Here is a 102,541-nt window from a genome sequence, read left to right as displayed (position 1 = left end):
CACCAAGAGGGTCATGAAATTACATCCATTACACAAGGCACCACCATGAATCTTATCAAATGATTCATGGAATTACGTCAAACTCATACCATAGTCATGCTTCACCAACCAACCATAGAATTATCATGCATACCAATCTCATGCCAATATATAACTAACCATCCAATCATGTTTCATATACATAATCATACCAAGCTCATCAATTCCAGTCTCATGGTGTCATATAGGATACATACAAGGCATCATACATAACTTTATAAAGTAACCAACCAACCAATCATTAGAAACACATACTTATCAAATCACCACTGTCAATCTCGCTCAGGCTAAGGAGCTCTCGCTCAGGCGAGAGGAACCCCTCGCTCAAGCTATTAGATCTCGCTTGGGCAAGATTGCGAACAGTGGGCACGTCGAAGTCTCGCTCAAGCTAGCCCATCTCGCTCAGGCGAGTGGCCTTCGCTTAGGCGAGTCCTCGAAACAGAGAGAGGGGTGAGTTGTTGTTGTTCTCGCTCAAGCAAGAGCTCGTCACTTAAGCGAGAGTTTTCGTTTTAGACGAGCACCCAGCTCGCCTAGGCGAGTTCAGCAGAACTCAACTGCTCTCATGCGTGCCAAACCTGATTCCAACCACACCAAAAGCACATATAGTACATTATCACGCAATCAACAATACATATCAAGCACCCATAACATAAACAGATCCAATCAAACAAAATAACATCAAAACAACGAAACCCTAGCTTTCCTTACCTGGAAAAATGCTAGCAAAAGACACCGATACCTAAGCAAATGAGCACTACAACTTCAGGAGCATATTTGTGAGCTGGAAACACTGGCACAAATCGAGTACGAGGTTATCAAGATAAACCTTTGTTGAAACCACGCAAAATAAAACTATAGAGGAGAAGATATGGGTCAAGGATCAACTTACGTGGGATAGGAAATGGAGTTGAGCTAGCTTGAAGAGGAACAGAGGCCAAACCCTAACTGAGCTGCTGCTGCAATTCTAGAAGGGAGGAGGGGAGCTATTTTCTAGAAAGTAGACAAAATGAGAGGGTTAGGGCTAGTTTAGGGGTTTTGGACACTGTATGAGTCAGCGTTAGACCCAACAAATTAGGTTAGACCCTTAAACTTTTAGGAGAGAATAAATGAGCTTATATTGAGTCAAATATCCAACAAAACCTAATATTAAAGATAAAAATCGAAAAAAAAGAGTTGGCTTTCATTCTTTAAAACTAGTTATTTATCTCAACCAACTATCATATATATATATATATATATATATAATATTAAAAATTTTAAATCATTACACTATATCTTAAAAAAGCATAAAATATAGTATGAAATTTAAGTATCTGAATTTTACGTAAAGAGACTAAATATAATATTCCTAGGATCATTGACTTGCATATATTTTATTATATATATATATATATATATATATATATATATATATATATATATATATATATATAAATTAATATGATACAAAGTAATATTTTAACAATACAAGGTATAATAATGTGTTTAAAATATTCAAGATCTAAGATCTAATGTATCTTGAAAAGACAAATATGTAATGTGAAGTTTCAACAAATGTGATGTCCATGTGCACATCTTTTATAAAATAATTAAATGGAGAAAATTTATGAAATATAAGGAAAAACAGTAAAATTTTAATTTACTGTGGACTCCGTATTTTTCTCTGTATAAAATTCTTCTAATTGTTGTTCTTGTTTCATAGATAAAACAACCTTTTATTTTCTCGATCTTTTTATTTCTTAAAAAAGAAAAATTGATTTTCATTTGGCATATGAAAAACTAAATTACACAAATATTAATGGCAGAATTCAACACTATCATTATAAGGAATATGATTCTTTAAATTTTCTTCCAACTTTTATTCTATCATTATCTCACTTTATTAATATTTTATTATTCATATTTAAAAAATATTTTATTTTAATGACTGAAAGTCTTAAAGTTAATGTTATACACTTTTTTAGAGAGCTTATTCACCAACTCATAAAAAATTATGAACAAGTTTAGAAAAGTATCAAGATGTAACTAAAAAGAGTTAATAAAGAACCTTTCTCACCTTCTAGAATGAATAAGATTTATCAATCAAATATTCGACATCAACCGCGTTGGATCTAACTATAAAAATAAAGGACAAAGATAAATTTTTATAAAAACATAATTTCCTATAATTTAAATTTAGTTATTATGCATTCTGAACTTTGATAACTTTTACATTATTAATTAATAAAACTAAATGTTATTATATATTTTGCAATAATTAGTGCAAAAGTTCACAATTATATATATATATATATATATATATATATATATATATTTATTTATTTTTCCTGCGGTGCTGTACATATTTTAAAGTTATAAAAATAATGATAAGTAGACTTTTTCTTTTTGCCTGAATTGTTCTTTTACTATTAGATTTACTTTTAATAGTATAATAAATTATTTTGAATATATTTTATGTTATAAAAAGCAAACAAAGAGAATGAAAAAAATGTTATTTAGTAAATAGTATATATATATATATATATATATATATATATATATATATATATATATTAAGTATAAATAACCAAATAAACAATATAAAAGGACAAATAAGTAATATGATTTCAATTATATCTATATTATTCAAATTATAATAAATTTAAGGATATTTTATAGAAATATATTACTCATTACAATTTTTTCTTTATATTAATAATTAAAAAATTATGAATTTTTATTATATGGTTATCTAAAATAAAACAATAGAGTAATAATATTTTGTTCAAAGAAATATAAAACTAAATAAAATATAATAAAACACTAATATTAGAAGATATATATAGCTTATATTATCCATCATTCGAAAGTATAAAGAAGTAGAATTTTTTCTTTTAAGATTAATTTAAGAAAAAGAACAATTTTAAATAATTATTGTTTTGTATAGGTAAGAGAAACCATATTTTCTTTATGAATTTATAAAGGAGTTTTAAAAACTAAAAACTAAATTCATATATATATATATATATATTTTGAATATTTATAATCAACGTAAACTAATATGAACCTTTATTAAGTATTAAATTTCGATATAAGTATTTAGATTTATATACAATATATGAATGATCTTAAATAATTCTTATACCTAGTAAACTAGTGATAGTGATCAGTGATTTTTTATTCCTAACATTTATCAAAAGATTTGTTTTTAGGACAATTTTTTTTCTTAGAAGGAGAGTTCCACGGTAGTTAATAGAAGAATCTCACCACCCTCCTTCGATGCTGGAAAATCATGATTGTAGCCGTTACAATCACGCAAACACACCTTTCCTATTTTGCCCCTACCGACTATTAAAAACGACCTTCTTCCTCCTTCGTCAGCTTCACTTCTCTCTTTTTCTTTCCAAACAAGAAGAATAAAAAAAAAAATCACCTCCGTTTTGTTTCTCTTCCTTCTTCCAACTCTATAAATAGCACACAACCATTGAAATCCCTCCCTTCGTTCTTCTATTTATCGTTCTCTCTTTTTCTCTCTCATTCTCTTTCGGTAAGGTACGACCTAACTCTGAATCTCGTTTGAATCTTCTATTTGCTTTGCTACAGTTTGTTCTCTAGATCTCTTTGAATCTTGTCGAGATCTGGCCGCTCCGATCTCAGATCTCCGATCTGTCCTCTTATAACTTGTTTAATTTCTTGAGTCTCTTGATTCGTTTGCGCATTGTCCGATTCCGTTATCGAATGTTGAAACGGAGTGGAAATTCACCTCAATTGTAATTGATTTGGACATTCCTGATCTTATTTTCAGTTTTCTGATGTTCATTTTCTTGTGGATGTAATGGCTAGGCTAGTTGTTTAGTTAGTTTCTGAGATGTGATTTTGGCTTGTTTTCTGTAGATCTAAATTATGATGCTGGTTGAATGATATTGAGTGATAAGCTTAGCGGAACATTGAATGAGAGTATTGCATGTCGCTCTTGATCTGTTGAGCGTGAACTTAGGTGAATATAGAAATTATTTAAGCATGTCAGGATTAGAGTATTGTTGTGTAAATGCATTATAAGATCAATTCACCCTTAAATGTTTTAATTCAAGCAGAAGTATTCTATAATTTTATGGATCAGATATGCTTTGAATGTTCTCTATTATCGAGTATGATTCGGACATAATAAAAAGTTATGAAATTATACTAAATTATAATTATACTCTCTAACTGATTTGTGTATATTATTCTAAAAATAATTTTATGTGACTATTGTTTTAATTGTTGAACAAGTTACAATAAATGGCACATTAGGAAAAAGTTCATTTTTACATGAGATTAGCAGAGTAAAATGATGTTAGTTTTTCTTTTTAATCAGTGCATACATTAGTAGTTTTTGCTTGTATTTGAAGTGAAGCCTTTATGCTTTGGCATTAGGGAAATGACTTCATTTTTGTATGGAAAGTTAGCTAATTAATTTTGATGTTATTCTGGAATATGTTAATGAGTACCTAATGGATATGTAATATACGTGCTTTGTTTTTTTGACTTAGATCACTTCTATTTGATTCACAAATACTTGACATTTTTTTACAGACAAACACATTTAGGCGCTACTAATGGGAAGTGTTGAAGCTACAAACAAGGTATTCCACTTCTAGAATTTGTTTTGTATTTTCACTTGTTATTTTGCAAACCTTATTGAACATTTGTGAAGGTTTGAATATTGAAAATATTTTTCCTTGATTGCTCAATGTTGGTACTATATCCAGCAAAACATAGTTTTCTTTTTGTTCTATAAAACCAACATAAGCTTTAAGATTAGTTTTATGGCCTTTTGTTCTGTTGCTGAGATATTTTTAGTGAAGTGTATATTTAGACTCTTTTTAATCATTTATTGTAGGATGCAAACGGAAGCCCCGCAGAGAAAAATCCTACAGTTGTTTTTGTCTTAGGTAAGCAGTTATCGGTTTCATTCAAGTTAAGTATCTCCATTATCATATTCCCTCTAAAAGAACTTTCAATCAAATTCTGGTGCATGAACTTCGTTTCAAATTGTTGAAGATGAGCCTAACGCTGTAATTTCATGCCATATATCTCCCCATGTTCCACTCATCAGTAACAGTTTGGTCTGTTGAAAATGTTATGAATTTCTACTGCAAAGGTTTTTTTTTTAATCCCTTGAGATTCTTTTCTTCATTGCTTCATTTTACATGCACGAGCTGTACTGCAAATCATGAATCTTCAATTAATTGTTTTCTAGTTTCTCAGCTGAAATTTGTCTACCATTTTGGCAAGAAATTTGACTGATGAAATTATTACTTTTTTGTTATTGAACTTTCACATTGGAAGAGGAATATTTAAGAAATAACATACAAATAATTGTAAGCTATAGTGAATACTTTGATTCTGGGTATTTATAAATTATTTGCAGATTGCAATCGCTAATATAAGGGCTTATTTTTTGTTGTTTAGCTTATGGCACACAACTTTTTGTTATGACCCTTTTTCTTTTTATGAGTGAATTTATTTATCATTTTTGTCTAATGTGTTCATTGGAATTTACTGTGGATTTTTTTCTGACTTTCTAAGATGGTTATTGATCTGATAATGGTATAGGGGGCCCAGGCAGTGGAAAGGGTACGCAATGTGCAAATATTGTTGACAATTTTAAGTTTACTCACCTCAGTGCGGGGGATCTTCTGCGAGCAGAAATCAAATCTGGTTCTGAGAATGGGTGGGTACAAGTTATATTCGTTATGTTAATATGTTATTCATAAATTTATAAACCTGTTCTGAATTGATCACTTAATCTTGTCTCTATTAGAAACATCAATTGACTAGCTGTTCAATAGGTAGTATAATTTTCATCTTGTTATTATATTAAAAATTATATACGCACAGAAAAAACTTTTTTTGTTGCCACACATCTTTATATACGCACAGAAAAAACTGTTCAATACGCACAGAAAAGACTTCATTTCCTTTTTATGCAGTTTTCTTATTTATGAGGACTTCATCTATTTTGAAGTTATAGAAATAAGTATATAACTGAAAAGGGATACATAACCTTTTTCTTTTCTTAAAATTGATAGATATGCATGTGGATTCAGTTTCATATTATGCTTTTGGCTTCTTTGATTATATCACAGGTGAAAATTGCCCATAGTTGTGGATGAGTACATTTTGTCCCTTCTTTCTTTTGCTTTTTAGTCAATAAAGATGCAAATTATCCCATAACATTGGTGTTAGGTCATGTACTCATGTTCATTTTCTGCGAAATATCTAATTATGTCTTTTTGTATACTTAATTCCTTTTGAACTTTGTCTGCTGAGCGATGGACACCGTTGTTAGTCTACCATCTTTTGTATTGTTGGGCTTAAATGGTCTATATCATTTACCATTAACTTCTCGTTCATTTCATTTGTTTGACAGTACAATGATTCAGAATATGATTAAAGAAGGGAAAATTGTTCCCTCTGAGGTAACAATTAAGCTCTTACAAAAAGCAATGAAGGAAAGTGGCAATGACAAATTTCTTATTGATGGTTTTCCCCGCAATGAGGAAAATCGTGCAGCATTTGAGAAAGTGGTAATTGAGATACTAAAATTTAAATAAATAAATAATTTTAACTATTTTGATATGGATAATGGTGTACTAACTTTGATTTCCAAAATGCATTATGGCTTGGCAGACAGGAATAGAGCCAGCTTTTGTCCTATATTTTGATTGCCCTGAGGAAGAGATGGAGAGGCGACTTCTTAGTAGGAACCAGGTTGAGGTTTATTTTTGTTTTGTTTTAGTTATTTGTATTTCCTTTTGCTAGTCATCACTGAAGACCATTTCTCAATTATAAAGGGTCGAGAAGATGACAATATTGAAACAATAAGGAAGCGGTTCAAGGTGTTCTTGGAGTCTAGTCTTCCTGTGATTAATTATTATGATGCAAAAGGAAAAGTTCGCAAGGTAATTTGTTCTACCATAGTTTCATAAGTTTCTCAGTTTCTTTTGTAGGGGCATCAATAAATTGTTTCTTTTGTAGATCAATGCTGCGAGATCTGTTGAAGAGGTATTTGAGACAGTGAAAGGAATTTTTGGTTCCAAGAATGAGAAGGTAAATCATTATGTTCGTCTTATGTCAAGACTTTATATGTATAAGTTCCATTTTGTATCAAAGACAAAATTTGGGAACCATTGTCTTCCTTGTTAATTAGTAATGTACATGTCTTGATAGTATACTGTGTTGTATTGTATACTATAATTTCGCTAATGATCGACTCCTGTCATGCCTGAATATTTTAAGATGTTTAATTTTATATACATTATTATGATGTTACTATAATATTTAAATATAACTTTGATTACCTTTTTTTTTCATTATCAATTTTATTTGTTTAGTATACATTAATGATAGGGTTGATATATTTTTTTCCGAATAAATAAAGACATAGGCAACATGAATGAAAATCTTATCTAAAAGTGTGTGCCATCAAGTAGACATATTAACATAAATCTCAATTGGACACAAATATGAATTCAGTAAGCTGTGCTTGTGTGGCCTTCATGAAAACTTTGAAGAACCAATTGCTGGCTCTCAGCCTATGCTTTCAAGAGGAAAGAACAATTATTAATTATCTAGAACATTCTCTAATGGCAAACCTACTATTGTACGTTTGAGAAACATGAAGCCTTAATCCTTAAACATTCTTAAACCCTCAAGGGATATCAAGTTTTCTGATTAGACTACTCTTTGAATCAACTATTGAAACAATTATATGAATCCTAGTTTGTGCACATGTAAGTATCGAGAATAGCAAAAGTTGCAATATATTGACTTTCCTACCAGACTACTTTCTGGTTTCGTAAGGAAAGGATTCTTGAGATGAAAAGCTTTTGAAACTTACTTAAATTGCAATATAAATTAAGACAAGTACAAATGAAAATGTACATTGCATGTGATCCTTCTATTCTCACTTGTCAGACGAGTGAGAACTTCCTGAGAAGTTTCAGGAGTAACTCTAAATTATAAAAGATCAACTTTTCACCAGAGACAAATGATTATTATTTTTCATTAAAACTAAGTTTTCTAATCATGCTATTTCAACTGTAATATTTCTTGGAGTTGATGTTCATCTGTCTTATTTGCAGGCTGAATGAGCATGTTAACCTTGAGTCCACGGTGGAAATTTGGAGGTAAATGTTGCATCATGAATGATATATAAAAGCATATATTTTATACTGATGCATTTTACTGTCCTACTTGTCTTCATGATCACGCATCTAACTAGTGGAAGTAATCAATTCTTGAAGTTTAGATTTTTTTTTTTTGTTTCGCATTTTAAAATTTCATGCATATTAGTATCATCCTTCCAAAGTGGTAATGAATCAATTCTTGTTGCATTTGCTTTGGGATACTCGATCAACCATCTTTTGGTAATGCTTTTAGATATTCTTCATGTGTGGTTAGTGATGAAGTGAAGAATATTCTCAATTGAATTATCCAAGTTGTAGCCCTAATTTTGGCTTGTTATGATGGGTCATGTCTATGCTTGATTTTGTTTTCTTTTATTACCTCTTTCCATTCCTATTAAATTTAGAATTTTTTACTTAAAAAAGGTTTAAACTCATACCCGATCACAACTTCCTTTTGTGGAAGTGATGATGTTGCAGAAACTTTACAATTAAGGCATCTTCGCAAAATCACTGGAATGAAGTCTTTAAGACTAACCAAAAGGATCTGTATTTTATATTTTATTCGTTTTCATACGTTGGATAATAGAGTTTATAAATAGGTTTTTCCATATTTGCATCATTCATTTCCCAGTCAATCGCATACGAATATCATTTATCATTATTACATGTGAATAGGATCTGATTTACATCTTGTTATTGTTTTCCAGGTCATATCAGTATCGGTTGCTTGTTCTGTTGTCTCACATTTTGTCATTACTTAAATAGAAAATTGTAGCTTATACCTGAGGGTTTTACCTCTGTATTCTATTGTTATAATAGCTTGTTGTCATTCATTGATTTTGCAATAAAGATTTGTGTCCTGCTTATATGTACTTTTTATCACTGGGAAATAAAACACAAAAATTACATCCTCACACATGAAACCTCAAGAACATCAGCTAATAGATTAAAGCGGCTATAAAATTCTCTGGTTTATAATTTGAAAAGCTGAATACGAAATGTACCGTTATTGGGAATCGAATTACATTTCAGACACGAAGACTTTAATATGGCAGGTGAAAATATTTTCTAGTTATAAAAGTAAAATTTCGATCTACTTAAAGTTTACAATGATTTAAGACTACTAGTATCAACTTTTAATATTGAAAAAATGTTATTATTTATATTGTATGTTTTTTGTTATATCTGTGTTTCTCATCCCTCGTTTATATTAAAATTTAAATTAACATTTTAATTTGATTTTGAATTATTTATCTATCTTTTGTAATAATAAAAGTAAATTTTACTTTCTTATTGTTAATCTCTATATTAAATTTTTATCGAGAAGTTGGAATCAACATGCCGATCCAGCTGTACCATTTGAGTTTCAGAGGGAAAAAATATTCTTATTTCTTTTAATTTATGAAGATTAAAAATAACTGATGATCATTGCCACTAATTTCATGAAAATTTAAAATATCACAATTGTATCATATTTTTATTTTTATATTAATTCAGTAATATTTGATATTGTATCTTACAACTAATTAAATTAATTCTACAAAATTATATTTTTTGTTCAAATTAATATATAATTAATAATTTAACATATAGACGATTCAAAATAAATATATAAATTATAATTATAATAATGAGACAACATATTACTTGTTAAATTACTACACTCCAGTAGGAAAGAGTATTAAAATTGTGAACCTCTTTCATTTTAACTGTCCCACCTTTTATGAGGAGAAGGTGGTGGTGATTTTGCTGTTGTCATATGATAGAGCTTGATTTTGTTGTTTTTAGTAGTTCTATTTGCTTAGATCAGTTTGCTGTTGTGATTCTTGCTTAGACTAACCGGTTTTCTTCACTTTTACTAACTCTTTATTTCGTGTCCTCTATAGCTAAGCAGTTTTAAAACCAGTTTCACTTTTCTTTTTGCGCTTTGAGTAGTTCCAGATTTACTTTGCGGTTTTTAAACCTGTTTAGTCACTTTCTTTTGGTTTTCTAGTGCTGTTGAAAGTCTGTTTTCAGTGTTTATAACCCCTTTGGCTGTTTTGTTGCTTTTGTGTGAGTTGCTTTTTAATTTGCTAAATGTAGTTGATAAATTCTAATCTATTTTAAGTAGCTCATTCAATAAATGTACATAAGTTTTAACGAAGTTTTGACCATGTAAGATTTGAGTGACTTCTTTCTTGTGTTATTTCATTTATGTTGCTAGTACTACCAGAATTTGCTGTAAATCTTCTTGACACTAGTTGAAAATAACATTCTTGATATGATAGACCATTTTTGTTTCTTACCTTGAAATATTTTACCATTGAACCCCTATACCTTGCTTGGATTCCTCTGGTTCTTAGAGTTGTAAATGCTTCTTCCATGTCCGTTATTTGATGGCAAGTAAAGATGGAATAATAGTAATTCAAGTGTTCCTCCCTTGGGGGTTATTTTTGAGGGAGCTTACTTCACAAAAAAGAAAACAGATAATAGGAATCTGATGTATTGATCAACACACCATTTGGGTTATTACAAATGATTTTATTTCGAGATGGTATGAGATTACTATTCCCTCAATTTATTTCAATTCTTTAATGCAAACTACTATTCTCGACCTTTACAAATAGATGATAAAATTATATAATTATTTTATATATTAAATAAACCCATATATTACTAATAAATAGTATCAAATAATACATTAAGACCTGAAATAATTCGAAGCCTAACATGGCCCCGTACACGGTGAACCACAGGCAATATAGGTATTTCCAAAAAATTTATTATTAACATATACACAATTAAAACCACTTTCCCTTTCCATGGAATACTTCTGAGAAGTCAATAAATCAACAGATATTTTTTTCGAGATTGTCAATGTTAACAAAAGGTAAGAAACGAGCAATAGATGTGCAATTGAAGACTAAAAAACGGCAATGGTTTTAGGGTGTTACTTCCTGCACCTATCACTTTTCTTCATGCCGGCCCTGGTTTTAGGGTTTTCGAGTTTTTTTTTCAGATCAAGAGTGAATGAGTGTCTTCCAGAAAAGTGGGTGAGTCTCTTCCGGAAATTTTTTTTCCGGAATTGATTTAATACATTCCAGAAAATGAAATCTGGAATGATAGGTGCAGGAAGAAGTAAAACAGGAATGAGCCTGAAGGTGATCAACTGCTTAAAATGTTTATGAATGTTTATGAATATATAAAAAGGATCATGCTTCCTGTAAACACATTTGAGGGACACAAAGGTTTCAGAACTAAGTTCCAAAACTGTGAAAATATTAATACTACAAAATCCTAAACCTGCAGACTCCGGTGTTGTGAACCCTGTGACATGGTAGTTCAGCTGTCTATTCTCAAGTTACCAACTCAGTCATCAAATTTTATTTTCTTTGGAGCAGGCTGGAGGTTACCAATCTGCAAGAGCAATTATATATATGTAAAATGAGAGCAAAACTCTATTTGTGAAAACAAATGAACAACCACAGAATGATAAAAGCAAAAGGCTCACAATCTCAGGGCATTCGTAATCAATGCCAGCAGCCTCTATCCTTTTCCGTCGTTTTTGGTCATGTCTTACAATCCTATCCACCAACTTTTTGTGCTCTTCTAAGGTTCTTTCCTGGAATGACAGCATCAACAAATATTTGTGTAATTTAAAAAAAAAAAAAAGGAATTATACTTTGATTTGTTTTATAAGTTCTTTTTGTATTTGGTTCATTATTGTAAAAAGTTGTGTCTAGATTTCTGGAATACAAATGATATATAGACAGATATCTATGCCTATTTTTTTCATGAAAAATTGAAAAAAACAATGTGATTTTTTAGTCAATACTGAGAATTATCAAGCAGGTATACTTTATCATCAAATGAAGTAGATACCTTGTCATGACGCTTCCGTTCAATTCGGACATAATCCACTGGCTTGTGACGATAACTGAATCCTTTCCATCTATGATGAAAAATGCCACACACATTCATGTGTTACCTTTGGTCATATTCAACAGAAGACACTAAATCTTTAACCTTAACTTAAATCAAGACACATAGTATGTTTGAGGAAATTCCTAATTCTCTACTTGTTAGTTATTTTTTTCAATACTCTAAATAGATATCTTTCTTTTTTCACACATGTGAAGAAAGTAGGTGAAAAGAAAATTGATGGTTAGACACCAAGGTCTACAATTAAGATAAACATACAATGGAATCCTTAGAATGAAAATAGATCCGAAAAATTTTGATTAATAACTTACAATCTTGAATGAACATGCTCCGGAGGTACAACATGAACTTGGAGAAGGTGCTCGAAAAGGAGATAATTGTGCATAGTATCAGCTACAATTTTCGCTACCTACACAAATCAAGGCAATATTAAAACAAGGAAACTGAATTTTATTACAAACACAAGAGTACCGAAAAACGTCACGTCATAACACAATCAACTAATCTGCAGAAACAACAAATACCTCAGGAGATTCAAATTCTATGTACCCAAAATGTCTTGATTTTCCTGTCTGTAAAAGAACAAGAAACATATATTCTCAGTATCAATCAACTACAACCAATATCCATCATCACTAAAACGGTAACAACAAACAAATATTGCAGCCCTAAAGTGTTTAATGAAACAAATATCTCGATGGTTGAAAACCACAGTTTTTTTCAAAATTTAAGGACCAAACAAAAGCAAAATTACTACAATATTCATTGATTACAGAGGCTTCAACTTCTATGAGAAACTCATAACTACTAACGACACACACCCATCCACCAGAATAAAAGATTATACAAAATAATCACTGAAACCACCACAGGTAAAATTAACTACATGAGTAAATAAATCAGAATAAACAGAGTATGCCACAATTATCAAATTGACAAAATCACACAATAATGCAACTAATAACGAGGAAAGTTAACATGCAAGCAACTAACCTTTTTATTTCTCGCGATTCTCAACCTCTTGACGGTTCCAAATTGACCAAAATAACCTACAAAATACAATCGTAAACACACACTCCACAAAATCCAGAAAAAATCTTATCAAAAAAAAAAATCCATGAGCACCTTCCATCTCCTTCTCATAGAATCCATGCGGAATCCTGGACACGTACAGTACCGTGGAGGTATTCTCCGGCGGCTTCTGTTCGGCGAGCTTGCGACCAGGACCACCTTCCAAGGGCTTTACCAATTCAGAAACAAAATTAAGCACCATATTGACACAATAGATTGAAAAAAAAAAAAAAAGGAAAAGTTACTGAAAACAGAGAGCACACAGAATCAGTGTTATCGACATACCAAAAAATCAGCACCCTGAGATGGGTTGTTAGAGGAAGCCTTTTTCATATTCTTCTTCATAGCTTTCTTTACCTTTGTTCCCATCTCACTGTCTGTTATGCTGAACCACTTCTCTTCAAAAGAAGGCCTTCGGTACGAGATATCGTAAATGAGGGTGGCGAGGGATTGCGTTAAAACCCTAACCCATGCGGATCAGACTCAATATTTTAAGGCCGATTCTTCCACCATATTAAGATTTTCTTAAATAATTTAATTTATATTTTAATTAAATATCACAATTTAATATTTTATTATTGAAAAGTATATATATATATATATATATATATATATATATATATATCGTAACATCCCGTTTTCATAGTTTTTAAACTATTAAACAAAACATTTAATTTTTTAGTAATTCAGAAGCAGACGATGACATAGGCCAGTATAATACAATACAGTCATCCTCAAAAATAACCATACACACACTGGTCAACTTATGGCAGGTCCTCCTGTCAGAAAGCTGGGGGCAGGCGCTCCTCTGATGGGGCCCCCTACAGTGGAAGCATTGCAGCCTAGAAGGCCGAAACTGTTGGGGCGGATGTGAGAACCTCCTGGGCCCCTGGGGCTGAGGCCTAGAGTATGGCTTCCTCCTGTCGTCGTGTCTGCTCATGGACCCAGATGGTCCTCCCACCTTCAACTGAGACCTCTGCTGAGCTTCAACTTCCGCCTTGAGTTTCTCCATCACTCTTGCCTTCTCTACCAAGGCAGGGAACTCCTTGATAGAGAGCGGAGCCACCATGAGCTTGAGGTCACCCCTCAACCCATTCTCAAATTTTCTACACTGCCAGTCCTCCGCCATCTTCAGGGTGTGAAATCTGCCCAAGTGTTTAAACTTTTCAGCGTACTCAGACACTGACATGACTCCTTGCATCAGCTGCAAGAACTCAACCTCCTTCGCATACCTCATGCAATCTGGGAAGAACTCGGCATAGAACTTCTTCTTAAACAGTTCCCAAGTGATGGTCTCATGACTGTCCTCCAACATCATCTTCATGCTGGACAACCAATGCACGGCCTCTCCAGCAAGAAGGTACTCAGTGTATGTCAGCCTGTTCTCTGCAGGACATCTCTTAGCATCATAGATTCGTTCCATGTCCCGCATCCATTGGTCAGCTCCATCCGGGCTAACTTTGCCATCAAAGTGGGATGGATGGTGTTGTAGGAAATCCTCCAAACTCCACTCTTGCACTCGGGGCAGTGAAGCTTGGGAAGAGCCAACGGCTGAACGGTTTTCCCCTATTTGATGCAGGGCTTCCAAGTGCCTCTGCTGAGTCGCTTCTACTGCTAGTCTTGCAGACTCCATCTGTTGCAAGGCTAGATTCTACTGATTCACCATGTTAGCATTCTGTTGCTGCATGGCTGCTATCATCGCCTCAATTGCTCCCACCAAATGAGGATTATCTGCGTTTGGGACAGGAGGTGGAAGAGGTCTAGGTGCCATAGCTCTGAGCACACAAAGGAGGAACCATCAGATTAGTCGACAGGTACAACAACTCATGCCAAACACGCTACAAGGAACACACAACAGAAGCTAAGCAAGCTCACACCTACAGATCCTAGAGAAATCACTACTCTGATACCAAAATTGTAACATCACGTTTTCATAGTTTTTAAACTATTAAACAAAACATTTAATTTTTTAGTAATTCAGAAGCAGACGATGACATAGGCCAGTATAATACAATACAGTCATCCTCAAAAATAACCATACATACACTGGTCAACCTATACAGCCCATACACGACTAAAGGGATTACAAAATACCCGATCAGCTCAGCAAAAGAAAGAAAAGGTCACATATGCTACTGGTACGTCTAATGAAATCATCTCATGTCCCGGAGGGTGTATCCTCACCTGCACGTTTATCTGCTCACGCCATCCAATCGAGACGATCATTGCAAAGGTAGAAGACATACACAAACAGGCCATAGAAACTAGAAGGGTAAGCTAACTGGAATGAAGAGTAACATATGCAATTTATCTTATGCTAAGGCAGAAAACAAGATTCATTAAACAGTCTATCAAAAATCATCCAATTAATTCCAACTATAACACCACACGCCATTCTAGACTCGATATCCGGATTATGTAAGTGGCATTGGAGCTCTTGGTGACTTGCACTTGAGATGGTTCCTAAACTCTACAGAGTTTTAGGCACAAGGGGTATTCACCCAACCACTCTCAAGGTAAATCCCATCACCTCTATGATGGATCGGATTCATAGACCAGGACCTCCTGCTACTTCCCCCGACGTAATCCATCATACTCTACTTGAGTCTTAATGGTTACTGGAAGCGTCAGGATATCACCAATCTGAGTCCTCATGCCCTTACATTTACTAAACCACATTCCTTAGGATTTCCCTTGAAATCCTAACTCTAACATACTTCCATTCACATCAAATTCACACTCAATTCCATCACACAGTCTAACATGCATAAGGATCACATACTATATCAACCATCATCATCTTAAAGCAACCAATCTAGCATTAAGAAATCAAAACAGTGAGAAAACTAATCTTCTGCAGGGAATCTCGCTTCGGCCAGAGGGTCTCGCCTAAGCTAGAGAATTTATCTCACTTAGGCGAGTTGCTCTCGCCTGGGCGAGACCTCGTACAGTGGTGGATTAAAAGTCCTGGGCGAACTCTCGCTCAGGCTAAACTGGCTCGCCTAGACGAGAAGTCATCTCGCTCAGGCGAGTCCAGCTCGCCTAGGCGAGGTTTCGCACAATTGACAGGGGCGAGCTTCTGGTATTTTCGCTCAGGCGAGACCAACTCGCCTAGGCAAAACTACCAAGAAATCCTCCCTGTTCTGCACATGCAAGCTCGCTCAAGAACATCTCCCACTCAATTCCACACATCAGCAGTCTCAAACATTAATTAAACAAACAATCATGCAATTAAAGCACTCACGAACACAATTCACATCAAAAGAGTTACAGAATTAGCTTCCCTTACCCTTTTACCAAGAACTAGATTGATGGAGTCAATGGATAGCAAGAGAGCAGAATTCTTCCGTTTAACCTAGGAGAATCCATCATCAAGACAGAGGAGACAAAGATTAACATGATCAGATTCATAACGTAAAGAGGTTAGTGGATTCTAACTGGAATTGAGCTCAATTGGGAGATATAACCTACTTAGGAGGATGGAAGCTGAAGGAGGAGTTGCAGAGAGTCCTGTTGGCTGGTCCTTCCAGAGTCTGAGTAGAGAAAGATTGAAGCAGTGAGATGGTAACACAGAGAGGAGGGAGTGCGAGAGGGTTTGAGTTGCAGAGAAAATTTGAGAGAATGAGGAAGAAGAGAGGGTGTTTCTGTTTTTAGAAAAGAAGCAAAAAGAGGGGTATCACGCACACACACACACACACACACACATATATATATATATATATATATATATATATATATATATATATATGAAAACAAGTGTGTTATTTATTTTATTTTAAAAATAAATATGAATAATTCTTTTAAATTTTATTATAAATATTTTTATTTAAAGTAACTTTTTTATTAAATAATTATTGTAGATAATTTTTTTATTAAAGATACTTATTTTAGTTTAAAATAATCATTTGAAACAAAAATCGAAATAGTTAAATATAACAAAACATTTAAAAATAGTAAATAATCAATTTAATTTTAAAAATAATTATATATTAAAAATAAAAATATAAACACCCAAATAAAATATCTCTATTATATATAATATATAAGTATCTTATTTTATATATATATATATATATATATATATATATATATATATATATATATATATATATAACAATATATAGAAAGATTTTCTCCGAAAGATTCTCTCTTTTCAATGAATATTTTCCTTAATAAATTATTCATACAATTCTTATTTTATATAACCACCATCTACTTATTTATCTTAAATAATTTAATTTATATTTTAATTAAATATCACAATTTAATATTTTATTATTAAAATTTGTTGTAATTTAATTATTCAAAAAGAATTGATTCTGAGTAATTTTAAATTTGAAAGAAGTCAAATTCACAATTTTTCACTTTTTCTCTTAACCTATCTTACTTTTCCTTTAAAGTTCACTAAATTAACCTTATATTTTTAAATGATTAGTGATTGAAGTTAAACCTATGAAGTTAAACCTAACTTTATCACTAAATTAACTTTAAAACCCATACATTTCACTTATTTGTAACAAGTTTTCTTAGAATAATAATTTATTTTTCACGTAGTGACCAAATAGGTTAAAAGTTTAATGACATTCAATTTTTTTTTCAAATGCATTTTATAAATAAAGAATAATGATATTTTAACCCACTTTTTTTTATTCACTTCTAACTCACCATTCTCATCATCCTTCACATCATATCACTACAAAAAATTAAAATAGATAATCTAAGAATAATAAGAGTGGTGAGTTAAAAATAGATAAAAAAAGTTAATTAAAATATCATTTCCATAAATAAATTCTATTCTCACGGAAATAATTGATACCCTAACGCACCGCAGTAATCCATATCATACTCCAGCAAAAGTAATAAGAATTTGGATTCTACTGAGTGCAAATACTGGGTCCCATCTCAAATGAACTATGTTGTAAACCCCTAATGTAAAAGTCTGCAAGTGAATTTCTAGGATCCAACGCCATTCATACTAGAAAAAATATTCAAATTAATAAAACAATATAATATGGCCTCTTTTCATGTACAAACACTCGTGGGACAAGAAACAACAATTAGCTCCATCACTATCCTATGATTTTGTTTTTAAAGTCAATGAATATATAAAGCTTATTTTGTTTTTAATTTCAATGAATATACAAAGCCTGAAGACTAAAATAAAATAATATAGACTCTAAAAAAGTCAAATGGCAACCGAACTCATCGTGCCCAGGAAACAGAATCAATTTCATCCCTCGCTGCTTTATATAGTTCAAGCCTTTTGGCACATTGTTGCCTCCTCTCCATCAAGGCAGGGTCTTCATCTAACAACTGGGATAGCTGTTTAGCCTGCACCAGCAGTAATAATAGCAGATCAAACATCGTGAATATATTTTAAATAAAAATAACTACAGAACTTTTAGTTTTGTCGTATAAAAATTAAAACTTAAAATGGAAACAAGAGACCAAATGAATAGTTTAACAAAATAAAAATTACACAGAATCACAACCTGGATACCTCACTTAGGAAGTATATCTGAAGCAAACCAAAAAAAATTCTTTCATGATTGTGTAATATTCGTTACCAGAATAAGAGAGAAATTAAAGTTAAAACGGAGTATTACCTCTTTCTTCCCTATTTGTGTGTAGAAATGGTTTAGCAATGATAGTTTTGCTTGTCTGACTTGACAAAAAACGACAGCCTTTGGAATAGTGTTCCTGAGAGTGTCTGACACCATACCAATATACGAAGTTACATTTGATCCAATCCTCCTGTAATGCCCTTCTCCATATCGATCCTCATTTGGGGTAGCTTGATTAGCTGGATTTCCGGCTTTCTCCATTTCTTGAGGAAGTCTCCGGAAGAACTCCACAGTGAGATACGAAGCTTCCATGTCGACCAGTCGAATAGCTGTCTTCTTACTCTCTTCACGGAACCTCTCTAAAGCCTCACTTGTAGCTGCAGCTAGTTCGGCTTGAAGAGTTGGGAAACGTCTCAGTTCCTATTCAATCATAAATTCATAGTTTATTTCTAGGAACCTTAAACGAACAAAGATACTATAAGATAAAGGACATAACTTAGACACAGTTCTTTAAATGCTTTTGATGTTTTCCTATCAATAGTGAAGTTTTACCTACTGTAGGTATGTGTCTAAAGTTATGTCCAAAAATAAATCCCCAAATTTTACCTGGGTTTCAGCTATTGATTTCCTCACGAGTTCTTTCAAGACAAAGTGAACCTACATCAAAATCAAAGAAATCCCGCTTTAACTTCTATGTAAGCTTTAATTAAAGAAGAAGAAGAAAGAGTAGAAACCAGGTATACTTACTGCATCTACTGAAGCTTCAGCTGGGCCTCTAAAGTAACTGAGAGCTCCCTCGATCAGGCGCCGGTAACCTTGCTCTGGGGCAATTAAGTGAGGCTGGTAACCATCTGCCTCTGATACCACTTTCCTTACATTTTGAAGAGATAGATGACGATCAAATGGAAGCTTCCGTAACGCAGCAGGAAGCTGATTATCAAAGACATTATATATTTTATCTCCACCTGCTCGCCTATGACAATAAACAAAAAGGGTCATATGTAACCAAAGATACATGTCAACTTGTAGACCACAAAGAAAGATTATCCATGACTATCATTCCAAATTGCTTTACCATATTCAGGGGTACATTAAATTAGTATACAGTGCTTTTTGTCTAGAAAAGAACAGGAACCAAAACAAAACCAGATTTTAAGTAGGATTTAGCTAGCTGAAAAGAAAAAGACAATTACTTATATATCAAATCTAATTCAAGACGATGATGATAGTGGGGAAAAGTCAAATACCTAGTTTGAAGTAAGTGCATGTTTACTAACGACCTTTTAAGGGAAATAGTTGGTTTTTCTCTTTCTCTTTTTCTTTTTCTCTTTCTCTTTTTCTTTTTCTCGTTCTTTTTCTTTTTCTCGTAAGAAGTTGCAAGAAAAAAAAAACTATTTCATTCAAATTAAGCTAACCCAAAAATACACCGTCAAACCCTTGAGGATGGTTGAAAATAGTCGAGTTTCAATAACAAGACGCCATCCATCCAAAAATAAAATCAAATAAACCAGTATTATATAGAGTAAAATTGAACATCTAGCAAATATTTACCCTCCGAAAAAATTCAAATAAGATAGTTTAATAGAGTAAACGTGAATATCATAGCATATATTTACCCTCCGTCTAAATGCTCCTTGAATATCCTATCAAATGCGCGGCACAGTTCTAGGATGGTGTATAGTTGAGCCTGTACGAGAAAGAATAGTTAGGATATTCTTCGGCAGCATATTATAGAAAGAGTACGTACATTCAGGAAATAATTCAACTATAAACCACTCACACCAGCATCAAGAGCAATTGGTCTCCCAATTTGATTCATCTCTGATTCGAGTTCTTCAATTGTTTTGTTTATCAAAGATGTTATACTGGGTATTCGTGCCCTAATTACTGACTCCAAATGCTACAACATAGTTAACATGATTAAAATATAAGTTTTTAATTAAAGAAAGGAAAGAACAACTTTCTGAAAGACAAACCTGTGAGAGAAGTTTTGCAAGGTATACGGAACCCATTTTATTGGCTAAGTGTCCATAGTCAGGACTGGTTTCAAAATACTCACTCTCCTTACGCCTAGCAACAATCATATCAACGTTTTTATTGATATCTGCTTGGGATCTATTTACTACACCAACCCAGGGATGTTGCAGACGGTAAGACCTTCCTTCAAGGACCTTAAGGGAAAAAAATGTGTAAGGCAAGCTAATTATATGGTTATACAGATTGCTAAAACTTCTAGAAATTTAAAGCTATACATCATAACCACAGCGAGACAGGGAACATGCTAGAAGGAGAAAGAAAGATTACATCCAATGCATTAGTTCCTCTGTCCATTAAATCCAGTTTTGTCAACACTCCAAATGTCCTCTCACCTGGATTATTTACAGTCAATGATTTCAGTGACAAATAATGACCCGAGCAAAGGTAATAAAAAAGTCATCATTCCACAGAAAATTTATGTACCAGAGGGATCCACCTCCTTTGAAAGCTTAATAGCATCAGAAGTTGCTATGTCTTGGTTGGCCGGAGATATTGCCAGTATAATGCAATTAGGCTGTCAAAGAACCAAATACAGTACCAGTTAAAGTAAATATACATCTTACCACCATCACTACTAGGTGACCAATTTATAAATAAACATTCCAACAAGGTAATAAAATGGTAATCAACTACCCATCACCATAGAAAGGGAGAAAGGGTTTTGGTTTGGAAATAGGAAGTTTATGTCTCCAGTCTCAGTGGTAAAAGTACTAAAGAAAAGAGTTCGCTAAATGAAATAATAGTGAATCATCCAATCAAGGTTATTAAATAGGAAGAGTGAGAACAAATTAAGAAAAAACACAACTTTTTTTACCTTCTCAACATAAGACCGAACCATATTTTCAATGTCTTCAACAATACTCTGAGGCTGTCCCTCTGAAAATGACAATTGCTAATCAGTATAATAAACTAAAAACTCTACAACATAATCCAAACAAAAATACAGTGACAAATTGAATGCAAGTCATACCTACAGCGACTTTAGTCAATCCAGGCAAATCAATCAAAGTTAGGTTGACAACTGCTCACACGAACGGAGATTGAATTAGGAAACACACATAACTGAAAAACTAGTCTCATCTTATGCCACGTAATTATACATAAAAGTAATACTAGTGAAATGATCTCACCTAAGTAAAAAAATGAATGAGTATAATTTAAATATAAAATTCAAAAAATGACTAGTGCTTAACATCAAATATATAGACAGTCATGAGCAAAGGTCATGAGTAAACTATAGCAAAGCAGCTGTAACTGCCAAGATAGCAAGTGAAAGTACAGATAAGACTGGAAAATCAGATTGCCTGGCTCAGCACAACGGACTAACATTATTTTCAATAGTTTTGAAATATAACTATTACTTTTAAAAAGAAGTTGACCCATGAGACTATGTCCTGGGTCAGGATAGGTTAAGCCGTGCACAAATCAGGTCGGGTCAACATTGCTCCACTTCAATTCAGATCACTATTTTCCAGTCTAACCAAACCTGTATTATGAGTTATTCGGGTCTTAGTCTTTCCCTTTGCCATCATGTTATTTTTTTGTCATCCCCTAATAGCCAGATTTATAGCATTTTCCAGTCTCTATATTTTACCTGTATTAGATGTATAGGAAGGCTTCTGATATGTTAACACTTCTCACTTTACTTAACTCTGCCTATTCAAATGTAGTACACGACAGTATAGATCTTGGATTCCTCTGGTTCTTAGAATTGTAGATGCTTCTTCCATATCCGTAATGATATGTTTGATAGCAAGTAAAGAAGGAATAATAGTAATTCAATGGTTTAAAGATTTAGAAGGATAATAAACGTTCTTCCTCCCTCCCTGGGGAGTTCTTTCCTTTTGAGCAATGAGATTGTTGAATTCCTTATGGTGTTCAGCCAATGATTATTTTGAGGGAGCTTACTTCACAAAAAAGCAAACAGATTATAGGAATCTGTTAATTGATCAACACACTATTTGGGTTATTACAAATTGTTTTATTTCGAAATGGTATGAGAATACTATTCCCTCAGTTCGGTATTCATTTCTCTGTTTCAATAAAAAAATCCTTTAATTCAAAAATGGATAACAAAAACTTGAGTTTGCAGGAAACCATCCATCTAGAGTAAGTAATTAGAGGCAATAAACAATAGAAGTTCACCATGTGGAGAGTAAATGCTAAGATGAATTGGAATAGGAGATATTTGCTTTGTCTTCCCCGTTACTCTATCAGTTTCATTCTGAATCTCCTGGCGAACAAAGGCTGCAAAAAGAAAGAAATTAAGATTAAAAAATAAAGGAATGAAAATATTAGTTAGATTATCAGCAGCACACAAATAATTGCACCAGTGAGCTAATTGTGAAGCAGTACAATCATAGCAAGATAGCAGTGCATCATAAATTGCAAGCGAACTAGTAGTTTAAGGATAATGACAAAAAACAAATCGCTAGAATGAGTAAATCCAGTTAACTAACGCTGGTTACGAGTCTAACAACACGAAACCTAAAAGATACTACACAATTATAGGGGACACGCACGCAAAAACAATTGAAACACAATGGAATCAGAGAAAATAAAACCACAAAAACAGGAAACAAGCATTCAAATTGTTCTACAAGCAAGACAAAAACAGGGGAAACTAGAAAGACCATCCTATCCTATTTCTATAATTAGCAAATAGTTTATTCATTACATCACAAGTCTCAACTTATGAAAACCATCAACTAGTAAACCATTAAATACATATAACAGTAACACGAAATACAATAAGCAGCAAGCAAAATCAGTTACTGAACTACAATACCATAATCAGTGATCTTTTGCCCTGGCATATGAAGAAACTCTGCATACTCCTTTGCTTTGCCATCAACCTTGTGAAGCTGCAACACTAATGGACGCCTTGTCACAATCCCTGCAATTCAAACACAAGCTCCAATTCAAAATCAATTAGTAAATTAATTAGCTAAATTAAGATTTTTTCGGACAAACTTTTCAACAAGCTCAAACGAGAGCTTTCAAAAAATTAAAATGATGAAACAAGTTTAATTCATCTTATGTTTATTATTTTCCTTTTGTGAAGTTTATTCAAACTGCGCCTAAATAAATAACACACTCCACAAAAATAGAAAAAGGAACAGAGAGAGAGAGAGAGAGGGCGAGCGAACCTGATCCTCTAGGAAGAAAGTCACGTCCAACAATGCTTTCCAGAACCGAAGACTTGCCCGAACTCTATTCATTTTCAATAAATAAACAAATAAATTAATTTTATTTTTAAATGATTCTTATTTTAGGACTGAACAAAGATTTGTATTATTAAAAGATTATGTAGATTCAATTCAAAAGTGAAAAGAAATTGTATCTATCTTTTCTCTTTTTATTTTTGGATGGTTGTAGTTCTACTCCTAGGATACAGCAGAACATGTTGAGGTTTTGAACAAAAACTTAGGACACAAATGTTTTGTGTTTGCTCTCCAGTTGAAGTTTTACTTCACATAACATATATCTGTTATAAAGAATTGTACGCATTGATTATGGAGGCAAAACTTTAATTTTGACCAGCGAACGACACAAACAACATCAAAGAACTAGTATCTATGCTTTCTCTTCTTATTTTTGGATTGTTTTACTTCTACTCCTATGATATAACAGGACATGTTCAAGTTTCGGACATAACTATACGATTCTTTACAGCTGTTGTTTGGCTATTCTCCGATTGCAGTTTCACATAACCTAGTCAAGGTTCGTATTGAAAGATCACAGGGATTACTTATCAGCTCCAGAACAACTTAAACAGCTCCAAAAACTCGTAAGTTTTTTCTACCTATTGTTGGATCGTTCACCTTCTACTGCATACAAAGAACATGTTGACGTATTGGAAAAAAAGATTCAATATACTATTTCCTTGTAAGTGTGTTGTTTGAGCTATTCTCCGATTCAAATTTTAATTCGCGCAATATAAAGGTTTGTATTCAAGGTTTATACAAATTTGATGAGCGAGGTGAAACTCTAATTTGACTGGAGAACAACACAAACAAACAGCACCTAAGAAATCCTACGTGAGTTTGTTTTCTCCTTTTGTTTTAGACGATTTCTACTTCTACGAACAGAGCATGTTCATGTTTAGTGATGGTGAAGGTGATGACCTGGCCGCCGACGACGGCGACGGAAGGTAGAGCTTCCCATAGAGAAGAGAAGGCGTTGTTATCGGCGTCGCCGCCGTAGTCGCCGAGCACGGTGCAGGCCTGCTGGATTCTGTTCACCAAACCGATCAAACTCTCCATGCTCGTCATCTCGTGAAGAATAAGATGATGAAGATGTTGAGGAAGTACAGAGGATTCAGAAACCCTAGACTTTTCCAGAGAGTGAAAAAAGAAATTCTAGAGAGAGAGAGTGAGGAGAGAGACTTCAAGGACAAGTTAGTTACAGACGAGAAGAATGAAAGAAGGTGAAGGAGGGAAAAGCGATGAAATCATGTGGAAGGAGTCCACCGTTACCGGTTCTTCCTTTCAAGTTTGAATCAATTATTTATTTATTTATTTACTATTATTATTATTTCAAGCGCTTATTGAAAAGATGTTTATTCACGGTAAATTAATTCTAATATATTATTTATTATCTATTAATATTAAAAAAGTTACATAAAGGATGGTGTAATTTTTTTATCATTACAAGAATAAAATTAATTTATAAACAAAACGTTCGTTTAAATTTTTTCGTAAATGACGATTTTAATGCAAGATATAATTCGTTAAAATTATTAAAGTAAGTTTTTTTTGTTACATTTTAAGTTCTTTTTTTCATATTTAAATACTAGAGAATAGAAAATAGAAAGTTATACGAAACATGTTGCTTATGTGCTTAATATGTTAAAGCTTTTCGAGGATGATGCCCTTGATTTATTTTACACCTTGTTTAAGAATTTTATTATTATATTTTAATATTATTGTCTATATATAATAAGAAAATATATTCTAAATCATAATTAGTCAGGTATGTGGAATCAAATTTTTTAAATTATATTTTCTTAAAACATTTCAGAAATAGATTTTTTTAAACAGTGTCATAAAATATATTTTTGAAAAAAAAAACTAAGAAAGATTTAATTGTGAAATTGATTGAATGAACCATTAAATGACGAGAAATAATAGATAGATCATCAACTATCCATAAATAAATGAAATATATTTTACAGGGATAAAAATGAAATTTAGTCGTTTGTAAATAACTAAATCGTTACTCAGACAAAATGTAAGGAATTTTATTTCATAGAGATTAAAACTAAAGAAATTTATTCTATAGGTACTAAGAACATATTTAAATTTAAATTATTACAATAACCATGTATGGAGAGTTCAAATGACACAAGTGTAAATTACATCAAACAACCATTCACCAGAAGAAAATTTAGAAACTAATTTTTAGAAGCAAAATATTTAATTATTATAATGATCAATTTAAATAATTTGTTATTGTTATAAATAAAAAATTATAATTTATTATTAAATTGATAAATAATTAATTAAAGATCAATATATAAACTAAGTCATTTTGATAACCAAAATTTAGATAATTAATTTTTAGTAACTAATTTTCTTTAATAGACAAAACTATAGTAACTAATTTTAAAGACCAAATTAATGATCAATTATAATTTTCTATTCATAAAAAAGTAACTATTTTCATAATTAATAATTTTAGTTTTATAATTTACTAATTGTTAGGATTCCAAATGTGAGTCTAAGTCCCACATTGGTTAAATCTATTGTGGATAAACCTAACACTAATCATTATTGGTCATTAAAATTTGTCGTTATTTATAAATATTTTTTTGTAGTGATACTGACCATAATATTTAACTCAATATATTCTCAAAATGTACCACTAAATCGATACAAAACAAAAAGCAAACCTAAAAAGTATTTAGTAGTTGATAAAAAATTAAAATAGTATGTATCTCATAAAATATAGATGAAATGTTTGGTTTGTGAGTGTTAATAATTTGTTATAACTTTTAATATACACGTACTTGTAATTTAACAATCAGATCGTCAAAAATTATGTTTTGAAAAATATTAAAAGGTATATGATTTTATTCTTATGGATTGAGTTCTTAGAATATATTGAATACTGATTATCGTCAGTTTTTAAGAAATTAATGATCAATCAGAAATTATAATATCACAAAGTTATCATTGACTTTAAAATAATTAATAAAAATAATAAAATTATATTAATCATATGAAAGTATAAAATTATTTCACATATTTGCATGGCCAAATTTTCAACAAATGTTCTGGAAAAAGCTTGAAAGTGTTTTTCTTTCTTTCGCTGTTACTTTTGTCGGTTAGGGTTTGCTTGTTTGTTTTGTTTTAGGAAAAAGTGGGAGCAACGATTGTTTGAACGTTGAAATTCAAAGTTAATAGTCATTTGGTGATGTAATATTATTGTTCGTGTGTGATGGCCAGCATGCGTTTCAAGAACAAACGAGGCGGCGTCAATATTCAACCACTTTCCATGTTTCTTCGTTGGGGTGAATACGTGTTTAGTTTATAGATTTTTTTAATCATTTAAAAATAATTTTTTATAATATTACTTTATCTATCTAATGATTAATATACAGGATTGGATTCTTGGTTATACAAGTTAAATATTGAATAAACAATAATATTTTAACTACTCAAAGCCTCCAGTAATTATTATTTTCGACAATAAATAATTTATTTAAATATCATTATAAAGATAATATAATTCTAAATATTATTTGTACTACCTTTAATCAAAATGATAATCATACTTTGATAATTTAGAGAATCCTCTGGTTTTAAAGATTGCATGGGTTACTGACATAAATGATATAAAATTATTTTTAAATGATTAAAAAAATCTATAAACTTAAATTATGATTGAGTAACTATAAATCGATACTTTACCTTTGATATGATAAAATCAATACAAGTTTTTCTTCTTCTTTTTTTCTTTTAGATTTTTATATGCTCCTTCTTTACCTTTAAATTTTGTGTCCTTCAAAACATATCATACTTCACAATAGTTGATCTGAACTCAGTAGTTTTTCGATCAAAACCTTAATGTTTTGAGTGAGTTACAAATTTTTTAAAGAAGAAAACATTTTAAATAAGGAAAACTACTTTAAATAATTATATTTAATAAATTTGAATTATAATCTCTTTCTTTGTGAATATTTTAGAAAGATTAAAATACCTTTTTGTTCCCAATTTTCGTCAAGTTTTTTCAAATAAGTCCTAATTTTGGTTTTCTATTCAAATAGGTCCTAATTTTTGTCAATTTTGTTCAATTGGGTCATTTTTTACTAACACCGTTTAAATCATTAACGGCCATGAACAGTGACTACCACGTGTCACTTTGTGGTTTTTTTGGATTTTTTTATTTTTATTTTTATTTTTTTAATTTTTTTAATTTTTTTTTAAATGTACACGTGTCAACTCAAGAACATGTCACGTGTCACTTCGTGGTTTTTTTGAATTTTTTATTTTATTTCTTTTGAATTTTTTTTAAATGTCCACGTCTCAACCCAGTAGTATGTCACGTGTCAAAGTCAATATTCTATATTCAATTTGGTCCCTATATTTGTTATTTTTGTTCAATTACGTCCCAATTTTTGTTAACATTAACCAATTTGGTCACTATTGAAGATGTGACCAAATTTAATTTTTATATTAAAGTTATAATGATGTGAATTTTAATATATTATATAAAAATATTTAATAAAAAATGTGAATTTTAATATAAAAATTAAATTTGATTTTAATTTGGAGATGGACCAAATTGGTTAGTGTTAACAAAAATTGGAACATAATTGAACAAAAATAACAAATATAGGGACCAAATTGAATTTAGAACATTGACTTTAACACGTGGCATGCTATTAGGTTGACACGTGGACATTTAAAAAAAATAAAAAAAAATTCAAAAAAACCACGAAGTGACACATGACACACTCTTGGGTTGACATGTGTATATTTAAAAAAAATTAAAAAAATAAAATAAAAAATAAAATAAAAAAATAAAAAAATTCAAAAAAACCACGAAGTGACACGTGGCAGTCACTGTTTATGACCGTTAATGATTTAAACGGTGTTAGCAAAAAAGGACCCAATTGAACAAAATTGACGAAAATTGGGACCTATTTGAACACAAAACCAAAATTATAACTTATTTGAAAAAACTTGACGAAAATTGGGACCAAAAAGGTATTTTAACCTTTTAGAAATATATCTTTTGTTGCATGAGCATGAAGTTGTAGTGTGACATGTAAAAATGAAATTCTTGAGTTAAACTTGAATAACATTTGTTGTCTATGTATATAATGTTCTTTGAGGTTTTTTCACTTTAGAAGATGAATTTTGGGAGAGGGAAACGAAGAGTTATAGTCGATTAGAGGGTGAATTATGTGTATTTTTTAAGGGATTTGAGAATGAAAGTGAGTCGATTTAAAGATAAAGTTTGTAAAAATTTGTCAGTGATTTGAATGATATAATAGATAAAAAATAAAATTTTAATAAATTAAATGTAAGATTATAATTTTGCTTTTATAGTTAAAATTAATATATTATTATTAATAATCTTAATACTAATATTTATAACTATATATAAAGAGGATTCCCTGCTTTTAGGGGTGATATGGATTTGATTTTTAATGATCAGATTCACATCCATTTTGGATCCAAATAATTGGATTATATTTTCGATCTAAATCCATTTTTTCAAAAAAAGTAGATTGAATTTTTTTTTAAATTCAGATCCAAATATTTAGATCAAGTTTAAATTCAGATCTAAATATTTGGATCGAGTTCAAAATCCAAAATCCATTTTTCATAAAATAAATTTTTTAAAACTTGTGTCCATAGGGCTGACACGATAGAATTTGGCAGATTTTTTGTTGGGGCCAACAAGGTCAAATTTCAGCATGGGATGAACTTAGTTGACTTTCGAACGAATTTCGGTTGTGGACGACGTGACCAAATTTGGGCCAAGGTCGACTTGACAAAATTTCAGTTGAGATCGACTTGACTGGATTCGACTGAATTTCAGCCAGGGTCGATTTTGCCTAATACGACTAAATTTTGGCCAGAGCCGACTTAGCCAAATATGGCCACATTTGGGCCAGGGCCTGATCAGTTAAGTTTCGGTTAGGGTTGACTCCACTAAATTCGTCGGTCGGGACCGACTTGACTGAACATGGCCAATTTTTGATCACAGCCGACTAAGTTGAATATAGTCAAATTTCGTTCGGGACTTACTCAATCGAATACGGCTAAATTTGGTCTAGTGCCGACTCGACCAAATTTTGGTCATGACCAACTCGATTGAATTTGGCCAAATTTAGGTTAGGACCGACTCGCCTAAATATGACCAAATTTCGGTTGCGATCGACTCTGTCGAATATGACCAAATTCAGGCCAGGACCAACTCAGTCAAATTTTGGTTGAGGCCAACACGACTGAATTTTGGTCGTGGCCGACTCAGTTGAATACGGCTAAATTTTGATTGTGACTGACTTATTTGAATACGGTCAAATTTCATCCTAGGCCGTCTCAGCCGAATACGACCAAATTTGGGCCAGGGCCGACTAGGCCAAATCTCAATTAGGGTAAACTTGATTGAATTCGACTGAATTTTGACTCGAGCCAACTAGGCTAAATACAGCCAAATTTTGGTCGCGGTTGTCTCGGCCGAATACGGTAAAATTTTGTCTAGGTTGACTCAGCCCAATGCAGTCAAATTTGGGTCGGGGTGAACTCAACCGAATACTTCCAAATTTTGTCCAGTACCAGCTGGGCCAAATTTCGATTGAGACCGACTTGACAGAATTTGGCCTAATTCAGCCAAATTTTGTATAGGGTCACGCTAACTCAATCAAATACGACTAAATTTGGGCTAATCCGTCCCAATCTTTAGTCTAACCTAACCAAAAATATAAACTGAAAATTTGGATTGAATATTTTGGATTATCCATTTTGAAAATCAAGATTTAGAGTATGGATATACAATCCATAAAATATATAAAATGTAGATCAGATTGATATCCAAATCCAATAAAATGGATTGAATTTTTAATAAAATGAATATTAAATGGATTGGATCATAGCAAAAATGGATTGGATCATGAAAATTAGATTTTTTGTCCATCCTTAGTTCAACTTTTCAAATAATCCTCTGCTTTTTTCCACTCATTTAAGAGTTCAATAAACATAAATTATTGTTGTTATTCTCATAATTTTTATTTTTATGTGTTAAATAAACATTAATTATTACTTTTACCCTTATATTTTTATTCTTTCACTTTTATATGTATTTAATCCTTTTTTACTAATACATTTTTTACAAGAGTATAACTTAAATTTGTTAGTACAAACTTATGGATACATTAATAATTCTTTTATTAAACTTCTAAAATTTTCAATTAAATTGTAAGGTTTACAGTTTATGAGTATAAATTTCAAGAATTAGTGTTTACGGACGTCTCACGTCTCACGTCGCACGTAGCACATTGCATGTCACACGTTGCACGTCTCACGTCTCTCGTCGCACTTCTCATGTCTCACGTCTTACGTCGTACGTCACACGTCTCTAACGTCTTTCACGTCTCACGTCTCTCACGTTCCACGTCTCTCACGTCCCACATTTCACGTCCCACGTCCTTCGTCTCACGTTTCACGTCCCACGTCCTACGTCCCACGTTTCACGTCCCACGTCTCACATCCCACGTCTCACGTTTCACGTTTCACGTCCCACGTCTCTCACGTCCCACATCTCACGTCCCACGTCCCTCGTCCCACGTTCCACGTCCCACGTTCCACGTCCCACGTCTCACTTTTCACGTTTCATGTCCCACGTCCCACGTCTCACGTCTCACGTCTCACGTCTCACGTCTCACGTCTCACGTCCCATGTCACACGTCCCACGTCGCACACCGCACGTCGCACGTCTCTCACGTTCTACGTTTCATGTCTCACGTCTCACGTCTCACGTCCCTCGTCCCATGTCCCACGTCCCACGTCCCACGTCTCACGTCTCATGTCGCACGCCTCTCATGTCGTACGTCTCACGTCCCATGTCCCACGTCTCATGGCTTACGTCTCACGTCTTACGTCGTTTCACATCTCACGTTTCACGTCCTACGTCTCACATCTCACGTTTCACGTCCTACGTCTCACTCCCACGTCCTACGTTGCACATCCCACGTCCAAGTATAATGCCCACGTCTCACATCGCACATCGCACGTCTCACATTATTGCATTGAAATATTTGATTCTTTCATAAAATAATGGTGCTTTGGTTTACTAGTAGCAATATAGCTAAGGTTCTTCTTTGATGTTTATCCTTCTTCAGATAATAGTTTCTTATTGATCGAAAGAAATAAGAAAAAGGATATCATTTTACCAGAAATAGGAAAACTAACCTTATGCAACAACAGTAATTTGAAGCTTTTGCAGATGTCTGTTATCATTACATGGATGATTTTAGAAAAATGTTTAGATGTTGGCAGACAATATTTTTTTATTGGTTTTCTGTTCTAACATTCAATATGCGAAGAGATGTGTCATAAAATTCTAATCAAGGATGGACAAAAAATCCATTTTTTATAATCCAATCTATTTTTTCTATGATCTAATCCATTTAATATCTATTTTATTAAAAATTCAATCCATTTAGAATCCATTTTATTGGATATGGATATCAATCTGATATATATTTTATATATTTTATGAATTGGATATTCATTCTCTAAATATAGATTTTCAAAATGGATAATCCAAAATATTCAATCCAAATTTTCAGTTTATATTTCTTGTTAGGTTAGGCTAAAAGTTGAGACCGACTAGTCCAAATTTAGTCGTATTTGATTGAGTTGGCGTGACCCTATACAAAATTTGGCCGAATTCTATCAAGTCGGTCTTGGACAAAATTTAGAAGTATTCGGTTGAGTTCACCCTAACCCAAATTTGATTGCATTGGGTTGAGGCGACCTAGACAAAATTTGATCGTATTCGGTCGAGACAACCGCAACCAAAATTTGGCTATATTCAGCCTAGTTGGATCCAATTAAAATTTGGTCGAATTCAATCGAGTTAGCCCCGATTGAGATTTGGGCGAGTTGACTCTGACCCAAATTTGGTCGTATTTGACTGAGACGACTTAGGGTGAAATTTGGCCGTATTCAAATGAGTCGGTCACGATCAAAATTTGGTCGTATTCAACTGAGTCAGCCACGACCGAAATTTGGCCGAATTTAGTCGAGTCGGCTCCGGTCAAAATTCGATCGTGTTGGTCTCGACCAAAATTTGACCAAGTTGGTCCTCGCCTGAATTTGGTTGTATTCGGCAGAGTCGATCGCGATCGAAATTTGGTCATATTTAGGCGAGTCAGTCCTAACCTAAATTTGGCCAAGTCGGCACTTGTCCAAATTTAGTCGTATTTGGTCGACTAAGTCCCGAACAAAATTTGACTATATTCAACTTAGTCGGCTGTGATCGAAAATTAATCATATTCAGTCAAGTCGGTCCCCGCCGACGAATTTAGTGGAGTCAACCCAGACCGAAATTTGACTGATCAGACCCTGACCCAAATGTGGCCATATTTGGCTAAGTCGGCTCTAGCCAAAATTTTGTCGTATTAGGCAAAATCGGCCCTAGCCGAAATTCAGTCAAATCCAGTCAAGTCGATCTCGACTGAAATTTTGTTGAGTCGACCTTAGCCCAAATTTGGTCACGTCGTCCCCGACCGAAATTCGTTCGAAAGTCATCCAAGTTTATCCCATGCTGAAATTTGGCCTCGACAAAAAATCTGCGAAATTCTATGGTGTCAGCCCTATCGAAAATCTAATCCACATCCATTTTGGATCCAAATAATGGATGTGGATCCAAATAATGGATGTGGATCCAAATTTGTGTCCATAGGGCTGACACCAAAGAATTTGACAGATTTGGCCGGATACTTCCAAATTTTGTCCAGGACCAACTGGGTCAAATCTCGATCGGGATCGACTTGACAAAATTTGGCCTAATTCGGCCAAATTTTGTATAGGGTCATGTCAACTCAATCAAATACGACTAAATTTGGGCTAGTTCGTCTCAACCTTTAGCCTAACCTAATAAAAAATATAAAGTGATAATTTGGATTGGATATTTTGGATTATCCATTTTGAAAATCTAGATTTCGAGAATGGATATCCAATCCATAAAATATATAAAATGTAGATTAGGTTAGGTGGAGGAGAGATGTACCAGACTAAAAGTGACATTGGGAGAAGATGAAAGAATAAAAGTAAAAATAGATATGTCATTTATATTTCAAAGTGTTAGGAGGTCGACTTTAAGTTTAACTTAATTCTAAAAAATCGATTTGTTAGGTGAGGTTTGTATCCACGTATATACTTTAAATTTGTCTCATCTTCAGTTAACGTGAGACTTTCAACACATCGTGTCATACCGAGGTATATACATTTCAAGCTTAGACTAAGGGAATAATATGCCCAACAAATTTGACTATGATAGACTTTATGACATTCTTTCTGCACCTCCATATTTTCTTTCTGAACCTCCATAAGTCAAATGAAAATACTATTTTACCCCTATTTTATTCCAATCTTCTTTGTCCGGGTGCACCCCTCTTCTATCTCCTCTTCTTCTTCTCTCTTCTTTTTCTCATCATCTTTGATCTACTGTTCAAATTTTAAAGTTACACATAAAGTGAATGGAAATGGTGGAACGCTTTACGGGAAAGATGAAAAAATATATATATATATATATATATATATATATATATATATATATATATATATATATATATATATATATATATGAACAAACATGTTGATTAGACTCACAAAACCATGTACTCTCTTCCTTTCCACTCTTCCCTTCCATGCATAAACTTCTTCCCTAGTATAAGCACAACTCTCCCTACTTTTTAACTTTTTTTTTTTCACACTAAACATATATTTTAGATTCTATAATTCAGAATACAAAATATAATTTGTAATACATTTATCAGTTTTATGTTTCAAATTATATAATTCAAAAACACAAAAAATTATATTTTAAACTATACGATCCGTAATATAAAAATAAAAATATATTCTGAATTGTATAATCATAATATAAAATAAAAAAATTATTTTTTGAATTATATAAATCAAAATGTAAAATTTCTCTTCCAACTTTTAGATTGCCAATGTTCTCGATTGTATGATCTGGAATAAAAATTTGTTTTCGAATTGTATATTTTGAAATATTTCCAGACTATGTATTTTGAAATTAAAAATGAAAATATGGTAAAATTAGAATCTTATAATGAATGGAGGTGCAATAAGAAATATTCTAGGCTTAATTAACGAGTGAAATAATATGTCTAATAAATTTTGTTATAATATATTCTAATAATGACCTTAATTCCATTTTTAGAATAAAACTTTAAACTTAACTAATTCTTAAAAAAAAAAATTGTGAACCGAGGTTTATACATACATGTATGCTCTGAATTGTTTATTTTTAGTTGACCTGGGACGTTAAAATATATGGTGAGTTGGTTGCACACTTGTTACTGTCAGCGCGAGATTTGTTTCATCGTGTAGACTAATTTTCTTAAAATCATGGTTGTCAATGTCGTTGGAGCTGTTAGTTAAAGTGTGACCAAATAGTTATATAAAGCTCTTAACATAAATCTAAAGGAAGAAAGTAAATTAATTAATTTTAAATAAATAAAATTAGGATAAAGTTGGAACATTTATAAATAGTAAAACTAAATTAAAAAAAAAAGACAAATAACAAGATATTAAAAAAAAAAAACAGTCCCCACACCCAACCTGCCCAATTCAATTCTGAGAAAGCGCCATTGGTCGTTTTGTCAAATTTCGCAACGCTATTCATTTCAACACAAATAAGTGGGAGTACGCGAGTCACTGAATTCATAGCACCATTCATCAGATCTCGTTCTTGCAGAGTCAAATGGCGATGTTGTTGAAGCACGTGAGGGCGTCGTCGTCGCTGCTGAAGCAGCACGTGACCCGCGCGCACCTGCTTTCGCGGCCGTTCACCACGACCGAGGGCCACCGTCCCTCCATCGTCCACAAACGCAGCCTCGACATCCTCCACGATCCTTGGTTCAATAAAGTATTTCTCTCTTTTTCGATTTTCTATTTATGTTTTGGAAAAATCGATGAGATTATGATGATTTCGGTTGTATAAGTTGTTTTGAATAGAAAATAAGCTAGTTCGCGCACGTAACTATTTGTTTTTGAAATTTTAATAGGTGATTAATAGTTTTGCAATTTGTTTACGCATTGTTTGGGTGAATATCTTGAGCATTTGGTAATTTGAAGGTCTAGATATGTTCAAGCTTCGGATTGACTTTATTTAAATAAACTTATCCATGAACAATTACACATTAAAAAAATAAGGAGGCAAAATGAATTGCGTTTGTGGAGTTTTTATAGGTTAAAACCATCTTATATACCTTATTTTTATTGAGGTTATCTGGTTTGTTCTGTCCAAAAGCTGAAGTACATAATTTAGTTTTAGTTTATAGGAGATGTTTAATTCATTTTTCTTTTTCTGTAAGCGCTTTCGGAGAAGTATTAAGACTGGTTCCTAGATCATGAAAATAAGCTTAAAACAGCTTACATTAGTTTTAGATATTTTTATAAGTTCTCCAAACTAGCATAAAATGATTTACAAATGCTTATTATTATAGAGAAGTTCAAATAAGGAGTAAATAAGTATAGCCTAATGAGATCCCAGTCAGAATAATCTAATTGAGGCTTCGGTGTTGCTAAGTTAATCCAGACACCATTTTTTTTTTCTAAATTTAAGAGGTGGCGAACAATTTTTGAATTTTAATTAGTCATTGTGTGCTGAATAACTTAAATCAAGTAACAGTTTGAAGTTAAGCTTCAAGTTATGGATCATTAAAATAAAATTAAAATGGCTCATATGGTTTTAGATATTGTTTGAGTTAGACTCCTTTGGATAATTTTTTCTATAGACACTTACAGGAGAAAAAATTAAGTTTCTCTTATGAACTTAGAATAATATATGCACTTAAGCTTTTAGAGAAGTTAAATGAAATATCTTCAATAAAGGTTAAGTGCATAAGTCAATTTTAGTTTGTAGGAGAAACTCAATTCATTTTACTTTATTATTTACAATTTAAGTGCGTATGAGAAATGCTCTGCAAATGCTTATTATCACAGATGAGTCCAAATAAGATGAAAATAAGTGCTGCCACCCTCTTTAGTCATGATAATTTAATTAAGTCTTCAGTGATTCTATTCTTTCGGGTAGGCTGTTTCTTACTTTCATAATGCTGCTTGCTTATTTTTGTTACTTTTATCTTAATTTGAAGTTTTCAATTTGTTTAATAAATGCTTTGGGAATGCGCTGTTGCTTAGAGCAAGTTTGAAGTAATTTTATTTATTTTTGTTAGCTTGTTTTGTAATTTTGTTTATATGAAATGGACTTTTTGTGTGTATAGTTTGAGGCATTGTGTATGTTCCTGGTCATGGGTCTTTTTAGGTGGGTTTCCTCTTTGGTATGATCTGTGATAAATAGGTAGGTTATTTAATGTAAACTAATTTAAACCGGTAGCAGTTCTGATTGGGTTATTAGTAACAAGTTTGTAGGAGTTGAAGATGAACGTGGTTGATGCAGTTGCTATTGCATTTGAAACTAGGCACAAACCATTTCTTATAACTTGACCCAAGTTATTCTTTAGAGTCTATAATCCATAAATGAATCATCCTTGTTTTCTGCTTGTTTACTTGAGGCTAGAAAGTGGTCATGAATTCTTATATTTCCTGCATTCTTATATTTCAGTCTAGTATGTTTTTATGTGCCGGATTGTTAAATTTAAGCTTTTGATATTGAGTTTTTGCATCACCTTTTCTTCCTTTCGTGGGTATTTTCTTGTTTCCGATAAACTTCTATATAATTTAGTATTTTATTAACTTTGATGTTTAAAATTAGGGAACAGCTTTTTCCATGACAGAACGAGACCGTCTTGATCTACGTGGACTGCTTCCCCCAAATGTTATGTCTCCTGACCTACAGATTGAACGCTTCAGTATGTTTTTCTATTTTCTGTAGTCTTAGGCCAATGTTATCAAATCCATGTTGCTGTGCTTGGTGGTAGTTTTGTTTTCGCATAATGTTGAGAGTGGTGTTAATGATTTAGATCCATCCTTCATTTTTCCATTAAATGGGAATTAGGTAGGTCAGGTTATTCAAATCAAGGATTCTGCCATGGTTCGTTTATCTATTGGTTCATGGTACCTTTCATAATAAATAAAATGATTTTTTTAAAAATAATCTGACTTTTTTGTGTAATAGTAACACTTTGTCTTGTGATATATTCTGTTTAGGTGTTTTAACATGTTTATAAAAGTACAGGCATTTGTTTTTCTATATTCAGTGTCTTGAATGTGGTGTGTTGGTTGTCTACTCTCTCCACAATGAGTTGGTCAATTTCAATACTGTGCAAGAGAAAGGGAGCATGACATGTCAATAGTTCACTTTGTACATATGAATTTGAATGTTGTATGGAGAAGGTTTTACATTTGTCATATAAGATAGGTTCAGTTTCTTCTCAGTGATATTCACCTTGATGATACCTTTTTAGTAGTTTCTTCGTGACATTTAGAGGGATTGACAAATTGATTTTGTTTTTTCTGATCTTGTGTTTTTGGTTGTCATATTATGTAATAATCTTTTTTTAGGGTTAAGTACACATAACTCTTAGATTTAATGAAACTACATAAACCCTCTTTCTTTTTTTTTTGAAGTTACCTTGACCACCCTTGTAAATAAAATCAAGAGTGGTTAATGTTTTCTAAAAAAAAATATTCGAGAAGTTTTTAAGTTTCTAGGAATGCTTTGGAAGTCCTGCATCAATTAGAGATAAAACTAATTTACAATATATAAATGGGTGCAAACCTCACCTTACAAGTCGGTTTTGTAAAGTTAAGTTAGTTTTAAAGTTCACTTTTTAACATGATATCAGAGCAATGAGTTAAAGTCTATCCTAGCAAAATTTGTTGTTTGTTGGGTCTATTGTTCCACCCCCTATCAAACCACCTATTAATGTCTAATTTTATGCTCGAGATGTATATGTCTCGGCTTGAGAGGGTATGTTGGAAGTTCTAATTCAACTAGAGATAAAACCAATTTACAATGTATAAGTGGGTGAAAACCTCACCTTACAAACCAGTTTTGTAAGATTGAGTTAGGCTTAAAGTCCATTTCTTAACACTAAGAGATTAGTTTGTTACATATGTTATGGTATAAAATCGTCCTTCGCTTTTATTTTGTTTCCATGCCCCTCAATTGCTCTGTAGATAATTTTTGTTACAAATATATAGAGATTGAATTGCTATGTATTTTTGAAACACTGTGATTTGCTCTTTTGTTCTATTTTAAAACTTTATTATATGAAATGGTAAATAATGAGGTGTTGTTGTGTTACTACTTTGGACTGCGTGAAACAGTTCAAGGAGAACTCCTTTAATTGCCTTATTTTTTGTTTTCTTTTACTAATTTCATTTTAAATATTTTGTTGTTATGTTTCTTCTTTGAGTTTCTACAATAAGTGATCTAGAGGCTGGTGCTAAATGTATTGCATATTTTTGCCCATTTACGCTGAAACTTTTTAGCATCTAGCCGAAATATAATGGCAGACAGTCAGTGTTATCAAATTTCGGTCATGGTGGAAACTGGTAACAGGTTTCCAAGCTACTGCCACAATAAGGCGTGGCGAATCGGATTTACCATGTGGGTAAACCTGTTTTACCTTGCTGCCCAGGTGTGCCTATCAGGTTAAATTAGATGTTATTGGGCCTGACCCAATCCATGTGTTTTAAACCAATTGGCTCATCTAGATTACTTTCTTTGTTAATCAAATATTTTCCAGACCATTGTATTGGTTTCACTCAAGGTGAATACATTTAAGAATTGCTTCACAAAATACATATGGTAGATGCTCATTCCATTTCTTCTCTTATGGTTTTTAATTGCAAATTATCTAAATTTGGGGATGATCTCTTTCATATCCTACTTCTATACTGCTTAGTGATAGGTACTCAACAATATACCACTTTCACTAGGCCAAAAATCAGCTTTGTTGTCAATATAGTTTATCAATTTATGGCCAAATAAATGGAATCTCATTGGCTTGTGGTTAAATGAATTGTAAGGTATCTTAAGGGTACTTTGTCTCATGGACTACATCTTCGGTCTGCATCTCTAGCATGTCTATGTCACTTAAAGGCTTTTTTTTGTTGATTAAGCATCTGAAGTTGATGACTATCATCCTACTTCAGGTGCAACCATATAATATCCTGCTCCCGATATAATATCTTGGTCGTCCCACAGGTAGAAAGTTAATGCTCCCTCCAGTAATTTCAATGCTTTGCAATTTGACATACATCACATTTAAATGACTCAATGAACTCTTTGGTGAACAAGGAAGGGAACATAGACTTTAAAACAGAAAATGACGGATGTCCTAGACGACAGTGGAGAAGCCAAATTTGAGAAGACTCAAAAGAAGTGCAAGACTGGAGACAAGAGGTAGTTGTTTGCCTACCGATACTATTCTTAGTTTCCAAGTTGTTAAAGCAATACAATCCTCCCTGTTCCTTAACAACTCCAATCGTCTTCCCCGTGGCAAGATCTTGAAAAGTACAATGAGTGGGAAAGAAGGTTATGGAACAATTTAGGTCATGAGTAAGCTTTCGAACGGAAATAAGGTTATTAGATAGTTTTGGAACATAAAGGACATCTTTAAGACTAAGGGATGGCAAAAGAGAAACATTTCCACGTCCATGTATTGGGATATGGGTCCCATTGGCAATAGTAATGTGGTTATCAGAAAGAGTAACAAATGACATTAAAAGAGATGAATGAGGGGTCATATGGTCTGTTGCACCAGAGTCAAGAACCCAAGAGTCCTTACATATAGTTCTAGAAACATTAAAAGAAGAGTTAGAGTTCTTACCAGTCATGGTTAGAGAGCAAGTAGCAGAAGGTGGCTTACTTATTGACTCCATAAGAGTTTTTAGACGTTCAATCTCAGCACGTAGTGTAGGCATTCCTTCCTCAATTGAAGAGGAAGAAGGTGTCTTGTCAAGATTTTCAGAATCTGAAGAGGCCTGATAAGCTTTCCTTGAGGGTTGTCCTTTTAATTCTGCTAGACGATTGAAAGCTTTCTCCTTTCCATGTAGCTTGAAGCAAGTGTCCTTGGTGTGACCAAATTTCTTACAATGAGAGCACCAATGCTCTTCCTTACCTCTTAAGCTAAGATTTGAATTCCCAGGTTTGGAAGTCTTTCCGGAAAACATGGCAGCTCCTTCGGTGGAGGTCTCATTCATAATCATGACCATTCGACGAGCCTCCTCACCTCGAACAATGAAGAAGACTTCAGAAAGAGAAGGAAGTCTTTCCTTCCCAAGAATTTGAGCCCTAACAGGGTCATATTTAGGATTCAATCCTGATAAGAACTTAAATATCCGAGATCGTTAAACAAACTGAGCAAGAGTAATAGCACCTTTGCTATTTTCAAGCTTCAAGTTTTGATACTGGTCCAACTCAATCCACAAACCCTTCAACTTTCCATAATATTCTGAAACAAAGAGAGTTCCTTGCCTGACACCAAAGATCTTGCTTTCTAATTCGTAGCACGTAGAGATGTCCTGTCGCATAGAATAGGTAGTTGCAAGGTCCTCCCAAATTTCACGGGCACTAGAGTAGAACATATAATTTTTACTGATTTCTGTAGTCATGGATCCCCATAACCATGTAATGATTCATGAGTCATCATTATCCCAAATCTGAAAATTGGGATTATTTGGGGAAATGGCCTCTCCTTCAATATGATTGAGTCTTCCCGTACCCTTTAGTGTGCGTCTGATAAATTGAGCCCATTGGAGATAATTTCGACCATTAAGGCGGTTGTCATCCGACAATTGTGGAAGATCGACATTGCTTAGTGGAGTTGCCATGCCAAAAAAAATAAAATAAATAACAGTAGCGACAACAACAGTGATGCAACAACAGCGACAGCAGCGGTGATGCAGCAGCGTTAACGACAGTAATGATGCAGCAGAGGACAGCGACAGTGATGCAGTAGCAACAATGACAAAACCATAACTTGGGGTACTTCAGGCAACCCAATAATAAAAGAAATGGCTGCACTTCGGACAACACTAATGAGAACCGTAACTAAGACGGAAAAGAAGAAATGCAGAAGCAGGGCTCCCTAGATCGGGAGCTCTGATACCAACTTCAAAGGAATAATTTGAAAGAAAGAGGATTTTACTGTATTGTTAATTCACACAAAACAGTACATCAACTTCTCTATTTATAGAGATCTCAAACCTAAAAGTAATAATTACAAGAGATCTCTAGAATCTTCTAAGAGCTTCTAATAACTTCTAATAACTTCTAATAATAGTTTTGATATACTATCAACATCTTTTAATATTGCATTTAATATTCAACTAACAACACAAAGGTTGTGTACAAAAGATTGGTTCAGACTTCTACTGAACTGACATAGGTTTTTGCTTTGCTCACTGGATCGAAAGTTCCATTTACTATTCTAGCTCTTCTTTGTGATGGTGAAGTGTTATGTCTATTGGTCATAATGTGGTGTTTCATAGCGACACCAAAACACATTGAGATTGATGTTTTCTTTTGTGGGAGAAAAGGTTATGACCTACCAATTTTCTATCTATCTCATTGCAGTCCTGAATCATCGCCTTGTTTTTTTTTTCTTTTCTTAGAGGAAGCCTAATGTGAAGTGTTTTTCTTCTGAAACCCCCTTGAGTTTGAGGGGGTTATGTGAATTAGTTAGAGTTGTTATTGCTAACATCCCTTTGTTGTATCAATTAAATAAAGCTATTAGTCATGACTAACGACTACCTTCTTTAATGGAGTTTAGCTATAAATACTCTTGAACCTGTTGTATTTTAAAAGTTAACGAAATGTATACAATTTTGTATGTTCTCATTCTTTCTGATTCACTTTCTTTTAGATGGAAAAACCAGATAAATTTGTGAAGTACTCATCAAAGACCATAAAATTATTTATTATTGTGGTTCCTGTTAGTATTCTACAATTTAACTAAAATTCTTGTGTTTATAGTGGTTGATCTGAAGAGACTTGAAGTTCAAGCAAGAGATGGACCTTCTGATCCTTATGCATTGGCCAAGTGGCGAATACTTAATCGCTTGCATGACAGGAATGAGACTATGTACTATAAGGTATGTGTACATTCATTGTTTTCTATTGCACTCTTTTGATAACCAACAATTTTATTTTGAAAAATTTGATGACGATTTAGCTGTAAATCAGCCACAACCCTTACTAAGGTTACCCTCTAACTTATAAAATTACAACTACATAGATTATTAAGACAAAATATAAGTGCAATTTCCATGCAAGGTTTTTTACTATGACATTTCTATTTTATTTTTAGAGTTCAATGGCAAGTAAATTTTGATTCAATCTGCATCCCTTATCAACATTATGAGTTTTTTGTTGGAGTTTGAGTTAGGCTCTACTAGGGTAATTTGTGTTGGATATGTCATTGACTAAAGGTAAGAACAATTTACAGTATATAAGTGGGTGTAAACCTTATCTTACAAACCGATTTTGTAGGGTTGAGTTAGGTTTGAACTCCACTTCTTAAGATGATATCAAAGCCATTTAGAGTCCATCCTAGTGAGATTTGTTGTTTGTTGGGTCTATCATACCACTCTCTATCAGGCTGCTAATAGACCGCCCACAAATATATAGTTATATGCTCGAGATGTAGATGTGTTGGCATGAGGGGTATGTGTTGGAGATTCCACATTGACTAGAAATAATGACAATTTACAAGATATAAGTGGGAGCAAACCTTACTTCATAGGCCGATTTTGTAGTGTTGAGTTAAGTTTAAAGTCTACTTAAGAGTTGTAATTACAATTCCTTAAAATTTATAGAAGTTTGTGCATCATTAGCAATGATAACTACTTTTAATGAAAAGATAGGATAAACTAGAACCATTTTCCATTAGAAGTTATTTGAGCGTGGATACGGATACGGACACAGATATGACACAGACACAGACACGAAAATACGGCTAAATTGAAAAAACATGGGACACGGGACACGACATGTATATACATATTATTTTCAAACTTTCAACTAACACATTGTCAACTAACATATAAATGAATCTAATTTATTTATCTAATATAAAAAAAAGTGAAAAGTAGTGATCATATAATACTTTTTCCTTATTTTTATAATTATAATAGAACCTTAAGTGATAAATTTACAAGTTTATGAATTTTTTAGAAAATCATTGAATTTGTGGTTATTAATATTGTGTTGGAGTCATGTCAAAATCATATTAAAGACAAAAACATGTCTTTCAAATTGGACACTTTATTAATACGTGTCGTACGAGTGTCATACGAGTGTCGGTGCCGATACGTGTCGTACGAGTGTCATACGAGTGTCGGTGCCGATACGTGTCGGACACGGGACACGCCCATTGATGAGACGTGTCCGGGCTTCATGTGTTTCTCAAGTGAAAGGTCTTGCCGAGGGTGGGGGACCGGTATTTCTTTTTTGAGCAGTAATTTGAGGGACTCCTAAGTTCATTCGGTTCTTGCATTTTTAATTTCTCTTTTCTTTATAGTATGCTATTGTGTAATATTTTTATTCTTTGATTCTATGCTTTTCTTTTATTTGAATGAAATGTTATTATCAAGATATAAGGGTGATATAAAATAAACTTGTGTGTATTCACAATTGGAAAGGAAAGGGGTTTCTTTCTTGAGTAGTACAGATGGATTGGATAGATATTCATAGTTTATTATTTTATCATAGAGATAAGGAAAATAAGCAATTCTGACATTACAATGTAAGTGAAATCTTTCTGGAGAGCAAGTATAAATTTGGTAAAATAACTAATTTTAATGTGGCTTAGATAAATTGACACTACTATTAAAAAGGGAGTTATCAACCTAACTTAATCTACAAAACCGGATAGTAAGATGAAGTTTGCATCAACTTATATGCTGGAAATTAACTTTATATTTAGTCGATGTGGGATGTCCACCACCCTCCCTTCATGTCGAGGCATATACATTTTTGGTGTGAGATTAAATAGGTATAGGTGGTCGTATAGCGAGTGGCGCTATAGGCTCAACAAATAATTAATTTCGGTAGGATAGATTTTTAAACAAGCTCTGATAATATATTAAGGAATGAATTTTAAGTCTAATTTAATCCTACAAAATTGACTTGAAAGGTAAGGTTTACACGCACTTATATATTATAAATTTGTCTTATCTCTAGTTAATGTGAGATTAAACATCTATTATGTATGTGAAAAGATGATTCCCATTATATTAAAAGATTGCAAGGCCTGAAATGTGTTTTGCTTGCTTCTACCTATGAACAAAGTTCTCAAATCCAATGTTTGCATTTAGAATATGTTCTTTTATGGTGCTCATGTGAACTGGTGCTACGTCAGATAAAGAAGGTCTGGTCTGATTGTTTGTGATCTTAGCATTGTGATGCGGTGCAGTAGCGGTGACTACTTGTAGATATTCAGATGCCGAAGTTATGTACCACAAACAAAGTGTGTAAGCGAATGGGAAAAATTTACATGGTGAAGCAGTGCACTAGTGTATATAGGAGGTTGGTGGTTCTCCTTTGTCAGCCATTTGTATGTTGGTAGGAGAGCCACATTGAGAATTGTTGGTGAGTAGTTCTCACTATGTCCAATGTTGATGGGACATGATGCCCATGCCCATGCCATAAGTGAACTTGAGGGGTTAGAGAGTTTGAGACTTTGGTACCTTATCAGAAAAAGAAAGGAAAATAAGACAAGGATAAGACAAATGAAAATTGAACTTGTATATTATTTCACTTCATGATAACAAAGAATACAAGCCTAGTATATATAGACTCTAAAACCTTCTGAACAGGTTACAGAAAACAGAAAACTAACATCCAGTTGAATCACTGAATGTTTTTACATCAATATCACTAATATGATGTGTAGCCATTTGTCAGTCAGTTCCAAGCTAGGATGCCAATTCCAAAATGGGTAGTAGCTGGATTGTAGGTTGGGACTGGCTAGTCAGACCTAGGTTATGTTTTGGAGCAGGATATTATTGTATTGATATCAATTAATGAATTATATATATATATAAAGAAAATTGAAATTTGTAGGTATTAGGACTACATTCGTGTCAAAACTAGTATTTTTGTTGGAATTCACATAACTTATGATGAGTAAGAGTTTTATACCGCATCATACTTCTTTTTTGTAACCACAAATTTGTATTGTATATTTTCTTCAATGACATTTCTTGTATTGTTAGGTTTTGATCGCCAAAATAGAGGAATATGCACCTATAGTGTACACTCCAACAGTGGGCCTTGTATGTCAGAACTATAGTGGACTATTTAGAAGACCGAGAGGAATGTACTTCAGTGCCGAGGATCGTGGTGAAATGATGTCTATGGTGTATAACTGGCCAGCTGAGCAGGTTGTTATCTATTATTTCTGTATAAAATTTTAGGTAGTACTTTTTTATGTGTATCTTAAATGTCAATACTTCACCAATTTGTATTAATGGTTTTAAATGTTCATCTTGTTTTTACAGATGAGCATAATTGTCTTTCAACAATTTGCCTGGAATCATTGTTTGCACTGACTTTTATTTCATCTGTAGATTTAAATTTAATAGACATGTATTAATATAATTTAAATGCATGTACTTTTTTAAATGCTCAAATTGTTTGTTCTTTGAAAATTGAGTTGGAATTAGGCCAGCTCAGATCTTATTCTACTTACCATGTAGTTTGGTCAGGTCTAGGATGTAGTTTCATTTTTACTTTTATCTTGTACATCCATGTAAATCTTAGAAACTAAGAATTGAAATGAGAAGAAAATGAGATGTTGTCGAGTAAGATGAAAGGAGCAACAAATAGGAGAAAAGTCTCTCCGCCACAGATTTCCACTTCAAAAGGATTTTTTGGAATAGTATTAGAAGACACATTAGAGATAAATGAAAAATATGATGGAGACGTTTGAAAAAATATTAAATTGAATGAGAAGATTCTAGAGATCAAGAGTATTGTTACAAGTTGTTAAAAGATTCTGGAGATCTCTCTTTAATTAATACTTTAGCATCAGAATTCTCTATATATAGAGGCTAATTTAGTGTTTTAACTCAATCAATTGAATAAAGTATTCTTTGATTCAGACACCACATGGCATAACTACTCGTGGTTGCTCCTATTAAACATTATTTCAATATTGAACAAACTGAATGCATAGCAGCACTGTCACAAAGGTGTAACATCCTTGCAGTTTCACACAACTGCCTGAATAATAACCCTTTCAAATGGTCAGTTTCTGATTATTATCCAATGGATCAGTTTCTAGAGTTTCCATTGTTGTCGAAGTATTGCTTTATTATAATGTGAAAGAGAGAATTATTGTGAGAATTTGTACTAATGTTTTTTAGCTAGACACAAATATTGTTAAATAATATATTTAAGTATAACTGTTCCTATTTCTTTTTCATGTGCTGATTGCAAGATTTTGTCATATAATAGATACATGTAGCAATTTATTTTTTAATAATATTGAATGACTAATATCGTTGCCAACACTTGAATATACTTGAAAATGTGACATTTTCACCTTTTATTGGAGTTGTTTCTGATTTATGACCTAAGTCACAGACTAATTTGTTTAAGTGTCGTTTGATATTTTTTTCAGGTTGATATGATTGTAGTAACTGATGGGAGCAGAATCCTGGGACTTGGAGATCTTGGAGTTCAAGGAATTGGAATTGCCATTGGGAAGCTTGATCTATATGTTGCTGCTGCTGGGATAAATCCTCAAAGGGTACATTGTTGTTCAATGTTTTATTATTTCCTTTGTTATGTTTTTGATAACGATGATATCTCAGAGTTGTTTGGTAAATGCTGTGATCAATTGTACTTAAATAGCCGTACTGGGCTGCTAACATTTTCATCCTCAAATTCTTTTCTATTGGCTATGCCTTAACATAAAAAATTTCTAGTAAATGGTTCTTCCATTGGAGTATTATTATTTTGTGCTTGATTGAACAATAATTTTGTCGTGGCTTCTGGTAGCATTTTTTTTGCCTTTTATTCTGTCTTGAAACTGTTATTTTCTTGCTTAGCTGGCTTGTCTTCTAATAACTATGTTTCTATTTCCTTGGGAACAATACTATGTATTGCACCATTTTTCGACGTAGTGATAGTACACCATTTCCTTGGGATCAATCACTTATGAGAAACCTTTTTTTTCTTCTTACAATAGGTACTTCCTGTGATGATTGATGTTGGTACTAACAATGAGAAGTTACTTGAAGATCCCTTATGTAAGTGATAGTTCTACATTCATTCAATGATAGTGTTGTATAGGACTTATGTAGAAGTCACATCATTGCATTAAAATATTGTCCATCTGATGATAATTGGGATCCAACTTAGTTAAGAAAGGACTCATTAATAGATTGGAGTTGATTAATTGTTAGACTTAGGAGTATATATGTGATAGAAAAGAACCGGCTCTTTATTAGCAATTCTATATTAGAAAGGGGTAGATCTTGAACCATCAAGTTTACCCTGATGATGCGGTTTTAAATCTACCCCTGTTTGGTTTTTTTGCCTCAGTTTGTGTGTCTGCTTTGAAAGAGCACTGTTTACGATACCATTCACATTTCTGTTTTCTCCTCTTACTTCGGATATGTATTTTATTAGCAAATAAATTTCTTCTTTTTGGCATGCCAATCCCACAAAACAGTGCTGGCTTTCTACACTTGGCCGATGATAACTATCTAAATGGTCAAACTCATCTCCAATGGCCTCAATTTATTAGACGCACATTGAAGGATACAAGTAGGCTTAACTATATTGAAGGGTGTTATAATATAATCGGTGGTTACAAATTTCTAGGAGATCAACGGTTACATAATATCGTAAATTAGAGTGATTGATTCCATATTATTATGTACATTTATTGTAATTGATTCTATTCAATAGTATAAATACATATTGTGTGCTCTGCATTATACACACAATACGTTCAAAACATATGCAATTCTATAAAGGGGAAACCATTTCCCAAGAAAACCATGACTTTCAAAATTTGGACAATTATGACTCAAATTATCTCACGGCTATTGGAATCCTTGAGTACAAAGATTAGTCAAAATTATACTCCAGTGCCAGAGAAATAATGGAAGACCTTGGAAATAATTATTGCATGGGATAGGACACCTCTACTTATTTGGAGTTAGAAAATAAGATCTTAGGTGCCAAATAAGGTGCTCTCTATGCAGAATATTGTGGAATATTGAAAGGTCTACGGATTGAGTTGGACCAATATCAGAATTTGAGGCTTGGAAATAAGAGGGTTGTTGCTACTCTTGCTCAATTTTATTGAATGATCCTGAATATTTAAGTTCTTAGCTGGATTAAACCATGAACATGACTCTGTTAGGACACATTCTTGGAAGGAAAAATTCCCTCTCTTTCTCTTCTACATTGTGCAAGGTGAAGAGACTTAGCAAATGGTTATAATGAATAAACCCTTCATTGAAGGAGCTGCCTTGGTTTTGGGAAAGGCTTTCAAACTTCAGACCCGGTCCCTGGAAACATCTAACTCAACTAAAAAGGCAAGGAGAATTGTTGGTGCTCTCATTGTAAGAAATCTTGTCACAACATGGAAACTTGCTTGAAGTTACATGGAAAGAAGACTCTCATTTGTTTGGCAGAACTAAAAGGCCAGTTCTCAAGGAAGGTTGATCAGGTAATTTTTGATTTTGAAAATTTCGGCAGGGTTCCTTCATCTTCTTCAATTGAAGAATGCATGCCTGCTCTACATATTGATGTTGAATGCCAAAAAGTTCTTTTTGATTCCATCAATAAGCCATCTTTTGGTACTTGGTCTCTAACAATGATTGGTGAGAATTTCAATTCCTCTTTTAATGTTTCTAAAACTATGTGTGGACTTTTGGGTTCTTAACTCTAGTGCAACTAACCGTATAACCACATTACTATTGCCAATAGACTTGTGTACTAATAACTTGATGTGGCAATGTTTCACTTTGGCCATGTCTTAGCATTAAAGATGTCCTTCATGCTCCAAAACTTTCTAATAACCTTGTTTCAGTTCAAAAACTTACTCCTAATCTAAATTGTTCTACAACTCTGTTTTCCCTATCATTGTGTTTTTCTGGAACTCGTCACATGAAGGCTGATTGAAATTGTTAAGGAGCAAGGATGGTTGTATTGCCTAAAAACTTGATAATTAAGGATATTATCAATAGACAACAATTATCTACTTTTTCTATTCTTATTCTACTTTTGAATCCTCTCAAATTTGACTTCTTCGTAGTCATCTAAGACATCTTTCCTTTCATGTTCTAATTCTAAACCTAATATTTTATTCTTTATTTTCTAAAGAGACTTTTCAGTTATTCAAGTGTGGTGTACTCAATTTGCAAAACACCATTATGCTACATATCCTCCTAGTATTACAAAAGGTGTTAATCCTTTTGATTTGGTTCATTTTGATGTTGGGTGTTGGCATCAAATTATAGAATATTTGGTGCTAAATAATTTGTCACTTTTATTGATGAAATTTTTTATTATGGAGTAAAATTTTGAAGTTTATACTTTCTTTGTCAAATTCTTCTGCATGATAGACACATAATTTGGAAAGTTAATTCAATACTTGTGTTCTGATAATGGGAGGGAATATATATCATTGCATGTCTAAATGCCTTTTTGAATATGGTATTGTTCATAAACTTACTTGTGTGGATACACCACAACAAAATGACATTTTTGAAAGAAAAGACTTGAGATCAAAGTGAAGAAGATTTAGAATGAATTTGAGAGAATGAGTTCTCTCCTCTTAGATTTTCATATTTATAGTAGTTTGAGATCAGATACAATGGATGAGAAGAAGAAAGAGAACTCTAGAAGATGCTCCTAGGAACTAGTTCTAAAGCATGCTCCTGGATACTAGGTCCAACACATAGTACAATAAATCATATTTAAGACTATTTAATCTAACGAAAAGAACATGTATCTTCTTGAAGTTACTTAAGCCTTTCTTTTTCAAATGACGGTCCTTGAATCTTATTGAGAAGAGATTGTTCTGTTGTTGCCTATCTTATAAACCAATTGCCCTTTTGGGTTATAGGAGGACTTAGTTGTATTGAATCTATATCTTTCTTTTTTCTATTTGTTCCCTTTCTGTCTAGCCTTCAAAATCAGGTTTTTTGATATGTTGTGTGTGTGCATGTTTGTAATCGGTCTCATGGGAAGTTAGATCCTAGAGTTGTTAAATGTATTTTCATTGTTTATTGTGTATGTCTCTAGATATCATAATTACCTTTCAAGATGAAATTTTTTTACCTCTAGGAAGTAACTTTTTTTGTGAAACCAAATCTTTTTACATTCGTTCTCAACTTCAAAGGGAATTTCTATACCTAGAAATTAGTCAAGTTTATCCAACTACTTGAGAGAAAGTTAGAGTGTAACATTGTACAACATGATAGAACTGAACACATTAAAGTGGATAGACATTTTATCAAAGTAAAGCATGACACTAGCTTGATTTTCACCCTATATGTATCTACTCAAGGACAACTTGCATATATACTCACCAAGGAGCTAAACAACATTAACTTTGAGAGAATTATATCCAAGTTGGAAATGGAGAACACTTATTCACCAGCTTGAGGAGGAGTGTTGAGATATTTTAGGAAGTTTTAGATTTTATTTCATCAAGAAATTTTTAGGAAGTTTCAGATTTTATTCCTATTGGTTTTAATTTTGTATATTAGTTGTATCTTGGTTTTATTACTGGCATATCATCCACAATCTCAAGGATTTGTTTCCTAGAGTAGGTTGTGCTTGTTTTTGAAATTATCCAATCAATGTACATGTATTAGTTGTATATAATGAGACTGAATAAGAGAGAAATTATTTTCTTCTAATTGTGAGAACTGCCCTTTTTCCTATCGACAATCCCGTTTGTTGTGGTGTTCTCACACAAAATGATTCGTAAATGATACTCTCCTTACTACAAAAGGAATTAAGTTCATGATTAAAATAATCTTTTGTAGTATCAGATCAAATCCTTTTAATGATGACATCCAACCCAAATAATGTCTTATGATTGAGAAAAAATGTTCAACAACAAAGCTGACTTAGGATTTTTGTTATAGAAAGATGACCATATAACCCTAGTGCAATCATTTATGTAGGTAATTAACAACTAACACTAGATAAATTCGGGATATTTGAGGAACCCAACACATCAATATAAATTAGATAGAAGGGACAACCGTTCATTTTATTACTGAACGAAAAAGATTTAAACACATTATAATGAAGACTCTCCATATCTAATTTATTATAAAGGGAAGGAAATAACAATTTTATGACCCCAAAAGAAGGATGACCAAGACGACAATGTTGTAAAAGCATCTTCTCCCTGTTGGTCGTTATTAAATCAGAGGAAGTGGAAAAATTGTTGTTGTTATTGTGTAGTTTTGGGGAAAGATTTGAGTTGTCAAAATGATAGAGGCCATTTCATTCTCTACCATGTTCAATCATCCTCCCCAAATGTTTGTCTTGCAGCATATAATCATTATCTTGAAAAACATTATATCATAGGTCTTTCATGAGTTTCTTAACAGAAATTAAACTAATGGACAATTTGGGACTATGAAGAACATTTTTCGGTGTTGTGGATGGATTTATGTTAACTTGTCCGGTTGCAGTGATGGAAGTGCCATCCACAATGAATATTTTCTTACTACTAGGGCAAGGGGTGTAGGAGGAGAAATTTTTATGTAGTTGTGTAATGTGATTAGTGGTGCCAAAATTAAGTATCTAGTATTTGTTATAGAATCTATATGAAACATTAAGTCCAACAACTAAAGGAAAATTTTCAAACGTACCTGAATATGAATATGCCAGAGAACAAGTACTTGTTGGTTTATCAAATTTCTTGAGGAAGGATGTCATTTTCTTGACTTTTTCCTCATTGGGTTGAACCAATTGTCCTGGTTTCCCCCTTAGTTTCAGTAGCCATGTGTCTGGGATTTATTTTTCCCTATTTTAGTTGTTTCAACTGAATCCATTGTGGTTGCAGCAAGACAAAGGCAATGAATGACAAGATAAATCATGACAACAATTAATGCTACCTTCAAAGAGATGATTGACAAAAATGAAGATTGTCGTCTAGGATTATGGATGATTGGTAGAATTGAAGGTTGTCATTTAGGATGTTAGGATTTTTGGAAGTCCCACATCAACTAGAGATAAGGTTAATTTACAATTGTTAGAATTATTACCTATTGTATCATTAACCCTATGTATAGGGTGTTGAGTGTGGGAAACTATCTACTGCCGTATCTACTGCTGTATCTAATCATGCCTAGTATCTTAGAGCAGTCTTTTCATATTCCATGTACTTGCTTCATTATAAATAGAAGAGAGGGAGAGTGGTCCTGTTGTCCACTACTCATATATTTTAAAGTCTCAGTCTTAAGTACAATATATAAATTGGTGCAAATCTTATCTTACAAGACGATTTGGTAGTTTAGTTAGGCTTAAAGTCCACTCCTTAACATGATATTAGAGCCATGAGATAGAGGCTATCCTAGGAAAATTTATTGTTTGTTGGGTCTATTGTTTCACCCACTATCTAGCTACTATCGGACCATCCATTAATATCTAGTCCCACATTCGAGATATATAAGCCTTGGCGTGAGGGGGGTGTATTGAGAGTCTCACATCAACTAGAGATAAGATCAATTTACAATATATAAGTGGACTCAAACCTAATTCTTACATGCCGATTTTGTGGGTTGAGTTAGGCTTAAAATCCACTTCTTATAAGGATGTGCAGTCAGAGGTGGCTCTTAGGATCTCAGCGCAACGCCATCTCAAATATTAGGGTAGATATAATTATTTTATTGCTAAGAGTACATCAAATATATATATATATATATATATATATATATATATATATATATATATATATATACACACACAAGATTGGATAACTAATTTTGAAAATGTAATAACAACACTAAATGTAATCATATCCCTTAGGGATATCTGCATTATACGCTTTAATTATAATATGCTAAATATAGAATAATAAAATATGATTGCTGACAATATGTATAATATCATCTCTTATCTTAAACTTTCTAAATAAACCGAGTTGAGTTGACTCTACGGAACATGATTGGTTTTTTCTTTTATAAGATTTGGGATTGCAGCAACATCGTCTTGATGGTGATGATTATCTGGCTGTTGTTGATGAATTTATGGAGGCTGTCTTTACCCGCTGGCCAAATGTAATTGTGCAGGTATTCACAATAAAAATAGCAGCATGTTTTATTTTTGCATTTTATTCACAGAGCTCATTTTTTTACAAGGCTATTAACTTTTTGTGCCAGCACAGTTTGAAGATTTCCAAAGCAAGTGGGCATTTAAGTTATTACAGAGGTACAGAAATACTTACAGAATGTTCAATGATGATGTACAGGTAGAATTTCTTTTATATAGTGATCTTAGAAAATATTGTTAATTCTTAATTCTTAATTGTATCTGGGAATTTTGTGTATGATGTTTCTGAATCACTGTTCATTTTTAATAAATGTGATTATAAAAGTATTTCATTAGTCATTAATGCATTAAAATTTCTTAAAACCATTGATAATATTTTCAAAACAAAAGAATAAATAAAACAAAATAAAGAGGCAGCTGATTTTTAATGATATTCTCTAAATTAGATGTATGTCTATCAGTACGCTAAGGCTTAACATACGTTTATATGTGTTTAATCTAGTCGTATGCGCATACAGGGGACATACAAAAGATTATCCCTAGCTGCAAGCTTTTTTGGGATGATAAATTTTTTATTGAGGAATAAAGGACAACCAGTGAACTTTGAACTTGAGCTTTGGAGACAGACTTTGGAAACAAAGGGTTTCACATAAATAGGAATAAGACAATATATGCAATTTTGGCAAGAGACGAGGAATATGACTTGGAAGTAAAAATGGGAGTAAATGTCATTTCATAGGTTTCTAAGTTTAAACATTTGGGAATATAACTACAAAATAATGGATAAATTAATCAGGATGTCACACATAGGACGCAAGCATAATGGCTAAAATACAAGGGATGGGTTATCTGTGATTGTAATATGTCAAGCCATAAGTTTCTGAAGTTTATATATTGGGGATGGATATCACAGAATGATGGAAAACTTATGGAGGATGTCCAAGAGAATATAAGCATGATGACTAAAATAGAGGAAGGCATCAAGGGCTATTTTTGATTGCAAATTACCTAACAACCTTAAAGGCAAGTTTTAATGTATTGCTATTTATCTTATTATACTCTATGATAGTGGATTTGGGCTTTTTAAGGAAGAAGAGACAAAAGGTGAGAATGCTAAGATGAATGTGTAGTCACACAAGAAATAATAGGTATTGATGTAATCACGATTGAAGAAAAGATGACAAAAATTAGTTAAGGTCGTTTAGATACATACAAAGGTTATTGAAATAGAAGCTCTAGTGAGGGAGTAGATGTTGAAGGATGTTAACGAGTATCTCATGATGAATTATCTTTGAAGATTCAATCTTTAACCAAGTTGAATGGCCTTGTGTTGTGTGGTCCGTGTTACTGTTGAATAGCCTTGTGTTGTGTGGTCCGTGTTACCAACCTCACCAAGTGAGATAATTCTTTTGTTGTTGTAGATGTATACATACTAGTGGTTATGTTATATCCATATATATGGAAAAATAAAATAAATGAAATGATAAGATAAATAGTGCTTTCATTTTATCGTATACTCTTAACTCCAAGTTTTCAGTAAAACTATAAGATGTGCCAGGTAAGCAAAAATGTCCTAAGGTGACAATATTTACATTAACAAAGTAGCAATTATTTTATGAAGTACTTAAACTCAGATTTAAGAATGATTTAGAGTCAGATGAGAAAACAACATAGAGCCTCAATAAGTTAATAGGCCATTTATCATTTGAATCTTAGAACCTTTTTGGGATCCACTTTCTGGACAGGAAAGGGTGGTCCATCTGTTTACTTTACCCTAGTTCAGGAGAAAGAGTCTGAAGGATAGGCCCCTTTGTTTTACACCTAGAAGATATCAATAGAATTGTCTACAGACCAAACAATTAGTAACATATCTTGATGTTCACTATATTTTAGGTATGGGCTCGCTGCAGCTTGTTTTGGCAAATGAAATCTCTTGTGATCTATTTGATTGTCGATGAATTATACCATAATTTGAGTAGATGATGGTACTTTACTATATTTTAAAGCACTCATGATTTGATATGTAACATGGGCAACTCTCCCTGAAAAGATAGCTATTAAGGGGGTTGTTAGATATCTTTAGATATCTTATCTTTCATCTTTTATCTTCTGTTTATCTGCTATTATTTCCTATCCTTATTTGTATTTTGGGCTTTTAATCCATATTTTCTTTACTATAAATTCACTACCCTATGTGTATTTAGTTTTTCACTATATTCAATATGATATCTAGAGCCTAAGATTCTTTTGACAATTTTTTTTTGTCGCTCCTGCCACAACAACCACCGCTGCCGCCGGAGTTCCAGTTCAGACCAGCAACTGCATCTGGACTCCAATGGCGGCGATCTCATTGGTGCAGTGGTCGCCTGGCCAGGACACCTCATAATATGACGTCCCTATAATGATTGTTTCACTTTCTTAATGTGCAAATTTCTCCATGCAGGGAACAGCCGGTGTTGCAATTGCTGGACTTTTAGGTGCTGTAAGGGCACAAGGAAGACCAATGATTGACTTCCCAAAGCAGAAGATTGTTGTTGCTGGTGCTGGAAGGTTAGTTTGTCATGTGAAAGGACGACCATTTATGATTTAATCTAAAAGATCTCTGCTCACCAAATTATTCAGATATATATTGAAATGTGAAAGGTATGCTAGAATATTTAGAAAAATCTCATAATTGATATATCCTGTCACTTGAAAATGGTGGAAACATTTCTAAGTATACAAATCATATGCGCCAAGCTTGTTACTAATTGAGTAGCTTTGAGAACTTTGAAGAGACCATATGCGCCTGACTTTTTCCCCTAGTTGTGGTCAACTAGATGAATTAAATAATGTCATACTCCTCTGTTGTAAATCAGGGATTTATGGACCTCAAAGAGCCCATGAATGGTATTTGCGATGCAACCATTAGATTTTGCAAACAAAATTGTTGGGAGTATAGTTTTACTTCGTATATTTTCCTCTCTAGTTCTGTTTGATTATTTTTTTAGTTAACAGCTGTCTATTTCCTCTAAAATTGATGATTTGATGTAAGATGATTTGTATTGTTTTTTCAGATGTATGGTTTCATAGGAAATAAACTTATTTGGATGACGGCTCTATTATGATAATATTAGGTGTTTGGCTTCTCCTTGGTATTAAAGTACCTGTCTCTTTATAGGAGTTTCTCCAATAGATATGGTGAAGAACTGAGTAGCATTTATTAAGTGATATTTTTTGTTTTGTACTGAAGGAGGATCTCTTATTTTCTGAGCTCTTTCTGGAGGACAGGATATCCTTCATAATGAAAAACTAAACATGAACAGAAAAAAAAAAGGGAATCCAGGATGGGGAAAGGCTTCTCAGTCTGTGCTTAAAAGAAAAACTGTCTAAACATTTAAGCTGTGGAGAGAAGTCACAAATATGATAAAACAAATGTAGGTAAGGAAGTGACATTCAGCACGATTTACAACAGATAACTGTAAAAGACACGTTGACACATTATGCTCCCTTGTTTCTATTGAAATATTTAGACTGGAGAATAGGGCCACTCCAAACAAGATAATTGCAAGGTAAGGAACAGAAGGTTTGGGTAAAAATAATTGTTTTGCTCCTGTCTAAACCAAAAATCTAAAAGGAAAGTAGTTATTGAAGTGGTCTAATGTTTACAAACATGTGCCACATAACAGAAATATAAATTAAGGAGCTGTTTAAGACCTCTAAAACATGCATTTGCATTAATGTTTTTCTGTACCATCAATAAAAAGGGATTAAGCTACAAAAACGGTTAGAATATAATCAGCGGTTACAAATTTCTAGGAAATCAACCCTTACATAATCTCGTAAATTAGGGTGATTGATTCCATATTATTATGTGCCTTTATTGTGATTGATTCTATTCAATATTATAAATACATATTGTGTGGTCTGTATTAGACATACAATACATTCATAACATATACAATTTTATAGAAACATTTTGGATTTCTAGATGTCCTTTTCATAACTGAATTAAAGAACAAATTGTCTGAATTTCTCTCATATTGATATGTTAAGGAAGAATCAAGAAACAAAGTCTAATTTTATTGCTTCCCTATTTTATAAAATAGTGTTAGGTAGGGTTTATGGTGTCTAGAGAGACTCATGTGATACTAAGTTTTTTTTAATTATATTTATTTGAGTAATAGAAAATCTATGCAAATATATTCACAAATTCTTGATTTCAAATTGATTTTGGTAATTAAGCTAGGAAACAAAATTTAAATCAACAAAAGCAAGTGCACATTTTAAAGATGATAAATTGTTGGGATTGAATTACACTAAACCAAACTCTCATGTATTGATCAATCATTTACACTTGTTGGAGATCCCACATGGATTATATTGTCAAATTATAGTATATAAGTGGATGCAGACATAAGTTGAACTTGAAAGAATTAATATAAAAGAAAGAAGATTTTTATTCAAATTGATTCATTTGAAATAGTACACTAGCATCTATATATAGAGAAACTTGTCCTAAAGTAATAATTACAAAAAAGATCTAGAACCTTCTACTAGCTTCTAACAACCTCTAGTACAACATTTAATATCCTACTAACAATACTCCCTCTCAAGTTGGTGAATGGATATCTATCATTCCTTGTTTGCATGTGAGATTATGAAATCGCTCAGTGAAAAGACATTTTTGTGAACAAATTTGCTAATTGATGCCTAGATGGAACATATGGAGTAGTTATAAGACCATTATCCAATTTTTCTTTAATAAAGTGTCAATCTATCTGTGTGTTTGGTCCTATCATATTGAACTGGACTGTGAGTAATGCTAATAGTAGACTTATTATCACATTAAAGAATCACAGGTTCTTTATGTGCCACTTTAAGATTATTTAGAATAACTGGATGCAATTCTCACCTTACAAACCGGTTTTGTGGGGTTGAGTTATGCTTAAAATCCACTTCTAACATGGTATCAAAGTCAAGTTAAAGCCTATCCTAGCGAACTTTCTTGGACATTCTGTTCCATCCGTTATATCGGGCCACTAAAGAACCACCCACTAATTTCTTGTCCCACGCACGAGATGAATATACCTCGGCGTGAGGGAGTGTGTTGGAAGTCCCACATCGACTAGAGATAAGGTCAATTCACAATATATAAGTGGATGCAATCTTCACCTTACAAGCCGGTTTTGTAGGGTTGAGTTAGGCTTAAAAGCTCACTTCTAACAATTTTCAACCATAAGAATTCGCACACCCCATGTGCCATAACTTGAAATTCAGCCTCTGCACTAGACAATGCAAGAATATTTTGTTTTTTACTTCTCTAGATTATCAAATTTCCACCCAAGGACATGCGATATCTTGAGGTGGATTGCCTATCTGTGATAGACCCTGCATAATTTGCATCCATATACAATTCCATTTTTAATTTTCCATACTTCTTGAACAATAATCTCCTTCCTGGACTTTTCTTCAAATATTGAAAGATTCTATTTACACTGGTAAATGTCTCTCCCTTTGGTCATGCATGAATTGACTAACTATACTCACATCATAAGCTATGCCAAGTTAGGTGCGAGCTAAGTAAATGAGCTTCCCAAGAAGTCTTTGATATTAGCCTTCATTCACATTAGAATTGCCTTCATCACTCTTAGTTCTATAGCTTTGTTCTATAGGAACTCCATTGATCTTACAAACAATCTTATCTATTTCTGTAAGAAGATCAAAAACATACTTTCTTTGGGAGATAATGATGCCTTTCTTTAAGTAAGCAACTTCTATGACAATGAAGTACTTTAATTTTACTAGATCCTTCATTTCAAACTGAGCACCAGGCTTTTCTTTCAAGACTTGTTTCTCTTGCTCATCATCCCTTGCAACAATCATATCATCAACATAGACCAATATTAGAGTAAGTTTTCCTTCTTGGGAATGTTTGATGTACATAGTATGGTCATCTTGACTTTGTCGATACCGCATGGGGATCATAACTTGAGTGAGTCTACCAAATCAAGCATGGGGTGACTGCTTGAGTCTATACATGGCTTTCTTCAACGTGCATACTTTATTTTCAATAGGTCTAAAACTTAGAGGAGTTTCCATGTAGACTTCTTCCTTTAATTGTTCATGCAAGAAAGCATTTTTCACATCAAATTATTGTAATTCCCAGCCAAAATAAGTTGCCAATGAAAGAATGATTCTAACATTATTCATTTTTGCCACGGGAGAAAATGTTTCTTCACAATCAACATCATAAGTTTGAGTAGATCCTTTAGCAACTAGCCTTGCTTTTCAACTTTCTAATGTGCCATCAGATTTATACTTTACAATATAAACCCATTTGCATCCTACTGCCTTCTTATCTATGAGCCGGTTAATAATTTCCCATGTTTGATTTTTTTTTTCTAGGGCACTCATCTCTTCATTCATGGCTTGAACTCAATTGTTATCCTTCAATGCTTCTTGAATTGTAGTAGGGACTCTAATTGCATCAATGGCAAAGAGGATTTCTGTTAGATAGGTTTTTAGTAGTTACAAAATGAGAAATAGGACACTTGGTACAAGACCGACTTCCTTTTCTCAAAGCAATGGGTAAGTCATCAAGTATAGGTTTACAATTAATATTCATGGGATTTTCCAAAGGATCAAGGGTGCCAAAAGAAGGAACACATACCCCTGGACTAGATAATTGCTGTTGTTCTTGGATCATGTTAGGTTGCTTTTGTCTCCTCTAATATTGTATACAGAAGAAATTCTTTGGACAACTAATTTTTGGAGTTGTCCTTGACTCAAAATAGAAATGTCCTTGTTAGGAGCAACTTCAGAAACATAACTAATTTCTAGAGTTGACCCTGACTCGAGAATAAAGATGCCCTTAGTAGGTGAAACTTCAGGGTTATCCATAAAAGAGGCGCTAGGAGAAGTATCAAGAATACCAAGAGTAGTATGAGACGGTTCTTGTATTAAAGGGACAAAAGATGACTCAAGATATTCAAAATTTTCAGCTTCAAAAGATCTTTTCTCTCTCTCTATATATATGCTAATGTACTGTTTCAAATTATTTAATTCAATAAAGATATTTTCTCTCATAGCTAAATCCTTTTGAAGTAGGACATTCATATCCAAGGCTATTGTTGGTAATTTGGTTATTTTATTAATACTGCAGTGCTGGAATTGGGGTTCTTAATGCAGCCAGAAAAACAATGGCAAGAATGTTGGGTAATAATGAAGTAGCTTTTGAGAGTGCAAAAAGTCAGTTTTGGGTTGTCGATGCAAAGGTACTGTTTATCATGATGTCCTTATTAGATGCATTTTAGGCTTTTGTAGTAATTAAATTTTATTTTTCATGGAAAGCATAACTTATGCATGTCGAATTTTATTGCATAGATATGTATTTCTGGGCTGAGTTTCATAGCAGCAGTGTGTGAAAAGCATTGACAGAAATGATATAAAATGTTTTTAAAAATTTTGAAACTACACAAAATGTGAAAGCCATATATAAAATTTCCTTCAATGATATGATACTATGGAAAAATAGATTTGAACTCAAACAGAAAAAACATTTTATTCTGTTTAACTTCAATGGTTTTTTTATATGAATCTACATTGTTTAATTTTTTTTAATAAACATTTGTTTGTGCATATAATTCACAATACTTTTATCATAGATTTTCAAAGACTTCGTATCCCTTATATATCCATATGCCTTCATCTTTACAACTATGGATGCAATTTATGATAAATGGTTTGAGAAATTGGGCCATATAACTTTAAACATAATTTTTAACCCTTTATTAACATCATAATTTATAAATCATCATACCATGCGTAAATGGATGAGTTAGTTAGTTGCTTGGATAGGTAGGGAACTGTTCTTTTGACTCTGCATCACTAGTAGTTTATCAATGTGAGAGAAACTCAGAATTTTGCGACAAACTGAATTGTGTAGATTTCATTAACTTCTAAAAGAGCAAGAATAACAAGTGTATTTATAGTTAAGCTCCAACAAGTGTATTTGTGGTGATTGTCAAACTCATTGCATGAAGGTGGATTCTACGCTGCCGTAATGATATATTTTGATCATGTGATATTCAATTTTCTTTTTGATTTTGCAAATATAGGGATTAATCTCTGAAGGACGTGAAAATATTGATCCAGATGCCCTTCCTTTTGCAAGAAATTTGAAAGAAATTGAGCGCCAAGGACTGAGAGAAGGAGCAAGCCTCGAGGAAGTGGTTTGTGATAATATTGCATTAGAGGCTAATTTGAATTATAAAAGCCATCATACAGAAAAAATAAAAATTTGAAAACAATACAGTTATTTCTTCAGTTATTATTATCCGATTTTCTAGGACGTATTCTTAGCATTTGAATATAAACTTAATGAATTGTCACAACTCATGAGTTACCTCTCTTTTCTGTTGTCTATAATGCTAAGCTCAACTAATATAAGTTTCTATGCCTTCTCTTCCATATATTTACAGAAAATTGCACACACATAACAAACACCCTTTAGTTTACAGCTGTGAAGTTTTTCTTTATTGAATAAAGGACAAGATGAATTTAAAAAATATTCTGGGATTGTGTATGATATAAACACAAAGCGTAATATATAGAAAAATTAATATAGCAAAGCTCTCTAATCTCTCATTTTATCTATTAGGGTCTCCTAGTTTAATATTTTATAGTCCAATATAATTCTTTGAAAATTTCCAGTTTTTAGATGAGTAACTATTGGACTGCTTACATTCTTACTGAACTCTGGTAACAGGTCAAGCAAGTGAAGCCCGATGTCCTCCTAGGATTATCAGCTGTTGGAGGATTGTTTTCAAAGGAGGTTACAATCTGAAGCTTTGATTTCATTATTCATTGCATGCTTATTTCATTAAGATTGTTGAATTATTATGGCATCTATCAATACTTGAACTATATAAGAATATAAAGAGTTACTTTATTGATAACAATCATACCAATTACATTCTCATCATCCCTATTTATTATAATCAAATCCTTTAAAATAAGAGAGTAAAAATATGTTGAAATGAATAGGGAGATTCTGAAGACATGGACAATACTTTTATCCCAATAATTTGCTATCAAACTAATGTTATAAAACTTATTTCCTTTGAAGTTTTCTCCAAATATATTTTAGACAAGAAAAAAAAATTAACAAATATTTGAGAGGCATCAGTTTTACTTTTCATAATATGTCTACATGACACGAGTACATTTGTCAATAAAAGTAATAAACCATTTTTCTTCATAAATAAATTCTAAAAAAGGTCCACAAACATTAGAGTGAATCAAATCAAATGGGAAATTACTCTTCTATCGTAGATGAGATAAGATGCACGATGATGAATTGACAATTGACAAATATTACATTTGAAAGACTCAACAAACTATTTAGTGAACAAGGATTTTATAAGGTCGAATAAGAGATGTCCAAATCTTTTATGATGGAGGCATATTTGGGAAATACCCCATGTTTCCGACCTTTGTTTTCTTTGGGCTCTTGGATTCCAACATATACAACCTATGTTGCTCCTTAGCAATTAAAATCATAGATCGTGGCAAGGTGTTGAAATACATAGTAAATAAGAAGTTACTGAACAGTTCAAATCCTTTGTAAGTTTTTCTATAGAGATAAAAACATATTAGTCAGTTGTGCAACATTGAAAACATCTTTTAATAGAATACATGATCCTAAAGTTATATTCCTAGATCTGCATATGGGTACTCTTCCACCATTTGCAGCTGTAATGAGTTATTCTCTAGTCATTTTGACATACAAATTGAAGAAATTAGCAAATAAAGTCATGTGATCAGTTGCTCTTGAATCAAGAATCCATTCACCTTGAGACAAAGGGCCAAATATATTGAATGTACTTTGACCTTTCATGGGTAGGGTATATGATGTAGGGGACTTAGTCATTGATTCAATCATTGTTCTCATATGATCAGGTTCCTCTTTATAATCTTTCATATCAGGTGTTGAAAAAACACAACAAAGTTGTAACAGAGATGCAACTCTTGTTGCTTTTTTTCGTAACAAAGAGAACCAACAAATTCAGTTCTACTCAAACCAAAGTTAAAAGAGATGTTGCCACCCATTAGAATGTGCACAGGAGGTCTAGACAACCTTGTCTATGGTGGTGGTGAATGGGCTTTCCAAGCAAGGCGCATGAGCTACACTTGTCAATCCTAGTGGTGGAATGTGACCGTGTGCGGCAACTGTGTTGACGATGTATATGTCAATGTTGTCTCTGTTAGAGTGGGGTACACCTTTCTAGCCCACCACTAACTTCAACGATGAAGGCAAACAATGACAGTGGCTTTCGTTAATGAGGCAGTGGAAGCAAGATTCCCAAAATTGAAGCCTCTAATACCAACTTGAGCTATGGAAGAAAATAAAAGCTTATTTTGTTGATAACAATCAAACTATTAAATATAGTGAAATCAAACCATTTACACTCTCATCACCTTTATTTCTAATAATCAAATCCTTTAAAATAAGGGAATAAAAATATGTTAAATTAAATAGGAGGATTCTGCAGATATTTTTTTCTAATTATGATGGAGATATTGGGAATATTTTTATCCTACTAATCTATTATTTACAACATCCATTTTCTATCGTCTCGAGTTTGTATAGAAAAATGAAGGAAATTTGAAAGGGGAAGTTCTGCAGATATGTTTTATGCTGCTTCCATCAATCTATTACCCAATGTTGTTTGGAGCTAAGAAATAGACTTTAAGTCTAATTCAACCATACAAAATTAGCTTGTAAGATGAGGTTGCATTCACTTATATATTATAAATTCGTCTTATCTATAGTCGATGTGGGATCTCTAGCACAATAGCCCTCCCCCCCCTCACACCGAGGTATATACATCTCGAGCATAGGACTAGACATTAATAGGTGGTCTGAGAGCAACTCAGTAGGCCCAACAAACAACAAATCTCCTGATAACAAGTGACACAATAGGCTGAACAAACAACAAATCTCGTTAGGATAGGCTTTAACTCATGGCTCTGATACCATGTTAAGAAATAGATTTTAAGCCTAACTCAACTCCACAAAACTAGCTTGTAAGGTGAGGTTTGCACCCATCTTTTTTTTAAATAAAATCCTCATGCTAGGCATCACTATGATCCTTGGCATCTCAGCTAGGCTGACACCCGAAGACATTTATCATTTGTCATCACATGAAAATGAAAATATCATTAAAAACAAAAAGAAAGATACAAAGAACTCATGGGAGGACTCAGCCAACACCCATAAACAAAAAACAGGCCAGCTATAAAGCTATACAGTAGCTAAGAAGCCCTATCCAAAGGAAAAAGAAACCTATTATGATAAAAGTCCAAACTTATAGAAGATGACATAACTGTATACCATTTAAACACTTTTCTAGAAGACGGGCCTAAACTTGCCAACTTATCGGCACAAACATTTCCTTCACAAAAAATATGTGACACCTTAAAATAAATATCTCTACAAAACTTAAAGCATTTCCTCCAACAACCTCTAATAGACCACAATACAACCTTTTAATGAAAGAAAGCTTTACAGACTAAGGTTGAATCACATTCCAACTAGTGTGGGATCTTACCTTATCTCCAGTCGATATGGGATGTCCAACATTTGGTTCCTTTTACTGATCTTTTAAAATCTTGATCCCTTTCATAGTAGTAGCACAACCACTTGTATTTTTTGTATAAACTGAAGAAAAATTCAAGTGAAAAATGGTGTTAAGAAGTAGAATAATTCTACTTCTTAACAAATGGCCTATTATTTCTTGCTTTCATAGACATAAATGTTTATGTTATATTTCTTTCTTCAACATACCATTGACAGACATCCTGTCCTTCAGGTATTAGAAGCCCTCAAGGATTCAACATCAACGAGACCAGCTATATTTGCTATGTCAAATCCTACAAAGAATGGTATGTGTTTCTTTTTTTCTTAATTGATATTTGCGGTGGAAGTTAAAAACATGGATTTTAATAGTTTGTATGCCACTTCCCTCATTTTTTGACAGCTGAATGCACTGCTGAAGAAGCATTCTCCATTTTGGGTGACAACATTATTTTTGCAAGTGGAAGTCCATTTAGTAATGTGGATCTTGGTATAAGTTTGTGAATCCCCTGCAGAATATTTGTATATTAAATGTTTATTACATAACATGAAAAGTGATAATAAAACTGTTCGCTTGTTGCTTGCTGTCTTTAAACTCATTTCATATAGGCAGACTAGGATTCCTAGTGTTATTGGAACAATATCCTTTATTTTCTTTTTGAAGAATAGTGAACCAAACTCCCTATAATTAGGTACACATTCAAATTCTTCGTTAATGTTTAATTTGGGTGAATGTTTTTTCATTTTAAAGTAAATGTACATTGAGTTTGTTTTATTAATCATTTGGTTCCTATAGTTACAAAAAAAAAAAAAAAATCTTTTAATCTCCATACGTAAAAACGTCTCCTTTTAGTTCCCACACGTAACATGTTTAATCCCTTTTAGTCCCTTAGCACATCACTTTTATCCCTTTTAGTCCCTACTGTTAGGATTAAAATCTGTAAAGAGTAAAAAGGGAAAAGTATTTAACCCAAAGGCTAGAAAGAAATCTTTTTTGTAACTGTCAAAAAAGCTGTTTCTGATATTATTTATGTAGGAGTAATTGCTCTTAAATAGAATACATAGACTTAATAAATGAAAATCCTGATTTAGGATGGATACAATCTATCCCTAGAATTCAGGATCAATGATCCTTTACAATAAATATAAAATATGCTGTCAGCCTATTAATCCTCCTAATTGTCCTTCTAATTATGGAATGTAATTAAATCTCCTTATTAGGCAATGAAAACTGAACAAGAAAATATTAACTGCAGCATAAATCAAGGGATTCTAACACTTTCCCTCAAGTTGGTCAATGGATGTCATTCATTCCCAACTTGCCAACAATAGATTGAAATGTGCACCACTTAGCCCTCTTAGATAATCAGAACAGAAAGAGAAGATGAAAAGTGAACAGAACTATTTTATTGATACTGAACTGATTCAAGTCATGTACACTGAGAGTATTTAGAAGAGATTGGTTTTGTTAGTTGGTAACCACAAAACCTTAGAGCTGTCATAGAGACAACTAAACAGAATAATAGAGAAAACATACAGCTGTACAAAATACATTCTATTACTCTAATAAGCCCTTTAGTCAATACATCCCTGAGTTGATTTCTAAAGGGTACAAATGGTGTACATAATGTCCCATTATCCAATTTCTCCTTTATGAAATGTCTATCTACTTCAACATGCTTAGTTCTGCGCATTGCACTCGATTATGTGCTATATTTACTGTTGATTCGTTATCACAATGCAGCCTCATAGGCTTCTTCCGATCAATCTTTAGGTCTTCTAAAGTTAACTTAACCATAGTATTTCACAAATCCCGAATGCCATGGCTCTAACTATGCCTGTGCACTTGATCTTCTCACAACATTTTGTTTCTTGCTCCTCCAAGTGACTAAATTTTCTCCAAAAAAAGTTCAATATCTAGAGCTAGATCTTCTGTGTTTACAGAACCTGCATGGTCAACGATTGTGTAGGCTTCTAAGAGGCTTCTAAGAGCATCTCATTTTCCTTTATAAATAGAATTCATTTTTCAAGAGTTCCTTTCAAGTACTGTAGAATGTGATAAACAACTCTAAAATGAGTCTCTTTTGAATTATGCGTGCATTGACTATGTGTGACAAGTAGATCAATTTCTCAACCAGCCTTTAATAAGATTGATTCACCAAGTTTGTGATTTTGTTCGATGGTTTCTATCCTAATTTACCAGTTTTCAACCAATTAATCTTGGACACATTTTTGTTGGGGGATGAAATACCATGATGGGAATGCAGTTTGACAATCACTAAATTTATTAAGCAAACTAGCTAGCAAGGATTTCGTTTCTTTTTCTAACTTTTTATTAATCTACTAATTTTGAATAAGTTTGTTTCTTTGTGTATAAATCAAGCCTTGTACTTTACAGTTTCGTATGATATTTGTTTTACAACGTGCATAAAGTATGTTTTACACATTGGTGAAGTAATTTGGTGGTAGAAAATAAATCTTGTTATCCTTTCTCTTGGTCTCAGTTAAGGGGAACTCAAAAAGACAATTTCTTGTAATCATGCAGGAAATGGTCATATTGGCCACTGCAACCAAGGAAACAACATGTACCTCTTTCCGGGGTTAGTTTACACTTCACAGTTTCCTATGATATTTTACAATATACAGTTAATGTTATTTTAATTATATTCTTTTGTTCCAGCATTGGTCTCGGAACTCTTCTGTCAGGTGCTAGGATAATCTCTGATGGCATGCTACAAGCTGCGGCTGAGCGGTATGTTTTACTAGATTTATTAATTTCTGAAAGTACTTCTATTATTAATTACATCAAATCCAAAATAGGCTTTAAGCGGGAAAAGTATCAAACAAATTTTGTTGTCCACAAATAGTGTTGGAAGTCCCACATCGACTAGAGATAAGGCCATTTCATAGTATATAAGTGAGGTGCAAACCTCACCTTACAAGCCGGTTTTGTGAGGTTGAGTTAGGCTTAAACCCACTTCTAACATGGTATCAGAGCCAGGTTAGAGCCTATCCTAGCGAGATTTCTTGGACATTATGTTCCACCCGATATCGGGCCGCTAACGGACCACCCACTAATTTATTGTCCCATGCACGAGATGAATAGGGGGTGTGTTGGAAGTCCCACATTGATTAGAGATAAGGCCGGCTGCTCCCATTTCGCTCGCCGCTACTACGGGAATCGCTTTTGCTTTCTTTTCCTCTGGCTACTAAGATGTTTCAGTTCACCAGGTTGTCTCTTGCCTGCCTGTGGATTCAGCAGCAGTTCGAAAGGTTGACCTATATCGGGAATCTCCGGATCTACGCTTATTTTCAACTCCCCGAAGCATTTCGTCGCTTACTACGCCCTTCCTCGTCTTTGGGTGCCTAGGTATCTACCATAAGCCTTTCTTCGTTTGAACCTTGCCCTTAACTTGAAGGCTATGCCATTGTGAGGTTGAGTTAGGCTTAAACCCACTTCTAACATGGTATCAAAGCCAGGTTAGAGTCTATCCTAGCGAGATTTCTTGGACATTATGTTCCACCCGATATCGGGCCGCTAACAGACCACCCACTAACTTATTGTCCCACGCACGAGATGAATATACCTCGGCGTGAGGGGGTGTGTTGGAAGTCCCACATCGATTAGAGATAAGGCCAATTCATAGTATATAAGTGAGGTGCAAACCTCACCTTACAAACCGATTTTGTGGGGTTGAGTTAGACTTTAAGCCCACTTCTAACAAATAGAATGGGATCATCAAACTGTGGTGATGTAGCTAAATGTGATGAATGAGAGTGTGCAATAAATAATAAATATAGTTTTAGTTGTAAGAAATCCATAAAATTAAGGGATTGGGATTAGGAATTTATTTGGTACATTTTCTACTCTCATTTAAAAGTCTTATTTCAGGAGTTTTTTTCTTTTAATTAGGATTATGTTTTCCTTTGAGTACCCATGTATTGTTTCGTTTTGGAATCAGGAAAATAATTCCACAATTATTTTCTACTGCCTGCACGATTTCTCACACCATTTCATGAATCATCACTCACTAAAGTTTATGATGCTGAGTGAAGACACATGACTGACATGAATGTTTTTATTTAACAACACACCCTGCATGTAAGAGTTCTTTGGGCTTGAAGTATGAATAATATATGGCCCACCTAATGTTGCATTGTAATTTAACTTATATTTAGAAGAACATGGGGTCATCAAGGGTCTACCTCTAGACCATGTGGTTGCAGAGTATAGGCACGGGAATGGTTTACATATTTCTAACACCATCTTTGGAATAGAGAAACCTTCCATTCGGATAAATCTCATTGGAAGTTAAACGCACCCTCTAAGGTTAACTTCTACTTATATACGACAGTGTATTAATATTCTTGAAAGGATTAGTGAAAAAACACACAGGATGGTACCATTTTGAGAAAAGAGAAATCGAGAAAGAATATAATGAATTCTGTGTAGTGTATACATGAGTATTCTTATGTATACTAAAAGAAATATACAATACTGAGAAACAAAATCAATATCTAAGATTGTTTTCCTATCAAATCATATCATATCTCTCTATCTAATATCAAATCACATATATCTCCTATTTAATAGAATCAAATCATATATCTAATATAATTGTATCATATCTATAACAAATACCAATGACATGTTGAGGTCATTTCTCTTCGTATGTATGTTATGAGTGGAGGTGATAGCTTTGAATTAGTTCCTCATTTCTTTTTACATTGTTGCTCTCCTGTTCCTTTATGAAATTCTTTGTTTGGCATTATGTTGGACAATGTTGCCAATTTTTTATAAGTAGCGTTACTAGTTGTGGTAGAACTACATAAATTTTTGTTACAATGAACAATTTATGCTACCCTTAAAATGCTTTTGGTTGAAAATAATTCTTGCATATTTAAAGAGATTTCTTTGGACGAGTAGCTACTTTGAATAATGTACTAGAGTTGGCTTTTACTTAGTTTAAAACACATGATTTTAAGGGGTTTAAGGGGTTTTCACTCCTTTTCAGTCACCATGCGGCATTGGGTAGCTTTGCTTCATTGAGATGTCCTTTGTTCTCTGTTTTATTTTTTACAATTTAAGTATGACCTTTTGTTCTCCTTCCTCATATGTCAGTGTCCCCTCTTTGTATAAATGAGTTTATTATTTTTCAAAATATAAAAGCACCACACCATAAGGTTTTGTCCCCTTTGACTGACAAAGATGAAGCAATTGATAAAGAAGATGCATATGCATATTTTGCCATTTGAAGCCCGGCCAGATTAAATTTAAGATTTAAACGATTACTTTTTCAAGCTTGAGTCTTACGTTAGAAATAATGATTTAGGCATCCTAACATTTTCCATGCCATTGGTAATTATTTATTCGTGCATGAGCTTATTCACCCTTAAGTGTTGAGGTCTTTCCTTGGTTTTGACTCTTTTTTTGCCCTGCCTAATATCATTGGAAACTGAAGTCTGGCTACATATATGAGTGAAGAGGAGGTCCTTAAAGGGATTATTTTCCCTTCAACATCCAGGTATAAATGAGCATTTTCTTTGCTGTTTGTAGGCTATAAGAGATGGTTCTAAAGGAGCAGCATCTTTCTCAAAACTAATACATATTTTTTGTAGAATTCGAGATATTACAGAGAAGGTAGCCGCAGCTGTTATAAAAGAAGCGTTGGAGGAGGACCTAGCTGAAGGATATCATGGAATGGATGCTAGGGAGCTAAAGAAACTTAGCGAGGTAAGTTTTCTTTGCTTGGAATATTTAATGTTTTCTTAGTAACTATACGAGGACAATAACATTGTAATCTATATTATAATGTGGTTGGAATTAACTTTTCAAGAGGACACGCTTTACAAGGGTCCAGACAGAACTGTTGGTCAGATTAGGTTTAGTTGTTACGAAAATAAATCAGTAACTATCTTATCTAGTGTATGTGAGATTGGTTTATCTGCATTCTGATTTCCCACTTTCTAGTAACAAAAGATGGGAAAATGTGAATTACCTCCTGATAAACCAAATGGGACCTTTACTAGTGTATGTGAGATTGATTTGTCTTCATTGAGGATCTTGAAATTCCACAGGTTCTAATCTGAATTTTTGTTGACTCTACTTTTTACCATTTATTTCTTTGGCTTTCATTGTTTTCCGGTAATTGTTTTGTACTTTCTTCAAATGCATCAATGTTCCCTTATTATATCGCAAGAGTAGTTTATTCTCATCCAACATGAAATGCTAGTATTTATATATCAAAACTTCAAAGTTATGGATTTTTTCTATTTACGGGAATTGCAGGATGATCTTGCAGAATTTGTGAAGAATAACATGTGGAATCCAGAGTACCCTACATTAGTTTACAAGAAAGAATGAGTAACCTGCAGTTTTCTGGTAATTACAATTTCCCTCGCGATGCATCTACGCTTTAATCAGGTTAGCAGAGTCCTGCTTAGGGTGGAATCAACCATGCAGGATTAGTTGATTTAAATACTAAAACATTATAGCATTACTTTTTCTGAAAATCTAGCAAACTTATACATATATATATTTTTTGTATATGATACTTCTTCTGAGTTAAAATGAAAAACCAGGTTTGATTTTTAGTCTACTTTTAATTTTTAGTCTTCTTCTGAGTTATACTTCTGCATAACTTGCTTGGGTTAATAACTAAATTTACGAGTGACTGTTTGCTAACTAGCTCGAAAGTGATTTTCATTTAGAAACCCCTATTTCAAATGTAAATTTATAGTAAAATGTAGTGTTAATTTTCTATTTAACATAAAAGCTATATTTTATTTCCACATTTACTCAAAGAGAAATACTAAACAACACATTTTTTTCTACCATTGTTTGAAACTTGTTAATTATTAAAAACTATAAAATCAAAAGAAGGATTGATCAAATAAGAAGTGTTGTTAATATCTTAACATGGTTTCACATTTAAGCACAACCAAAAGCTGAAACTGAAAGCGTCTATAATGCAGAAAAAAACACATACAGCATGATGTTTGATAGTTACTTGTTTGTAGAGGCTACAACACTGCATTTGATGTCCAATAATTCACATGTTTTGGTCGTACAATTTTGAGGAAGACACGTGAATTCCGAATTTGGTTCTACAATATGTGGAAGACATGTGATTTCTGAAATTTCCTCATTCTATTACGATAGAGGAGGACGTCAACAATGTTCTACACTTTTAAGTGTGGCCATAGCACGACTCGTGCTCTTGTCACGTCATTTTCTTTATGTCACCGCTCTTTTGTAGAGTCATTCATACTGTATATACTTCTCATTGTGTCTACTTATCTTACATGATTTTATCATGTTTTTAGTCTTTTCCAATAGGGTAATATCCGTCTTTACTTTAAAGAAAATCGTTGTGTAATTTTCTAGATTTTTTCACACAAATAGTACACTGTCATTTTTTTTCCCAAACAACACAATGTAGGTTTAATTTACACAAATAGTACACTTTTACTGTGTTAGTCCAAAAGCATGCTTAGAATTTAGTTGTAATCTCTCACTTTCACAAACCACTAACCTCCCCCAACGCTTACCAGAGTAGTCTCTTTACATTACAACAATCCCTTCATTAGTTTGAAATCAAACTCATAACTACCAAGATGGAAATTGATTTTTTCACTATTAAATTTTAACAATTTTCTATTACAATTTTAGGTGTTATTTTTTAAGTGGTTTTTCATTTTTATTTTTTTCATTCTTAATATTCAAAAATCACTTAAAAAATAAGTCATATTATAAGAAAATTGTCAAAATTTAGTAATCAAAATATCATTGTCCCTACCAAAATAGCATCCTTCTCAGCTGATTCAACAACCTGTAAAATCCTACCACACTCACAGTTGAAACCAAAAAGGAAAGATGTAGAAAAAATTTATTATAAAAAGAGAAACTTGCTCTAAATTATTTTTTTATTTAAAAATTACTAAATATATTGAAACATCTCCAAGTAAATAAGATCTATTTGAGAAAATGATAAGAAATAACTTTCGAAAAAAGTATAAAAATTGTAAAAAAAAAAAAAGTTAGAAAATATTAAAACGATAATAAATTGGTAAACTTAACTTGTAATAAAAATATTTATCATCGTAAAATTATTTCTTCTAGACTGGTAAAAACTGGTTGTTACACTTTGTTTTAACGAGTTTCTTTACGAAAAATTTCAAGAGTGAAAATAAAAAATATTATCGAAATTTATTTTCTTGTTAGTTAAAATTAGTTTATAAACAAATATAGAACCTTTATCATGTCGCTTTTTTGAAATATATATATATATATATATATATATATATATATATATATTTATTTATTTTATACATTAATTAATTCTAATATATACATACAAAAAAAAAGTATTTCCTTTTTTATTTTCTCTCTCCTATAACAAGTTCTTCTTGGAAAAGTTCGTACAAACATGATCAGCTGCGAAATCTCCAAACATAACAAACAAAAATCAAAACTAAAACAGATTATAACATATTTAGATGCGTAAAATATTTTTTCTTTTTTGCTGAAACATAAAGAGATTAAGAATTAAACTTTTTTCTATATTTGGTACACTCAAGCAATATCCTTTTCTTGTTCCTTTCTAGAATATCTTCTATGCTCTCACTTCAGTGTTGATTTTTTTTCATTATCATCATTGTTAATGCTTATTGTTCTCCTTTTTTTATACCAAAATATTTCCAACTTGGAAGCAAAGTTTAGATTTCAGTTGAAACTTTATGATAACCTGAATGGCCATGATTGTGTGCACTAAGCCAAAACCAACCACCAACTTGTATACCACTAACCTAAGGCAATAAAATCTTATTATTTTCATTTTAGTTTTTGATTAAAAGTTAAGAGTATGTTTGGGAAGTTAAAGTTCCTTTTTTAAACTAAAAATTGGTTGTAATTTGTAAAGTTGTTAAAACTTAATTATGAGTAAAAATTATGCGATGCACTGTGTTCTTCGTATAACAAATGCATTGCTTTATTGACTCACCAACCCAATAAAGATGAAAATTTAAAAATAAGTAAATCATACTTTATTTTTTTACAATTTCGATTACATTTTTTAGTTTAGGAATTCTCCTTTTAGCTTCGTCTCTATCACAGATATTATAAATATTACATATAATATGTTATTATGTTTCCTTTTTTTTCAATTTGTTGTAATTGTTTTTCTTTCAACCATTCAATTTTCTTCAGGTCTTTCAACACAAAAAAATAAATTTATGGAAGATTTCTTGCTATGGTAAACAAAAATAAAAGGATAAGAACAAGTTCTTTTGTATTATCATACCTGAAACACTTTACCTTTGTCATGAATTGAATTGAGTTTGAACCATTTGGCAAAAAAGAAATGCTTTATAATATTACTAACTTTAGATTTATGTGTAAGCAAAAATATCCAAGTGAAACAATTACCATCATCCATCGAGGTCACGAAAAAATTTAACAATTCGAAGTAGAAAAACCATTGGAATGTAAAAAGGAATGTGATTAACAGTTTTAGATGCTTATGATGAGTTCATTTTATGGAGAGAGAAAACAATATGCACAAAATCTATCAACCAAATTGATGGGTTTATTCATATTTGTGAAGGTTGAATATGTCCCAACTACACCATGAACCAGATACAAGTACACACAATACACAGTAAAAATGACCACTAACAACCTTCAAGGCCACCTATTCTATACTAAGGAACCCCTTAGTAAACAGTAAGTGTCTCAACCATACTACAAATCAGGAACAAGTACATACAGTATGCAGTAAGCAGACACCACAAACCCATGAAGCCACTTACTCTATACTAAGAAACCCCTTAATATGCAGTAAGCGGACATCAACATCCATGAAGTTGCTTACTCTATACTAAGAAACCCCTTACTATGCAGTAACTGGACATCAACAACCACAAAATCGCTTATTCTATACTAAGGAACCTCTTAGTATGTAGTAAGCGGACATCAGCAACCATGAAGCCGCTTACTCTACATTCAGGAATCTCTTAGTATGCAGTAAGCGAACATCAGCAACCACGGGGCTGCTTATTCTATACTGAGGAACCTCTTAGTATACAGTAAGCGGACATCAGCAACCACAAGGCCGCTTACTCTATACTAAGGAACCCTTTAGTATACAGTAAGCGGAGATCAGCAACCACGAAGCCGCTTACTCTATACTGAGAAACCCCTTAGTATGCAGTAAGCGAATATCAGCAACCGTGAAGCCACTTACTCTATATTGAGGAACCCCTTAGTATGCAGTAAGCGGACATAATCAACCACGAAGCTACTTACTCTATATTGAGAAACCCCTTAGTATGCAGTAAGCGGACATCAACAACCGCGAATCCGCTTACTCTATACTAAGGAACCCATTGGTATGCAGTAAGCAGATATCAACAACCACAAGACTGCTTACTCTACACTAAGGAACCCCTCAATATGTAGTAAGCAGCCATAAACGATCAATTGATTATGCAGCCCAAGAGTACCCAACCTCCCAACCTCACATGTTCGCCTACGGGATGCCTTATACTTGAAATCTTCCACAAGTATGTAGTACTCAGCCACTTTAGTTCGTGAGTTGCCCATTAACAACTTTGAAGGGTTCTTATTGTAATTTTATCTACTTCCACTAGATCCAGAAATAGTTAAAAGAGGTATTTTGGGCCCAAAGGCCCATTCTAGGTGGGATCCACAGGTAAAAAAGGTATAAATAGCACATTGTTCTATGCAATGATTACACATTAATATATTCTCTGAATCCCTGACATCACCAGTGCTAACTTGAGCATCAGAGTGTCTTTTGCAGGCACCCATGTGCCGTCATCGGAGTAGAAAGACACCAAGCCAGTAACCGAGCAATTTAGCAGGCTTATGGAGTACAACTTTGTCCTATAAGAACAGAATATGTTAACTACAATAAAAGTTTCTTTCATGGTTGAATTATAGTAGTTGACTAGTACATATGGAGTGTGGAGTAAATCTATTTGCAAGGTAACTCTAAAATTCTAAATTATAATTTATTATTTTTTGTTGGAAATAGTCCAAGAGTGAGTCAAAAAGTTCTACATTGGATATAATAGACAAAGTTAAACATTATATAAGAATAAATGTCCATGATCTCATTGCCTTTAGATTTTTGGGTAAAAGTAGTGTCAAATGCATTATATGTGTAAGATTTATGTCATATATATAGAACCACAATCTCTTAATGACTATAACCCTATAACCAAACCATAAATTGTTGAATTATTACTCGGAGAATTTATCTTTTTGTTGTCTCTTACAAACTAGTAATGAAAATCTTAATCCAATTGAATCCAAATTGCAGAATTAGAATTAGCATCTCAATTTTCAATATATTTAAGGAAAGGAGAAAATTATAACTTTGTGTGTGCTTATTGTTATAACGATATTTTTCTGTCAAGTAAATTAAAATTGTATCCATTTGGAATATATGGATGAGATGTGAATAATATATATATATATATATATATATATATATATATATATATATATATATATAAGTTGAAAAGATAAAAAAAGGACATATATTTATGTTTTGATTTTAATTTTTTTTGAACTGGTGTAAATAAAATATGATTTTTATGAAGAAGAATTTTTTTTTTCCAAATTTTAAAAGAAGAATGTAAATATTTTATAAATATTTTTGTATTTTTTATTGATTAATAGTAATGTAACTATTAGTTGAGGTGTTACGATAATAATAATAATACAAAGAGCTATGAAAATACGAGTTTGAAAATGAAAAGTTGCAGAATTGAAAAATAAAATTAAACAGTTAATCTATAAAAGATGTTATTCTACTAACCATGAGGTCAATTTCACAAACAAAAACCTTAAAGTGTAATACTAATATATTAGTAATGTTTAAAACAATATAAATAAAGAATAGTAATGTTTAAAACAATATAAATAAAGAATACTCCAGTTCAACAATATAAATTTTCAAATTACAAACTTCTATATTTTTTAATAACTCAAGTCATTAGTAATTTAAGAATATAAATATTCTTGTGAGTGTCACTCTGTACACAAATTAAATTCTGGAACAAACATTTGTATATGGATCGAGTACTTGTACTCACGTATTATATGAGAATGACATATATATATATATATATATATATAATAAAAAAGAAGAAGAAGTTTAAAAATATGTATACATATTTTTTTAACTTTATTATTATTATTATTATTATTATTATTATTATTATTATTATTATTATTATATATAAAAAAAGAGATACCATAAAAATAATAATAATAATTAAAAAGACTTTAGGATTGATAAGAGGTTTCGTGATTGGGTCTGAAGAGGATGTGACTTATGGGATAAGAATCTTCAAATCATACAGTTTGGGACATCATAAATTAAGTAATTTTATAAAGGTCAAACCACTACCATTTCAGATTAAACTTGCTTAATTTACTAACTAGATAAACTGGTTCATTCTAACCTATAATAAGTATAATTTATATATTTTTTCAACTAAATCTGGTTTAAATGTTTGATGAGTTAGATTAACCCATTTTAATACTTCCAAATAAAATTGATAAAACATTAAAGGTGAAACAAAAACCCTAAATTTAACTAAAAAGGAGAGAAAAAGAAATCAATTATAAATCAAACTTTGTTGTTATGATAACATTCTTGTACATGGTGTTAATAAGCACGGCTTTGAAAGAAAGTTACACAAAGTTTTCATTTGTCTTATCTTTTCACATGCTTTCTCACATAAACTCCCTCTCATCATAACAATTAAAGAAAAAAAATAAAAATAACATATAGTAAAAGTAGATTAGAGAGATGATTATGGGAGGTTAAAGTGCCATGAATAATCTCGTGTTAAATTAATATTAGGCTAACTGTAATTAGTATTTACTAAGTTTTTAAATTAATATTAGGCTTACATCATTTGAAGTCTCTAACAAATTTATATGTTTTCAAATAAATTTGCAGTTTTTTTATGGGTAGTATGTATTTTATCTTATTTTGTGGTCTTGATAGTTTGTCTCAGCATGTTAAAAAAATGAAATGTTATAATTAATGTAGAAAAGTATCAAGGTTAATTAAAATAATAATAATCATCTGTCACTTTACATTAACTATAAGGATAATACTAAATTGATATACTTACACTCATTTAATATGTTTTATGTAATAAAAAAGTGAAAAATAATATATCAGAAGAATATAAAATATGTGTCAAAATAATTTTTTTAACTATAATATTGTTTTATATTAATCATATTTTAAAATATGAAGATTGACAAAAAATAAAAAAACTGATGGAATAAAATAATAATCATATCATTAAATAAAAACATTAATTATATATACATTTAATTAGGAATATATAAAAATTTTGAACATTCAATAAACTAAAAAAGAAATATAAAAAAATAAACTAAAATAAATAAATTTATAAAACACTTAAAACTTAATTAAAACAAAAAAGAAAATATTATTATCCTATCTTCACGACTAATATTTCAAAGTCATCACTACTTCCATTTCTGATAAACACAGTTCCTTCATAGAAATATTCAAAGGTTTTGACATTACATTTTTGCGACTGTGTGGATTCCATAGAAAAGTTGCTTATTTATTTGAGAAAATAGTTATATATATATATATATATATATATATATATATATATATATATATATATATATATATATATATATATATATATATATATATATATATATAAAGAAGAAATATTCAAATTCATTCCTGGGACTTTGTCATTGGCTGCTGGCGTATGCCCCAGATTATCAGAAATTGTCGTCTTCCTTTTCTGTTCTTTTGTACACCTAAATAATAAAATACAAACAAAGTACTTATCCATAATAAAAAATAATTTTACATTTTTATTCATCAAAAATCATTATAGATACTACTCTTTACTGACTTTTGATAATAATTATTATTAAAATTACAAACAATGTTTCTTTATTAATTCGGATAAAAATATATTAACATTAAACTTGTAATGAATTAGTTATCTATAAAAAAAATTTCTTCCCTAATTAAGTTACATTGCTCGTGTCATGCTTGCGTCACTTAACATATAAACACCACCGTTTAAGGGTAACTTTTATTTTATACCATTTTCTCAATAAAACGAAATATTGAAAGGAGAAAAAGACAAAGCAAAACTATTAAATTAAAACCAAATTTTATATTTTAAGATGCCACCAATTTTATAAAATTGAGTGCATGAGTTAATTTTAACTCGTGAAAAAAAATAATATGATTAAACATATATGAAAAAGCTCTTGAAATAAAATCATAAAAGGAAGTTGTTTTTCGTTTTACGTCAATTTCATAACTAGTAGAAAGAAAGTTTTTCACTGTCCGAAAACAATTTGAAAAAAAAAATGAATTATTTGACATGTTCAACAAACTACAATTATTTGAACTTATAACAAAACAACAATCAATAGCATAACATTATCTGTGAGGTTGCCAACCAAGCAAGGAATATAATTTATTATAGGTAAAATAATGTACATAGTTTTTGGTTTTAACATTACTTAAGTAGAGAGAAAGTTTCAGTACATTAATTATTAATACAAATTTCCCATCACAAAGGCTTCAATATTTCTCGTCTTTTTCTTTTATATATATTTTCTCATAATGTTTAGTAAAAAGTAATATAAGTAATTATATTTTGGACATAATAGATTAGTACGTATTAATTAATATTTATGTTTTTAATATAATAATTAATAATCAACATATATTAAAATAAAAGAAATTAGTAGAAGAGTATTTTATTTCATTTTTTATTAATTCAAAAATCTTTTCTTGTTTAACTTTCTCGCTCTTCATCCTTTTATCCGAACCAAACTTAAGTTATACACTTAAAATGTAAAGTATTTTGTTTTCTATTAACTAATTATAAAGTAGAGATGATATGACAATTTAAGAAAATTGATATGACACTCAAAAAACTTACTACATACACTTATGTTGTATAATGAATGCATGACATATTTTCTTTAATATTTTTAGCATTTAACACGTGGTATATATGATAAATATTTATAACAAATAAACCTTTATAAGCATATAAATTACTATAATTAAAGCTTATAATAATGACACTTTTAATACATAACTTATATTATACGTCACTTTTTTAATAAATAAAACAATCAAATACACTTTTTTTTTAGTTATTCACATTTAAAAATTTAAAATTTTTATTTGAGGTAAAGATAAAATAAATCAAGAAAAAAAAACTAGTAGAAAAGCTTGCATAAGATAAAGAAAAACAATTGCAATTAAAAGATCGTCTATATTTGTTTCTTCTCTTTTTCTCTATTTATCAACTATTATTTTTTTATCTTTTATTTTGTATATTAACTTAAAAATATTATATTATCATTATCTACTAATATAATATTATGCATATTTAAAATATACATACATGTGTGTTAGTAAGAAGAAAGTGAAAATATTAAAAATATCGAATCGAATATGTGAAGAAAACAAGAGTTTTATTGTATATACTTTAATTTCTTAGAAATAATAAATAATAAATTTGAAATGTGTTTTTTTTTTTTCATTTTGATTTTAGTTGTATTGTAAATGCGAAGCTTGTGTCGGTTAACAAACAAAATAAAGAGTGTCCTGCAATATTAAAACAAAAGTTCTTACACATAATAAATAAATGGCTTTATTTGCATTAACTGCGTAGCAAATACTTACCCTCTTTCTGAAAAGTAAAAATGCCAATTGAATAGGTTAAAATATTTCCACATTAAACCTACAAGTACAATTATTTACACCAAATAAAGTAACAATTCCAACCAACAAAGGTTGAAAAAAAGTAAGAATATAACTAAGTGTTGGTAAAAACAATCTAAAATGTAAACTTTAGCATAGCATAGATGAAATAGTTTATTTTATTTTTTCATTTTCATATATCCGTTGCTCGTAAATTGCAATATTTAATTTAATGAGTTATAACTCACCAACCAATTAGGTACATCAATTTAAAAATCTAAATACAGCTCCTTACTTTTGGTGTCACCTTTTCACCAAATCCTCTTGTAACATACTAGTGAGATTAAAAAAAAAACACTGGATACTTTTATAATATAAAACAGAAGTGATAACAGTGATTATACAATAAATAATGAATATAATGTATTATTAAACGATGTGAAAAATTGTAAATAAAATTATGAAAGAAATATTCATAGTAATGATAATATTTATTATAATAATAAATAAGATACACATAAATGTTTTTATACCAAAACAGCATTTCGCTTATATATAGTTATAAATAAAGGAAATTAACTTTTTAAACTAAACGAATCCTTTTGGACTTGAAACTGGTGATAGGATTTTAGTAATTTTGTGAAAAAAGAACTATAAAAAATAGAATAAAATAAAATTAATTCTTTAAGAAGTTAAAATTGGTTTCACATAAGTTAATTAGTAAAAAAAAAATTATGTAACTTTTCCAAATTATATTATTTTCCATTAATTTAAATTAGAAAATATGTTATAGTTTCTCTCATTGAGACAAATTAAGCCATTTAGTGTAAAAAAGCTTTTTATCGGTAATCAATAATTATCATTAGCAATTAATAGTGAGTACTAAAATTATAGTTTAAACTTTATGTATTTTTTTGCAGTTTTGTTTCATTGTCTAAAGCTGTAAAGCTCATTTATGTTGAGTGAAAAGAAGGTAAAATAAAGATCTTGTAGACACTTTATTCTCATTATTACAAAGTAAAGTTTGAAGCACAATAATTTCAAAGAGAGGATTGCGATATTTTCGAAAAAAGAGGATCATAAAGTGTCATTATAATGATACTGGAACTATACTTCTGTTAATTAAAAAATTGAATTCATTTGATACTCCAATAGTAGTATAGAGCAAACAGTCTTTAATTTAATTTCCTAATAATATTAATTTTCATTAAATTAAATTTCCTAATAATAATGTGAAGACACAAGATAGTTTTAAAACAACGTAAGAACACTAATATCTTAGAAAAGATAAAAATAAGACTAAGTACATGTTTAAGAATAATTTAATTTGGTTAAAAATTCAAAATTTTAAGTGAATCAATTTAAAGAGGACTAGGTCCAACAAATTAACGTCATCCTGAAGATTCAAGTTCACGTCCAACCAGACCACAGTTAGTAAAAAAGTGAAAAAGGAAAGTTTATGAGATACCAATATGTTAATAATTTATAAATTTGTTTAATTTTTTATAATTTTATTTATACACTATTATAATAAAAATTTATTGTTAATATAATTTTGAAATAACCGTTTAAAATTAATAAATTTATTATATACAGTAATTTTTTAATTAGATAATAATATAAAAAACATTCACCTTATCTTACACATATTTTGTCTGAATGTAATTATAAAAAAGAAATAACAACAACATTGTTTTATGGACTCAAAAGAACTGTGAATTCGAAAACTTTTATCTTAAATATTACTATTAAACAAAAAGTCAACAAATTCCGGTTCTCCGCAAAACACCGGTCACGTATGGATAAGGGAACAATAGACTTGGTAATTAAACAACTATTAAATAAATAAGAGAATGTTTAATTAATTAATTACTTTTTGAAGTAATCAAATAAATTAAATTTATAATTTATTAATCTAGTGAGAGAGAAAAAAAAACTAGTAAATACACGTTCTCCCAAATACTACTGGGAAATAAAAAAAAATGAAAAACCAATGATTTGTTTTATCTTATCGAAAACCAAGAAACCCCGCAAGACAAAACATTACATCAATTAATCATTAAAATTATCTAATCTTAAATATCTAATCAAAAGTCAACACCCTTCCGATTGCTTCTTTCTCAGCATTTTATATTTTCATCAAACCCATTAAAAATTTCTCTCTCCCCCTCCCACTTTCTAATCCATGTTCACCAGCACATGTTAAAATAAACTAATCCCACACACAAAACAATTTTCATTCATAAAAATAAATATTGGTATGATAATTGCACAACAAAATATTTGTAAAAGGTGGATGATATGAAAAAAGAAAAAAATATTTATGGAGTAAGTAAAGAGTTTTAATGAGCATTTATGAATAAATTAGCTTTTGTTGGATAAAGAAAGAGGAATTAGTTGTAACAGTTATGGTATGGGTTTATGAGATTTACTATTTTGATGAATGAATTAAGCAGCCATTGGAAAATTAATGGATAATAATAAGACAGACCCCAATGGGGGGTGTTGTAATCAACCAAACCCTTTCCTTATCCAACTTGTTAACAAAGCTGGTCCTCCATCTTTTTCCATCATGCCAAGTAACTTTCTTTGACCCTCTCTTTCTCTTTTTTATTTATTTATTTTCTCTTATTATTCGCATTTTTTTTCATTCTCTATTTACCTTCAAACCCACACTAAGCAAACCCTCTCTCTCTTTCTCTCCTTTTCTATTTGTTTGTTTATTTGTGTTTGCAAGAACAAGACAAAGCTTTTTCCTTTAAATTCTTCGTCAGATCCTTCGCTTTTTCTTTTCTCTCCTAACTCGCAACGACACAATTGCCAGCATCGAGATATATAAAACGAGAAACGGTGTCGTATTTTTAAATAAAACGCAACAATGAGGTGTAAGAAGCACTTACCTGACCTCACCAGCACCATCGGCGTTTGCGCTTCGTGTCTCCGGGAGCGTCTCCAGCCTATCTACGCAGCCCAGGTTCAGGCCCATGCACAAGCCCAATCAGGAGAAAACGCATCTCCGCAACGAGAACGGAAGCCCAAGGCGGAGGAGAAAACGGCGCCGATCAATTTCCCGCGCTCGGTGTCCCCCTACGTCGCGCGCAGGAAATCCGACTGCGACAGCCGCCGAGAGAGGCTGTTCTACGGCACGCCGCAGGCTAAACCCGCCGCGAGAGACGGCGGAGCTGCGGCGGAGAAGAGGAGACACGGCGGCGGGAGGTTCTGGATCCTCTCGAACATCTTCCGCGGCAGATCGCACAAGACGGAGGCCGCCGCCGCGCGTCGGGAACCGTGCGAGGAACGGTCCACGGCGTCGTCGTGGTTCGCGATGATGCTCCCCGCGCGCCACCACAGAGGCGGCGAAACCGACAGAAGGAGATGCCGGCGCGCGGATCGAGGTATGTCGCCGTCGACGGCGGCCGATTTCAGCGACGAGGCGGCGCAGGAGCGGTCCGATTCCGGGAATTCGACGGAGAGTTCGCCTCAGAGACAGAATCCGACGCCGGCGACGGCACATCGGCGGTCTCGGCTCAGCGGCGGAACGAAGGGACTGTCGACGAGCATGGCGTTCTGTCTGAGTCCTCTGGTTCGGGCGAGTCCGAACCAGAACCAGCATTGGACCCATAACAATAATATTACCAATAATAGTAAAGGATTGGGCCAGGAAATGGGTGCTGGTGGGCCCCACCACATATCCTCTGCGGCGTCGTTTTGTGCCAACCGATCGCGGAAGCTCGCGGATTTCGGCAGGAACCCGCACAACCGTTGATTTTGCGGACCGTGGTACGGGCTTGTGTTTTGTCCGTTTCCGTTTGTAGATTCTTTTTTTCTTTTTCTTTTTTTTCTTCCGACAAAAAACGTAATCATTTTTCTTCTCTCTTCTTTCTCACTTTGTATAGTCCACATAGCTCATTGCAATTTACAAAAGAAAAAAAATATATACTTTTCAAAATATGAGTTTGACACTTTGAGATTGATGTGTTACTAATTAGGAAAAGTTTCTCTTTTTTGTGATAAACCTTGAATATGGATGAATTATCTTGTCTAGTGTGAAAGTTAATTTTATAAAAAAAATGATATTGTAGTTAAATTTGTTGATTAATTTGTTAATTAGGTTAGTTAAATTATTGGTACAACTTGAGGTAGCAATTAATTTCAATTTCATTGTTATAATTAGTCACATTTTAACTGTGGAACACTTTAATTCAATTGCTATAGTATGTACTCTCTCCTTGAAGTATGACTAATTTTTCTTGATTTTTTTTCTTCTAAAATAATAGTAAAAGAATAGCCAAATAAGAAACATAACTGCAATAGAGTAAGAATTGAAGGAGTATTGAAAATCTAAACCTGGTTTTGTCAAGTAAGAACAAATTAGTTAGGGCAAACTTTATGCTGCTCATGTTAACGGAAAAAATGACTAATTAGAGAAATAAAAAAATACAAGTATTGCTTATAAAAATATTTGTAATAGGAAGAAAAGTGACAAGATAGTTTAATATTCCGTCCATTTAAATCGTAAAATTCATCTTGAATTGAAATAATGTAAAAGTTGGTGAATTGTTTAAAAATTGCTTCAACATGAATTATTAAAAAATGTTTTAAGAGAATATTATTTTGATTTGTTTATTTAAATATAGTGAAAGTGTAACATGTCATTTAATAGTGGAGTATTAATAAACAAAACATTTCAATTCTGGTAATCATCAACAAGGAGGCAAAACATATAAATACATTGTTACATGTATCTGAAAATAGGTATTGGATAAGGTAGTTACATATACACACCAAAATAAAACTATAAACAACACAAAAGAAGTACAAGTTTTTCAAAAGATAGAAACAAAACAAAGTTTTCATAACCTATAACTAAAGAGTTGCATCCTCCCCTTCCTAAGTTATATGAACACTTGTTTCTTTATCTGCTCACACCATTTAATGGTGATATTGTAAATGAATAACACAAACATAACAAAGTCAATAAAAACACGAGGATAATCTAATTTACAGAAGGAAAATCATATACATTAATTTTATCATACATAGTAACCATACCCTTCAAAATAGATATCATACTAAAATAGCATGTCTCAACAAACACTTATGGATTCAATTATCTAGATACATGTATCAAGGTCAGATTCATTAGAAATAAGCACTTGTGGTCGAAACTTTTGCAAAGTTATTGCCAACGGGTTTCATCCTCCCACACATAAGGTTAGTCTTCACACCGTCATATGAACCTTGGAGCAGTCAAAAGATTAAGACTTCTTGTTACTTTCACCATCCAACCCAATTATACTCTACATGAGTGTGAATTGTCTAGTAGAGTGTCAAAATAGCTCCAATTTGAATCCTTACCTCAATGCATAAGCTAAAGATATTCACAACAAATTGGATTTTTCCCATGGAATTCCTTGAATTATACCAACTCATACCATCACTACAACCTTTGGAAAATCAATAATATCAACAATCAAAACAGGAAAAAATGTGAAACGAAACTAGCAACCGAGATCGACGCTCGATAGTACCTAAGGGGCGCCCAACACTATCGTCACAAGGGCTCACTTTCCATTGAGTGCCCAACAACATAGGTCGATGCCTAACGATGGTGACCCCTGAAGCTTTGTGTGATGAGCACATCTAGTGGTGCAAACCAACGCTCAGTGCTAGAGGCCATTAAAGCTCCCTAGAACAAGTGTGTCTAGCGGTTCGAACCATTATCTAGCGCCTTGAAACGAAACTTGCTCTCTGACTTGAATTTTGATATTTGTGCCAAACGACCTACCTAATACCGCCCAACCATGACAGAAAAATTCATGAATGGTAGAGTTTTAATTTGCTCCATTGTTCAAATTGGTGCTTTCCACTCCTTTATTAGTTTTACCTGTTTCAAAAACACTTCCTAACTAGTACCAATATATTCAATTGCCCAATTTAAAACTCTCTCATTCAAGTTCACATAAAAACCATCTAGCAAAACGAAACCACATACTTGAGCATAATTTAAATACATGTAATACAGATTTTGCAATCAAAACAGTACAAATTAAAGCAATTAATAATTCAAACTTAAGGTTTGATCACATTCAATTTACAACCTACAATTTGATCAAATGACCACATGCAAAAGCATAAAATTAGCTTACGCTACTTGCAAGATAGTTCTAACAACTCCTAAAACATCAAAGCACTTTCAATTTTATAGGATGATCTATCTACATGTAGAAACATTAGACATTGATGACTCTGAAGTCACATGCAAGCAGAGAATACTTAAATGCAAGAGGAAAATCGATTTGACCAAGGAAGAAATAGTAGAATTTCAACTTACTCAACTGGAGAAATCGATTGGTTTGAAGGAAATAGCTCGCACAAATAATCACTCTAACGATCTTAGATCTTCAAACAGAATAATAGAGTGTAAGATAGATAAGAGAAAAGGTAGATAGCTCTAGAAAAAAAGTTTTCAGATAGATAATATGTTTTAAAGAAATGAAACATGTTTATAAAATTTATATTTATACTTTAATGTTTTAATATTACTATAATCGTTTCACTATTTTAAAGACACTATCAATTCTAAAAATATTATTTTCTAGGTTATACAAAAAAGTATCTATCATTTTTCTTTTGAATTTTTTTATCTATAACAATATATAAAGAGATTCCATCTTTTGTATCCACATTTCAAAATTCTAATTGTACCCTTTAAAATATAATTATTTATTAAATTTTTGAAAATTGATTGTTATTTTTATAAACTTTTTATAAAATCATCTATCTCTGTTTCTTTTCTTTTTCCCTATTTATCAACCGTTATCTTTTCTGATATATTCCATTCCATTTTATTTTTAATAAATATAATTTTATTTTATATATTAACTTAATAACATTACAATATCATCACCTATTAATATAATATAATGCATATGTAAAAAATGCGTACACACAGACACGATAGCGCCTGTGTTTACGTTAATTTTAAATAATATTAATATGCCTGATTGACCTTTAAATTTAAATAGTTTTTGAAATGTTTTTTTTTTCTTTCTATTTTGAAGGTTAAAAGCTTGTAAAATATTATTTTTGGTATTTAGAATAATTAAATAATAATATTACATTTTCACATTATTTATATATAATTGAATTATTAAAACAATTTATTAGTACGGATTTAAACTTTCAACTTGTGCCTAATATATAGCTGGTACGGTTTTTAAGATATGTGTAAATCTTTGATAAAAAAAATGGCAAATAGAAATGAAAAATGAACAAATAGCTCAATAGTTTTTTTTTTCACTAATTTAAGTGTAATACTGAAAAATAAAAACTACTATGAATATACTAATCGATATTATTAATACAAAAGATAACATAGTTTATTAAAAAAGTATTTAATATATATATGACACGCGTGATATTTAACACACCACTCATAAGTAGTATTATTAAGATTAGGTATACTTGTCTAGATTTATCAGCTAATTTTAATATTAATAAATATGAATAAGTAAGTAAATTAATCTCAGTTAATATTAAATGTTACATTGAAGTACAAATCCATCTAAGAATCTTGAAATTATTAACTTACTACCATGATGCTTAATTAAGATGTAACTAAAAATAATTGTTATACTTGTAATAAGAATTGATCTTCTTAATAACTGAGAATAGTGTGAACACGTTATGTTTCAATAGTGTTCAATATATTATATTATATTTATATAAGAAAATATATTATTTTAAAAGTGTTAAAAAATATTAGGTCCATTTGAAAAGCAAGTTAAATAAATAAAGTAAAAAGATATTTCATCTAAGTTAATGATAAGTTTTGTAAACCAAACATGGTCCATTTTATGAATTTTTAGAACCTACTCACAAACTTATGTTAATAGCTATAGCCATTAATCACCGATTTGGTAAGGAAAAAAAAGCATTTCAAATTGAATTGTTTTGTTGCATGAAACATTTGGCATTGAATTAAATAGAAAGGTGAAGCAAGAAGAATAATGCATAGGGTTGAAACTTGGAAAGTGCTTAATATTATTAGGCCTTACTTTCTGCGTGCATTATTAGTCTAAACATTTAGCTCTCACACTTTGGTGTGTAGGGTGTGGTGTGCTACATACACGTAATGTTTGGCTTTGGCTAAAATAAAAGAGAAGAGAGAAATTAATGAAAGACAACTTTTTCTTTAGGTTAAATAACCTTTTTTTCTCCGATCATTCTTTTAGTTTGGTGTTAATCTCAATTTATCCAAATTTAAAAGATAAAAAATAGTCAACTATTTTTTCATTAAATTTATAGTGAAAATGACACTAGTAATGTTCCTTATTGATATTATTTGATATTTATCATATTTATCAGAAAGATACAACATTAATGACACATGAGTTCAACTTATATAATCTATTGACATCACCTTCAACTCAAAACCTTAACAAAATTTAAGAATATTTTACCTTATAAAATATTTTCTCATTTCTTTCGAATGTAAGACTTAAATTTACACTTACATTTCGAGTTATCTCCTTCTCAATGATGACTTTCTTCCACATTGGTACATTTTTTTCTAGAGTGAAAATATTTCCAACAATAACGAGTACCCCTGAAATAGTGACCTTTTTACACCGCTACTATATCATGATTGAAGAAAGACTTTCATTACAAGGAATCCTTACATCTAGGATTCTCCACTCATATTATACTCATCTGAGCTGGTCATCAAGATGAATAGACATGTCAAGGTGAGCCAACCCGACTCACACGGGTTGGCTCACCACAAGTCGGGTTGAAAATTAGTGAACCCAACCCGACTCACTTTATGGTGAGCCAGAAATTTTGTAACCTGACTCAACCCACCACAGGTTGGTGGGTTAAGTGGGTTGGCTCACCAACCCACCTAAAAAATTATTTATCTATTTATTTTTTAGTATTCAAATATTTAAATAATTTTTTAAGTAACCCATGAGATGACAATCATAGTAAAATCAAGAACCAATGTTTTGATCATGCTCACCACCAATATATGAAAAATTATTTCCAAGAAAGTATTTATATAGTCTAAGAAAGCATGACTAATATTACAAATTTTATGTCATGCTATTCAACAAAATATTAATAAAAAAACTATACATTTTTTTCATGCTAATTTAGAAAAAATTGTTTTATAAGACGGTTACTTGAGTAATTTATTATAAAGATTATAGTTAAAGATTAAAGTATCAACATATATAACTTGACAATCAAATTAATTAAACATTCAAACTATTCAAATATAATTAAGCAACATTCTAGCATTTAAAAATATGAAATTATGAACAAATATAATAGGAGTAGTAAATAATTATTAAAAAAATTTATAAAAATTTTAAAAAAAAATTTCAAAAAAATTGTTAAAAAGTGTTGGTGGGTTAAGTAGGCCAACCCACCTTCAACCCGGCTCGAACCCGTTTAACTCGTGGGTTAAGTGAGCCGGGTTGAGTTCAACCCACTTTTGAAAAAAATGAATTTTTCTCAACCCAACCCGGCTCAACCCAGCTCGAACTCGTGGTGAGCCGAGTTGGCTCACGGGTTGAAACCCATTTTGACATCTCTAAAGATGAACCATCAACTCTGACAATGAATCTTTCAAGAAGAAAATTTAGTAAAGAAACACAATACCAATAAGACATGAATTCAAGACACATAAAAAATTGACACTACTTTCAAAAAAAATGTTAAGACAATAAATTTATGAGTTTTTTAGAACGTTCAACTTCTTATTTCTATCCGATGTGAATTCCCAACCTATTGTTCATGTCAATTATTCTAAAATAAAAAGGAGATTAAATTAAGAATTCAAAATAATATGGTTGAATTAAATTTTTTTTATCATAGTACTATAATAATAAAAAAGACTATTTAACCTTTTCTTTATAACAACTTTGCTCAAAGAATATTTACCGATTTTATAAAGAATTAATCTGTGTAAAAACTTATTAATACCTACTAGTAAGATTTTTTTCTTAATTATAAATCTAAACATGAAATTTTGTTAAGAACTGACTTTGATATTAGTCAAACAATCTATTCACTGGATCATGCAAATATAAAATCTATAAGTTTAGAAATGTTTCTAATTTTTATTTGAATGTATTTTGGATTATGTTTCTAAAAGAATATATGAATTTTAAACGTGGGTTTTTAAGAAATAATAGAGAATAAAAAATGAATTTTTCTTTGGTTAAATGTGAGTGTATAGCAGGTGAAGGAAAGTAACATTTAATTAGGTTTTGAATTGAAAGCAGCATTAGTTATGCACATTATGTAGCAGCAATTTAAACTCTTAGGTAAATGCATTTATTTATTATTTAATGATCAACATTGATTAAGTGAGGATGAAATTTATTTTATTTATTTATTTATTTATTTTTACATGAGTGAGTGCACACTGTGAACCCTTAAAGACTAAGGTGGTGTTTGGATTAAAACTGTGAAAAATGCTCTTACCAATTTAATGTATATTTCTTAATTTCAATGTATACAATAAATAAAAAATAAAACAATATTTTGAAAGTCTTGGTATTTTTTTTTATCTCTCTCAAAATATATTAAATTATTTTAACGAGTTTTTTGTGTAAGTACTTTTAGAAAAAAAATGAAATAAATTATTCTACAAATTAAAATTAACTTACATAAAAGTAAAAAATTTTAAAAATATAACATATGTACCACAAAATTTATTTAAATTAAATTATAAAAGAGTAATTTTAATTTTTTTCTTACTTTTTTTTTATAAAAATGTTTATGAAGAAAATGTTATACAGTCTCTGCCTCTTGCAATGGGTTACCAGATATTGGAGCTTTAAAATATTTGAGAAATTTGGGCCTTCAGATATTCCTCTCAAAGTTAAGGGTCATTTCTTATTGCCCTCTTTAATTTCAATCTGTACGCCCTATGAATTTAAAAATTTTAAATGTTATTTTCCGAAATTAATTGCTTATGTTGGTCATTTCACAACTCAGGAAGGGTACAAATTAAAATTGTGGAGTGCAAAAAGAAATGGCTCAAGTTAAAGTAGTCATGGGTCTTTTGTCTTCTGAATCCCCATTGTCTATAGATAATTCCTCTTTTGTCCATAATTACTATTTTTATTTTACTTTATTTTTACATAAGACTCACTTAACAATTTTTTTTTTCATTCATTAGTAGTTATTTTATCTTCTCTTTTTTTTCCCATTAATTCTACTATATTCTTGATAAATATAAATTTACTTTGTATATTAACTTAATGATATACATCTACTAATATAATACCATACATATTATATATAAAAAATGTGTACTCACATAATTTGACAACATCATGTTAATATGTTTAAAGGATTTTTTTTTTGTATTCATATTTGTTTTTCAAATTTAACATTTGAATAAAAAAAATTAATTAAAATAAATATTTTATTATTTTTTAAATTTAAATAAAAATTATTTACATTGTAAAATTTATTTATATTTAATTTTATAATTATAATAAAAAAAAATAATTATAATTTTTTCGCTCGTGTTTTCACTAATTTAAAATAATGAAAATATTTGTGTGGACTATGCATTCTGTATGCATACTGAAACATATTATTGTTTAGAATATCTTATGCATTCTATTTTAAAATTTTTAATATCTCAAAATTTAAATCACACTGTTTTTAGTATATTAATGTCTAAAAAAAATTTATGCATTACTTTTTTATATTAATTAAATATTTACAATTAAAATAATTATAATAAAAATATTACCACAAAATAATATACTATAATTATAATAAAAATATTACTACAAAGTAATATACTTCAAATAATAAAATAAGTTATAAGACTTATATGTATAAACTACAACAAAATATTTTTTTTCCAGTTATAATAAAATATATATTATATAATGGTAATACAATGAAAAGAGGAGACACTCTTTCAATTATATAGAATGCAAAATAACCTGCACCACAATTTCTCCTTCATGTGCATGCATCAGCACTGAATAACATTTGATAAGATGAACAATTAATGTCATGTTAGTTTTAATGTAATACAGGATAAAAAAAATCTAGAAAGCCTAATCTTTAACTAATGAGACTAACCCAGGAAACTGAAACAAGAAAATAAATATAGTGCATTCTAACTAAATGCAATGATTGCAAATGCTATTATAAATAGGGATGAGGTAAATGTAAGAGGAGGAGTTCATTTATCCTGACTAGTTAATACAAAATTAATCAAAATCTTTATAAAATATGATAAAAATTCAGTTTCATGAATTTGAAAGAGTTTTCATTTTACTTTATTTTATTAAGATATGTTATATTTTTATGTGATATTTGTCTCACTTCCCTATTTATGATTGTGTATAAAAAAAATCTTATAATTCATTGTAAATGGCTGCCCTAACAAGCCCAACCCATTCTTTGCCAGTATGGTAGCAGTATTTCCAGGAAACGCATGACAAACAAATGCGGTAAATAATTCGGTAACATTTCAAGGAACGAAAAATTCTACCATCACCTTCCTAAATGTTAGAAAAAAAATCCCACATCGGTGAGAACTTACTTTGGGGCTTACTTTTCATGTTATAAAAGGAACCATTTTTTCCTTACGAAATCATTCCAAAGTCTCTCCCTTTTTATTCCTTTTGCTTTATTGCTTGAGAGGAGAATTGAGAGAGAATATTAGTTTCTCCTCTAAGAGGGAAGATTAGTTTTTTCCTTTTAGGTTCTCCTTCTATCAATTTTTCCTACTTCCAAGAGAGAGGTTGTCATTGTTTTCTCCTTGGAGATTGAGAGAATGGTATGTAATTTTTCCTTTTTCTTGAATAAATTATATTCATTGCCTATTATCTGTTTTTGTTCCTTTATTTTCGTCTTTTATTTTACTTCTGCTAGTACTCTAATACCCAACAGTGGTATCAGAGTTGTTGGTTCGTGTGATTATATTTCAATGCTATTATCATTATAATAGTGCTATGATAGTGGATAAAGAGTGGTAGTGTGAAAGTGCATGTCTAGAAAAGTTCTGGATAGGAAAGACTTGGTTCACGGTCTGCCCTCATTGGGTATCACGGTCTGCCCTCATTGTTCCAGTAGACAGTATTAGTCATAGTGATAAGTGCATAAGTTGGTTTTAAAGCCATGTCAACAAGATACGAGATAGAGAAGTTCAATGGAAAAAATTTCTCATTGTGGAAACTAAAGATGAAAGCAATTTTGAGAAAGGACAACTATCTAGCGGTAATTGAAGAAAAACCTGGTGGACATTACAATAGCAAAAGTGGAAGAAAATAGATAAGAATGCTATAGAAAATTGGCGCTTAGCATTGGCAGATGCAGTTTTATCCAACATTGTAGAGAAAACTACTGCGAGGGAGATTTGGAATACTCTCACAAGCCTGTACGAGGTTAAGTCACTTCACACAAGAATATTCTTGAAGAGAGAACTCTATACTCTTCGAATGAGTGAGTTCACATCGGTGACAGACCACATCAATAATCTAAATACATTGTTTGCCCAAATTTCAACGGCAGATTTCTACATAATTGAAAATGAACATGCGAAGCTTCTACTACAGAGCTTACCTGATTCGTATGATCAACTCATCATCAACATTACAAATTACAACGTGGTTGACCTCCTACACTTTGAGGATGTTGTCGGAGCTGTTCTTGAAGAAGAATCCAGGAAAAAGAACAAAGAGGATATGGTGGAAAGTGCAATGCAGACTCAAGCTTTGGTGATGACGAGAGGTAGATCAACAGAACGTGGATTTAGTGGGAGTTAGTCTCATGATAGATCTCAAAGTAAGAAGCATCTCAAATGCTACCATTGTGGCAAAAGAGGGCATGTGAAGAAAGATTGTTGGCATTGGAAGAATGGAGGAAAGAACTCTATGCATCAACCTCACAAGGTTGCATGGCAAGTACCTTAGAGGACAAAGATATTATATGAAGAAGAGGGGAGATCTGGTAAGTCATGAAAGCTTAGAAGATCATGGAAGATGTGTATGTGCTTATGGGAGATACGCTGTAGGGAACTAATGCAATGGTAGCATCGACAAGTCAAGAAGAAGCGGTGTTAACATGACATCGTAAACTTTGGTATAAGTCAGACCGAAGTTTGCAAATCCATGTGGAACGTTATCTCTTACTCAGGCTTAAAAAGGTTGTTTTACCTTTGCGTGAGCACTGTGTGATAAGCTAACACACATAGACATAGATCACAAATTGCTAGTTTGACTACCAAGAAAAAGAAACACAAGAAGACTTTGTTCATTTTGATGTAAGGGAATCACCAAAGTTATTTATCCTTAGGAGAATAAAAGTTTACTCCAAGAGATTGTGGGCGTACTACATCAAGAAGAAGTCAAATGTGTTGTTACCAATTCAAGGAATTCAAAGCATGAGTAGAACTTGAAACTGGGGAAAATTAAGTGCTTAGACTACACTAAAAATGTGAAGGGGTATCACTTGTGGGTCCCACTACCCACAAGGTTATTGTTAAGTAGAAATGAAACGATGCCCCAACCAAAAGACATTAAAGAACAAGAAAACTTGATTTGCAAGGTTGAACAAATCTCTTTACGATTTAAAGAGGGCGCTCAAGTGTTTGTATAAGAGGTTTGATTCCTTCAAAAGTTTAGGTTACAACAGAACAAGTTTTTAGACCATTGATGTTGTATGTGGATGACATGTTGGAGGTTGGCCCCAACAAAGTTTAAATCCAGGAATTAAAGGCACAATTAGCTAGGGAGTTTGAGAAGAATGACTTAGAACCAACAAACAAGGATTTCAGTGATGCAAATTTACCGAGACAGAAAAGATAGGAAGATTTGGCTTTCTTAGAAGAAATACTTACTGATAATCTTGCGACGCTTAAACATGCAAGATTGCAAGCCATTTTCTACCCCACTTTCTATCAGTTGTTCCTCATGTATGAGTCCTAGCGGTGAAGCGGAGAGGATGGAGAAGTCTTGAGTACTAAATGCATCAATGGTGGACAACCTTATGAATGTTATGATGTGTACAAGACCAGACATTGCACAAGTAGTGTGAGTGGTTAGTACTCCTTAGAAGGCACCTCAAGTGTTGCATTGCGTTTCAGAGGATCAATATTATGTGTCAATGAAGTCTACGTGGATTCGATCCTACTGAAGTCTATCAGAAGAACAAACTACATGAAGGCAGAGAATAACGCATGGTGTGAAAATTTGGTTAATTTCATCAAAATCTTCAAGTGGGAGAATGTTAGAAAAGAAGTCTCACATCGGTGGAAACTTACTTTGGGAGTTACTTTTCATATTATAAAAGAAGTCCCACATCCCAAAGTTTCTTCCTTTCTATTCCTTTTGCTTTATTGCTTGAGAGAAGAATTAAGAGAGAATATTAGTTTCTCCTCTAAAAGAGAGAAGGTTGGTTTTTTCCTTTAAGGTTCTCCTTGTATTAGTTTTTCCTATTTTCAAAATAGGGGTTGTCATTGTTTTTTCCTTGGAGATTGAGAGAATGGAATTTAATTTTTCCTTTCCTTGAATAAATTATATTCATTGCCTATTATTTGTTTTTGTTCCTTTATTTTAGTCTTTTATTTTAGTTGTGAGTACTTGTGCTAGTACTCTGATACCCAACACTAAATGCTCCAAATGCACTAGTTATCCTTGAAGGACAAATTGAAGTCACTTTTTATTTACCTCCAATAGTCTAATTGAACCCTATCCATAATCTTTTTCCTCCACATGCTTGAAGGCCAGTATATGAGGGAAAACTGTAAATAAATAATACTTCTTCCTTTTCTAATGTAGGAAATATAATACGTACCAAATTATATAAATATAATATGGATATAGGACTGTAAAATATATAAGGGTTAAGTATGCTTTTAATCCCTGAACTTTGAACAAAAATTGGAATTCGTCCCTATCCGAATTTTCTATAAATTTTGGTCCCTAAACTTTAAAAATAACTGAATATAGTCATTTTAACTCAATTATGTTATATGTTATTGTAAAATTATGTGTTAAATTTTTTAAAGTATAATATTAAAAAAATAGTAACAAAAAAAATTTGGTAATCACAAAATTCATCTTTTATAATATGTTTGATACTATTTTAGAATTTCGACTTTCTATTTTTTTTTCAATATATCTAAAATTGTGAAAATATTATTTTCGATAACACATCTCAGATTAACCTTTAAATGTTTAAAATATACACTTAATAACAATTAAATTTATAAAAGATCAAATATAATAATAAAACATTATGGAAAACTGTTATAGACTAAAACATTTCTCAAAGTAAATTTTACATAAAACATAATGTTAATTAAATTCTTAATCATATTATTTCCAAGAGAGTGTAACATTGTGACAACATTACGAAAAATAACTGTCAATTAGCAATGGTAGAAAATTTGTGAATGGAAAAACAATAAACATTGTACAATGAGTCTCTTACAACTTCACGATACAACACGTTCATAACTCTCTTGAGCTCATACGTGAACTAAAAACAAAAAAAATCATATACAATCTGGAATACATTTTTTATTTTTGTATTCCTGTTGATACAATTTATAATACAAAAATTATATTTTAAATTATACATTTTAGAATGAATTTTTGTATTTTGAATTGTATAATCCAAAATACAATTTTTACATGTCTTAAATATTTTTGAATTATGTGTATTAGAATCCAAAATAAAAAAATGTAAAATTAGAATTTTGAAATATGAAAAAAAAAATTAGAAAAGTGTACGAAGAAACTCCCCATAACAAAACTAAATCGATGGGCATTTTCTTTTTACACTTTCAAAACTTCTTTCTTCACCTTCATAAATTTTTGGAATTTCCATTTTGACTTTCTTGCATCAAATGTTAATGAAGCTTTTTCCGAGGACCAGATGCTACATTTGTGTTATTTCTTTCTCACTTTAAAGCAAATTTTTTTAACATATTAATTAGCTAAATTGAAGATCATTATAGGGTAAAGCTTGGAGGTGGATAATTGCTTGAATATTAGCATTTTGCTTTTGGTTTGTTAGGTTTTACATAGGGAGTTTCACTGGGAGAACAACACCAATGAGATCTGAGCCTAACCACATGAAACACTGACACCACTCTCAACCCAAAACCTTAAGGCAATGGGATTATGGGTCTTTATTCTTATATAGTGCTTTACTTTCTCATTTCTGGTCAATGTGGGACTTAGACTCACACTTGGATTCCTAACAATCTCCCCCTCAAGGGTGAGTCCCTTCAACCACATTGGTACACTCCCCCTCCAGCGGAAGCTGCCCAACCACGAGTACTCCTTTTCTGCCCTTTGCCGTTATTCTTAACGGGACACGCTTTACCTGGAACCCTTACCTGGGACCTTTGCCAAGAAGACTTTCGATACTAGGACCATACTGCACTCGTCTGAGCCGGTTTTAACCATCGGCTCTGATACCACTTGTCAGGTTTTACAGAGAGAATTTCACTGGGGAGAACAACACCAATGTAGATATAATAACGAGATATCACATCACGTGTTAAGAAAATGATGTAATAATGACACTTTTGTAAATAGTGGATATAATATTTCAACATTGTTTATAATCTTTTGTACATGTATATGATGCACCACCAAAAATTGAATTTAAATCAATGATTGCCCCGTTTGGATTAATTATTTATGAAGAAGGTTGTTGCAGGAGTATACAAGGGATGGTTCTAATTGGAATAATGATGAAACATTTGTCTAGTCATTCAACCATTTTGTAAATTTACTTTTCTTATCAGAGAGGTGTCTATTATCCGAAGCAACTAAAAAAAATAATGATATTACATCATTTCTCACAAATAATCGATATAATATCAGCTTTTCCGGCCTCAAATCAACTTTATTTATGAAATCGATTCCTTTTTCATCGATGTTATATTATATGATATTACGTCAATTTTTGACAACTGATGTAATGTTTTTTTCACTCATTGTATTGTTTGATATAACATTGATTATAATACTGATGTAATATGTCCAAAATTTTCGATGTAATATCTTTTTACTGTATTAGTGAAAGTTCTCTTTTTAATATATAATTCAGAAGTTGTTTGGATTGTGTAATCAATAGGAGTAGTAATGGAAAATATATCTGTATTGATAGATATATGCCAGTAAAATTCGTCACAAATAGTAAATGAATATATACTTTAAATGAGTACCTGCAAATGACGGGTAAATTAGTACCCATTTATTAACGGGTCAGGATCAGTATCATACTACATGTATTCGTAGGTATCTGTCATCCATTAAAAAAATGAAATTATAGTTTTATCCTCTATTAGGTTATTTTATTTTAAGTTCACGTGTATGTATGTATTTCTCTTTTTAGTCTTAGCGTCTCTCTCATCTGTCTAAGGTTCCCAAGGTTCAATAGTAAACCCTAAGTGATTGGTGTGATTGACTAAGTATGGATGTTAATTTTATTTGAATAACCTTTTTTGCATATTAGCTTACCTTTTCTTTGTGTTGTTGTTTTGTTTTGTATTCTTTATTTGCAATGATCATCGTGATTGGTTGAGCAGATGAAGATGTAGTGATTGGACTAGTCAAGAAAAAATGTGATGTAATAATATAACTTGCATTTGGAAATCTTTTATAAATAAAATCTTTTTGAAAAACTCTAGTTCCTTTAGTATAATTACATAACAGTTTATACTTAATGTATCTTATTTATGTGGATGACTGTAATAGTAGTTATATATAGTAGTATTCCTATGCTTGAAGATTATCTGTTATGTAATATTTTATTTAATAATTTTATGTTATTAAATGGGATGTTATGCCTATGCTCTTTGTTTTTTTCTAATTCTCAATTATGTTATTTATAGGAAATTTTGTAAATGATTGCATAGTTAAACTTTTTTTTAACTATAGATTACAATGTCTATTGGTTTTTATGTTTTTAATTTGTTAAAGATATATAGCGGCTTCTTATATAGATGGAGGATAAGTTCTGCCACGATAGACTTATCTCATCCTTTTTAATCTTTTAAAATTTTTATATTTTCTTATAAATTTTTACCTTTTTTGTTAATTTTAATAATTAATCATGTAATATTTCAAAAAATAATAAAATATAATACATTATATTTGAAAAATATTATATCATACTTTTTTGGGATATTTCACAAATTATGTAATACCTGCCGATGAACAATTTAGTAAACATAACATTAAATACACGTTTTACATACACATGCTTCCATTGATAAAGGATTCTTTAACTTAAAGTTTGGTGCAAGACAAGTTATGAATATTTTCTTCACTTTTTTTTTTTCTTTCATTACTTTAACTTTATTTTCTTTTCATCTCTCCCATGTGAAAGAAAAGGGGTCAATAAAGTTGAGATTGAAAACTTAGTTTCCATGTTTACGTGTCGAAAAACTGAGCATGCAATTAATCATTTCTACATTTGTGTGATGGAGTGAGGTTTAAAACAATATCATTTTCTTCATGTGTAATCATTTGAATAACACCTTTTTTTTTAATATATTGTAATATTAATTTAATTTATTTAATTATATCTAAAAATATTCTTTATCAGAAAATTCTCTAAATATATCAGAGTTTGCCATAGTAACTGTGTTCCAAATATCTTTAGGGGCTTTCTCTAATTAATATTTTTTAATATTAATTAAATAATTATACATTATTTTAAAAATAATAAATCATTTAAACTTTCCAATAATAATATAATTTAAAGGGTTAAGTATGTTTTTAATCCCTGAACTTTGGCCAAAAATTGGAATTCGTCCTTGCTCAAAACTTTTATAAGTTTTGGTCCCTAAACTTTAAAAATGAATGAATATAGTCCTTTTACCCCAATTACATTGACTTTTTTTAACCTGTCGCGATTGTGTTTCATGTTAATATTGGAGTTCTCTACGTCGTTTGACACATTCTCGACTTAATATTTACTGAGAAATGGTTTGAAACCTAAAAAAAAAAGTTAACAAAATTGGGTTAAAAGGACTATATTCATTCATTTTTAAATTTTAGGGACCAAAATTTATCAAAGTTTCGACTACGAACGAATTCCAATTTTGGATTAAAGTTAAGGAACTAAAAACATACTTAACCCTAATTTAAAATAGTATATTATAAATATGAATCATAACAAGGAACGTCATCTTATGAGAATAAACTTTTAACTTTTCCTTAGGGTTTTTTCTTGGTCCCCAAAGCATTCAAACCAAATCACTCAAATAAGTTTCCAAAAACACTAACCTTTGTGCTTATTTGTGGTAGCTACCTTCTCATTCGAAGTTGAACTCAACTTCTTCCCTTTTCTTGCAAAATCTTGCAAATTTTTTATCACACCAAATGTTTTTATGCGACTTACAATAGTGAACCGTACTAGTGTATCAGACAATTCCAACCACAAATCCCAGCACAAGAACACAAGCATAGAAATATTATTTTCTAGTTTCAATATCTGAGAAATTTATTTAATACGATCTCTAAATTTTCTTTTTCTTAAATTAGTCTTTATTTTATTTCAAAGAAGTCAATATTGTTCATTCCATTAAATTAGTGTATTAAATTAGTGTTAGCACTATTTAAAAAGAATGTGTGATTATAAGATTTTCTAATCCTTCACTCTTTCTATTTCTACTCACTACATGTTCATGACTGTTTCTGAAGAAAATAATAAAAGTGTGGTGAGTAAATAAAAAAGAGTGAATGTTGAAAATTCTAGACAAGGTTATCTTCTAAATGGTGTTAATACTAATTTATTCGAAAGAATTAAATTGATTAATTTTAAATAAAATAAGACCGAATCTGAGAAAAAAAAATTAAGAATCATATCTAATGAACTTTATATATATATATATATATATAT

The 102,541-nt window shown here is 31.7% G+C and overlaps 6 protein-coding genes across 9 annotated transcripts; 3 read left to right on the top strand and 3 right to left on the bottom strand.

Moving 5' to 3' along the window:
- Positions 1-3,297: 3,297 nt before the first annotated feature.
- On the top strand, positions 3,298-9,106 carry LOC114167530 (UMP-CMP kinase 3-like). 4 transcript variants are annotated; one of them, XM_028052633.1, is made up of 10 exons: positions 3,299-3,570; positions 4,594-4,643; positions 4,901-4,952; positions 5,617-5,734; positions 6,434-6,590; positions 6,694-6,774; positions 6,858-6,965; positions 7,042-7,113; positions 8,148-8,192; positions 8,900-9,106. In XM_028052633.1, exons 2-9 carry the CDS (start codon positions 4,617-4,619, stop codon positions 8,154-8,156), a joined length of 624 nt encoding a protein of 207 aa, XP_027908434.1. In that variant the 5' UTR covers positions 3,299-3,570; positions 4,594-4,616; the 3' UTR covers positions 8,157-8,192; positions 8,900-9,106. The 4 variants fall into 4 exon arrangements, with proteins under 4 accessions (XP_027908432.1, XP_027908434.1, XP_027908431.1 ...); XM_028052631.1 differs by lacking the exons at positions 8,148-8,192; positions 8,900-9,106 and having other exon boundaries at positions 3,298-3,570; positions 7,042-7,335; XM_028052630.1 differs by lacking the exons at positions 8,148-8,192; positions 8,900-9,106 and having other exon boundaries at positions 3,326-3,565; positions 7,042-7,209.
- Positions 9,107-11,323: 2,217 nt separating this feature from the next.
- On the bottom strand, positions 11,324-13,702 carry LOC114166143 (uncharacterized RNA-binding protein C1827.05c-like). The gene is made up of 8 exons (XM_028050814.1): positions 13,470-13,702; positions 13,239-13,353; positions 13,107-13,162; positions 12,638-12,685; positions 12,425-12,522; positions 12,054-12,123; positions 11,683-11,793; positions 11,324-11,588 (listed from the first exon to the last, which is right to left on the bottom strand). Exons 1-8 carry the CDS (start codon positions 13,551-13,553, stop codon positions 11,541-11,543), a joined length of 630 nt encoding a protein of 209 aa, XP_027906615.1. The 5' UTR covers positions 13,554-13,702; the 3' UTR covers positions 11,324-11,540.
- Positions 13,703-13,854: 152 nt separating this feature from the next.
- LOC114166937 lies at positions 13,855-14,817 on the bottom strand. The gene has a single exon (XM_028051824.1). The coding sequence runs from the start codon at positions 14,815-14,817 to the stop codon at positions 13,855-13,857; it is 963 nt and encodes a 320-aa protein (XP_027907625.1).
- A 3,336-nt stretch (positions 14,818-18,153) lies between these two features.
- On the bottom strand, positions 18,154-25,230 carry LOC114167578 (dynamin-related protein 1E-like). Its single transcript, XM_028052678.1, has 15 exons — positions 24,913-25,230; positions 23,935-23,998; positions 23,574-23,681; positions 22,931-23,032; positions 21,756-21,806; positions 21,600-21,661; positions 21,209-21,299; positions 21,053-21,117; positions 20,725-20,919; positions 20,529-20,648; positions 20,365-20,435; positions 19,496-19,721; positions 19,355-19,405; positions 18,791-19,168; positions 18,154-18,515 (listed from the first exon to the last, which is right to left on the bottom strand). The coding sequence occupies exons 1-15, from the start codon at positions 25,057-25,059 to the stop codon at positions 18,387-18,389; spliced, it is 1,860 nt and encodes a 619-aa protein (XP_027908479.1). The 5' UTR covers positions 25,060-25,230; the 3' UTR covers positions 18,154-18,386.
- Positions 25,231-35,609: 10,379 nt separating this feature from the next.
- LOC114166768 (NAD-dependent malic enzyme 62 kDa isoform, mitochondrial) lies at positions 35,610-72,446 on the top strand. Its single transcript, XM_028051578.1, has 19 exons — positions 35,610-35,923; positions 37,775-37,871; positions 42,947-43,065; positions 46,189-46,356; positions 47,598-47,726; positions 48,168-48,228; positions 54,149-54,252; positions 54,348-54,431; positions 56,676-56,782; positions 61,377-61,488; positions 62,332-62,445; positions 62,982-63,047; positions 66,088-66,160; positions 66,256-66,342; positions 68,398-68,452; positions 68,533-68,604; positions 71,315-71,377; positions 71,472-71,586; positions 72,142-72,446. The coding sequence occupies exons 1-19, from the start codon at positions 35,759-35,761 to the stop codon at positions 72,214-72,216; spliced, it is 1,866 nt and encodes a 621-aa protein (XP_027907379.1). The 5' UTR covers positions 35,610-35,758; the 3' UTR covers positions 72,217-72,446.
- A 12,006-nt stretch (positions 72,447-84,452) lies between these two features.
- On the top strand, positions 84,453-85,590 carry LOC114165989. Its single transcript, XM_028050636.1, has one exon. It carries the CDS (start codon positions 84,507-84,509, stop codon positions 85,392-85,394), a length of 888 nt encoding a protein of 295 aa, XP_027906437.1. The 5' UTR covers positions 84,453-84,506; the 3' UTR covers positions 85,395-85,590.
- Positions 85,591-102,541: the final 16,951 nt, after the last annotated feature.

This window comes from Vigna unguiculata, chromosome 10, assembly GCF_004118075.2.
Source record: "Vigna unguiculata cultivar IT97K-499-35 chromosome 10, ASM411807v1, whole genome shotgun sequence".
NCBI lineage: Eukaryota > Viridiplantae > Streptophyta > Magnoliopsida > Fabales > Fabaceae > Vigna > Vigna unguiculata.
Note: the sequence above shows the minus strand (reverse complement) of the source record. Positions and strands in the feature narration are given on the sequence as shown.

What these genes read in the sequence shown, in the direction of transcription:
- LOC114167530 (XM_028052631.1), top strand. Translation starts at nt 4,617, where the DNA reads ATGGGAAGTGTTGAAGCTACAAACAAG. An exon ending in TACAGTTGTTTTTGTCTTAG is followed by an intron (nt 4,953 to 5,616) that starts GTAAGCAGTTAT and finishes ATAATGGTATAG; the next exon opens with GGGGCCCAGGCAGTGGAAAG. An exon ending in AAATCTGGTTCTGAGAATGG is followed by an intron (nt 5,735 to 6,433) that starts GTGGGTACAAGT and finishes TTTGTTTGACAG; the next exon opens with TACAATGATTCAGAATATGA.
- LOC114166143 (XM_028050814.1), bottom strand. Translation starts at nt 13,553, where the DNA reads ATGGGAACAAAGGTAAAGAAAGCTATGAAGAAGAATATGAAAAAGGCT. An exon ending in CTCAGGGTGCTGATTTTTTG is followed by an intron (nt 13,354 to 13,469) that starts GTATGTCGATAA and finishes GAATTGGTAAAG; the next exon opens with CCCTTGGAAGGTGGTCCTGG. An exon ending in GAGCATGTTCATTCAAGATT is followed by an intron (nt 12,124 to 12,424) that starts GTAAGTTATTAA and finishes TTTTCATCATAG; the next exon opens with ATGGAAAGGATTCAGTTATC.
- LOC114166937 (XM_028051824.1), bottom strand. Translation starts at nt 14,817, where the DNA reads ATGGAGTCTGCAAGACTAGCAGTAGAAGCGACTCAGCAGAGGCACTTG.
- LOC114167578 (XM_028052678.1), bottom strand. Translation starts at nt 25,059, where the DNA reads ATGACGAGCATGGAGAGTTTGATCGGTTTGGTGAACAGAATCCAGCAG. An exon ending in GAGGAACTAATGCATTGGAT is followed by an intron (nt 20,920 to 21,052) that starts GTAATCTTTCTT and finishes TTTTCCCTTAAG; the next exon opens with GTCCTTGAAGGAAGGTCTTA. An exon ending in TTGCAAAACTTCTCTCACAG is followed by an intron (nt 20,649 to 20,724) that starts GTTTGTCTTTCA and finishes ACTATGTTGTAG; the next exon opens with CATTTGGAGTCAGTAATTAG.
- LOC114166768 (XM_028051578.1), top strand. Translation starts at nt 35,759, where the DNA reads ATGGCGATGTTGTTGAAGCACGTGAGGGCGTCGTCGTCGCTGCTGAAG. An exon ending in ATGAGACTATGTACTATAAG is followed by an intron (nt 43,066 to 46,188) that starts GTATGTGTACAT and finishes TTGTATTGTTAG; the next exon opens with GTTTTGATCGCCAAAATAGA. An exon ending in AACATGTACCTCTTTCCGGG is followed by an intron (nt 68,453 to 68,532) that starts GTTAGTTTACAC and finishes CTTTTGTTCCAG; the next exon opens with CATTGGTCTCGGAACTCTTC.
- LOC114165989 (XM_028050636.1), top strand. Translation starts at nt 84,507, where the DNA reads ATGAGGTGTAAGAAGCACTTACCTGACCTCACCAGCACCATCGGCGTT.